This window comes from Coturnix japonica, chromosome 2 (assembly GCF_054131305.1).
Source record: "Coturnix japonica strain WE chromosome 2, WE-NBRP24, whole genome shotgun sequence".
NCBI classification, from domain to species: Eukaryota; Metazoa; Chordata; class Aves; order Galliformes; family Phasianidae; genus Coturnix; species Coturnix japonica.
In genome coordinates, this window is record NC_140664.1 from 40,983,813 (window position 1) to 41,105,945 (window position 122,133).

The window sequence follows — 122,133 nt, forward strand, 5'->3', positions numbered from 1 at the left end:
ACAGTAAATTCCACTTAAGATGAGGACAGGCAGCCTCTTTTTTGTTCTATTATTTTTTTCTGTTATTTTTGTGTTGGTTTTCTTTTTGGTATTACATCTTCTGAACAGTGTTGTGGATGGTCGGAATGGCTAGTGATCAAGGTATTCATTCTTTCTCCTCTAACTTCTCTCACACAGAGGAATTTAAGATCATTTGGGGGAATTACAAGAACTGTGAGGCTTCTTTCCACACTGATTCTTTTTTACGCAAATAAAAACGATCCAGATCTTCACATGAAATAAAACAGCCCAGACAGTTTCATTTACAGTGTGTCTGTGTAAACAACCTTACATAGATCGTATTTATTAGGATGCCAAAAACAAAAGTAAGAGCAATCTGCATGATGAATGATTCATTCATGGGGGGTGCCTGATAGCTCCTGAGGTTTTGGCCCCGAAGAACAAGAGCATTATATGGAACCTCCCTTGTTTTATAACTCTTTCCATTTAATTTGTTGTGAGCTCTTTCATCTAGTACAGCAATAACACAGAAGGTGGTTCAGAGCTAAGATGAAGCAGGACAATGTTAAGTCTTTGGAATAGAGATTCTAGCTCAACTCAAATGATCACTTGCATAAATTACATTTTTTCTGTGCTTACAGAACTCTTCTTCCTGTCTTGCTTTTCTTTCTGCTCTGCTCTGAAGCAAGCCACAAGCTTACATCCAGGATGCTGTAGTCCCTGCTCAGTGAGATAACTGTGACCATGGGAGTTTCTCTTTGTTGTTCCATAACATCGGTTTCAAGAAAGAACTCACATTTGAACCCTAATATCTGCAGTGATGAGACAAATGGGCTGTAAGCAGTGGCAGGCATCTGATGGAGGCAAGCTTCCAGTATGCACTCTGTTTTCTTACACTAGGAGAAGAATCTCTCCTTTTGGCTTGGTCTTGCCTGTGCTGAGTGACAGAGGATGGTGCTGATAATGGTATGCTGCCATTGACATGAGCCAGATGTGAAGACGCTCCACCCTGCAGGGCTGTATCCTGTTCTCATCATCACAGTGGTGCACTTATCAGGCAGTTAGTGCTTACTTTTATTTTTGGCATCCTAAAATATAAAATCATTTTTCTGTTATTTGCACTGGGCTGTGGAAACAAAGTGTTTGTGGACATATATCTGCCTTAAGTTCAGTGAACTTTGTTGTCATTTCACTTTATTAGATCTCAGCCATGTGAATCTTTGCAGCTATTTCATGATTACTTTGTTGATTTTTGTTATTTGTGAGACACCAAGGAATGAAACGTTTCCATTTTCACACTGAGTGTATTAATCTCATTCAGAAGTGAAATGTTGTCCCAAATTATAAGTATTGTCAACTCAGTAAGGGAAACATTGCTAAAGTCATGTATGCTGCAAGTGGGCATAATCAGGTGAGACCTCCTCTGATAGTAATTATTTTATCCACACTCAGCTTATTTTGCCAACTGACAAGTGAGAGGTTTGGAGAGGTATTATACTGAAACCTCATGGCAGAGACATCCTGGAAACACCAGCATCACCATAAGCATTTGCAGCTATTTATTTTCCCCTTGTAGTGGATGAATGTAACACGCCTTTCTGTTGAGGGTAGAAAATGCAAGAGAAAGTGCATAGCCTTGACTCTCTCTTCCCCGTTACTGCTAGATAAACTGGTAGATAGACAGATAGATACTCAAAGGTAAAGATAGGCATGTTTATATGCCTATGTATACATGTAGAAGAGTACTCAGTACCGCCACACCCATGAGGGAGTGCCTGTAAAACTGGGTAATGTTTAAAACCTGAGCAAAGCATTAACAGGATGTGTTTACCACCAGGGCTAGAAGTAATATGAAATTGCAGTATGTTTGTTTCCACAAGCTCACAGTTCCAGCTATGATCTCCACAGTAAAATGAATTTACAGAACAACTTGGAAATGAGAAGTACAACCCTGGGGTATTTAAAGCCATAGGAGTTTTGTTATTGGCATCATGAAAAATGAAGTTTCCTTGGGACATACAAATCAATGCTTCACTAAGTAACTCTCCAAAGGGTCCAGGAATGTGATGGGCAGTACACATCTATTTGCAAGTTCCTTATTCACTGAAGTGCTATGATTAAAAAAGCCAAGGATTCATTACAAAGAAGGTTGACCCTTAAATCTTCCAGTTAGTAAAGTTTTGTAACTAAATTAGAGAAGAATAGAAGATTTAAAACACACATTAAGAAAAACAAAATAGAACAGAATAGAAGATTTAAAACACATATTAAGGACAAATATCCTGCAGCTGTATAGCTAAGGCCATAGAGAGAAGTTGTTGCATCAACTTTATTCAAGACAGAGATTGTGCCTTTGTGATCTTACGACATCATTTCTCCCCAAAAGCTGGCAAGCCTGCAAGTTCCTTTCACAAACATAAGTCATCTGCACCAACACAGGGTAGTTAAAATGATTTATCTGGATTTTCTTCAAACTTTTGACAAGATCCCTTACTTAAAGAAAAAAAACCAAACAAACAACAACCGTAAAAGCTGTACTGTAGGAAAGAAATGTTGTTCTCTGTTGTAAAAACTGGACTAGGAGACAGGAACTCCCAAGTTCTCATTGTATTTTCTTTGATCTATATGCCCTATTCATAATAAACCTGACGCTTACTCCTTCAGTGGCTTTGGGCAAGTCATATAATCTCTGCCTCTTTTTTCCTGTCTTGGGGGCTATTGCATGGATTAGTTGGTCAGTGTCTGTAAAACAGCTGAAAGAGTATTGACTCGATTCTCCCAGGGAAGCAGGGATACTCTGCTTCTTGGGAAGTTGTGACCAATAAATTCTAAGGTTCTCTATAGGAAATTAAAAGAAAAAATAGAAATGAAGCCAGCCTTGACACCAATTGTGTGTGTTTTAATTCAGCTTGTTCTTGCAAAAGGTTGAACACATTGACCCCTCCCACAGCTGTCAAGGCAGCCCAGGACCCTCTTAGGATGACTGACATCTTTCAGGTTCGGACTGATGCTGTTGGTGAGAAAGAAGGGAGAAAGGGCTGTTCTTGAGGGGCACACAGAAACCACTCCCAGCAAATGTTTGCGTTAGTGAGTTGGCAGAGGAAAATAAACAGTGAGTGAGTGGCACTTGCTAATGGTACTCATTGTTCCACATAGCTGAAGAGGATTGTGAGAAGACTGAGATGAATTAAAAGGCACTGGTGTACCCTCAGTTTGAGGATGACTGACAATCAGATGAAATTTATCTTGGACAAGCATAAGGTAATAAACACTGCCACCACTCTCTCTGTGATCTCACTGATTTCACTTTGAATTAAGCTTGGCTTCAATTTGCTACACAGTCACAACATACATGTTTCCACATTTATCTTCATGTAAGCACAGAGAAATAACAGAGAGGATCACTCCTGTGCTAGCATCAGAGTGGACTGGTTAGCTGACAATTGAGTTAAAAAAGCAAATTGAACACATTAATAGTTAAAACTATAAGAGAAATCAAGAGACAATATCCTGGCCAAGCTAGTGGTAAGTGGCAACAAACAGCCAGGCAAGGAGGAAGGAATGTTTTGTCCACATCTGTGGTCATTCCTGATTGTTTTGGATATTAGTTTTCACTGTTGGCTGGTGCCATGGGGATAGAGAGAGAGGCTGCTGCTGCATTAGTAAAGCTCTGTTTTCTGCTGAGGCAGACAAGTGCAGGAGACAGAGATAGGGCAATTTTGCCTTTGTAAGTGCACTTTGGAGTAATTCGTGTTTGTGGGCAGTGTACTTGCAGAGAGAGAAGGCAGTCAGCTGCCTTGACACAGAGTCCTATTCCTCCTTTGCACCAGCATCTATGCCAGATACACCAAGCCATGGACCCTTTGACAGCACTCTTTGCTATTTTATCTGTCATGGGAGTCTTCCTAACATAGACGTGGCCTTGGCATCAGTCCTTGCTTGTCAACATGCTCTTGTGAGGTGCTCTTTTCTGTTTGGCAATCATCATGTTCTTTCCCTTCCAAAGACTCTCCTTTAGGAAGCACGCTCCATGGTTCAGTTACTCTCAAGAAGACTGAAGGCTGGAAGAAAAACAACAAAAGCGCAAGCAGTTTAGGTTGGCTAGCAAGGTAGGACTTCTCTCAACATCTGTTTCATGCTGGTTGGGACAGAGAAGGGCTGCCTGGAGGTATCTATGGAAACACTGCCCTTGTGTGAACTAGCACAGCAGTTTTCATTGACTGTGGCATGAGAGGGGGAGCTTTCCCAGATAGGCATTTTTCCCCGGCAGATATTTGCAGCCTTTGCCTTAGATGACTGACTCTATTTTCACAGGCGGACAACTAAAATCCTTTTTAAACTTGTAGGTCCCTTCATGTCACCCTAACAGCTGTGACAGGGCAAGCAGGGCATGTATTAAAATACTGACATGCTTCTAGCAAGCCACTACTTTTGCCCCGAAAAGGAACAAATAAGAATAGGGATGGTGTTACAAGGTTCATACTTCTGACTGCTTTCTCTACCCAAAAAAACTGCTGCTGTCAAGCACCACTCAGTGCTTGCAACTTCCTCAAGTAAAACAAGGTACTGCTCCAACATTAAAATCTAAATATCACTGATATAACTGCAGGTGTGGTATACACACTACATATAGAACCAAGAAAAAAGTAGACAAGTAGCTTAACATCTGCTCACTCCTCCTCCATGCATAAATGCATCCATCAAGCAGGGCCAGACCAGCTCAGCTCCAATAATTCTTTGCAAGCCTGGGAAATGACAATGATGTAAAACCAGTATGAGGTGAAAAACTGCTGCTTTTTCATGAAGTGGCTAGGAGAAAAAACATCACTGATTGAAAAGTGGATTTCTCCAAATGATTCCAAACAGAAGCATACAGCTGCTTTTCGGGGATTCCCATTTCTGCAGAGAGAGATCAAAGGTACAACAGCAACATCGGGTTTTCAAAGCTCACGCATAACACTGAAAGCTTAGGGTAATTTAAATAAATACAGTATAACCCATAATACACCTTTGTTTTGGAAAGTCTAACAAGCAACTGCTGCTTCTTTAGTAGAAGGGTAGCGAGTATCTCTTTCAAATATATATTTTTAAAAGAAATGCTTTGTCTACAATGAACATACAAAATGAACATGGTTCCAAAATCTGCAGATTCCTCACTGTAATTATCACACTAATTATTTGAAGGTATAAAACCTTCAAACAAACTGTTTCTGAAGGGTAAGCCATGTTCAGATTCTACACCCTAACTCTTTCTTCAACCAGATCAGCCATTTAATCACCCCAGACCACTATAAACCCCCAGACTCGGGCTATTTAGAACACAGATATGGATCCAGATCTTACAGCCTGAGTTTCTCTTGAGGCTGTATTTATTATCCCTCTGAAATATTTCCTTAGTGGAATAGGATGACTGCATGCATAGAAATTCATACTTCAATAAATTATCTCAGTGTATTACCATACTTTGTTGGCATGCCACATCTTCTAGAAGAACCTGTATAAAAATAAAACTACATTGAAAGAGAGTACTGTATCAACAGTGCCAGTTTCCTCTCTGGAAACTCTCGGTATGGTTGAATAACACTGTGAGAACAGTGCTTTCAATGTGCCAAATCTGGGAAGGAAGGTTGATGGTGCATTTTGTTATTTAACAACATCAAATACCTCTGTGCATTGGCTCTGTGTACACAGGTATGCTTAGGGAATACTTTTATGGGTAGGAAAGACGAGAGATTGACACTCAAAGGATGAACAAAGAGATATACATAAATGTTATATGGTGCCTCGAAGGTACCGCCATTGTGTTATAGGGCTCCTCATAGGACCGTGAAGAAAAGCTAAGTGGCTCTGGACCAGGTGAACTGAAGAATGAGTCAGATTATACTATCTCTATAAACTGTGCGTTTTACTATGGAGTACTAAAAGATAAAACAGCAAAAACAAATTAATCAAATGCTTATTTTATTCCTTACCAACTTCCCCCACACCCTGCAGCACACACACACATACACACACACACACACACGTGCGCGCACACACACACCCTTTACCCTCTTTTCCTCGGTGTAGTCTTTAATTAGAATCAGTCGAGCAGTTCAGTTGGAATGGTCTTAGAGCAATTTGTACAATCTCATGAGATACATTATCAGTTATGCCCTGAATTCTGCATGCTTTATCTAACAGTTAGACTGACTGAAATGTTTTACATGTTCAATCCTGCTGCTGTTTCACACAGTCCAGCCCAGAAAAGCTGGTCAGGGTGCCTTAGAACTTCGATAAAGTGGATTTCCTTATCTGCAAAACAACCTGTCTTTTGCTGAGGTGGTGGAGGGAAAAAGTTTGAAAAGCAAAGGTAACAGGAGCACAGGTGCACTCCAGTTTGCTCTCTGCCTTCACAGGTTGTGCAAAATTGGTTCTTTCCCACCTGTTCTGCAGCAGACAACACTTTGCTGTGCAGCAGCTGTCTGAAGGCGAGAAACAAGCACTGCAGTACTGTCCTGTTGTGCTTCTCAAAAAGCCTCTCTGTGCCATCACTGGGCAAGCAGAGCAGTATGCTACTTATGGAAAGAAGCACCAGGAGATGGAAGAGAGAAGTAGAGAATATCAGGATTTCTCAAAGTTCATTATAAATGCATACATACATGAAGGGCAAATACATCAAGATTCATAGTTTCAGTCCTGCATGCTCAAAGCCAATCTCCAGAGCCCATCTTTTTTATTTTGCCTAGAAACAGGAGTCATGACTTCCTGGAGTTCTGAGCATCTTCAGCTCCCATTGCTTGTAGAGGGATCTACGGGCACTGAAAACCTTTGGAAAACACTCACAGAAGAGTCCTCCAAAAAAAGGGAGATTTTCGATGAAACTATCCTATGGTACCTTAATTAACTGTAAGCGCATCCACAGGTTTACACAAGTCCCAGAAACTCTCAGAAGATTACAGTATATCAAAAACTGATGTTTCTGGGGAAGAATGTAGTTCAATCTGTGTGTTTTCACTTTGGATAGAAAAATGGTATACAATGTTACCTTCTTCTCCTACTCCAGTGATGCTATTTCTTATTTAACCACATACCTACAGACCCTGCTCTTGTTCCCTGAAGCAGATAACAGAGAGCTTGGAGCCCAAGGTGCTGAAATGTAGGGAGAAACATTGTCTCCTCCCATAGTTCATGGCAAGCGGGGCTGTCCTATCTGAGCAACTAAGCACAGAACAAGGGCATCTGCACAGGAAACAGCTGGGAACTGCAAGTGAGATACAGATACATTGTGATCCTGTTGTTTTTCTATACACAACAGGACAGAAGTGGCATAAATGGTGGTGGTGCATAAGGACTCCTTAGGGATGGGGCAGCTTGTTGCTGCAGTAGTTCAGCCACCATCCTACAACAGACCCATGGCATGATTTCCTTCAGTTTTTCTCACAAGTGCAGAAGGGATACTATTGCTGAGCCTTCATACTGCTCAGTATGCTTTGCACCATTCAATCCAAATTACAGCTAAATATTAAAATACGTTTCTTCAAATGCTGCATCAAAATATTACTGATCACAGTGGAAAAAAATAAACTGACAGCATTATTTACAGTCTTTGGAGAAAACAAATCTGGAGAGACTGTGTTTCTAAATCTCGCTCTTCAAATGCAATTCAAAATCTTCTGCATTTGTTTTCTACAAAGAAGGAATGACTTACAAACCATCCAAACAAACTAAGGCAGGTAACTGTCACTCAGCTTTTATTTCCACGCTGACCTGCACTTCTTAGTACTTTTGAAGCGAGATTGATGCACACATGGAACTAAAGGAACTGCAGGAGGAAACTCTGCAAAAGAAGGTCAAACTGACATGAGGGCCTTCCTGAGAAGAGCCCTGGTCCTTGCTTGCAGACAGGATCACAGCTAAGTCAGAAATAATGGCCTTTAGCAAGTGGGTATGTACGATCTGCAGCAGCCGGAAAACCTGTCTCTTCAGAAGCCACAATTTTCCCAACTGTTATCACTGACAATGATGCAGCAAAACTACTATAGATTTCCAGAGGCTAATTATGAACAGGTGATGATTTGAGCAAAAATTCAGAAATCAAATATTGAGCTCAGTTTGAGCTCATTAACGTTTCTATTCAGCATTGGTAAAATATTTATAATGCACAAACACAATGAAGTTTTATGTAAACTTGCTTTTAAGGGGATTTAAAAAAAAAAAAGAAAGAAAGAAAAAAAAGAAAGAAAGAAAGAAAGAAAAAAAAAAAGTTAACTCCAAATTAAAAAAAAGAATTTGGTTTAATAAGTTCTCCTTTACATGCAAATTACCTCCAAGCAATTGATAAAGGTAAACACCACTAACTTGTTTAGAGATATGCAGCAGCCCAGATGGGTTAGACTAGTGAGCTCTACTGATGTCAAAAATACATCCCCAGGCCAGAGCATGGCCAAGCAAGTAGTAAATTCAGGCTGAGAGCATTGGATGCTAGAAGAAGGCAGGAGAAGCACAGGCAGAGGCTTTGCATCTCTTGGAAAGCACTGTGGAAATGTTTAATTTGCATGTAAAAAGAGATGCAGATGGCTTTTCAATGCAGTGATTAACGTTGACATCTTTGAGAGTATCTGCATTTTATTTATGTGCACTTACATTTTTCTCCATCCTGTAAAGGGAAGGAGGAGGCTGCAGTCCCACCGCCACATTGCAGTGGTCAAATGGAGAAACCAGCACCTCCCCAGCATGTTTTGCAGCAAGCATTTGCCCTACTCTATAAATGCAATGGGAGACTTAAGCCCATAGCTGACATGGTTTAAGTGAATGAGTCTTCTTGAAGTAATAAAAGCATTTTCTTGCTTCTAAGCAAAATACATCTTTTTTTAACTTCTGACATCACCTGGTAAACTCTTCACTGCAGATAAAATAATATTTTTTCATATTTTTTTAAAGGATGCTGCTTCACTATTTCACTATATTCACTATATTCACCTTTCCCTTCATTAGCCCCACATAAGCTTAAAATCAAAATCTGTTCCCTTCCCAATTTTTTCTCTGCGTATTATGCAGGTCGCTAATGAGTACTAGGCTGCTGGCATCGCTTTACTTATTTATTAGAAAGAGAAGAGCAGTGAAGCATTTAAAACAGTCACATCCAAAGAACCATAAAAACGTTTGCGGTGACACAAAGTGAGACAGAAATAAAGTTGGGTCAAGGCACAGGTTTACCCAACTCTACTACTTGATTCATCTGCATGGAAAACTTGGCACCGTTTCTTTATTGCATTTCAAGGTTTTAAGTTCTTAAGGCAGCTTGAAGTTCTTAAAGGTGACTCAGTTGATGAAGCTGCATAACATGAATAAGAGCAGCAGTGACAATGTTCCACTCAAACCCAAGCTGGGAAGGCACGAATGGCTGAGGGGAGCTGTTCTTCCTGTGTGCTGCTTGGTTTGGGGAAGAATATTGAAAATAACAATTCCAGATGAAGCCACATTTCAGTATTTCTCGGGGCATGTGAGTGTGTGGTTGCTTAAAGTTCTTTGCTTTTAATTTATGTCATCCATTCTCGATTATTTAACAAATATATCAACCCTGCTATCTGGTTGAAACCAGATGATCACTGTGGTCCTTTTCAACCCAGGCCGTTCTATGATTCTATGATAAATGTGTCTGTTGTATCACCAGCAGTCGCAAATTATGTGATTCTGATGTGAGAAGTGACTGCTGCCACTGAAAGAGAAAAGGGGGGGAGGGGGAAATAAATGGATCAGGTTGGATGTATTTTTAAGCAAGAGAATTGGTCATTCCTTAGGTTACACCAACTGCCTCAGGAGGAAAAGGCAATTGTTATATTTTGCATTATTTTCTTTAAGATACTTCACAAAAATATAATAAAGAGCCAAATGCAGATATTTGCTGGATGCGTCTGGTTCTATTTAAGGGCTTTACTGGGCAGTTTTGGCCCCACAGCCTGGTCTTTGTCATCAGAGATGTCAGCAAAGTCCCTGAATTAATGGTCTGTGAAGTGTTTAGAAACAGAGTTTCCAAAGAAGTATACTACAAGGATGTGACGCCAATGGGAGGTGACCCATAGCTTTATGATAAAGAAGCCCATTGTAACAAAATATATATAATCATTATCATTATTATTATTTTAAAATTGATGTATTTCTGAACACAGTAGCCTTGAATGCAGCAATACGTAATGGAGTGGGAAGTGAGGAATGTCAGGGAGCCCCACTCAAGAGCAAGATTTCCCAATGATCAAGTTATCCCTGGTTCTGTTTTCCTCAAGAGAAGGGAGCTGCACGCTCCCCGTTGAAGAGGAGGAAAGGCGCCAGGCTCCATTTTAATTGGATAATTGGAGAAAGAAAGTTAGTAGCATTTGTGAGCAATGTCACATGAACCTAATTGCTAAATTCCTGGGTTTGCTTCCATGGGTTTGTTTTCTTTTCATTCTGCAGCTTCCCCAAAAAAATAAATAAATAAAATAAAATAAAAATTAAATAAAATAATAATAATAATAAAAAAAATGCGATGCAACTCCGTCAATCTTTTTGGAATTCTGCATGGTTGAACATTTGAAATGAGTTTGTGTATCACCCCCAGGCATTGATTCAGACTCGATTGGGGCAAAGCAGGCTCCATGTGCTTATTTTTATACACACGTCATTTGGGAAGTTATATAGCCAAGGGAACAGAAAATGTGTTGCTCCGCTGCCAAATTATCACATATCCCTCGATCAGAACGGGAGGTGATCCTAATCAACAAGTGGTGTGACCTCGGCGCGATGGCAATGTCAGGTCAGCTCGGGGAGCGAGGAGACAGATCTAAACACAAATAGGGAGAGAGACAGAGAGAAAGAAAGAAACAACCAACAATCCTTATAATTATCATCATCTGCTGCTTTTCCCTCTTCTGGCAAAGAAACACTCCATCCATTTGCAGAAATCGCCTGCGGAAACGTTACATCAAAACTAATCACAACGATTAAAATCAGCTTTTCTGTGCAAGAGGAAAGTAAAAAAGCAAGTTGGAGGCTGGAATGAGACTGTTTTTTCCACCCAAAAAAAAAAAAAAAAATCGGAAAAAAAATTATACTCGATATATATATATATATATCTATATATCTATATGCACGTTTTGAAGGAGATCAATTTAATGCCCGTGTGATCAGTTAATTTAATTTAACTTTTATTTCGGAGATTGATTCAGACTGGAGGTAGAGACATGAGCTAATTGTATCCTGATCCTTGCCTTGAGGGGTTTCAAAGCCCTGGAGCAACTATTCTCTGTATTTTGCTCTGTCTACCTTAGCCAAGCTATTGCATTTCTCTCTGGTGTAGCGAGGAGAGCAGACCGCTGCCGGGAGAGAGAAATATCGGAAGTGTGAGTTGGGGGGGGGGGGGAAGGGGAGAGGAGAAAAAAAAAAAAAGGAGGAAAAAAAAAAAAGAGGAAAAAAAGAAAAAAAAAAAGAGGGACACTTTGGCGGCTCCGATGTTCCAGGTAAGGGCTGCTCGGGATTGTTGTTGTTTGCAGCGGAGGGTGCGGAGGGACTCGGGCGCCTCTCGCTTCCACGCATGTGCCGGGCGCTCGCACCCCGCGCGGGGACGCGGCGCTGCCGCCTCGCCCGCCGCGCTCCCCCGCGCAACTCGCGCCCCCGCGCAGCGCAACGCCGCGGGGAGGCGGGGAGGGAGGGAAGGAGGGAGAGAGGGAAAGGAGGGGGGGGGGGACTCACGGCGGCGAGCGGGAGGGGGGGGGGCTCCTCCTTTCCCCACCGCGTCTCCTAGGAAGGGGGTGGGGGGGGCGAAAGGGGGGTAATGATTTCATTTAAATTTTGATATTTTCGCGCGGGGGTGCGCGGCGGGCATTGTTCTCCGGCGGGCTGCAGGAGGGGGCCGCCATTGTGTGTGTGTGTGTGTGTGTGTGTGTGTGTGTGCGTGTGTGTGCGTGTGTGTGGCACCTTCCCCCCGACACACGCACGCCGCACCTCATCCCACCCCCGCGCCGCCGTCCCCACGCGGTGCATCCCCTCCGGATCCCCCCGCGGGGCCCTTTGTTGCCGGGGCGGTGAGCGAGGCTCGACCCCGGGGGCCCTTCCCCCAACACGGCCCCGGGGGGAGGCGGCGGGGCCGCGTGGGTGAAGGGGACTGAGGTCTCCGAGCGTCCGGTCCCGCTCCCCCGGTGTCCCGGTAGACACAGAGCGCTGCGGCTTGCTCTTAAAAAAAATCCAAAATTAAAATAATAATAAAATAAAGCCGTTCGCCGCCTGTTTTCAATCAACGAGATACAAGTTTATTCGAGAATGCCCCGCGGGCACCGAGCGTGCTGGGATTGTTCGGGCAAATGAAACAAAAATGGGCGAAACGCTTCTACCTTCCCAGCGGCGGGGACAACCCGGCTGAATCCCCGCAGGGCGGCGGGGAAGGGACGCAGCCTCCCGCTGCACCGCGAGCATCGCCCGGTGTGCGGGGGACGGCGGCCGGCTGGATGCCTTATGTTGGTTCTTAGCGCATCCCCCGCTTCGACCGAAACGCGACTTTCCGTCTCCTCGGGGGCCGGAGGTGCGCGGAGCTCCGCGCTGAGGCCGTGAGAGGAGTCGTGGTTACCCAGGCAAGTCGGTGCCTCGCTGACCGAACCGTCAGAAAGTGGAACTTTAACTGATGCCGATTCGGGTTAAGCCGCTCCCGTGCGAGGATGCTCGCGAACTAGTTGGGAGGCACTCAGCGAAACTTCCCGTCTCGTATTCAAAATGACTGCGGTGGTTGGGATGTGCGAGCGAGACCCGAGAGCGGCACGCAGCTGTAGCACACGCTAGAGGTCCCTCTCACCGCTGTCAGGAGCCGGGGTGCTCCCAGGTTGGGGCTTCCTCCCGGTTTCAGTGCTGGAACAGCGCGGGTTGTGGCTGCGAACGGGAGCGCTCCGCAAACGGCAGCGAGGAAACGGGCGGCTGTCGGTGTGCGGGTGCCGGTGGCTGTGTGTCCCCCTCCCCCGAGCTCCGAGAAATGAATGTGAGCGGAGCCAATGTCACTGTGTGTCGCACGGGTTGTCTCCGAGGTACCTTTGCGGTTTGTTGGTGTTGGGGCTGAGGTCCGAATTTTTAATTCGTGGTTTTCGCATATGAATGGTGTGATGGAATTAACGCCTGAGTAAGGACTTCAGCCTGGAGTTCGGGAGTTTCGAAAGGGAAACGTGCGAGCGAGTGAAAATAGGAGTGTTAAGAATAGTCCGTAAAGGTGGTGGAAGTGACTAAAAGCGACCGAGCACACGCAATTTCCACCTCCAGAGCGTGCCATAGAACTAACCGGTCCCCCCAGCCTTCGTGTGTTACAAGCAGCTTTATCACCATTTTACGGATGGAGAAACTGAGAAATAAAAAGAAGGTCACTGACTTGCCTGGAGCCATATAGCAAATAAAAGATAGATCTGGAATCAGCTAGGACAGATTTAGATCTCTTGCGGATTTGCGCTGTTTTAACCATTGATTTCAGTGGAATTCTTTGAGATTTCGGTCAGATTCAGACCGTAGGTGTTGCTCTGTCCCTTAGAAACCGCCACCATTAAAATTCCACTTTAAACATGTCTGAATCAGATGGCAGAATTTCGGGGGGTTGTTTGGTGCACATCTGCTATTCAGAAGACTAAATTTATTGCAGAACTTCAGAAGTGTGTTCTCTGTCCATTCTTTTGTTGTTGTTGTTGCTCTTTCGGCTACAGTTTCATCTGTCACATCAGTGTAGTTCCCTGCTCGATGTTTGGTATTGTTTCCTTAATGAACAATTTCCTCGTGCCTGGTGCAGCTTTTGTTGCTGCCCTCCGAGAAGCACCACTTACCAGATGTCTCCGACTGAAGCCTTCAGATTGAGGCTGAGAACAACCTGGGAGCAAACGGTTTCACATGAGGAAGACTTCCACTCGTGGGTCTTACTCATGCAGAAATGAGGAACTGGGTGCCTGTCAGGGATCAGAAAGCCACCCTTTTCCCTGCGTGATGGGTAGAAGACCTGCATACTTTATTGGCTCTTTATTGGATTAAGCCAAGTTTATGTATGGAGAAAATGTGATGTGAAAGGAAATATTCACTGATTGTAACAAATGTGAGGACATTATTCAAAGCGGGGTCTCTCGCAGTGAACAAAATATCCTATCTGCCATTCACAGTCAGGCAGAATTTCACATGAGCCCATCTGGGAAGGAAAGATATTTCTGCTTTCCGTATCCTGCCTTCTTTAGAAACGTTTTGAGGATACCATAAAACAGACAGAGATGCACAGATTGTGATGATGGCGCTTTGCTGCTCATTTGTTAACTGGTGTGTACGAACTGCTGCTACTAAAACAATGCAGGGTTCTTGCTTTTGTTTAACTAGTCATCAGCTGGGTTTTAGAAGATGCTGATGCTTCAGGGAGCCCATAGGCACCCACTGTTGCAAGCACTCCGGCAGCAAGGATTAGACCCCCACCTTGCTGTGTGAGGCTGCAGGCACTGAGCTCGGGTGAAACTATTTCTCCCCACCCACACGCTTGAATTAGAACCTATATATTTTTAGGAAGTTGAAAACCTCTAGGTGGGAAGTAGCTTCACAGAGCGCGTGTGAGATGTTTAAGATCACACACCGATTCCTAAGCTGAGTTTTAAATTCCAGAGCTTTTGCCCCCTCTTTGCATTCTGTGCAATAAGCTCCTGTGCCTCACTTGCAATATGTGCTCAAATCATGATGCTCGGAAGCAATTTTTAGTGGAGATGCCTGCTGTTACTTATTTTGGACCCTTCTACACTACTGCAGTGGAGCCAAGTTGGATCTTCTTGCAGGAAATAAATTTAGTTAGTTGTTGTTTTTTTCATGACGGAAACATAACTCCTGCTCTAAACAGAATCTCTTCTGTTGGTCCACACTGCACTTATGTTTTCTCTTTACAGCCTGGGTAAAATTCATCTCTGGTATAGTTCCATCGACTTCTGTGTTGTTTCACAAAGAATTAATTTGCCTTACTGTGTTAAAATACAGATTTCTGTGTCCTACTTTCTACAGAATGCAAATCCTTTCTTTCTTTCTTTCTTTCTTTCTTTCTTTCTTTCTTTCTTTCTTTCTTTCTTTCTTTCTTTCTTTCTTTCTTTCTTTCTTTCTTTCTTTCTTTCTTTCTTTCTTTCTTTCTTCCTTCCTTCCTTCCTTCCTTCCTTCCTTCCTTCCTTCCTTCCTTCCTTCCTTCCTTCCTTCCTTCCTTCCTTCCTTCCTTCCTTCCTTCCTTCCTTCCTTCCTTCCTTCCTTCCTTCCTTCCTTCCTTCCTTCCTTCCTTCCTTCCTTCCTTCCTTCCTTCCTTCCTTCCTTCCTTCGCAGGCCTTCATTTTTATTTTTTCTACTTTCCTACTTGTGCAGGCAAAGGTATCTCTTCTTTCCCTTCTTCTCTGGTAAATTATGTTCATAGAATCATAGAATGGCCTGGGTTGAAAAGGACCATAATGATCATCTAGTTTCAACCCCCTGCGATGGGCAGAGTTGCCAACCACTAAAGCAGACTGCCCAGAGGCATGTATTGCATGTGTTTATACACTTAGAGAATGTTTATGGGTGGGGGGAGGCATCAACTACTATCTTCCTAGCTGATAATACCTTCAGCATTTTTTTAGATGTACATGAAAGCCACGAGCACATTCCAAATTGATGATGTGAGTTGTAGTTTTAATCATCTCAAGTTGTCTGCTGTGAATTTTAATCATGCTTTTGATCCAGAAATCAAATAAACAACATCCCATGCCCAACTGAACCAAAGTGGATGCTGATACACGCTCAGTTGTGTTAAGCCCATGTTTGTGAAATGAACTGCTTACCCCACAACCTTCTCCCGATGGCTGCTCATATGGCTGGCTGCCCCACTGGCAATGGAAGCTCCCAGCTTGCTGTGGTTGGCAGGTTAGCACAAATGTGGCTTTACAGGTGGTTTAAGAGTAGCTGAAGTGTACGAGTGAGGGATATAAACCTTAAAAGTGCTTGTTTGGGCATAGGACAGCTCATCCTGGCAAACAATGTAGTGGCTTTTACTCACCTGGCTTTCCTTGCTCAATACATTCATGCATAAGAAACAGACCTTTGAGGAAGTGAGAAAAAAAAAGTAGCACTGTACAAGAAGGTTGTCCACAGAAGGGAAGGATTTCTCCCTCACCCAGGCTTTCTACTTGTGATTCTAAGGTGGAATCTGTACAGCTGTGGTTATTCGCTCTCAGCCAGCCATGGTGGCTCAGTTCTGCTCCAGACCTTGCAATCAGTGTAAGCATCTATGGGATTTCTTTTATTTTCCTGCTAATAATTCAGAATGACTAAGCACGTGGCACTGTGACTAGTACATCAGCTCAGGAATATGCATTTCTGTCCCATCTTTGTGTAAATATGCTGGCCACTGCCAGCCATATACCTGGTGTGGGGACCAAAGCATCTCCTGCTACTGTAATGCAGTGTGCTAGACATCATCTGTCATAGCCTTTAGTTTAGAAGCGTGAAACCCCATCGGTATTTGGCTGGACCAGAAATTATGGGTAGTTGTCTCACTTGAGTCAATTCCAGCAGAAATATTAATACTTCAATGTAAGTCACAGGTGAAATTTAATCTAGAGCAGAATGCATAACTCAGAGCATCTGTCTTGCAGAACAATGAGCTTAGGCTGGAACCAGGGCTAAAAGGATGACCAGGGAGTGGAGTGAAAGGAGATTTAAGAGAACTCAAACGTCTGTCTTAGCAGAGCATAGATTGGAAAGAGATACGATTTATCTTCATAAATATACACAAGTTGAAAATCCCAGAGAGAAAAAATGTGCTGAAGTGAAGTGGTGATAAATGTGGACATAAACAAAGCAATTGTTTCCAAGAATGCTTCCTGATACAAAACCTGGAATATGTTGTTGGAAGTGAGATACCCTTGAACTGACTGATGCTCTGCTTTGAGTGTGTGTTTAAAGCCTGGACTGTTTGAAGAATGGATGCCAACTCTTTACCTTAGTGAGCTCACCTGCACCGTCCCAGTAGTCTATGGTTGACTCAGCCTTTTTTCATCAAGATTTCTGTCAGTGGAAAAAAAGTTCAATTTTCTCATGTAAAAATCCATTTCTCTTCTAAACAATCAAATCTGTTTAAAAGCAGACGTGGTGGGATTCTTTTACAAAACTGAAACCAGATATTCCTCACAACTGGCAACCACAATTTGTTTTATTTTAAGCTTCAGTTAAATAGACATTTGAAGAAGACCATGTGACAGAAAAATGAAAAAGTATCTAATTTTTTTCCACGGGAAAAAAAAAAAAAAAAGTCCTCAATCATTGTCTGTTATTCTGATCAATAAAAACTTGGCATGTTTGTCCATGAGAGGAGTTTTTGATTTGCCCCGTAAGTAGATCCATCATTGTCCTGTAAGTAGATCCATCATTGTCCTGTGAGTAGATCTGTCATTGCCCTGTAAGTAGATCCGTCATTGCCCTGTAAGTAGATCCATCATTGCCTCTCTGTTCCAGCTGCAAAATTATTTCTCTTTCTGTAGTTCTTTCTTTTCTTATTGTTTTTTCTTTTTTTTCCAAGTCAAACCGTTAATGCTCATTGTTCTCCTCTGATTTATTTGTTGACATTCGCTTTGTTATGAATTCACTTTCTCACCTCATTCACTCCCCCAGGAGCTGGACTCAGTATTGTGTGTCCTTTCCAACTCTGGATGTTCTGTGTTTCTATAATTTCTTTTCATCATACTCTATGACAGGGAAAGGAGAACTTAAAAAACAAACATACACAGAGAGCCTTTTTCTCTTTTCCTCACCTTCTTACAAGGACTTAAAAACATCCTCCTCATTATCTGATCACCCTGCAAACTTTCTGCATGCTAGTTTACCTGTATACCCAGCTTACAGATCCTGCCGGGGAAGGACCACCTCTCCTGCTATAGCAGAGCACTGCAGGTATTCAGCAAGTAATTAATAATAATAGCTCCTGCTATCAGAGGAGCAGAGGGAAGAGAGGACAGGCAAATGCTGAGAGCATATAAATAGCTGTTGGAAACCAAAGTGTTCAGGAGCTGTTACAACTGATCAAAGTTAAGGCAAAGTACTTTTACGAAATAAGAACAGTACTGTTTCCCTGTGTGATCTGAACTTGGAGGTATCATTGGATGGAAGAGGAGCTGTGCATCTCGTGTCTTGCAAAAGAAATGCAGGCCCACCAGCATGATCAAGGGGGGAAGGTAAGAGTGCCATGGTCACCAGACCAAGGGAAAGGGGTGAAGCAGGGTCTCTGACTAAAATAATAATGCCTCTCTCTTTGCTTCTTTCCAAGTAATGCAAGGAGTTAACTTGGAGGTTTAGTTAAGACATCTTCCTATGTGAGATCAATGGTCCATCCATCCATTCAGCACTGGGACCCATGCTGTGTAATTTTGGTCGTTGTCATTTCTGTAACCCATTATGTATGTATTATACCAAATACTTTTCTAAATACTAGGGATCTAAATGGTAGGGATCACTCACATAATGTGTACACAGATCTTCCTTTCTTGAGATCACTTATATACGGCAGCCTAATACATTTTAAATGGAATGGCAGGAAAATGGCCAGATGTGCTTTATGATCTGGAAGGAGGGAACCTTATGGGTGATATCAGGGCACCTGAACCAGAGACTGGGTAAAGTGATGAAAACCACTACACTACTAAAGGCAGACTAGATCGACAGAGAAGGATTAGCGCTGTAATCATTAAAAAAAAAAAAAAAGAGCTTACAGATGTGGGGAAGTTAGGGAGAGCCCTGAAGAAAATTGGCAGATGCAGCACCAAGGAGGGCTTTAAAGAGAGTCAGAAGAGACACCTGAACAGTTAGATCTAGTGGCTCCATTGTGTGTAGACAAGCATTCCCTGGATGTCCAGGAAATGATCACTGCTGAGACCCAGATGGGATCTCCCATGGATCCACGGCTCAGCTCTAGAGAAAGAGGAAAGAGAGAAGGGAGCAGTAGAGTTGGGAAGTGGCTGCTCACATGAGCTGAGGGGAAAAGAACCAGACAGCACAACCTTCCTGACCCTAAGCTTTTTCTTGTATTGGCTGATGTGTACAAGGACAGTTTAGGATTCCTGGAGGCCAGATGAGAATATGGCTTTGACTGTTAGCAGGACTGAGTGTCAAAGGCTGTTCTGATAAACAGGATTCCTGAAAAGACTGCTCCTGTTTGGTGGACATATGAGAAACCAGCTACAGCCATTGCTAGACTTTCTGCACTCAGGCAGGTAACACTCAGTTGGAGAATATGAAGAGATAGCTCTATCTCAGGCAAAGAGGTGATTCCTCCAGAGGAATAGTGGAGCTTTGAAGAAGTAGTTTCTTTAGTTCACAGATCTTCTGTAGCTGTAATTGTTGCTTTTTTCTTAATCTTATTGAACAATTTACATCAATATCCTGCAACTGAGAGTTCCATTTTGTTCCTTAGAGATAAGCTAGAAAGTGATATCCTTATCCATTTATAAGCTAATGCCATTTTAAGTTCATTTAGGTGCCCTCTTGTTTTATGAAGGTCATCTGATTTCTCCTTCACATCTTTCATTACTTTCTATACCTCAATTCTATAATCTTTTACTGTTTTCCTTTCTAAATGAAATGGTTCTGGTCTTAATCTTTTTGTTTAGAAATACCCCCGCACATCTCTAATCATTTTTGTTGCCTCTGGCTATCTAGGATAGCTATCTAGCACTCCCATCATTGCAACTCACTGGATAAAGTGAGTTCCAAAGTCATCAGCACAAAGGAGACTGAAGGATGGTTTCATGGTTAAGGTACATCACCCGCAATCCAAAGTCCTGCTTCCACCTCTCCTGCCCTATGACCCTGTGCTAATCACTCAGCTGCAAGAGATCTGTAGTTTTCCTTCTAATACCAGGAAATGACACTGGGAATTTTCAAGTAAAATATGCTAAGTGTTTCTCTATGCCTGGATGGAGATTATTATAGAAGCCCAGCCATACTACATTTAGTAGTTTTGATTGTTTTTCCACAATGCAGTTGCCTGTGTATTGAAATTTCTAACTTCTCCCTAATTATTTGATTGCACAGTGCCTGACTGTTTTCTATTTGTTACCCTGCTCTGATATTGGGTTCCAAACAAATTCAATTAAGTCATTTCTCTTTGTTATTTTATGGTGAACTTCATATGGAAAGTATGAGTTACAAACGGTTTGGGCCAAACAGACACATGGCTTTCATGTGTCCTTGGGGACTCGGAAAGCCAGCACAGCTCTGCTGAAAGTGAAAAACAGAGTCAAATTCCAGCCTCTTACATTCAAGACACGGTGTAATTCTTGGAGGTGCTGGGTACCCTGCACTCCCACTTGTACTTCATGTGTTCAGTTTCAAGACTAAGGTACATTTGCAACTAGGCTTGGCTGTTACATCTTTCTAGATGTAACCTAGTTCTCTCCAAAAGCCTGTGTCAGGTCTAGGGATCTCCGTGGCTTTCTGTGTCATTGGTGTCCCATCATTTCTGGCGTGTGGGATCCAAGGTGTACCCTGCTATTACAACCCATGCTCCAAGGAACCTTACAAGCAAACATTCCCAAATGCCAGCTTGCTGTAAAATGATCATGGCTTAAGTACTGGTAATGATCTTGGAGGTGTCTGAGATATTAAATCCACTCTTAGAAATGTCTTTTGCTACAAAAGATGCTTAAGAGGATACTCTTCCTTGATAGGATGCTACTCTGACAGAATAGTAAAAGCAAGCTGCTCAGATAGATTTATAGCACAAAACCAGAGAAAGTTCAATTCTACTTTAAGCTGTGTTTTTTTTCTCTGGTCATTATCCTCCTAGCCCCATACCTTCCTCTTTACCTTGATGTCCACGTCTCCTCTTCGGAACATGTAGTAAAGTTCTGGTCTTATGTATAACCTAGGTTGCACTGCTTTCTGGTGCTGGCCGGCTGAAGCTTCTTCTCATATTCTCATGCAGGCCCTGGGTTGTTCAGTGCTCCTCAGGTCTTTCTGGGAAAGAATCAATCCTACAAGACCCTCTTGATAACCCTGACTGTGTTAATATGCCTGTTTGTGTAATTAAGGATAATGCAACAGGGCTCAGGGATTTTGTTGCATCAAGAATCTTTCAGCTTTAAAAGAGGAAAAGGGTGGTTTGGCCTTTGGTAGGGCTTGGAGGGTTTTGTTTCCCTTATGCCTTATAGCTGGCATTTTGTCAGAGCCTTCTGCTCACTAGCATTCCCACGACACATGAACATGCTCAAAGAAAAATTTCCTGTGAGAAATCACTGGGCTTCATTAGATTTTCAAAGTTCAGAGCTGTGATCCTCTTTACCCCTCTCCGGCAGCTGGCCCTGCCAGATTCTGACTGCTTATATGAACATTTGATAAATCTCACTGTGGACTACATTTGCTCTTTCACCCGAACAGTTATCACACACATTTCCCTAACACTTTAAAATTATGCCTGCCAAACATTTTCTGATGTAAAGTTAAAAGTCATCTATTACTGAAGTGATTTTTCAGCCCTCCTGGGCATGTTTTTCTTCCCTTTTTTTTTTCCTTGTGTAGTTCAGATAGTTTCAAGCTCTTTTAAACAGGCTGCCAAGGGTCAGTTTCAAAATACATATCTTTTTTTAAATTTTCTCTGCCCTAAAAATACATTGGTGCTATTCTTCTCTTTTACAAATCTCCTTTTAAAGCCAAGGTCTAGTGAATGCAGTGTTGCCTTGCTGCAGGACTTCAGCTACCTGCAGCCAAGTAAAACCCGCGCCATGGTAAGGAAGTAAAAGATACTCTGTACAAACTGACCATCACTACACGGTGGCACCCCTCGCCTCCAAACTGGGTATGTGACTTGAAGGGTGCCTCAGCTCCTGCCTGGCTGCTGTGCAGCAGAAGGCAGTGGGTTCTTGCCCATAGCCAAGCTGTGATGTGGCTGTAGTAGGTATCACAGAATCATTTGGAGGTGTTCAAGACCAGGTTGGACAGTGCTCTGGGCAACCTGATCTAGTAAATGTGTATGTTTGGTGGCCCTGCCAGGCAGGGGGGTTGGAACTACATGATCCTTGAGGTCCCTTCCAACCCGGGTCATTCTGTGATTCTGTGATTCTGTGTGATTCTGTATCCAGATGGGAAACACTCCAATCTTCCCCACTGGACCTGCGTGGGCCTGGCTGCAGCTTTGCAGCCCTGTGATTTGGTATCATTTATGGCCAACCTCCATATTCAAACGCTTTGGTCATATTCAGAGCCTTGCCTGACCCTTTCCTCATTTTTCCTCTTTCTTTCCCTGCATGATTAGTACTCCTGCTTTCAATGTGAGAAAGGCTACTTGTTAGTTCTTTCCTCCCCAGCCTCCTCATTTTGCCCCTTCTCAGTGCTCTTGGCATTTTTCTTTAAATGCCTCTTTTTTTCACCCCCCTTTTTGTTCCAAAGCTGTTTGAAACTGATTAAAGCAGTTTGTCCTACCATGGCAAGGAGATGTTAAAGCAAAGCATGTGTGTCTGCTGGTTTGAAACCAGGATTTTTTCTTGCAGTTTGCCCAGTTCCTTGTTTAACAAACATAGTGAAACAAGATCGTGGAGCAAAAAGAAAACAGAGCAACAATGGCAGAGAATGCCATCCTGATAACACACACAGCTTTTTTCCAAACCCCTGCCATTGCTCTTAAACTTATTGTAGATTGCTCCGGCATCAAACAGTCTGACCAATCTTAATTTGTCATTTCCCCCTCCAAGTGCCTTGGCAGGACTTTTATTTGAAGTTACATTTGCCACTTGTTTGTGTCACAACTGTGTTTCATGAGGTATCTGGAAGTACAAAAGCGTGTGCCAGCCTTAAACAAAGAAACTAATGCAGATAGCTCCCAACCCAGCACAGAATGAGAAACCTAAAACATCATACAAAGCCTTCCAAGGTGGAGAACAAAACCTACTAGTCAGCTTACAGTTAAATTGTATTGCAATTAAAATATAATCCTTTACATTTCTTGGATTTGGAGGGAGGAGAGGGTTGGAAAGTACGGAAGAGGATCTAGTTAGAAGTAAAGGCATTACAATCCTTAGCCTCTGCATGGAACTACTTAAGCATACCATAATTGCATCACAGAAGGTATGCATACCCTGAAACCAAAAAGGAAGCAGGAAGGCAAGAAAAAACAAACACACTATGATGAACCAAACAGGTAACCTTCAGGAAAAGGAAATCTAGCCCCAGCTAACCCAACAGAAAGGAACATAAACTGGCAAGGAAGAATGAAAGAAGGGAAACAGGAGGACTGGGAGGAAATTTCGAAGGGAAACAAATTTCTAGAAATAATGAAAAATAATAATATGTAAAAGAGAGTTGGTGGACTTGCTAGAAGAGGCAAGTAAAAATGGTAAGTGTATCACAGAGCCTACATTGTGTCCTCCTGTTAACCTTTACTCATTGGAAATATATTCACTCTTTACGTATTTTATTTAATTACTAAAGGCCTATCCAACATTGGGGTATCACAAGAGAAGCTGCAGGACTGACATGCCAAAGGAACAAACCTCCCAGAGCAGATGGCATTAATCAAAGCTGAGAGCTGTTAGGAAAATCATGCAGCGTTCCCTTAGAAATGGACTACTCTGCTATACCAAATGAATGGAGCATGTCAAGCATTTTCCTTTACAACTGAGATCATGTTAGCCTAATGAAAAGGAAGAAAGGGTGAAATCTAAAGCAGTGAGGTACAAAACCTACAGATGAGCTTAATGCTGGATGTGGTAGAACAAGAAAAGGAAAAGCATCTCTCTCCTCATTTCCTAAAAAATCCTTTAAGTCTCTCAGTGAAGCCATTGATTAAACAGAACCAATTAATATAAATCTTAGTGGGAGTTTGGGAAACTCTCTGATAGGTTTTCTCACAAGATGAGAAAAATGCTACAGTTATGAAAAATCTGGCAACCAGGAGGTAAGGTGCAAACTTCTGCCTTGTGTCTGATTTGAAATAGAAAGCAAATATCACCGGAATGAAAAGTGAAAGGGCAGAGAGGTTAGGAAGGACGGCAGCAGAATACCCCCGGATAGACCCTTAGGGTAGTCTTTAATACTTTGATCGGTTATCTGAACAATAAAGCGGGGTGTTTGGATGTAATGAAATAAAAAATGTCTGTTCCTTTGGGCACTCAGGGCAAGACAAGACTGAGAACTTGGGGACCCAAATTCAGCTTTGTGAGGAGGAAGATGAAATTCATTCTGCTTCTTTGACGACACGGAAAGTGACAAATGTGAGAAGGAATATTCTGAGTTCTCCACATATGCCATCAGGTTACGGAAAATGTCTTAAAGCTTTATTTCATGTGTCACATGCGGTGTGCGGCTGCTAAAGGCAGTGCTGCAGTGGTGGGGTGCAGCAAGCAGCATGCAGGGCTCCTGGAGTTGCCCCTCACCTCCTGCTCTGGAGGTGGAGATCTCCCAAATTCTCCCAGGGAAGGCCAACTGTGCTCTGGGCTGTATTAAAAAGGGGGTAGCCAGCAGGGTGAGGGAGGCGATTGTCACCCTCTACTCGGCACTTGTGAGGTCCCATCTGCAGTACTGAGTCCAGGCCTGGGGCCCCCAATACAGAAAGGACGTGGAGCTCTTGGAGCAGGTCCAGAGGAAGGCCACTAAGATGGTTAGAGGGCTGGAGCACCTCTCCTATGAGGAAAGGTTGAGGGAATTGTGCTTGTTTGGCTTAGAGAAGAGAAGGCTCCAGGGAGACCTCATTGTGGTCTTTCAGTACTTGATGTGAGCCTTTAAACAGGAGGGGAAATGCCTGTTTACAAGGATGGATAGTGATAGGACAATGAGAATGGCTTTAAACTGAGACAGGGGAGGTTTAGGTTAGAGATTAGGAGACGGTTTTTCACACAGAGGGTGGTTAAGCACTGGAACAGGTAGCCCAAGGAGGCTGCGGATGCCCCATCCCTGGAGGCATTCAAGGCCAGTCTGGATGTGGCTCTGGGCCTTTTCAACTCAGGCTATTCTATGATTCTTTGATCCCACACATTGCTGATATGTCTCATGTTGCTATTTAATGCTCTACAACAAATCTGTGATTCATTTTTTGAGGAATCAAGTGCTGGAGCCTTTCATACAATTTATCTACAAAAGCTATTAAATTTTGGGATCCAAAGGTGTTTTCCGCTGTTGTGTATTTTCATTCCCTTGTTCCTGTAGTGATCAAATTGTGTGCAGAATTACTGTTCAGTTTGGTACGTGGTTATTTGATTTTATTTTCCCATTTCTGGAGTGGGCAAGAAAGAAATGGAGAGATACTTGAATGAGGAGAAACTCTAAATTGAGGAAATGAACAGGACATGATGAAAGCAGAGTAGGCTCCTTTCATCTAACAGAACATACAGCATTTCTGGGATGTGAGGATTACAAGTTTCTTGTGAATAAGTAGAGTTCAAAATACTCTTATTGGTAGTTTTGCTGCTAGGAGCACTTCAGTGCCCAAGAGTCACCCAGGGAAATTATAGAGAAGGAAATAATTTAGAGGAGAAACTAAAGTTTATTGTGACACAAATGACAGTGGAGAAAAGGAAAATAAATTTCACTCACGCATACTGTACATGCTTAAATCTGCAAGATAAGAAATGATAATACACAGCCCTTCTGCCAGACTTGATCTACAAATAAAAAGGATTAAATTCCTACACTTCTCCCTGGTACTCGAGTGACAGTATAGGTAAAATATTGGTGATTCAGAGTGATATTGCAAAATTATGACATTTTTCTGTGGCTTAAGTAAACAGAAATTAGAGTCATATTTTGTCCTTTTTAGTCAGTGTCCCCGGTGGACGCTTCTGTTCTGGCTCATCCAGAGTATTTTCTAGGAAACTGCATTTGAAAGCCTAGTATTTGATTTGTGGTTTTGTCTAACCGGATTAATAATGTTAGAAGCAGAATGACAAACATGGGAGTGTGCCAAGATGGCCTTACAGGGCCTGCTAGAAAATGAGAAGCATGCAATATATGATGAACTTCTGACCAACCCTTTCACGGAGGCTTCTAGGGTAATACCTATTGCTATGTGTATGTAAGAAGGTGAGGAAGAAAAAGAGAACAGCCAAATTGTGACTGTCTCTTCTGTTCACAAAGGCAGATCATATAATCCCCACAGGTGGGTGCACGTCTTTAAATATATTCAGAGTATTAATGAAATTGGTGTCTACCAGTCACAAAATGGCAATTTGACTGTTCAGAGCATCCTTCAGCGTCTCAGGGTTTCAGCAGAGGTGGTCATAGTCCGACAGGATTGGACATACTGGACAAAACCTGACGTATTTGGCTGTGTACGGGGAGTACACAGATTCAGATACCGGTGTCTGTCCAGAAGCTAAAATAGAGCAGGTGAGCATTCCCTGGGTAAGTATGGAGAAGCAAAGGGTTGCTTGGTACACCATGCATTTATGAATGAGTAGGCAGTAAGGCAGAGATAAGTGTTTCTGTGCTCTATACTGAGTAAAATCAGTGAAGCAGGCTCCCAGAGGACTCAGGTTTACCTGAAGAAGCAGCCTTGGAAACTGAACATTCTGTTCCCATTGTGCTTGGGAGAATAATGTATCTTCTGCAATGGGTAGATGACACCAAAGGTTAATGTAAAACCATGATCATTTGGATGGAATAACCACAGAGAAAGATAGCTATGATAATAATAATGGTGGTCTATTCAATGGTACTTTTTATCAGCAGATTTCAAAGTCTCTAACAAATGAGGTGTTGAGCTTTGGATGCATTTTACAGAGAAGGAAACTGCTGCCCAGAAGATAAAGTGGCTTATCCAAATTCAGCCATGGGGCATCTGGCTGAGTCAGGAGGAGGAACCAGAGTGCCAGCCCAAAAGGGAATGCTCTCACAAAGCATATAGAACCAAGGAGAAACAGGAACAAGGTCTCTGTGTTTCAGCAGTGAAAAGAACTGTACCTTTATTCATTCTTTTTTCAGAATATTAGCACGTGCATTTTTTTTTTTTTCTTTTAAGACAAGGATTTAATTAATTACTGAGCAGTTAATCTACAGGGTGAAAACAAACACTTGAACAAGCCTCTCTTGCCAACTTTGCCCAACACGGATTCATTTACACTTGTTGGATGAGTGCCACAGTTCAGTCCTCAAAATGATACCAAATTTGACACCACACAAGAAACCGTATCACACTGCTGGGGAGAACTACTCCCAAAGCAACACTGCAACAATACCAGATTGCTCAGGCTCTTCTTGGTAGAAGTGATGCACACAAAACTCAGACAGCAAACCCTGCAGTTGCTGCCACTACCTGCTGAAATCTTTCCATCTCTTCTTAATAGTAAGCACTGCTGAAAAAGGATACAGAAATAACTTGCTATAGTCAAGGTGGGATGGGATGATGGAGTCTTCTCCTCAGAAGAGCTTTGACTATACCTGCCTGTATAGAGTGTAGTAAATAGGGAGGGACAAAATGTCATGTTAATTGTATGAGTCTGATACATGGCTAGTTGGAGAAGTCCTCCTGTTGAGCTGCAAGGTTTCTAAACTCCTTTTCAGAGAGGAATCTAGGTGTGTCCAGGCCCAGTCTTACTCTGAGACTTGGTCTACAGTTTATGTCAGAGGGATTATGTGCATACCCACTTGTCGGAATCAACATTTGCTTGTTAGAGGCCACTCAAGGACTTTCTCTGAGATAGTTTTGCACAGTTAATGGTTTTTGAGGCAACAGATACAACAGATTTGGAATTGTCATTAATAAATGTACTAGGTACATTAGTTCTAAATTTTATGAGGCTACTCAGTAGTTAATTAAACTGTATTAACAGTTTATCATTCACAAAGTAACAGAGGTGCAATTTCTTACTAAAAGAGAATAACCCTGCTAACAGGCAGTGAGAATGAGACAGAACCACCAATCCACCCAAGTCAATGGAGTGTGTACTTCTAATGCAAGGCACTTTCCATGAGACACTGTCATGATGGCATGGAGCAGGGAGGTGGATGCTCTGCCAGATGAGCTGGGCTTCATGCAGGCTGTGGGCTGCATGTTAGGCAAAGCTGACTCTGTTACTATGGTCATCGAGCCTTGTTGTGGTGTGAAACAACACACCTCCACATCTGTCCAATGCCTTGGTCAGATAACCAAATTTCTCCCATGTTTGCTCAAGTCCAGTGCAAGATAAGCACATTGATTAAATCACTTTCTCAGTCTGGACGCATCAATTTTTTGCTAGCTTATGGTCACACTGTATTTTGACACCGAGTAGTTTCCTGTACATATGTATGTGAAGGTGTAAGGCTTGGACACTTACAAAGTCTGAAGGCTTTGCAGGTTTGATAGATGGCCTAGGGCTACTGTGCTTTCTTGATAGCTTGCAAAGTCTGTAGCATGAGATGACCACCTGAGCCTGAGGTTAGCTCCTCAGGAGGTCTGGAGCATCCAGAATTAGCACAACAAAGTTCAGGTGAAAGAGATGTCTTTAAAAGCTTAATTTGATTTCATCCAAAGTGATGGCCGTATGTTTGACCTGCTGACTATCTGTCTTTTCTGGAATATTTAGCATTTTTCGTATCATTCTGCTGCAGTTGTATGGAATGAGCGTTTAGCTCTTTCACAAATGAGATACTGAATGACTTGAATCAGACATCCACTTTGGTTTGGTTTAAGCGACTATCCCAGTATCATAGCATAGGAACTTTGTGGCACAAACAAGGCTAGAATCAAAAGATGTATCCTGAGCTCCAGGCAAATCTACAGACAAACTGTCAGACTACAGATGTCTATTCAATGAGTTCCATTCATCCTGAGCTCTGAATAAGGCAAAGACCCTGTAGAAAAGAGAGAGTGTGATTAGATCATTAAGTTCAGAAGAAAATGTGGCAGTAGGCCACACTGGCTTTAATCTAACTAGTAAATAAACTGTTCTACGGTAGGTGTGGCTGTATGGAAGACCTCAGTGTTGGAAGATTTGCATTAATGTGAAAACATTAGTTTGTCGAGCAGATTTACCATGTTCCAGTTGGTGCCCATAAATCATCAACACAACAGTCAGGATCCATTCTACGATCAAAGCTGAATCATATTCCTGCTGCCTTATCTCCTCTCTATTTACAGTGTGCATGTATGATCACACAAGGTAGGCATGAACTCAAATACCAAGGCACTGCATATAATGTAATGGTTGACCAGGAACTGTACACATTTGTATGTTCTCTAAGGCCTTTGCATTTCATCCCCATGCAGTCTTGAAAATGGAGTCTTTCAAAATCCTTACAGTCTATCTGGCCTTCAGTATTTCTGCATTTTAGAGAAACCCTGGCATTATGTCCATAAAGTACATGAGTTAATCTGTGTTAATAGTTAACTGACTACAGAACAATGGCATGTGAGTACAAATTCTTTGTGGATATTGGACCTCATTATTTTGTTCCTGTTGAAGTGGTGACCTCACCTTTTAGGCTTGTATAGTCTTAGTGTTGTCTAACACCATGGAAATTGAGGTGCTGGTGGTTTTTAAGCGTGGTTATTGATTTCTGTATACATGAGTAAGTGTTTTTGGTGTGGTTTTTTTTTACATCACACGGATTTGTAACTCAAAATTTGAGACATGTCACTCCAATTTTTAAGTCAGAAGACAGGTTCAGTGATTAATCCCAGAAAAAAAGGAGTGATATCCATTTAAGGAGCCTGTGAACAGAGAAAAGAAAGAGCATGAGAGGCTGGTTGGAAGTCTATAGTTGCCCAATTTGTATTAGTGGTTTAGCAGATTGTTGCAATTTCTTGTAGTAAATTATTTGTGACAGTTACGCCTGATGAAATCTTGGAGAAGTAAAGGAAAATAAGCTGAAGAGGAAGTAAAAATGGGGAAAATGAGGTAGATGAGAGCAAATCTGAGAATTACTTGACAGGTAGGTTAGAACTGACAGCTAAATGTCTCTAGACTGCACAGAGGTTAAGTCAGGGCGCAAATTCTGGGCCCCCCAATACTAAAAGGACACTGAGCTGGTCTAGAGGAGGGCCTCAAAGATTATCAGTAGGCTGGAGCACCTCCCCTATGGGGACAAATGGAGGCTCCTGGGGACCTTGTAGTGGCCTTCCAGTACCTGAAAGGGACCTACAGGAAAGCTAAGAATGGACTTTTTATAGGGGCAGGTAGCAACAGGGTGTTTTAGTCTAGATATTAGGAAGAAATTATTTACTGTGAGGCTGGTGAGACACTGGAACAGTTGCCCAGAGAGGTTGTGGATGTCCTCTCACTGGAAGCATTCAAGTTCAGGCTGGATGGGGCTTTGAGAAACCTGGTCCCCTGCCTATAGCAGGGGGTTGGAACTGGAATTTCAAATGTTTTCCATCAATGCACTGTCCTTTCCGTAGCTGTCCCCAGAGCCATCTGTCTACTTGCATTCATCTAACAGCCCTTCAGCAGCCCTCAGAGGTGGCAAGAGGAAGGGACATTGGAGGCAGTGGATTCTGTGGCTCAGCAGATTAATTTCCCCTTCATTTAAGGATTTATCTATTTTACAGTTGTAAGGATGACTGCTCAAATGTTCTTAATTGTGTCTGCTTGCCTGATGGGAAATGTGCAAGAGCATTTGGGGTCTGTGGCTTTGGTACATGGCAAATGGCAATTAACAGAACAAAATCTGCCTCTGGCAGATTAACCTTGCACAGATTCTAGAGGCTTTTTTTTCATCAGTTTTGTTTTTATATGTTTTTATTTGCTGAATCCCAGGAAACTGAGGTTATGATTTTGAAATGTTTGTTGGGTTGGAGTCCTTCTTGCCTGTCAGGTGCATGTATTTTCTAGCCCTCCTTTCCTACTCGTATTTCCCTAGGTATTGGCCTGCATCCTCTAGTGTGTATTGCCTCTGAAGTCTGACTCATTATGGCAACAGAAGTACTGATGCCAGGCCCAGAAGCAGTACTTAAAAACTTGCTCCTTCAAGCTCAAAGCTAACCCAGTTTGTGGCAAATGGAAGAAGTGCAATCTTTTGGCACCTTGTCCATGCATCAGTTCTGAAACATAGGACATTTCTCTTCTGCTTTACTGAGAACCTTCTCCTGTTTGACTAGGTTGTCATAAAGACTGCTAACTCTGGGGAGTGGAGTTTAATGCTTTGGAAGGAAATGACTGGCTTATTGCATTTTCTTTTTTTTTTGGGGGGGGGTGGGGGGGGTTGCCAGCCTCTTCCCCCAACTCACCCCCCATTATATTCAGTCTTACATCCAGGAATGAAGAAGAGTCAAAGATTTGGGGGCTGGAGCACCTCCCCTATGAAGACAGGCTGAGGGAGCTGGGCTTGTTCAGCCTGGAGAAAAGAAGGCTGCAGGGTGACCTCATTGCAGCCTTTCAGTACCTAAAGAGAACCTTTAAATAGGAGGGGAGTAACTCTTTGTAAGGGCGGATAATAGCAGGACAACGGGAAATTTTTAAGTTGAAAGAGGGAAGATTTAGGTTGGATGTTGGGGGGAAGTTTTTTATTAGGAGAATGGTTAGGCCCTGGAACAGGCTGCCCAGGGAGGTTGTGGATTCCCCGTCCTTGGAGGTGTTCAAGGCCAGGTTGGATGGGGCCCTGGGCAACCTGATCTAGTAAATGTGTATGTTTGGTGGCCCTGCCAGGCAGGGGGGTTGGAACTACATGATCCTTGAGGTCCCTTCCAACCCGGGTCATTTTGTGATTCTGTGATTTCAAAAGGGGAAACAATCTTAGCCCTTATGTTTGGGATGGAGGGGGAATGGATTGGGCAGTGGGAGAAGAGAAAGGCAGAATAGGACATAAAAACAGACAAAATGCAATCTAAAGGTTCAAAAGCAGAAGATAAGTGAATTCCCCAAATATTCTGCTTTAAAAAAAAAAAAATCAAGTTTTTGTTTTCTTGTCTCATGCTTTGTTTGGGAACATCTTGTGGTTATGTGTACTTGAGGCTGGCAAGGCCTGGGCTCTGTTGTACTCAAACACTTGCAATGACATACGGTTGAAAGCATGGATGTTCCCTACATGTATCTGGAGAGATCAGTGCTGGCAGACTGCCGTGGTGCCATCACATTTCTTCCATGTCATATGCCAAGGTGAGGAGGTAGAAACTCCCAAGGAGGCTGTCAGGGTTACACAGAAAATGGAAGAGTTTGGAATATGAGGATGATGAGCATCCTGTCCTTCCCACAAATACCGGCATTATGATCATTTGTTTGAATGACCCCATAAGAACAACAGTAGAGCTGGGAATTCTCCCTATGAAGTGTTTCTCATAGAAGAGCACCAGTAGAAAGGAGAGTGCCAGGAACACAGTATAAAGTCATAAGTCAGATAAAACCAACTCATTCAGAGCCCTAAGAAATGAGATTTGCTCCTGCTGCTTACCAAGGTATTGTCACTGCTGGAAGAGGAAGAGTTGGATCCTGCCTCTTGCCAGCTGTGGGACAGAAGAAGCCTGGCTCTGCGGCACCTTTCTTCTGGCTCTGTCACATCTATCCCTGCTCCTCTCCCTTTTCTGTGTCAAATGTCCTCTGGCACTGAAACCTGTTCACATCACTGGGGCAGTGAAGTTCAGTTTCAGTGGTGCTACTGTGAAGCATTTACCTGTATGGAGCTCACTAATACATCTGTATGTACTTATGCATCATCAGTGCTATAGGAATTCTCCCACATTGACTCATTTTGTCCACTAGGACAGCTGATGGGAAAAATATCCAGGCAGACAGACCTCTTCTATTAAGCGCTTCTCAGGAAAGTATTGGATGAATGGCACACAATCTGATAACAGGATGGCTTTCAGATAGCAGCCAACAGGCGTGTGCAACATGCAGGGACTGTTGGAGTAAAACAACCAGAAGAAGAGGAGTTTCAGAATCACTTCATGTTCTGTTGTGGTCCAGCACTAGCCCCCACTTACTCCTATCATTCATCCTTGTTTCACCTCTTCCTTGGCTGATCTAAAACAGCCCTCACATCATGGTGTCAGATCTTCTCTGATAGGACTGGGACAGAGGTTCAAAAAGATCAAGAGAGGGTGCTATTGAAGCAAATAACCATCTGTTTGATCTCAGTTTCTGGTGATTGTTGGGTTTTTTGGTTTTGTTTTTTTTTTTGTTTCGATTGGTTTGGGGTGGGATTTTCTTTGCTCAAGATGAATGTCCATGGTGAAATTGTGCTTCCATTTGTTATGTCCTTGCAAGTCATCTTTTTGTCAATCTGGTTGCCATGAATCCAAGCTGAGTTCCTTCTGATAGGGCTGGTTTGCAACCCTGGTGGGAGATTGTCTAGAGTTTCTTCTGTCTTCTAGAAGATCTTCACAAGTCTGTATCTGTATTAACAAGGGAACATGAAGATCTCACATATTATTATGGCACATCAGCAGTCTTGGAATCCTTACTGTTTCCCAAGAATGTCCTTTAAAAATTAATAAGCTGAGTGACAGCTGGCTATGCAGAGCAAGGGAAGTTCCGATTTCTCCCAAGAGGAAACTAAGCCAAATTTGTGATGCAGATTATTCTAACAGAAAGTCTTCAACTCTTGCACACAGATTACAAACATTGTCCTCCAAGTTGTATACATTTTGCGGTGAGCACAAACAGGATGGCATAGATAACCATGAGGTCTCAGATGACTGAAAACAGCTGAGATTCAGTTCTCCTTTGCCCAGTTTATATGCCAGGCTGTATTTTGTTGCCAGATTCCTGTGTTAATCCAGAACACAAGGACAGTCCTCACGGTAGGACTCAAAAGGAGCAACCAGTCTTCTAGTCTTCTAGTAGTGTGTAAATCTCTTCTGTCGCCCAAATAAGAAATTTTATTACTTATATTCATTTCAAGTTTCTTATTTACATTAGTCTATTTTCAGCTTTGTTTATAATTATTATTCAATTTTAAAACGTTCAAAGTTGTCAAACATTCAACTTTTTACTGTTGACATTTCAAGTCATTTTGGCAAAGCAGAAGACGTTGGACAGAATAGTTCTCTTTCTGAGGTTTAAACAAGAGGTAGACCTTTCGTGAGCTGGGCAGAACTGTCTAATTGGCATTGCTGGGAACACAGTGAAACAATGGAAGTTTTTGTTGTGTGGCCTCTAGCAAGTCTTTTTTATAAATGTGGCCTCTAGCAAATATGGAGGTACAGAATATGTAAAGCGCAGAAAGGTTGTGTTTTCCTTCAGTCTTCAACCAGTGTGCCAGAAAAACCAAAGGTCACGTTTTCAAAAGAATGCTGTGTTCACTAATTCTAATTTAATTATCTACATAAGAAGCCATGCTTCCAAATGTCTGAGCAACAAGCAACTCCCTTGGAGACCATATCAAACACAACCCAATCCTGTTTAAAGGTACAGCTGGTTTAAATGCCTATGCAACACTTTATTTGATTTGATTTGATTTGTTTTTTTAGATTTGGAGTCTTTCTAGAAACCAGAACAAAGTTTTTGGTTCTGAGAAGTAGATATTAATGTTCCTTGTGATTCTTTGATTTTTTTGAAATATATTCCCAAAGAGAAAACAAGAAGACTGGTGCATTTGTTTGGAGTTTTCTGTTTTTTACTATACTTACAGAAGCCTCGAGAAGAGAAGAGCTCAGTAACTTAGAGTCTTGTCAAGAAACCCAAGGCGAATTACCAGCTCAGCCCTCACAGGCAGATTGGGAAATCCCAAGAGTGCCAACAAGCAGTGTTCAGAATAAGAAATCTATCTGAAAAATCACAGGAATTTCTCTTTTCTTAACTGCGCTTCTCCAGCTAATTTCCTAGGTTTAACAGAGCACTCATTTGAGGCTTCAAACTTCCAAACACTAATTTTCAAGTATTTCAGGTATTCTTCCAAACACTAATTTTCAAGCTCTCCATTCCAGCATATGGAGGAGGAAGCTTCAAAAATCCTATCATGAGACTGCTTGAATTGGCAACTCTATTATCAAGATGTTACTGTCAAGGCCAAACTCATAGGAATGACCTTGGAATAAAGGCCCTATTATCTCTCACCAGCTCTTCAAACTCTCCATCCCCCAAGAAACTCTGCAATTGGAATGGGATGCTGGGCTGTCTGGAAAGAGATTAAATTGTTCACAGCTGCCTGGGAATTAACAAACTTACTCTCCTTTATGCTGGAATGCAGCATATTTGCAAGCCAGGTAGAAGATGGCATGCATGGTTCTTATAGGACCTAGAGTTGGCACAAAGAGCAACATTTTCATGTCTGCACATATATCTGAGTTACCAGGGCTCAATAATAATTTTCTGGCAGATTACTCCTGCCCTACAGCAGGTTTATGTGATCGCTAAAGCCAGAATGAAAGCAATGGGTCTGGATTTCACACTTCATATCATTCCACACTGAAGCTTTAATTTTGAAACCTACTTTTTTTTCTTGTGACACAAATCAGCAGGATTTGTTGTGCAGGTAAACAGCCGAAGAAACTGTGGGGACAGTTCCATAGTAGGTTCAGTAATAGTGTCATAGCTGGGAGGAAATTATTCCTAGTAACTCAATAAACCTTTGCCAAAGTTGCTAACTGAGAGATTGTACATTGTAAATTGCAAATATGATCTCATTTTGTCCAAGGCAAAACAAAAACTTATAATTTTTCCTCGCTTATTATCACAACATTCATTGATCCTAATAAGTAGAATCCTTACTATCAAATAACTACCTTCCCGTATTTAAATGATTCAGTCCATGAATATGCAAAGGTCCTCTCTGAGGGCTCCCTAAATGATCTTTATTTATTTGATGGCATCTTCAGTTCTGTGAAAAGAAACTGAATTTTACCCCTGATCATTAAAGAAGGAAAATTTGGATTGTGCACGGCTTAATCTTTTACAGATTTAAAAGGGCAAGGTTATTTAGAACAGGGATGGACAAAGGCGATATTGCATTTAAGCATACTCAACAGTTGTAAAGGTTTGGTGTTTTTTTTGTAACGCAAAATGCTAATGAAAATACTGATGTTCACCAGCTGTAAGAAGGTATTTTTCACCTGCTTTAGTATTGTCTGATAGTGGAAAAACGAGGGAAGTATACCCAATGCATCGGGTCTTTTTCACTATGCTTTGTATATTTTCTTTGCCTCCTCATGATGTGAAAATAATAATTTCAATTATATATATTTATATATATATGTTTATATATATATATATATATGTATGTATGTATGTATATGTATGTATTTATTTATTCTAAGATTTAATGTCTATAACTTAAAATACAGCTTTCTATTGCAATCTGCACTTTCTATTCTCTTCTATGCCGTGGCCACTGGTTTCAAACCTCAAGTGAAAGTCCTGGCATTACACTGAAGATTTTACCACAAGTTTCTATCTGACGTTACACACTCATTTGTGAAAGTGCTTTTGCATAGAGATCAGTCAAATTGAAACCAATGTGCAGCCAGTTCTGCTCATCCAGTAATATTCTGACCCATTCTGTTCTACAGATGTTTTCTTGATAAAGGCTGAAATCACAGGCTGAAAGAGGACATGGTACAAGTTGGCAATAAACATTCTATATTCTCTGCCCCTATAAAATATTCTATATTCTCTGTCCCTGTATCCTTCTTCCACATGATACATGAATATATTCCTGTCTTCTCAAACACTGCTTTACAAGTCAACGTGATCTGTGATGCAGATGTTACATAGATGATTCCTGTTCTCACAGGATAACTAGAGGTCCTTTAGCATCTCACACATAGAGAAGGGAATGAGGAATTCCATTAGTAGGGCCGGAAACCATTGTGTCCAAATAATGATTTAAAAGCAAATAGGTGCAAAAATTGCCCAGGACAGCTTTGCCAACATTCTACCAAATGAAATGGGGGAGACTGAAGCAGTGATTTTTGATGGTAGGTTCCGGGTCCAGCAGGAGCAAGGTGGGCAGGGTGACAGCCTGCATGGCACTCTGACACTTGTGGGCAGGCTCGTGTCATGCTCTGCATGGTTCAGCTGAACTCGGCCACTTCTAAAGTTGCTTAAAAGGGGTTTGTGTCAACCCGGCTGAGACAACTCAATCGAGGGAAGAAAATCCAAGCAGACAGGCCATTGGTTCTGGATTTTTTGCTATATAAATACCTGAAAAGGAATTTCCAAATCCACTATGACATAGACATAATACTGGTGGAAAAGGGGAATAATCAGTTTATTTCAGTCACTTAGTCAAAACAAAAGTATACTGACAGTGAATCCACAGTGTAAAGAGGCTCTGAAGCCATTCGCCATCAGTGGGAGGAAGATTCCCTTTTGCAGGCGGTGCCAAAGGCCAGCTGCTGCCTATCCCTCGAGGATCCAATCTTGAGCAAAGCCTGCTGTGAGCGAGTGGATTTGGGTGAGTCCCCAGCTCTGGCCCCACACAGGACTGGGGCACTGAGCCCCACCTTGGAGAGCACCGGTACCATGCCTTACTCCCTGGAGATGGAGAGAATAAGCAAGATAAAGCTGAGCCCACACAGTATAGAAACAAGGTGGGGAGTGCAATTCGTCACAGTCTCAACATCAGTATTTTCTTTTTCATAGAATCATAGAATGGTCTGGGTTGAAAAGAACCTCAGAGATCATGTAGTTTCAACCTCCCTTCCATGGGCAGGGTTACCAACCTCCAGACCAGGGTCAGAGCAGGGTCATCAACCACTGGAATAGTGTTTGTTACACTGTGAGGATTCAGGTATTTCTTCCTTTTTTTTCATAAGGGAATGTTTAAGACATCTTAAGCAGCAGTGCTGCAGTACGGCTGTTCCTTCCCTGTTGCATTTGCAGATTTTACCCAGCCCCGTTTGACTTCCAGCCCCAAATTATAGTTCAAAATAAACTTTTATTGGAAGATTATGAACGGAATATGGGATTTTGAGAAGTCCACATCCAACAGAGTATTAATTTATACTCTACTACGTAGCACTAAAAATGCTATTAAAAGCAAAACTTGTGCTTCCACAGACCAAGAATACCTATAAACAGGGCTTAGTGGTTTCACAGGGATCTCTCTTTTGAGGTTTCTTTCCTGAGTCACTGCCTTGGTCGTTCCAAATCTTCTCCTCAGGGTAGAGTTTACTGAGGAGGACTACAGGCTGACCTGCATTATTACCAGGGCACAAAGAGCCCTTTCTCTCTGCAAAGGATAAATACCGTGTCCCCGATGTATTGGGCTGCTCAGTGTCAGCAGCTCCTACACACGACTGCTGGAGCCACCGCTGTGCATTACAGAGCAGCTGATTTGTTTCCAAAGCCATCATCAGCACAGAAACAAAGACAAACACAAATGCAAACTCAGATAAATAGAACATTAATACGCCTGCTGGCAACCTGCACCCTGCACAAATTAAAAGACCCTTAAAACCTCTGCGCCGTGTGATGCAATTTGCTACCTGACTCTATTCAATCTGTCTGACAACGCAGCTGTCTGTATGTTTATAAGCAAAAAAAATGCTCCAGCTGCTTGACACTGCAAATAACAGCAATTCGCAAAGTCTTGGCATTTAATTTGCCAAGTGTGCTGCCTTGCAAAGATGATGACTCAGTTTTTCTTCATTTTGCTTGCAAAACAGAGCAATGAGGAAATCAGCTTTCCTCAGCAGAGCAAAATACTGCTTCTGCGAAAGAGTAAGAAAAAGAAATGTGAGTTAAAAGCAGCAAATAGCTGTGGTAGAACTGTGGGCACACTTCAGCAGCGTGCTCCCAACCCATGGCATGGGGCTCAGGGCAGGCAGGCTGGATGCTGCCTTCATCCCACTGTGTGTTGGCTGCAGCTGGGGCTTTGATGTGCACCGCTACCGCCTGCACTTCACAACAGGACTCTCCCATAGGTGCAATAGCTTTTGTGTGTTAAAATTCATTAAGGACAGCAGCAACTTGGCTGTGATGGATACAGCACCACTTTCCTAAATCAGTGTCTCCTTTGTTGGGTTGTGCAAATCTCTTTTGCTGCAGCCCAGATAGGAACCTCTAATCTAAACAAACAAACTAACTAACTAAAATAAGAGAGATTTGTAATCTGTTATAGCACGTAGTCTGTCAACATCAGCTGTCCCTGGTATCGAGAAGCAACGGAACAACCAAAATCATTGTATCTACAAGCGAAAGAATACAAGGCAAATGGAATAAGCAGTTTGAAGTGACTGTTCTGAAATGCTAGAAAATCTCCTCTCAAATTGGAGTGTGTCTGGAGAAGGACTTCTGGGACACGCTTTTTCCCTGAGTGAATTTACCAGGCATCTGAGCATTGTTTGCCTCCTGGTTCTGTGGTGTCTCTGTGGATTTTTCCTACCAATTGCTGCATTGCCTGCCTTTACAGGGAAAATAGCCTGTGTTTAGAAAATATATTAGCATGCTTTAAGAATGTGTTTATCGTATTCAAACTAACAGTACAAAACATGGAGAAAAAGCAGTTTTCTTAAAACCATGCCACGTGAACAGCCTTAAAACTAACCAACGTGCTTGTTCTGAGCACTGTTTTTTAAAATCTTTTTTAGATATCTCGCCTGGATCCCAAGGAACAAAGTGGTCTGGTGGCTTTGCTTTGCTCCTTGGCTCTTGGGGTGGATACCATTTTAGTTCTTAGTGAAGCTTTGTGAAACACCTGCCGGGAATATAGAGCCTCAGGTGGATGCAAGTCAAATAGCCATGTCTGGGGCTACATGAGGAGTGCCCGCATTAGATCTGTAGGAGAATGAGGCTGCAGAGAGCGTCAGACAATGGTCTGATTGTCCGGGGCTCTGTGCCTGCCAGGAGTGAGAACAGGGGAGGTGGGGTAGAGGAGCTGGAAAAAAAAGAAGTGAGGAAAAGCCTGAAACGATTTGGTTACAGTGTTACCTGTGTTGTGAATCAGCTGACACAGGGAGAAGGATCCTTTGGTTTCGGATCTTAACCTGGAGTGCTAATTCGGTTACATATAAATCAATCTCCTTGAATATGAAAGGAAGGAAAATAATCGGGTCCTGGGGTTTCAGTCCTAGTGGGGGCAGGTGCATTATTAGTGCTCTGTGGGTAATTACATCTTCTCCTCTGACAGCAGTAATAAAACTTATTGTGTGGACAGAGCTTACATTGGCACCAGCCTCAAGCCCTGAGTCACAGGGGAAGGCTCTGCCTGTGTAGGGCTCACTACAGGACAAAACTCTGATAGTCCTCTGATGGAGGGTGTGATGGGTCTAAGCGTGATGTCGGTGTGCCTCAGTCAGACAGCCTTGTATGGCTCAGTGCAGCTGTGAGGCACAGCTCCATTACCTGGCATAGCTTGAGAGCTGAAGCTTCAGGAATACAACTGAGGAAGCTATATTTTATCTTTATGGACGTAGAGAGACAGGCAGCTTGCATGCCTATGTGATTAACATACACATACACACATATACATATAGGTTATACAGGTATATATGTTATATGGGTGTCTTCCCAATTATGGTCGCCTGCAGCACCCTAAAAACTTCATTTGCAATTCCCTGAATTCCCTCTGGCTGTTGAGGTGCTTCCAACTGATGTGTATAATATGGATGTTCCATGTATATTTTCCCCCTCCAACCTCACTTCAAGTTCTTTATGTCTTTTATACTTACTATTCCTATACTTGGCTCCATATTCATCTCTGAGTCTGTCAACACAGTTCACCTCCTGTAATCAGGAAATGGTGATTAAATGAACATCCAAGTACAGAAGCTGTCAACCTGGTGTTCATCTTTTTTTAAAGTTAGGGGGAAAAAAAATGTTCAATTACCTTTTGCACTCATGTGGCTCTGAAAACCTCTTGGGAAAAAAAAAAAAAAAAAAATTAAGGTGGAAAGGGGAAAAGGAAAAAAAGAGGAGGGGAAATGGAGAAGGGGAAAAAAAGAAAATGGGAAAAAAGAAAAAGAAAAAAAAAAGGAGGAAAGGAGAAAAAGGGGAAAGATTGAAGGGAAAAAAAAGGAAAGGGAAAAGGAAGGGGGAAAGGGGAAAAAGGGAAAAGGGGAAAGGGAAAGGAGAAGGAGAAGGGGAAGAGGAAAGAGGAAAGGGGAAGGGAAGGGAGGAAAGGAATGGAGTGGAGAGAAAAAGAGGAAGGAGAGGAGAGGAGAGGAGAGGAGAGGAGAGGAGAGGAGAGGAGAGGAGAGGAGAGGAGAGGAGAGGAGAGGAGAGGAGAGGAGAGGAGAGGAGAGGAGAGGAGAGGAGAGGAGAGGAGAGGAGAGGAGAGGAGAGGAGAGGAGAGGAGGAAAAGAAAGGGAAAAGAACAGTTTTAAGAAAATAAAATAACAAAGTGGCTTTATCACTTGTATGACCTTAATACAGAATCGGGTTGGGAGGCTAATAGCAGCTGTGTCATTTTTAGCATTTACTGCAACAATAAAGGAAAAAGAAGATCTCCATTGAAAATGCACGCACTGCAAGCCCTGCAGTTCTGTGTCTCCTTGGGTGGGTCACTACGGCTCTTCAGAAGAGCTCGTTTGGGAAACAGCAGGATAGCATCATATAATTGTAGATTCATAGGTTGGCTTAGGCTGGAAGGGACCTTAACGACCATCCCGTTTCAGCTCCTGCCCTTTAGCGGTCTTTCTGCTCTGCGTTTTCGGCATCCCCGTCTTTGGGAGCTCTTGGAGACTTCGAGACAGCGTTAGGTTGACAGAGAGGAATTCAAGCCGCCGGGGGACAGGCGCTTGTTTCCGACGGCTGTTTCCTCGCCCATCCCCTTCTGCGGACGGGGCGGCTTCGAGGTGAGCAGCTCGTTGCGTGCTCCCCGCATCCCCGTTCTCTCGCAGCCTCTCCCGACCCGCCCCGTCCGTTCCCCGCCGCCGCCACTGGGAGCGCGGCCCCTTTAAGAGCCCGGCTTTGCCTCCCGGTAGCTGAAGGTCATTAAACACAAAAGCGCTCCAGCGCTGCGGTCCAATATAGCGCATGCGCCCTGCCCGAGGACTGGCAGGGAGACGGCAATATGGCGAGAATGCCTGGCAGCGGCGGCGGCGGCGAATGGAGCAGCGGCGGCGGTGGAGGGGGAGGCGGCGGCGGCGGCGGGTACGGCGCGGGGGAGCGGCCGCCGGGCCGCGGGCGAGGAGCCCCCCGGCCGCATCGCTACTGCAGCGCTGGGGAGGAAGAGGAGGGCGAGGAGGAGGATGAGATCCAGGAGGTGCAGATAACGGGGGACGAGGAGGAGGAGGACGGAGCCGATGGGGGGCTGCTGCTGGACGAGGAGGAGGAGGAGGAGGAAGAGGAGATGGGTCTGGACTGGGACGGCGAGGAGGAGCCCGAGCCCGTGCCGCCCGCCCCGGGCCGTACGCCGAGCGGCGGCGGCGGCGGCGGCGTCGTCGGGGCAGCCCCGGGGGGAACCGCGGCGACAGCCCCGGGGGGCGGCGGCGTTGGCCCCGGGGGTGCGGCGGAGGACTCGGAGCTGGAGGCGGCTCTGCTGCTGCAGCGGCCCGAGCGGGCGCAGCTGAGCGAGAACACGCGGCTGGCCACCCGCTACGCCGTGCGCATCTTCCGCGAGTACCTGAGCGAGAAGGCGCAGAGCCCCGACTTCGAGACCATGGACAAGGGGGCGCTGTGCCGGGTGCTGCGCTCCTTCTACGCCGAGGCGCGCTCCAAGAGCGGACAGCTCTACTCCAAGTCGTCCCTCATCAGCATCCGCAGCTCCCTCAACCGCTACCTCAACGAGCCGCCCTACTGCCGCACCCTCGACCTCACCAAGGACCCCGAGCTGCGAGCCGCCAACCTGACGCTGGCCGCCGTCATCCGCAAGCTGGAGGAGAAGGGCGCGGGGCCGGTGGTGCAGAAGCAGGCCATCGCCCGCGCCGACCTCCGCAAGCTCTACACCTGCAGCGTCTTCAGCACTCAGAGCCCCTTCGGGCTCCTCAATAAGGTTTGGTTCGAGACCTGCATGTATTTCTGCACGCGGGGCCGGGAGAACCAGCGGGAGCTGGAGGAGGACTCCTTTGGACTGGCAGTGGATGAGGACGGCCGCAAGTTTGTCTACATCAAGGCGCTGGGGCCCTACCACAAGTCACGCTCGTCCTCCTGGAGCAAGAAGCGGGCGGAGAGCAGTGACGAGGAGAACCTGCCTCGCATGTACGAGACCGGCACCGAGTTCTGCCCCTACGCCAGCTTTGTCAAGTACCTCTCCAAACGCAACCCCCTGTGCAAGGCCTTCTTCCAGCGCCCGCGGGACCACTGCAGTGAGGGCGACGTCACCTGGTACGAGAACAAGGCCATCGGCAAGAACCTGCTGGGCACCCGCATGCAGATGCTCTCCAAGGCGGCCAAGCTCTCCAAGACCTACACCAACCACTGCATCGGCGCCGTCTCCATCGCCACCCTCAACAGCATCGCCGGCATCGGCACCAAGCTGGGGGGACCGCCTCTGCCACCCCATCACCACCCCGTTCCCCACCACCACCACCACCACCACCTCCTCCACCACCCCGCTGGCGGGGCCTGCTACGCCTCTGCTGCCCTCAATGGTGGGCTGAGGCCCCAGCCGCCCACCGCCAACCCCTACGTGCTGCCCAAAGACGGCGACGCTGCGCCGGTGAAGGCAGAAGTGGCCGCAGTGGCCCCAGCCAAGCGGGCCCTCTACGAGGCCGTGTTCCCAGCGGGGGCCGTGGCTGGCGGTGAGGCCTGTGGGCCCTCCGCCTCCCCCAAAAGACTGTGCTGCCGCCCCGCCGAGCCCCCAGACGCCGCCGCTGTGCCTGCCTTGGTGGTGGTCTCAGTGAAACACGACCCCCTGCCTCACCTCCTGCCCGAAGCCAACGGGCACAGAAGCACCACCTCACCCACTGTAGTATCACCTGCTCTTGTTTCCCCCACACAGGTAACCGGAAAAAGGAGGAAAAAAAAAAAGAGAATAAGGCAAGCTGGCGACCCCATCCACGCAGCTGCTGCTTGCCCCCCTTACCCTCTGTTTTACTTTCTTTCCCTCCTTATTTTTTCTTCCCCCCCCCACCCCCTCCTTTTTGCGGAAGATTTGAGTTCTGAGTTCTGAAAGTCGGGCCAAAGTAGTAGATAAGGGCGTCTGATATCATTAGTGTGTGTGGTGTTCTTGATGTGCTAATGAACTATTTGAATAACCTCAAATGCAGGAAACAGCCAGGAGAATACTCAATTACACACTAGTAATGAGGGTGTAATTTTAAACTTCAGAAGTTAACAAGAGGGTTAATATGGCAATTGCATTCATCTTGTATTTGTTTATTTAAAATAGCTCTGTTTCCTGGCAGTGATCCTCTTTTTTTTTTTTTTTTTTTCTTCCCCCCCCCCCTTTTTTTTTATGAGGCAAATTGACTTGAGTTGCATTAGTTGCCATAGTGGCCAAATATACAGCAGCGCAAAATGAGGCGGAGCTGAGCTGCAGAACCAGGCCCAGTTCTGCCTGCATGCCCACCACCTGCTGCCTGGCCCATGCACTGCCCTGTCGTAGGGTTTTTGGTCACAGGAGCTACTGGGCTTCAGTTGGAGCCTCGCTACACTTTTACCCTTTGCTTTAAGTTTGGAAGTCATTCCTGCTCTGTCTATAGACCTCGGCACCAACGTCATGCCCCATACAATCTCATGTTTCAGGCCATAACCTCATTGCTCGCTGCCCTGTGTGACTCCCACCCCCACGACGCCCAATAACAGCGGTCGGGTCGCAGCCCGTTGTGGGTGAGCACAGCTCTCCGACATGCCTGAGCTGCTCCCAAGTGGAAATACCAGTTCTGGACTGAGTGACCCCATCGAGGGCTTTCAGCTCCTTGGCCACCTCGGGGCTGGCTAGGGGAGAGGCCTGGGAATGCCTGCATAAGCATCCGTGGTCTTTAGAATACCAATGCCCCCTCCTTTCTGGTATGTTCTTTGACCTAGTCAGTGGGGTTTGATCTCCTGGTGTCTGTGAATGGCTGGGAGGCTTGGCTGTGTGCAGACAGAGCTTTTGTTCTGGCTCATTATTTCAGGTATCAGCTAAAGCTTGTGGCTGAGTTTTAACCCTGCGCTCCTCGTTCACTTGTTTTTAACAACCTTGGGAGTAATTTTGAAACTCTCAGCACGGTGCTCAGGAAGGTTTTGCATGCAAGGACAGGGACCCGATGGGAAGAGCATCATGCATCCTCAACCTGTGCAGCAAGGAGGTGGGAACCAAAGGCACTGGGCCTACAGCCTGGCCCACACCTTTCAACTCTGTAACCAGCTCATGTGAGGCAGGATCCACTTGTTGTGTAGCTGTTTTTGTGCTGTGTGACTCTCACTAGTGGCTGGTGACTCAAGTTGTTCTATGGTTCTGTGACTTGGAGGAGGAGAGAAGTATCTCAAACAGGTGGCGGTGTGCACAGCTATGTGCTGTTTTCTTAACTGCAGCGGGGAAGAAAATGAGCAATCAGCGAGGCTACGAGACAGTGTGGGCTTCAGAAGTAATTATATGGAAATGTTCATCTCCATTCACAATTTAATGAGCTAAACAAGCTACCCAGCCACTTCTGTAGCTATATCTCGCCTTTGCTACAGAACTCATTAATTTAAGTCTTGAGGAGAGGGAAGCTTGTTTTATTTTTTGTTTTAATCACCAATTCTTCTCTTGTCGTTTTTAGCTTGTTTTAACTTATGTGCTTCTTCTGGGATGTGATAAAATCTTGTCTGTTCAATAGTTTCCTTGGGTAAATGTTAATGCTAGACTTTTTCTCCCTGGCTACCTTTTATACTAGATATAGTACAGTATAGATCAGGGCCCAAGGCATTTCCTGGGGAAATTAGTGGCTGGCTGGGTTTAATGGCCCACAGCACAGCCCCCAGTCATCGGCTCTCCCAGCTGGTCATTAATCCCCAGGAAATGCCTTGGTTGCTTCATTATAAACAAAGACTTTCTGGGCCCTTTTACTGAATGCATCTTATGAAGCCATGTGGGTGCTAAATTATGCTGTTGACAAATATCACCAATTCCCTGAAGTTAGTTGTGTGTGTTGGCAGTTATCCTTCCCGAGGGTACACACTGCTGTCCTATGGCCTGGTGTAACACCCTGCTCAATGAGTGGCAATGCGATGGACAGGCATTGGAGTGGGTTTATCTGTGTGCATTCTTACAGCATCAGTACCTTGAGCAAGGTATGGAAAAGGTTAAGAGAAGGCACTAAGTGGAGGTATTGAGTTTGCTCTGAGTATGAGCTTCAAAGAATCTGAGCAGGGATGCTGCTTTTGCTCTTTTCTATTGTGGCGTTCGTTAGTTTTAGCCCCAAGATGAGTTGTTAACACTTGGTTTGCAGGAGCCTCCCTCAGAGTTGGAAAAGGTGCTTTGAATGATCATCTTGATCCTTAGGTTGCAGCTGTGAGAGCTGCATTATGTAGCATGCTTTAAGCACACTGTGCCATCATGGCACAACTTGCTTTTCAGTCCCCGTTTGCTCTGAAGTGTAGCAATTTTCTTGCCACTGACAGCAGTGTTTCAGCTCAAGTTGATGACAGAGGGATGTAATTTGGCTGTTGTTCATCTCTCGTGGTAGTGAAAGATGAACAATAGCTGAAGTTTAAGCTTTTGATGCTGCAATGTGGTGGTAGCTGTTGAGATTTATAGGCCTGGTAGATGCTGAGCTTTCTACAGTAGTTATTCCCAAAAATAGGTCTAAGGAAATAGATCGGCTTCCGCTGTGGGTGAAGGGAGTCATGGGTCGCTTCAGAATTATGCTGTCATGTTGGTCTGTAACTCAGTCTCTGACTGCTTGTGGAGAGTTTATCAGCTCTTAAATGACCAGATGTTCAGAGGATGTCACAAGCACGGCTCATGCGCTTTTGTCTTGGGTGCTCTGGGGAATCCTTCAGTGTTTTTTCTTGCTGGTTTAAACCCAGGGCTGGCTTTTTTTGTTTGTTTTCTTTTGTTTCTTTTGCTGCCTTCCACTTTCTTTGACCAGACCCAGAAATCTTGTTCTGACTGAAGGTTTCTCAAAAGAAAGCAGAACAGTATTACGTGATGAAATGGTTAGAGAGAAACCACAAATAGTAGCAAATCAAAGCAACTAATAAGTTAGTCTAGCTCTCATCATTCCTTTTTTTCCTCTTAGAGGTGGGTAATAGACTTTATCTTTGGTATGAGGATGTCCCATGTTTCCAAAAACTGCCACAAAAAAGTCACCTGTTGTTCATAGGATTTTACAGTGCTCTGACAAAAATTGTCATCAGGAGCTTCCCATGTGTAGAATAGGAGAACTCATCAGAAAGCATCAGGAATGTTTGCAGGAGCAATGCTATGAAGCGGGGCTTTATTTCTCTGTGGATAATAGGTGGACCAGTTCTCTATCTGAGCTCTATCTCAGCGGCTTAAAGGACGGCAGCTATTAAGACTGATGACTGCTAAATAGCTTGTTAATTCTTCTAAGAGTGTATCTGTTTATTTCGCTTCTGAGGTTAGTTTTGGTTACACCACTGTCTAGTCAGTGCCATCCCCTTTCGTTGGCGGATTAGCAGAGCTTGCAAGATGTACTTCGTGTCTGTTCTAATAGAAACACTGATTTAAAATCTTGAAGTGAGGATACAAAGAGCTTAAAATTGCACCTGCCTTTGAGGCTGTTTGTTTCATAGTTGATTTTTATTTTTTATGTTTTTCTCGAAAGGAAAAAGTTTCTTCTAGTAGACTTATGTTTGTGGGATGACACTAATTGTAGAAGGGATGTGTTATAGCTGCTGGTCATCAAAGCTGCTCTTAATTCCTGGGGAGGCAGGGGATGGAGAAGTAGATGAAACACGTATTGTCTCTAAACCCAGTGTCTTTAACAGTCTCCATAGCAAAACCTTGGCTATTGCTTTCTTCGGTGTTCAATCCATGCTGTTCCTTACTGTGAATTCTTCTAAAGGCCAGTCATTGAACAGAGCTGTTTTGTTGTTTTGTTTTGATGATGATAGGATATCCCAAACTATGTTCTTTGTAACCAGCGTGAGGTTGGGTAGGAGGTGACTGCTGGAGAAGCAGAAAAGAGATGAAGCTCAGTGGCCACTGCAGGCTCTGGGGCTGTGTGTGCATTGGAGTGCAGGATGGGAGCTGCTGCTTCTTCTCTTCCATCTTGAGGCAGCTGGTAGGGAGGACAGGGTGTGCTCAAAGGTGACCTGGGGTGAATTTCTCAGATGTGAGAATGGTGTTTTGTTGCACACATGTAGAATTTGGGTTTTGGAGCTTAAAGCCAAATACAGTTGCTGTGTCAACTTAGTTGCATCAACGTGATGTACGTAGCTATTTCAGACAGTGTTTTCTATAATGTTTTTACTCTATAGAAGTTAGATTCCTTTTACTTATTTACGTCATGTGAAGGAATCAGAAACTTTCCTGGTCCAGCTTTGGGTAAGAAGAGTGCAGGAGATGATCCATTTCATGTAAGTCAAATGAACATGAGCTTTTACATACAATTAGAGGGAAGACAGCATCATTGAATCACAGCTGTATTTTGACACTCCCACAACTCTATAGAACCCCAAAAGAGTAAGTCAGTACTCTTCCTCTATGAGCATCAAAGGGGAACTGCGCAAACTTAAAGGCAGCAGTTGTTTTTTTTCTAACAAGAAAGTCTTCTGTGATTATCCTGTAAAAGATTTCCCATTGCCCACCGCTCTCCTGCTAGAGAGCAAGAGATCAGAAACTGTTTGGTCTAATTGGTGAGTCTGTGTGACAGCGAGCTGCCTTATTTCATGTGTGGTGTGGAAATAAATGAGTGCTTAAACCCTTTGAAACACACCACTACTGCACAAGCCATAGGCTGTAATTAAATTGAATGTGGGGTTGTATTGTCTTGTGCCCTTGGCTATAAACTTGATAACAGACCATGGTACACCCACTATTGTGTTAGAAGCTGGAACCTAATTAGCTATGTTGTAGATTTTCAGTCACTTTCCAAGCCCTTCTGTTCATCCCTTTCACAGTGTCTTTATTTTTTTTCCCCCTTATTATTTTGCTTTTCTGTTTCCGAAGCAATAAAAGCACCCTGTTTTTCGAAGGAAATCATTGAGGGCATGTAGCCAAATATGTACGTGCAAGATAATTTTTTATCGTATTTTCGATTCAAGGGACAAGTGTTAGCGACTGCGTTCTATCAGATCTAGAAGAGATTTATTAATGCTGCGATAGTAAAATATATAATCACGTTTTCAGGGAATGCTTTGTAAGCCCCTCTCAGGCATTTAAGGGGGGGGAGGAGGAAAGGGATTGCAACTTCTCACAATACCTTGATCTGAAAGTAACGTTGAAAGACACGAGATTGAAGTCTGTTCTTGTTGTTATTTTGGGATTATCCACATAGAAAAATGGCTCTTCCAGGCTTTTAGAAATTCGCCTGGTTTCTCACTCAGCCAATTTTAGTGAGTTGATCTGAAAACCTTCAAACTTGCTAGGGACTTAATCCCTAATGAGGACAAGTGCTTTGATCTGTTCTTAGTGCCATTTTTAGTTTAGGAAATAAAGTTGCAGCACGCAGATGCAGCATGTACATTTCCAGTAAATTCTTCATTAATTGATATGCTTACTGATTACATGCGTCTGTACTCTTCTGTAGCTGGGGCAGATCATTTCAATTCTATCAAAGTACTCCATCTCCATCCCTCCTCCTTAAGCACACACACCAGTGTCTGGTGATGTTGTCATTTGTTTGAGTTCTGCTGTTTTTTATAGGGGGAGTGGGAGGCCGTGAAGTTGCAACTGTTGTGCTTGGAAGCTCTAATGAAGGGGCTGCAGCTCCTGGGCTGCCCTGTAAATTGGCACCTGTGTATGCTGTTGCTACTTTTGCATCTCTCTGCCAGAAGCATAGTGCATAAATGAATGACTTCTCTAAAACGCAGCTGTATTTTAAGCTCCTCTTTTGTGTGTCTGTGCGTGTCCATTTATATGTTTCAAATTAAGGATTTCTGGAGAAGTTTAGAGGGTGATTTCTCAGTACCCTTCAGCTGAACCCTGAGTTGTTTCAAAGTACACATGTACGCACAAATACATACATCTCTATACATAATGGATGTGTTTGCATATGCTGCTTTTGTTGCTGTTGATTTCTTTCTGTGTGTTTCTAGTATGCTTCAAAAGTGGCAGGGAGTAGTCAGCAGGAGCAGGGAGGTGACCATCCCTCTGTACTCAGCACTGGTGAGGCTGCACCTTGAGTACTGTGTTCAGTATTGGGCCCCTTGCTGCAAGAAAGACATCGAGGCCCTGGAGACTGTTCAGAGAAGGGCAGTGATGATATGAAGGGTCTGGAGCACAGGTCTTATGGGGAGCAGCTGATGGGGCTGGGATTGTTCAACCTGGAGAAGGAGTCTCAGGAGAGACATTATTCTCTGCAACTCCCTGAAAGGAGGTTACAGTGGGGTGGGATTCAGCTTCTTCTCCCAGGTAACAGCAATAGGAGAGCAGTAATGGTCTCAGCCTCAGGGGAGGTTCAGATTGGATGTTAGGAAAATTTCTCCTCAGAGAGAGCAGTGAGGCAGTGGCACAGGCTGCCCAGGGAAGTGGAGGGTTACTGCCCTTGGAGGTGTTCAAGAACTGTGTGGATGTGACACTGAGGGACATGGTTAATGGACATGATGGGATGGGCTGATGGTTGGACTAAGTGATCTTAGTGGTCTTTTCCAGTCTTAATGATTCTGTGATTCTGTTAAAGTCTGATACTCTTGCTCTGATTTTGAGTTATTGGCTGTGAAGCCCATGCCCACCTCATCCGTGTAAGCTCTTGTTTTACACCCACAAAACAAACTTGTGCACTGTTCTCTTAGTCTTTGTCTTGGCTGTCACAATTGATAGCTAGGAGATTAATGCAGACCATGTTTGTTGCATCTGGGAGATGAGACTTTCTGTAGGCTTTTATCAAGTTGATGTAGAAATGTGTTGCCTTTTTTCTGTAATTGTATTACCAGTTAATGGAATTGTCCCTACATCCAGTTTGGACCTGGTTTGCATTTCTACTCAATTGTTCAAAGTGTGTTTCGGTGGGAAGAAGAGATGCTGTAAGCACATGGGTTTGGGTAAGCAACTGCTCAGTAAAGAAGCCTGTTAGTATCCGTATACTTTCTATTGCCTTTTAACATCAGTGGGTGACACAAAAATACACAGTAATCAGACAATTCCAGGACTGTGAGGGCTGGAAAAACACTTGTCCTTGCAGGCAGATGGAATGGTGCAAAGCTGTGTGGTCTCTGTAGAACAGGCTGATGGTGGTGGGATTAAGGTTTGAAAAATGTGAAGACTTGAAGCGTGTGTTTTTCAGCCATGGTTTAGGTGTCTTAGAAAAAAAGTCTGGAAAATCAGCTTGGGAAACTGTTTCCTCTGCAAAGCCCCGTGTGATGGTTTGCCTTTTACAACATGGACACAACTTGAATTCAGAGCGGGGTTCTGCCTGCCTTTTAGCCATGTGATGCACTTCCAAAACTACCTGATTTCTGTTTTTATTTCTAGAAATCCTTGCAGGTTACCATTTAAAGGCATTGTTTTTGAAATGCACCTGTCAGCTGTTTTCAGAGAAAACATTGCAAGTCTTCTTGCTGCAGCTTAAGCAGGACCTGCATACTGATATTTCCTCTGACAGTATGTGAAGACCCAAGCTGACCCCTTCCTTCTAGGATGCTGGGAAGTGCCAGAAGTGAGGCATGCCGCAAAGCATCAAGGAACAGCCATGTTCATTTTAACAGAGTTGTTAAAATATGAATCAAGTTAAAATGTGGTGACTCAGGTGGTATTAAATGTAGTGTGAATTACATCGTAATGCATTACATTGGTAAACTCAAGTAGCTCTACGCTGCCATGTGGATGGCCAAGAGTATCTGCGTGGCACAGAGGAAGAGGACTGAATACTTTTTTTCCTTTTCTTTTGTTTATGAGTTTATTTAAGTTTGCTGTGGTATTTGATAGAGAAGGATTCCTCAGAAGTGGAATTTTAGCTGGTCAGTTTCCTTGCATATTGACTCACAGACTGCTAATAGATATATTCAGGAGCATGAATAATAATAAAAGCAGGCTCGATCATGGTGTGGGATTGTGGTACAGCAGTGACTGCTGCAGTCATTTAACATGAATGAAGGCTGCCTGTTAGTTCTGTTCTAGAGAGGTGATGAAGCATCAGGTCAGATCCATAATATGTCCAAGTAAAGACAGAAGTGTCTAATGTATATAATTTTAAATATTTAGAAAGTGATGTATATGAAATGTACGAGAGCTTCTCCAGAAGTAATGCCTCCTATTCTTTGATTCTTTGACGTTGGACCACAAAGTCAGAGGTGAATGTTGGTGGTATGACAGTAGAGGTTGAACCTTCCTACCAGTATTTAGTTTCATGTTGTTGCTGTGTGACAGATGGCAGCAGAGGGGCATTGTGACAGAATGGCATATGACATGGAAGTGCTTATGTAGCAAAGGTGAACTCCTTCATCTGCAAGAAATGGCACCTACTCTTTGATGCTTGTTGAATGCTTATGGAGACCAACCAATGGCTGTGAGTACAGTGAGGCGGTGGGTAGTATATTTCAGCTGTGGCCACAGCCATAATGGGTCACCTCTATTGGAACAAATTTTTATAAGCATGGCATGTAGACTCTTGTTTTTCACTGGAGAAAATACATAACAAATGGTGGTGACTATGTTGAGATAGAGTGTTTTGTAGCTGAGATTTTTTTCGATCAAATAGTATTATTACTGTCTATGTATCTGTTGTAGTTTCCATGGAAATAAATAGGAGGCATTACTTTCAGAGCAGCCCATGGGTATGTGAAATATACTTTTCAATACATAAATATTTCTGTTTATTTATATATAAACATATGTGTTTACGTTCTTATATATACAAAACATGCATAGATAACATAAATAACACAAATATATTTAAATTATGTACTGTAATAACATAGAATATATTCTCTCTCTCTCTCTCTGTATATATATATATGTATATGTATATATAGTAGTAGATTAGATTTCATAGGGCCTATGTCCACATTGTTTCTAAAGGAGAAAGCAAAGCAAACAAAAATTCCTTCCGTGCTGCTATTTGAGCAGTGACCGCGGAGCCCTACCCTGGGGACATGGGGCACCGGCAGGGAGGCAGCCTGTGGCTCCCTGAACCCCTGAGGGTTTTCCTCCAGAAACATAAACAAGTACTGTAGAGAAAACCTAAAGCATTCTCATTTTTTCTCCTATTATTTATAGAAAACAAAAAGCTCCAAAGCAAACATGCAGTCTGAAAAGTTTTTATTCACTATAATGGCAATTGTGCGATATAGTTGTTATCTGAGAGGGGGAGGAGAGCAGAGGTGAGTGCTCCAACCTACTCATAAATAAGCAAGTGGAGTTAAATAATGGATCCAGCTGGGGCAGAATTTGGGGTCAAGGAAAAGAGCTGGAAATGGAGAACAAGAATGAGAAGGAAAGCAAGGTGAGAAGCCATTACCAACTACATTATAGTAACCCATCAGGTATGGACTCGATTTTATTCCGCTGGGTTTATTTGGATGGGTTGTAAAGGTGGTAAATAATATCTCTGAACTGGGGCTAGAACTAGAGGAGGAAATTGGGATTAAAAAATGTGTCCTTCCTAATACTAAATAACATGTGTAGAGGGCACTGTAGCAAGATTTGATCAAGGAGAAGATAGAGCCAGGGGAGTGGCAAAGAAGAATGGTTTGCTTTATTTGAAGTAGAAATGCTAGAGGAAAATGTAGAAATAGAGGGGGAAAAATCTTGGTTTTCTTCAACTTCCAAGTCAGTTACAAGAAGCTGAGTGTGACTTATTAAAGTACACTGTATTATTGCCTCTTATGGAAATCAATGCCTAAAGATTTTTTTTTTCTTTAACCTTAAAAAATGTCGTGTTTAAACTAGTGGTTGCCCTTAGAGTTCTGTTTCAAAGTAAGTGCTGGTTCTTGGGTATGTATCCCAAAAGAGATCCGCTGTCAGCACTGTGGTAACACGGCGTACAAGCATTGTGCTTGCTTTTATTCCTAATGGCCAATAAACTAGTTTCCTCAAGTTCCTTGAAATACTCCTTGTAGACTCAAGTGTCCAGATCAATTCCTCATTCACATCTTATTAAAGCTCAGTGAGGAAGTCGGGCAAACAGGGTTTTGATCAAAGCACTGTATAAAGTGGTGATGTACCCCATTAATCTTTAAGCTTCTTCATATAATTCCTCAAGAGAGCCCCAATGGGTTTTCTCTCTCAAAGAAAACTTTCCCCCATCCAAACTGGTTCCTGCAATGAGGTTGGAGCATGTAGGTCCTCACTGGGACAGGAAGCAATGTATAGGCAATGGCCTTGCTTCTCCTGTGCTTATCTGTCTTGTGGTTTTCTAATGAAATGCTAGCATTGTTCAGTCCTTGCGATGAATGGCTATCTACATCCAAAATTACCTGTGTATGCTGCTCTATTCTGTATGTTAATGCTCGTGTTCTCATTGTGCAGTCAGTTCATGTTATATATCACAACTTTAAATGCTTCAGTGGTGTGCTTAATCAAAATGTGTTGGTTTTGCCCCTAAAGAAACAATTGCAGGGTCCTAGCTCCAAGAAGGCAGGAATTTCTTGTTGGTTCTGTTGGGTGCTGGCTTTCAGCAAGTAATTATTTAGAAGTAGTTAAGCTGCTATCATACAGCAGTCCATTTTTTCTTAAACCTATTTTAAACTTCTATAGATCTTTTCAGATCTTTTATAGATCACTTTTCAGATCTCTTTTCTATCAAGTTTCTGCTTGCGCATCTCAGTGAGTAGAAGACCTCAGAACAATATTTACAGCATCTGCTTCTGTGCTTTATGTGTCTAACTGTAACAAGATACATAATCATGTGCTTTATTATAACTTTATTCAAAGAGAGGTTTTTATCTGCTCTGCTTATGGATAGCCATGGCAGGCAGATGCCTTGAGAACTGCTGCAAATCAGCTGCATTGTTTCGAAGGCACTGTTGAATATGCTGTTTTTGTTGTGCAGTTTGAATAAAAGCTGTGTGTTTTGCTGTGGGGAAAATGAAGCCCACAAGAGATGGCCATCACAGCACAGAACCTCGTGGGAGCCAGTGGGACCATCCTCTAGGTGTGAGACTGTGCTTTGGGAGTTAGGGATGGAAGTGCTGGAGGTGACTGAGAAAGCTGATAAGAGATGTTAATCGGCACCACCAGCAATTTTAGCCCAAAGAAGGGTGGGGAAGGAAGTCCTCAGCCACAGCAATGGGAAGTTGTTAGCTGTTCTCTGCCCTCCTGAGGCCCCAGCTGGAGCAGTGCATCCAAGCCTGGGGCCTCCAGCACAAAGAGGACATGAAGTTGTTGAAGTGTGTCCAAAGGAGCACCAGGGCTGTGAAGATCATCAAAGGGATGGAGCACTTCTTCTATGAAGGAAGGCAGAGGGAGCTGCACTTGTTCAGCTTGCACAAGAGAAGGCTTCAAAGAGTCCTCATTGCAGCTTTCCAGTACATGAAGGGAACTTTTAAACAAGAGGGAGTCCAGTTTCTGATATGGTCTGAAAGTGATAGGACAAGGGGAATGGCTTTCAGCTAGAAGAGGGGAGATTTATGTTGGATGTTAAGTACAAATTCTTTGCTCAGAGGGTGGTAAGGTATGGGCTGGTGGGTGGCAGCCCTGCCCACGAAGGGAGAGACTGGATGGGTCCCTTCCAACCCAAACCATTCTATGACTCTTAAAGCAGTTTTCTTGTGACTTACATCAGTTAGGATCCTAGTGGATGAGTGTCCTCCCTTCTGGCAGAGGAATCCAGCACAAATGATGCTAATTGTCACCCTTGCTGGCAGTGAGGCTGGAAGGAGGGGCTGCCTCTGTCACCACTGTTGAGATCCCCTGTGGTGAGCTAGCTGTGGCTCTGCCCCCACCACACTGCCATCAGTGGTGGCCTGCTGGGCTGGGAGCAGGAGCTAAAAGCAGTGGGCTCCTGCACCAATTTCAGTGGAAAAGCAAGACTAATGACCAAATTTGTTGTCTTCATGGTTTTTACTTGCCATGAAAAATAGCTGTTTGCTTCTCTGTCCTCCTGGCTTTACCATCTCCTCAATATAACTTCTCTGACTTTTACTGATGGCTTCTTGTGCCTAATCATTTCTTAATGAAGCAGGGGGCTATACTTTATTCTGTCCTGCAAAGGCTTCTTTTTGTCCCTCATTCTTGTTTTCCTTCCACTCTGTTTCCACTCCAGGCAAAAATTATTTCCAGCTGAGAAGGGCTGGATGCGTGTCATTCCGCAGCAGTTGTAAATGGCCCCACAGTTTTGCTCACAAACATCAGAACTCATTTTGCCTCTCTGCACATGCTGTTTTCTCACCTTGAGTGCATGTGAGGGAGGTCATTCAGGGCCGGACCCCAGGCTGGCTGTGCTCTCATCCCCAGGCCAGCGACCAGGAGCAGGTGTCTGTGGAGATTGGGAAATAAGCAAGGAGGGCATGCTTGTGATGTTCTCAGGTGCTTCTCATGTGGGTGCTATAGAAACATCAATTTTCCTCTGAGGTATAAATGACATTCATAATGAAAAGATCAGATCTTAACACAATAGTGTTTAGTCTGTGGGATGAACAGGACCCCTTTGCATTTTCTTCTCAATCTGTTTTGATGGGAATGTTGATTACAGACAAGGTAAACTTGTTTGCGCTTTGTTCATTAATAACAAACCATAAACTGGCCTGCCTCCCCTCCCCACAGGCAAGACACTTGAAGAGATGCCAGACAATTAAACTACTTAGGGCAGTAATTACAGTCAAATATACAACAAAAATAAAATCACTGCACAGGGGTTTGGTTTTTTTTATGCTTGGTTTTGTTCTCTCCATTTATTAAACTGCAACTCTTGCCTCGCGACTGAACAGGAATGTCTCAGTCAATGGTACTAAAGGACCGAAGTCCAGAGAAGCTGTGGTGCCCCATCCCTGGAGGCACTCAAAGCCAGGTTGGATGGGGCCTTGGGCACCTGAGCTGCTGGGTGCCAGCCCTGCCAATGGGACGGGGTGGGACTGGGGGGGCTTTAAGGTCCCTTCCAACCTAAACCATTCTATGAAGGTTCCTAAAGCGTGCAACAAGCTTGGGTTCAGCTGGGCATTTAGCAACCTCATTCATGTTCTTATGGCAAATTCTTCACAGCACTGAAAATCTGCTTGTTTGAGGCATCGTGTTCAGTTTATAGGGCTGGCACCTCCCTGATGCTTAGCAAGGCTGTGATACCAATAGTCTTCTGAAGCTTTTCCTTTCTCACTGTCCTGATTCCTGTTGTACATTGCAGAGCATTCCTCAGTCTGCTGTGATACCGAGGAAGGGAAGGCTGGATTAGGCTGAGTCACTAAATTCTGACTTAGCTTCAAATATTTACTTGTACCTGGTGCATTTTAAAATTCCAAAATATGTGTCCACAAGCCTGATTTGCTACTGAGCCTATTTAATGAGCTGGCGTCCTGCAGCATTGTGTGCACCAGTTCAACGTATTTCAGTGAAATTCTTCGTGACTTCAGTATTCCAGATAAAGTGCACTTTAAAAAGAAAGAAATGGAGCTGTAATGAGATCCAGCTGGTGTACATAAACCTTTCACATTGCATTACATAATTAAGTTGGTAAGTAATGTATGGGGGAAAGTTCTTGTTGCTTATTCTTTTGTACTGGAGTTTTACAAGGCTGTATAAATACCCTAAGTATTTAATGGGGGAAAAGCAGGATTATAAGCAAACGGTAGAAGATGGATGGTACAACAATGTCATAAAACAAGTAAGCGGTATTACCCTTGTGGTATTTGGTATTAAATAACTGAAACTTGGCAGTGTGCTGTGCATTGACATTGCTCTCATAAGATCATTTTCTAATTGATCGCTTTGGTTAACATGATTGCTTTAAAGGTAAATTGGTTTATGCTGAACAATACCAGAGCGCAAATTCCCTCTGGTTTTGGCCGGCCTTTTTTATTCAGCGAAATCTACACCGCTGTGGTATTCAAAGCAGAGCATGAGCTCCTGGGCTTCTTACCATAACTTAACAACCTGTTCTGCTTTTAACAAACTGTAATTACAGAAACATAAACTACATCTTCATTTATTTCGACTGCAGAGCATGGGAGAGGAATGTGGGAAGGAATTCTTCGTACCGCTGTGAATTTAGTAGCCTACCTTGCAGTTGTTTCATAAACATCCTCGAAAGCTTCTGAAAATACTGAATGCGGAATGTGCCAAAAATGGTTAAAACTCCAGACTCTGTCCTCTGGCAGGCAAGCCCTGGCAAATCTTAGCTTGATGCTGCTGCCCTCGGCTGCCCTCCTTTGCAGAAGGCTTTTGCTCCCTTGCAGAGTCAGCAGAAGGCACCTGGGCTTCAGCAGCTGCGCCAAGCCCTGGTCAGTGGATTTCATGGGGCTGACATTGTCACTGGGGATGGGCACTGCGCTGCCCAGCTGGTGACGGGGCATGCACAGGGCACGTGGTCAGCTCTGCCGGTGCTGCCTTAGGGCAGTGACCCCAGGGAGAAGATCGGTGAGCTGTTTGCTGAGTGACGGTGAGTCGGAGCCCCCAGCTATCCTCATTTAAAAAGGGTGGTCAGGCATGTATTGTAACAAATGTAAAGCTTAGGCTGTTGTTCTGGTGAGAAGTCTAATTTACCGTAATTGCCTTTTTTTTTTGTTTTTGTTTTTTTAATAATGATCTGATCCATTTAAGATGTCTCAATAACCATTACCCAGTTAAGATGATGGCTTAATTTGGAGCTGCTGTTACGAGTGTGGGCACGCTGGCCTCGAGCTGCTCGGGCTGGGCGCTGCGGTGTGATGCTTTAAGGCTGCAGAGAGTGACTTTTGAACTGTACAGGAACTTTCACTGACTTGCACGGGAGCTGTTCAATGAGAGGTGAAAGGAGCACTCAGGATATGAGTGAATACAAATATCTTCTGGTTTTGTGGGTTTGTAAGTTCCCATAAATCAGTCAGCAAGTTCCCAGTTGTTGTGACAACCGCATGTCCCGTGCTCGGACACTGCAGTTGCCACAAACCCCAGCAAAGGCTGCAGTCAGCCCATAAGGAGCAGCAAGGCAGATGAGTGGCATTTAAAACACAGGGCACAGTCTGGCAGATTTCTGCCTTGCTTTTTTCAGACTGTCAGTCTGCCAGCAGACCCTTAGAACCATCCTCCTTTTCCTCCATGTCCCCTACCTTGCTGCTTAAATCAAGCAACTGAAATCCATAGAGGGATTTTCTGGGAGAAATGAGGTGAAAGCTTTTATGGGTTTGTTTGTAAGGATTTCATAGAATCACAGAATGGCTTCTATTGGAAGGGACCTTAAAGATCATCCAATTCCAACCTCCTGCTGTGGGCAGGCAGTAGATTAGACTCAGTATTTTGTACCGCTTGTTCTAAGGAAATGCTTGTGTTAATGAGCATCCACGGTGAAACATGGGAAAGAAATTAGTTAGAAAAGGAAGTGGAATGATCCGTGAGTCCCCGCTTTACTGTGCCAGCTGCAGGAGCTTGGGTCCCTATAGGGCAGCAGTCAATCCAGCTGCTTTGTGACCTGCCCAGTGGGATCCCTGTCCAGGGACCCGGACCTACCCTGCTTGGCTCAAGACTGGGGGGATTGCAGTGCAGTCTGTATCGTGGATGCACTGATTAAACCTCATAGTTAGGAGACTGGACATACAGATGTTCTCTCCCTCTTTTGCATTACACAACAGTACAGACACCCAGACATCTGCGAGCTAGCAGATTTGATCTGTGTTCCTAAGGATTATGAAATTCTGGTTGTATATAAATTTGCTGTCTGAATTTGAAGCATGATTTATGAAGGGTGCCTTGCCTCTTGTAGCTAGCATGGCTTCCCTTTCTGTAGGATTGCTAGGCAGATGTTCTGACTTCTCCGGTATGCTGTCCTTAACATGGTTTTTCCTCATCTTCTGTGTTGCCTACTTACTTGCTGAAGCTGTTAGCTGATACGCAGTAAACTATATCTCTCTTCGCACTTGGGCCTAGTGCTGGCTGGATTACCAAAAATGCAGAGCAAGGCGTGCATTTGTTTTGCACTGTTGAGGAGCTATCTGAAATACTTGGAAGCGTGTGGTGGTTCTTATTTTTGTTCCGTTTCCTCAATCCTCTGTTGTAAGTGCACTTTCTCTTGCTAATCTGCTGTCTGAAATACTCTTTGTTTAGGAAAGCAAGTCTATTTCTGTTGTAATCAGGGCTAAGAATTCAGCTGCAGGGTCACTCTGGCACTGCAGAGTTCACTGACCACGTTTTGCTGCTGGCAGTCCCAGCTTTGGCCCCTTTACACAGATCAATGCCAGGCTAACCCCATTTATTGCTACTACTGAATCAAAGCTCTGCTGCTCCTACTTAATTTAGCTCAAAATAGACATAATGCAAACAAGCATCAGCATGGCAAAAGAGCGAGAAGAAGAGGAGGAAGAAAAAGGCATGCAGTTTGTTTGGGTTTTGATTTGTTGGTTCTGAACTGAAGATGCCAAATGGTGCCAGGATTCAGATGGGAGGAATTAGTTTTCACTGTATTATTAGACTCTCTATAAAAAATAATAGTCATCATGGATTCTGATCTGTGCTGTCTGGTTGTCTTCTGTTTCCTTTTAGTGTTTAAGAATCTCTTCCAATATAACAGCTACTGCTTCAGCTCAGGCACACATTCTGATTTCTTCTGGGTTTTGTAGTCCCTCTGATGTTGCTCCCAATTTGCGTTGTCTTGGTCACATGAGGTTGGCCTTCATCCTTACTACTGCCTACCCATCACCAGTTACCTCTGCTTCAGCCTCAGGGAAACTTGCAGACTGTCTTGTGGTCAGGTGAAGTTACTGTTGGCAGAAGTGCTGTTCTTGGTGGAGCTACCTGATGTTGAGCCTTTTGTGAGTTCCAACGTGGTGAGGTGGGTTATGAGGTTTTGTTTAAGTGAATGCGGCAGGTAACACTGCTGTGTCTGTCATACTTTGTGACTGCACTGTAATTTTTCTTCTGTAGCTGTGGCACACCTCAATCTGAGAAAACACTGGGATCCTGAGGACGTTACTTGGAGCTGAGATGACAGGACCTTTATGGCGTGGTTGGCAACCTGCCACTGTTTCCAGCTAGGACTGGATTTATAAATTCCACTGCCACACCTCATTCCACACGGCTTTCAAATATGTGGAGTAAGGCACACACATACCCTCTCTGCTTGTTGTCTCCTGGGCTGCAGCCCTGCTCCCTCTGCAAGGCAACATGGATGGAAATCCTGAGATTTAGTGTTTTTGATAAACACAAAGAGATCCCATCCTTCCACTCCGCTCTTTCCCCGAACTCATCCCCTTCATTTCTGCAGCTCCAGGGCACCACTCAGCAGAAATCAAGTGTTCGGCGTGGGTATGTCTATAATGGGATTTAAGATGACAGCCATGAGACAAATCCATCATTTAAGAATTGTTGAAGTTAATTTCTGCCCCCTCTGCTACATGCTCATCACAGGTCTTCTGAAACTTTTCCTGTTTGCTCCAAGTGCTCTTACTTTTGTCATTACAATTCAGCTGTTCCTGAAGGCAAGCTTTTGTTCTGTGGAAGAGACCAAAGCAAAGCTGTTTTTTTGTGTTTCACCACCCTTCTCCACACTCTTGAAAATTAAATGCCTCCTCCTCCAGCCTACCCTTTTCTCTTCTGGCAGGGCTCTGTTGCCCCAACAAGGGAAGCTTTGTCTCCCCTCTCCCACTCCCAGCACGTGCTTGGCTTCCCCGTTGCCTTCACGCACTTGGCTTCCTCATTACCTTCTGTTCTTGCCTCCTGGAGACCCTGCAGCTTCCCTGCTTTACTGGCCTGGTATGCTAGGACAGAGCTGCAGGTGTCCTGTATGATGTCTCTGGACACAGGGTGGGCAGCACATCGAGTCCTAGGCTTTCTGGCCTTTTCTCCAAGCTTACCCACTTCCAGAGAAAGTCCTTTGCAGGATTGTCCGCCAGATTTAATCTGAATCTGCTTTTTCAACACCTTGAGATGTGTCACTGTGTGACTGGCCCTTTATGAGATGTTAAGTCTTCCTGCTGTGATGCTTCCTTCCACTTCTCAGGTGTCCATTGGAAGCTAGTGGTTTTATTTTGCTTTTTATTCTCATTAAGGCAGTACTTTTGTGAAGACCATCCTAAGTGTTGGCAGCCCACTTCATGGTGCACCTGATGAGCATTCTCCACACAAAGTCTTGTTCCCTGTGTGCCTGGGAAAAGCCTCCAGTGGTGTTTCCTTGATAAATAAGGAGCAGGGTCTCAAAATCATTGTTTGTTGTGTGGTTTGCTTTTTCTTCTTCTTCTTCTTTTTTCTCTTTTTGTGGTTTTGTTTGTTTGGGTTTTGGTTGGTTGTTTTGTTTTAGGTGGAGGTAGGATTCTGTTCCTGCCTACTTTGAGTAGAAAATATTTTTCTTAAACCATTTTTCTTTTCCTTGGAAGTCAAACTGATTCTGCTGTATTAAGTCGTTTAGATTTGATTGGAAATCAAACAAATCCTGATGTACGAGGGTTGCTTTGAAAGTAATTCCTCCTGTTTTACGGTGTCGGCCTGTGACTCCTGAGGTGGATGTTGGTGCTATGGCAGATGCCGAACCTTCCCACCACTAATATCCACACAATGTGTGTTATTGCCATGTGGTAAATGGCAGCAGAGGGGGAATCTGAAAATTGGCGTTTGATATGGAAATACATATGAAGCAGTGGTGTGTCACTGAACTCCTTTGCGTGGAAAACATGGTACCAGATCTTAAGTTATCATGTCTTCTAAGCACATCATTATTATATACTCAAACTTTTCTCCTAAGTATCTTTAGACAGCCCCAGTCCTTGTGACTTGATCCTTCTCTGAAGGTTTTTGTTGTTGTTTTGGTTTGATTTTTTTGTGTTGCAGAAGCCAGGTGTAGTTCAGAGTGGTTAATTTGGGCCTGAGCTGCTTATAGAGGATGTGTCCCCTTGTTAGCATGGTCTTACTACCTTGTACCACAGGTTATTACTGCTCAAGATACTCATTGGAGTTGATTTCTGTGGCTCTTGTTAGGTGATGTGTTCCCCCTAGACAGATTAAAGAATTCTTCAGGTGTTGTTTTGAATGGGAACAATTTCACATTAACCTTACTGCCTCAGCAGCGTTTAAATTAGGCTAACTAACCTCTTGGCAATGGCCAGCTTCTCCAAGATCTCAGTTACAGAATAACCTACCAAAAAGAGAAATTTCATACCTGAACTCTTTCCTCATGGGCTTGATCCAGTTCTTGCCAGTGGCAGTGTATGCCCTTAGGTCATCTGTTGTAGCTTCTCTATGTTTAGAAATGAAGCAACTTTGTGTAATGTAAGCTTGGATTTTATGTTCTTGGTAAATCTGCTTGTTGCCTTTTTTCTTTCTAGCTGTCCCAGAATCATCTCATTTGGTCATTCGGAAGAACACAGAAAAACTGCTGGCTTATATGACATAGTATATATGTCATATAGTATATATAACATATAGAATATATGACATGCTGTCTTTAGCATGAATTTGCTAATGTGTCTTTATTTCTTGTCAATTTGAAATGCATGTTGTGTGTTAGAGAAGTTAAAAGCCAATAGCTAGAGAAAATTAAGGTAGTTATTTTTTGCTGAGTGACAGACATGGTCTTTAATGCTTCTTTAGACATACTCAGTTCTTTCTGTTGTCCAAGCACTGGCACTTCATGTGTTTGGTTTTATGCTTTGGTTATTACTAGACTCAGAAACAGCCCATGCAAAGTTAATGAATATTATATGACACTTTTCCTGATATTCTGAGGGTGTGTGTGTGTGGTCTATTGCTGTGTCAGACTAAGCAGAAGTCTTTTAATATGAAACTGCAAGTTTGCTGAGCTAGTTAGCAGAAACCCTTCTGTCTAAAACTAGTTAGCCAGCTGCTGCTTCATGAAGTTGGCAAATGCAATGATGGCTTCAGTGTGCATACAGCACATAGTTATATAGAATTGTGGTTAATCCACCCTTGTGGGCAAAAAACGCTAAAATTAGCTGGCAAATGGGTGTTTTTATCGTATGAGCTACTATGAGTACTTGGAGGAATCCCTACAGGTCTGAAAACAATAATAATCAAAATTGTATTTCTTAGCCTTGGATCCAAAAGTATCTTTTACACATAATGGAATCAAATGAACCAAATCTAAAGTATGCTTTGTTCCTATGCCATATGGTTGCCGTCTTGCCAAGCACGCTTCTCTCCTCCTAGAGCAGGATCCTGTGTTCTACTCTCCTCAAATCCTGCCCTTCATACCGTGCGAAATAGTCACTGCTTGACCTGACAATTGTGTGGATACCATTCCTTTTCTCTTTTTGTCCCCATTTTCCCAATGTTTAAGAAAATTTAAAAACAAAACAAAACAAAACAAACAAACAAACAAAAAAAAAAGAGGTAAAAGCAAACTAAAAAGTACTGCATTAATGAAGCCTTTTAAGTTTAATTGAGGACTTCAGACCTTTTCCACTAGCTGCTTCAAAGCATACCTCCTCCTATGACGGCTTTAACATCCCAAGAGCATCAGAGTTTTGCTATAGAGCAGAGGTAGGAAAGTATCTGGGTGGCCGAGGGCTGTTAACTCAGCTCCTGTATGCAGTGCTGTGTCCACAACTTGCTAGGATTGCTCTCGGGATACCTCAGTCGTCTTGTGTCACTTTGTGTATGTGCCTTCGACATAAGCCTGATTCCTCGCCCAGCACCTGTATGTTGTTATCCTGCCTGTCCCAAGGTATTAAGTAACCTACGTGTGTTTTGAAACAGCTAGTGATAAATAAGGCGATTTCTCTCATGATAGTGCTTGGACTTTTTCATTCTCCTGCTTATTATGAAATATGTAGGCTGATAATTTTAATGAGAGTTACGAGAGGAGAGAGAAACTTTTAGCCAGCGCTGGAAATGCATGGGATCATTTCAGAGCTGAGTAAACTCTCCTTATTGCAATCTGCATTAACCAGGACTTCCGAAAAGCCTGTACTTTCAGTAAGTTGGGTCTTTATCATTTCCTTCACCCTCTTGGTTGTCTCTGTCACTCTGACAGGTTTTTGTAGAGCATTTTGTTTTTGAGGTGGCACCACTGCTTTGCTCAGGTCAGCACTGGGAGGGGAAATGGGAGAGAGGAAGAAAACCTTGCAACAACAGAGGACTCCTGAAGGCTGATCCTTTTTGGCTATAGTGTTGCATTTCATCCTCCTGGAGTGAAGGATGTATAATTTAGTGTTGCAGTTTTCCACAGTATTTCTAATTCTGTAGCAGCTCGAACTCTAACTGTCAAACTTGCAATTTCGTTAACATCTTAATTGTAAATTAGATAATTACAGAGGTATTGTCTTAAAGCTCTTTCGTGTCCTTTTTTCCCTGCTGTGAGGTTATAGATGAAGCTATCTGTCTATTATATTGTCTAGTCTCGTAATTACTGAGTGGACACAGTGTCTTCGAAATTACAATTCAGACTGAGAATATTTTATTATTTGTTGCTGCAAGAAACATCTCCAGACTGCTTAGAGCTCAAGTGCATTACAGCATTTCGTAGGCACAGTTTTATTGGATTCTTAGGATTTGTCCCTTTCATATGGCAGGAAGAGCTAACAGAGGTGCTTTTTTTTGTAGTTGTTTTTGTTTTTCCTTAAGGTGATTCCAGATGTAAAATTCTTCAGGCTATTTGAAGGTGGTTCTTTCTGTTGCTGCTTGTTCAGTCTGTAGTAGATAACGTTCTGTTGATATGTCCAAAAATGCATCTTCTCCATAAGGGTCAGTATTATCTCCTTCTGCTCGCAGGCAAATTAATAAAACCAATTTTAAAAGTGCAAAGGAAAGCAGGCAGCTGGCTGATTCAAAGGGTGAGGCTATGTTTTTCATCACCACCCTTTCAAAGCCTCTCTGAATCAAAAGAACCATTGGATTGCGAAGGCAAGACCTATGCCACACCAGAAGCTCCCAGTTCAGCAATTTTCCCAGGGTAAAATTATAACTCATGTTTCCTCAGCACAGGCTGTAACTGGCAGCGTTCCTTCTACTTCTAAGGGTGAAATTGCTGGGGGGGAGAACAGACATCTAATGTGCCTCTGGAAGTTTTACAATGGGTGTTAGCCTGGCTTTGTGAAAAGGGAGACGTTCCTCTGGAACATACCCAAGGGCAGGTGCTATTCAAACTGTAGTGTAAATTAACTTTAAATAAAGTAGTGTGGGCTTATTTCTGTTGGGGTTGTGAGTCAAATTTGCAGAAAAGGCCCATTTTTCAAATTCTGACAGTTAATGACAATCTTCCAGTTATCCCACTGTTGTCTGCATTCTTATGAGTCTTTAAAGTCTTCAGATATGACTGCAGTTCAAGATGTTAATCTTTGTTCGTGTACTGCTGATAGGATCTTAACTCACATACAAAACAGCTGGATTTTAGCGATGCTTGTATTTTGGTGTTTCTTCTCACCAGGAGATTATTGGACAAATTGCAGACTCATGAAGAATGTAGCCAGTTGGTTTTTCTCCCTGCTCAAATTCTGACACCATCTTTAAGAAGTTGTTTAGCTTTGCATTCAAATGTACCTGCATGGTCTTGGCAAAGAGAAGCTCTTCCCTTTCTAAACACAGGAAGGAGCGTTGTGTTGCTTGGTTGCTTTTGTTTTGGTTTTTTTTTTTCCCCTCTTGTGTTTTTCGTATATAAGGATTCTTACAGTATGTGCTCAGAGTAAGTAGATGAAGGACCTGAGTGACATATGTATGAGTGAAATTATTTAGTCAGATTAACCTATGGAGTGTCCACTTGGGAGGAGCGGATGGCAGATTCATGTGCTCAGAGCTACTCCTTCCCACATCCTTTCCTGAGCTGAACTCTGCATACCACTCAGGTCCAAGGTGGCTGTGGTATGGCATCACTGCAGCAGGAGCTATTGGCTGCTTTATGCTGGGCTATTCCCAGCCTGGAGACAGCTCCTCAGGCAGCTGTCTTTTCCAGAGAGGCGGTGAAAGCACCAGTGGAGTCTCAGGGCAGGTATCTTGTCTGCGAAGGCACTGGCAAACTACACCTCATGCAACCAGAATGAGGTGGTGCATGGCATCTGTATCAAGAGTGCTGCTGGAACAGCTAAGGCCTTCTATGAAGGAGAACTGATCTGTCATCTGCCCTCTGCCAGAAGGTAAAACTTCTTTGTGTGCTTGCTTTCATACAGTTACGGGTAAATTCACCCTATTTCTGCTACCTGAGGTTTGATAGAGGTAAGAGAAATGAGTGACCTATTTTCCAGCTTTAAAGGAAAATAAATGAAGTTGTCCTCAGGGCAGTGGAAGCAAAGGCTTTTGTATCAGCTGGAGTGTTGTGGGCAGGGCTGCCAGACTGTGCAAGGCTCCTCAGACATGGCAGCCTCTTTCCCAGGGACTCCTCATCTCTGTGTTTCCTTTTATTAATATAAATAAATACAAATAATTGCATGGATGTGTCCAAGATAACAGTAGTCTCTCTTCAGTGAGGCTGAGGAATCTGTTGGCAATTGGTGGCTTGTAGCAGTTCCTTCAGTAGCTGGCAGGATCCACTTTCTGTCTGTGAGAACAAAAGCAGGAGAGGAGGTTCCTGGCTATGCACTCCTTTCAAGTATTTGGAGCTGGGCACGTGTAGTAGGAGGAGGCTCAGGCTGGGGAGCTGCTCTTCCTTTTGGTCACTCCTAAATCAATGTTATTATCAGTTTGAGTAGAAGCTGGTACAGAGCAAATCAGCTCCTAGTGGAACAGATGGTCTAAAATTGCAGGCATTTGTCCCATTCCTATTGCAGGACGCCATTAGAGGTGGTGCAGCAGGTCTGTTGGCCTTCGGTCTGGTGCCCTTCTTCATCCTCCCGAAGGGTTACGGGATGGTTTTGCTGGCCGCATTCTGAGTTATGCACCCTGTGATTATACGGTGTTGGGTGGGCAGTGGTGTGCTGTGTAGTAATTGGGAGCTGCTTTTGAATCCGGTTTTGCTTGTAAGTTAAATTGCCACTTTACCCAAGTGAGAACCCAACCAGCAGCAAATCTGAAGTCCATAGAAGTCTGCTTTCATTACAGAAAGCAGTGGCTAGTGGCTGTGCGCCGGAGGAGGTGATGCACCTGGACTTGACCCCCAAGTTTAACATGGATTTTATTTTAATTGTGTTGGGTTGCATATATGCAGATCCAGTTTGGGTTATGGGCTTAAGCCAAGTCCTACATCAGCCACATTTACCATGGGCTTGACCAATTTGTAGAGGGGTGTACACAGCAAGAAGGACATGCAGAATTATAGAGATTTACTTACAGTGCTTGAATTTAATAAATGAAAGCATTTGGTCTGGCCTCAGTTATGCTTACTCAAACAAGCAAGGGGCTGAGTTAATCTTCCATGAAGAGTGCAAACTATCATATATCTTGAGGGGTGGTAGAAAACTTTTGCATGCAAGTTCAAGGCCTAGGGAAATCTTCAGAAAAGTGTCTGGGCACTTTCAGAGATAAATCCTGTCTCTGTAAACTTGACTTTTCCTAGATTTGGATGTGCCTTTCCTGCAGTGGTGGCATAAGCATAGCTGCTGCCCTTATTCCTAAAGCCTCCTTCTCAAATTAATTAGAGATTTTCTTAGGTTCTCAGTGGCCAGTCTATGATGAAATTGTGGTTAGAGCTGTTCTGCTGAAGTTAGTTGTGTGCTGCAGGCTTGACTACTGTCTACCTGCGTGTTGGGGTTTTCAAAGTGTCTTCAAGCTCTTGTCCAAGGGCACTTTTCACTGTTCTGAACCTCCAGGTAGGCAGTACTCTCCATCCAGCAGAAATACCCCTCATCCTGTAGATCTTGCCTAGCCCTTGGTTCTCTGCACATGTGGTGTTTATTCTAGGTTTGATCAGCTCTGATGAAGTGCCAACAAGACTCACTGTGCCAAGGAAATTCAACCATGTTCTCTCCAGCTCTTGCAGCACTTTGCAGGCTGGTGTGCCCAGCTGCGCCTGCATCCAGAGGACGAGGCTGTGAGAGTAGCGTGTAGGATATGGAGCAAGGGAGACTCGTCTTGAGGGCCCACTGGGGCCAGCACCTCTGGGACAAGGAGCACATAGCAGTTGAAACTGTCCTGTCAGGTAAGTGCCTCAGTCACCCTTGCTGTTTGGACTGTTGCGTGATACAGATGATCCAGGAGTTGCTTTTAGCCATATCTTTATCTTTTGATGGCCTGGACCATACCTCTGACTTCTCAGGCAGTCACACGTCACATATCTTGTTATGAAGTGCATCGCTGTCTGTATTTCTGCAGATTGTACTGAATGCTGCAGACGTGGCAGTGGTTGTGGGCAGGGTGAGCTGCTGCTTGGTGAAGTAGTTGGTCTTGTGCTGCAGTCAGTGCTTCAGCATCTCAGAGAAACAGTCCTGACTTCTCAAGCTCTCTATTGTACTTGATTGTCTTGTATAGAATAATTTGGTCTTCCATCACATGTTGACAGGCATTCAGGATGTAAAATGAGGTTTTTCCTCCAGAGATCTAAAATAATTCTTCTACTACTACCGCCGAGTCTCAGGGGGCCTAGTATCTCAACTTACTGTGGCACTAAATTGCATCTGATGGTGTTTGGGGCCTGTCTCTCACAAAGCACTCAAACAATTGTTTTGGAGTTTTGCTTTATAAACGTAATTCTTAATGTTCAGAGTCAGCAGTTTAAATCTTGCAGCTTCAAGCGAAAGAGCATTCAGATTATATTGATGAAAGGCAAAAAACATTATGGCACAATCGGCAGATTTTTGCCAGGGAAGGTGATGTGTTATTTCTTTGTTTTGCAGACCTGATGGCACCACTGCAGCCCAGACATCTCCTCAGAGAGCTACCATCAGTGTAAAGGTGAAGAAGAAGAAGAAGAAGAAAGAGCATTGATGTGTGTGAAGTGCAAAAAGTGTAAAGACTTTTTGCAGAGGGTCTGAGTTACTCCTTTGTGTCTGTTGTTCGGAATGGAGGTGAAGAGAAGACACTGCCATGGCACTTAGGAGACTGAAGAGCATCTGGCATACTCTGTGCTGTGCACAGTCATCTCTGAACACCTTGCAGGGCTGTCTGAGGGGCCAGCACAACCTGAGGTTCTCTGTGGATGTGACGTACCATGGCCAAAGCCAGAGAGCTCAATGTGACAATGTCACTAGCCATGGAGGATACTAGAGATGGGTTTTCCCCTTCAGAAGAACAAGCTTCCCGGAAACATAGCTCTGTATCTCTTTGTGCTTGTTACACCTTCCAGAGGAGTTGTTTGTACTGTACTGATACTGTTTATATTGAATAAATTCTTTCTCCAGCCTCTTTGTTGTGGTGACTGTTTCTGCTGAGCTGGAAAAAAGTGGAGGGTACTTGCTTAAACATTGTGGTGAGACACGATGGCAGGTTTTTTTTTTTAATCTTTAATGAAATGTTTATTTTGAAAAAAAAAGTGTCTCCTCAGAATGAGGACACTTCTGCAGGAGCCAAATCAGAGTCACCTTAATGTTCTTGGTTTGCATGAGGGACTTGAAGCAGGGTTTTGTGCATCCCCACGAGCTCCCCTAAGGATCAGCCCACTGTTATTTCAGAGTCAAGGAGCGCAGCTGGCTGTGAGATTTGAATGGTTCCTGCTATGCACTGAAGGAAAAAGCCCTTGTGCCTCTATCTTTGGAAGATTTTTAGCTGTTGGGATTCGTTTTCCACACAGTGGGATATGTACATTCAAAGATGTTTCTTCTGGAAGTTGCTGGTGTGACTATGCTGACTACTTTTGCCGCTTCAGGTGGTTCCTCGGCACAAAGCTGTGAAGAGAAACATCTCTTATGGCTTTCTATTGTAAGAAAATATAATGATTGGATGTGTTACAATAAACTGTTGCGAGATTATCATTTCTTCTGGCATGCTTGGATGAGACAAGTTGTCCTCATCTCCCCCTGAAAAGTCCAAGAATGTTTGAAGTATGTAACTGTGACTTTTTCAACAGGGATAATTGTTTGAATTGTAGCAGGGAGGATCCAATAATTTTCCAGTTTGGTACAAAGACTAGAACTGAGTAGCATTTATCCGTTCCTTCTTGAGCTGGGCTGGCTCGTGGGCAGTGTGTTTGCTATATTAACCCTGGCCACATATGCGTTGACCCAGAGCGTAGAATGATCCTCTTGATCATGGGAGTTAAGTAGATGCTTTTCACTTGAATGTTGATCCTTCAGTGTGTGAGCTCGGGTTGTCTTGTAGTGGTGTGGTTTTTGTCAGGGTTCTTGGCTTGAGAAGGGAACTGAAATGATTTTGATTAAGACCACAGAGTGTAAATAACACTTCTGAAACCACTTCTAATCATAGCAGTCAATCATGAGTGAACATTTTCACGGGAGGAGGAGGCTTCTCTCTGATTTTGCATGCTTAGCAGAACATTGTAATACCTCATATTCTTCAGATATCTCTTATTTCTTCCACTTGCCACCAGGTTGACATGGTTACTGTGTTGTTCTTTGGTAGACCAGACCTGGACCTACCTACTGCTTGTTATTTGAAGGCTCCCTCTAGTAACAGCAGGGAAACGGAGGAGACCCAATTGTTTTTCTAATAGGGTAGTGGTTTTGTGCGCTGAATCAAAACCTCAGTGTCTCATAAGACCTTAATGTCTTTAACCTGCCCAGCATATAGCTTTTAGTATCTCTTTTGAGTATGTAGTTTGAGCAATAAATTTGTTCTGGGTTTGAAATGGGAACTTGTTAATTTGAAAAGTTGTTGGGTTCAAAGTATTAGAGGACAAATAATGATAAATGTTTTACAAAGTACCTCAAGTATTTCAGTCCATGGGAAGTGTTGTGAAACCTGGGATTTCCTGTTCTTATTTAATTTTTTCATAGGATAAACATTGAAATGTTTGTAAAGGAATGATACCAAGTGGAAAAGTGAGCTGCTAGGAGAGAAGGAAGGCTACTGCTCCTATAGCCAGCACAGGCTCTGGATGTGCTTTGTGTTCTACTCATGAATAAAGTCGGTGCAATTCCCAAGGCAGAAAATCACCTCCATAATCTCCCTCCCATGTGGGAGCAGCCATGGTTGAAATACAAACCCTTCCTGGGCACAGGGACCTACATGAGATAGAGCACACCAAGGCAGGCTGCTGAGGAGCCTTTCAGTCGTTTTTGTCACCAACTGTTTTAAATAGCTTGTAATCAGCTGGATCCCACAGAGTTTGATTTCTACAACTCCCTTCTCTCCTCTGATTGTTTCTAAGGAGTGGTATTTGCAATCACTTCAGGTTAGTGGAAGTTTAATTTACCAGCGGTGCCTTATTGTAACCACTTTTTTCTATCTAAGTTTGCTATCTTCTTGTCTCACTGTCTCCATAGCTGAACTAATACAACATTTTAACTCCAATCTGTTAAACAGAGTGGTCTTAACACCATGCATGTTGAACAGTGATCTTCTCTGCTTTGCTGGTGGGATGTGCCACAGAGAAGAAGCTGTTTTTTAATCACTCAGTGCTCTGGATCCTATTTCTGCATCAGTTTTTCAAGGGCAACTGGATAGAAGTAGTAAAATAGCAGAGCTACCATTGCATAATTTCAAAGTGGTCGCCAAAGGAGCAGTGAATGAGTTTCATCTCTGTAAGCTAGGGCTAGAGCAGCAATAGGTTATTGTATTTAATATCTAAATGCTGAACACTTCGAGCATTGTTTCCTGAGGCAGAATGATGCAGGTAGTTTGAAGGGGGAATGTTGAAAAGGAGGATGATGAAATAAAATAGCAAAGGTTTTAGTAAAGTTATAGATATTTATTGGGAGTTTTATAGGTAAACTCTGTACAGGACTGCTTGGTTGTGTCTCTCTTTTGGAAACGAGTTCTGCTTTCTTACCTTTGTTTTTTTGCCTTGCGAAATGCCCACAGTCTTTTGAGCTATCTCCCATCCTTGAGGTAATGCTTATCCTATGCCTTCTCCTCCTGTTTCATATGCCCAGCACTATCACAGCTCTGCTCAATGAGGTCTCAGCCTAACTACGATATTAACCCTGAAAATCTGTTCATTTTCTCCCAAGCAGCCCTGGGCAGGGTATACAGGAGAATGTGTCCAATTGAAAAACTATTACAGGCTCCACAGTGCTGCAGTCTGCTAAATTGTTACAGGGCTGTATTTTTCTGACAGAGCAGATCCTAGTAAGGGGGGTGATGTTGTCTATTTCATACAAGTTACAGAATTTGTTCTTTTCTTTTTGGTCTCTTTTTTGGCTTTTCAAATTATTTACCCGCTTTTGAACACTGAAATGCGTTCCCTATCCCAGTCAGTATCATTTCTTGCCTTCTTATTTCCACCTTTCCAGTCATCGTGTTTAATTTTTTCTTCATTATTTTGCTAAGTGCTCTGCTGCAGATCAGTAACATCTTGGGTGGTGGTTGTACCACATAGCATTTATAGCAGACATTAGTTTTGCATAGCGTGTGTACTGTATTTTGTCTGGACTTGTCTTCATTGCGCTGCAGGCACCTCCTCAAGCAATTGTAGTGATTAAGAGTGGTATTTCTGCAAATTTATATGAACTTCTGCTTATGTAGAAAGAAGGGGGGAGGGAAACAATACAAGAAGCAAACACATCCCCCCCGCCCCCCCCATAAAATTTAAACTGGGTGTTTTTCTTCATCCTCTTCATTTTTATCAGTATTTGACCAAAGCTTGCTTTTGTGTATGAAAGAAAATTAGTTAAGTACCTTGTGGTTTATAGATGCCTTTTGTTACGTATTACTTGGATTTATTGTGCAACGCTGGCCTGTAAATCATTTTGGTGAGACGTTTACCTGGCTCACGTTGCCTGGATGGTTTGAATCTTTAACAGCCATGAAAAACATACATGTTTTCAACGGCAAAGGGCTTCACCAGTCCAAATTCCCCATAACTGTGCTTCGGCGAGTCTTAGTACCCAGCTCTGTGAGATGTTTACAAAGAAGCCATTAGGTTTTGCAGCTAAAAGACGTGTTGAAAGAACAAAGAGAGTTTTGTGATGAAGTGTATCTGGCTTCTCGCTGCTTTGCTTACCTTTTAAATGTAAAACTGCATAATTTGCAAGGGCTTTTATTTCTCAGGGCATCTCTATAAGATTCCACCAGTGTGGAGCTTTCCTTCAGCAGAAAGCGCGGTCGTCCCAAAACCGCTCTCGAACGCATTTCTATTTTAATCCTCAGCTTTGAATACAGCTTGCCTTACTGGCTCGGGCAAATGGCTCTGCCCTGCCCCACCCCGCCGGGCGCGCAGACAAGGAGCATGCTGCTCGCTGGCATTACATCCCTGCCTTTGTGACTAAAAGTTGGTTTCATCAGCATCAGCTCCCGCTCCACTTCGGGAGCCCGCCTGCCCGGGGAAGCCGCTCAGACCCGCCGCCTATGTGGGGCACGCAGGGGCAGCTCTCGCCATCCGTGTAACTTTTAAATGGAAGATGTCTTTCTCAAAGGCTGCCGATGTCCAGCGGTGTGCAGTGCATGAACGGTTGACTAGTCCAGGTGTTTCTGCTTCTGTTTCCGTGCTATGTGAGTTGGAAATTCGAGAGAAGAGTGTGCAGAATGGAGGAGTTGAGGGTTCGTATTTCTCTTCTGACTGCTTTGGAAGGAGCATAAATTCTACCTGTGGGTTTTAATTAAAGAGAATAGTAATTGTTCTTAGTCTTTCTGTCTGCGGCTCGTGGTGCTTTTGTCAGAGACTTTATCAGCTCTGGAGTACGAGAATGAGCTTCTTTCTCTTTTCTGTACGGGTCATCTGTCATGAGCAGTGTTCAGGAGGAACTTGTTGTATCAAACGTGATTTCTACTTTGTGGGCTCGATCGTTGCATTTTGCCACACTTTACATATTTGAAACACAGCCAATTAAGACTTCTACAGATGGACTGATTTTAAAAACTACCAAAGATTTGTCTGTGCTTTAATAAGATGAAAATGGTAAGCTGAGGCTACGAGACAGTGCTGTTGACTGGAGACTGTGGGTTTCTGTGAGGTTTTCAAGAAGATCATTAACCCGGGTCTATCTCTTCACAGGACAGTCGGCCCAATATGTCAAGACCTCTGATCACTAGATCCCCTGCATCTCCATTGAACAATCAAGGCATCCCCACTCCAGCACAACTCACAAAATCCAACGCACCAGTTCACATTGATGTGGGTGGGCACATGTATACCAGCAGCTTGGCCACGCTTACAAAATATCCTGATTCCAGGTAACTTTAAAAAGATTGTTCTGCATGTCTTTGGCAACTCCTTTTCTTCAATTTCATGCTTGGAAGTCCTGGGGCTGTCTTAGAGTGATAAATTTAGTTCCTTTTGTTTCGAAATGAAATTAGGTTTCTTTGTTCATAGGAGGTTAGTGACTGACTTTTTCTTTCTCTGATCCACTGTATTGCAGAGAAATGGCATCTCTGCAGGTCCCTGTGTTTACATACTAAAACAAAGTTAAGAACACTGACTTTCTACCATACTTTTATGCCTGGGCATCAACTCTGTGGTTTATTACAATCAAAAGTTGTACGAATACTGCATTTAAGTCCAAAGTTGGGAGCGTTGGGATATTTGTTTTGTTTGGCTTTTTTACCTTTCACTTTTGTTGTTGTTGCTTTTTGGTCTTTTGGAGACTTTTTTTTTTTTTTCCTGTACTGTCAAAGCATACTCTTAGATGTGTCACATGAGGTTATGTGTAGCAAAATATAGGGCAGCTTTAACTTCATACTTTTTATAGCATCTTAGAACTTTTCAGACAATTAGACTCTTAATTCTCACATTCTCACTTTGTGTATCTTCTAAATGGAAAATATGTGGCTTTGGTAACTTACTGGTATTAAGTAATTAGAAATTGCATTTCTAAGAGAAGAACGGCTCACTGTACATACAGTGTGAGAATGTTTCATAGTGGTGGTGGCAGATAAACATGGCAGGATATTGTAACTCTAAAAGTGGTTATCAGAGGTTGATTGTGTCTGCTGCATTAGTCTATGCCTACTCTAGAAGGAGAACTTTCAGCTTCATGGTCTTTCCTCACCAGCATTTGAGTAGGGGTGGAAGAATTTTAAGGCACAGCTCCCCTTTCTCCCCAGCTACTTGTAATCCTCTCTCTCAGCTCTGCACTGCTAAGGCAGTAAACAAGCTCTGTATAGTATAGTCAGCACAAGCCTATGGGTTTGTAGAAGCAGAAGACCCAAAGGGTTCCCACTGCCCCCTTGATGTGTGACCTTCTGTAAAGAAGCAAGGCTCAGTCTAACGGGATAGATGTATTAATGCACGGGGGATTAGTGGAAGAAGAGCGGTGCAATCTATCAGATCCTTGGCCATAGGCATTTGACAGCATTGTCACCTTAGTAGCACTGAAATCACTTCTTTTTGGTTGATGATCACATAAATGATTTAAATGATATTCTCCATTACAATGAGTCTTTTAATTCTTGTTCTGGGACCTAAAGAAATTAAAGAGAATCTTACAGTAAATAGAAGCACTTGTGTAATAGGATGTCTTGGTGGCATCCTATCTTTCTAGTTGAATCTCAGTTAAGTGGTTCATTTAGCAAGGACCCAGAAAGATTCTTACTGCAATTCAAGCAAGCCAATTCTCCTTTTCTGCTTCACGAGCAATTCCCTCTATTAATTATTGTCCCATCACATGACTGATCTCCAGTGTCACCTTTGCCCATTATTTTGAGCTATTTTAGTAACAGCAATTCACAGCTGAAGCATTTATTTAGATAATTTCTTTTGTCTTGCTAAGCTTTTGTTTCCGTCGACTCTTTTTTACTGGGTTGTGGAGAATGATTTCATGAGTTTCTTGATCCCACAACACTGACTTGCCTTTCCAAAAGGCATAAGGTCCAATTCATGCAGTATGACTTTTGCTCTAAGAGTAGTTCTTACTGATACTGCTGCCCCTGCAGCATTATCAGCATAGTTTTAAGTGGGACTGGAGGAGTGCTTCTAACACGTAAGACCTGACAGTGCTAGAGGAAGAGAATGGTAAATAAAGGCACATGAAAGAGAAACAGGTGGACACATGGCCTTTCTTATGATACTTCTTCAAGGAGGGCCAGGCAGAGAGAACTAATAGAGGCATTGCCAGACCACAGGCCTGCCTTGAGAGATTAAAGCAATGTCTGGAAAAACTCGAATTGTTCTTCAAAAATGGAACCTACCCATGTCAGGAATTTTTTTCTTAGGACCTGGTTGTGTTTAGCTTTTAGGATTGGTTATTATTTAGCATTTCCTCAGTAGCTGGGGTAGTGACGGTGTCTGAAATAGTAGGGAAATGCCTTCCTGCTTTGTATGCCTTCTTACAGTGCAGCAGGAGAGGCTGTTGCTATTAGTGCATGCAGCTTCTGTTTCCATGTCAGATTCACCAGGACAACGTATTTCTTTTTAAGTGAAGAAACTGAAATATCTTTCCTAAGTGTTTAGTGGCAGTGGAATTTAAACTTAATGCATTCTACATTCAGTTGAGTTATTGTAACACTTTAAAGTGGAAGCTATGCCTCTGGTATCAAAGCCAGTTTAATAAATTAAACATTTTAAAGCTCTTCAAACATAACGTATAGAAAACCCAAACTCTAAGTTATAGTCATTCTGTTTCAAGTCGTTCTGACATGCATTTATGTCTCAGTTCTGACAGAAAGTGTCTTTTGAACCCCTTGATGAGTGAATAATTCCAGCACAGCTATTAGAATCTGGAATTCCCAGCCACTTCCAGAACTTGAGATATTTCTTTTTTAACATCAGTAGCTTCAAAAGAACAATTACTAAACTCGTTTGGATGTCAAGACAGTGACACGAAGCAATAAGCTGGCAATCACAATACTGTAGTTTGTTTTTAGTCTGTGAGGTCTTAACAATTTATTTCCAGCCTTGTGCTTGTGTGTGTACAGTGAGTTCTAGGTACTAATCACCCAGTAATGTTTGGACCTTAGTACAAATTGTTCCTCAGAGCCTGACCTGGTCAACGTGTACTCAACAGATGCACTTATTTAGTGCTGGATTACTCTAATCCAAAGTTTTGGTCTACTTTGTTTAATGTTTTCTTTTTCTACCAGCGTCACATTTGTGAATGAGATCAAAACTAAGGCAGGGTCTCACAGATCTTTTTGGGTGAGTTGAAGCCTCCTGGGCTCACTGTCACATGAAGTATTGCTTGTGAAAAATAAGGTCTTGATTATCTTGCCTGAAAGAGCACTGCTCCAGGGATGAGTCAAAGCAAAGGTTGCAGGCTCCAGCATCTAACAGGTTGAGACACGAAAGTCATTAGGCTCCTGACTCGTATTACATGTAGTCTAAGGGCCAGAAGCCTAAAATGAACCTTTCATCTGTGGGCCAGCTACCAGAGTCATCTTTCTTTGTGAGATTGAAAAGGTGATATCCAAAGCAGCAGTTTTGGAGTCACTATGACTTGCCAGTGTAGAGGAGACCCGTCTTGATAGAGCACTTTGCTTTGGAGCGAGTGTATTGTTCCTTCATCTTTAGGATTTAATAAAAAACTGATCTTATTCCTCTCCATTCTCTTCTTCTTGAACAGTACAGTAGGAATTGGAAAGGGATTCTTAACTACTACCAGGTAAAGATTTGCAGTTTGCAGGGTACGTATTCCATAATTCTTTTGTTAGATCCCTGGAGCCAATTTATAACCTGATATGTAAAATTCCTACTGACAGGTATCTATTCTTTCCTCCAAAGAAAACCTAGGAAAATTTAGAAAAGCATCTTGCTGCTGATGCTCTGCTTCCTGCCCTTTCCTATGGAAAGACCATACAATTTGCCAGAGCTAGACTTCATGAAGAGGCAATTGGAATCAGTGTATCTGCCAAGAGGACCTAATGCAAGGTCAGATTGCTGAGAAAAAATTTAAAAAAAAGTAGTTTTCTTTAAATGGTTGAACATGGACAGATGTCCTTTTCTGCACCTCTCCCCAAGAAGACTGTAAGTTGTGATGCATTCACCCATGTGCAGACTGTTTCTCCTGCTTCTCAGTTGTGAATCGATGGCTATGCATATATCTGTAAGAGCAAACCAAACAATGCTGTTTGTACTCTGTGAGGAGTCCTGTGGTTTTGGAATTTGTTTTGAACTAGGTTGTGCAGGACATTTCGTAACACAACATTATCTATTAAGGATTTAGGTGCGCTGCTTTATTTATGTTCTTAATTGCTTTGCTTTTTGCAAATGAAGTTTTTCAGATATTAGTCTGTTTTCAACAACCCACAGTTAAGACTGATGATATTTATTGCAGGGAAGATGGGTACCCCTTCTCATGGTCACCAAGGAGTTTGAGAAAACCGGCTTGAGATTTTAGCAGAGATCTGATTATGAGCAGGGGAAGCGCAGGCCTGTTAGTTCTGATAGCTGAACTTCAGCAGTTTACTCACCTTCTCTCAGCACATTATCATCTTGCATAAGATCAAACCCTTTGCTTGGAGATGGCATTTCTACACCTCTAAGCTTTAATGCTGTCTGTATGATGTGTACCACAAGGTGTTGTGCACCAGGCTAAGACAAAGTCAAATGACTGTCATGACTAAATGGAAAAACGTTTGACTTTGATCAAATGGGGATCAGCTTTCTGATACCTGCTATCAGCAATATCAGCAGTGTGGTCTATCACAAGTTCAAAGTATCTGGACTTCTAATTATTGCTGTCCAAGTCACACAGTATAAACCTTTGCATAATTCCAAAACATCAAATTGCCACATCCTGTATTCTCACTGTAGAGTTGAAAGATTTCATTAAAAGCCTTATATATTTTTCTCTTCCACAATCTGTTGGGGAATCTGTTTGCATTGCTACATCTCCCATCTTGTGTTACTCCCTGCATATGAAGGTGGGTTCTTCTTGAATAGCATTTCACAATACTTCCAAATTTCTGCCCAGGGCTATTTCAGGTTTTCATATTAACCAATCCATTCATGTCCCAGTTTTCTTACCCAATCTTCCCTGTCAGCCCTCAGGGAAATTAAATTTCACACACCTGGATCTAGTTAGGACACTGGCTTTTTTTGGTTCGTGAGACTTTCTTTTGCACCAATAGCACAAAATTACTTAGGAGAGTGCCCAGACTGTCCTTGGGCTTTGCTGGCAAGTTGGGAACAGGGCTTATGTATCCTTCATAGGTTACTTATGGACCTCCAGAGAGGTTCCTTGCTTTAGGTAGGATGACACTGTTCACTCGTTTCAGAGTTTTGGCAGGTTCTGCTGTCTGAATTCTGTTCGCAGTTCCACAAGAAGACACTGACTTTGTCCTTAGTACATAGTTCTGCAGTTTGCAGCACCGTGCTGGAGCCTTCTTTTGAGGGAGGGGGTTTGTTGTGGTGGGGCTGTTTCATGCTTTGCATAGTACTGCCTCTGAAATACCTTCATAAGAGTAATCATGCTACTCAATTCCTACTCACCTTAGATGGTGCCTTTCGAACTATTGTCATATGATGCTAGTAGTTCAAAAACTATAAATACAAAATCTTCTAATTAATTAGGATTTTTTTTTTTGTTTGCTTTTTGCTGTTTTCATTGAAATGCTAATAGAATAGGAGTTACTACATTCTTCCTCCAGTCTTCTTATTTGTATTCGTCTTCTTTGAAGGCATATCTGTATCAGTGGAACTACCTGGTGATCTTTCTAGAGTAGTATCATTAAAGCGGGTGAGGTAATACTTCTCAGATCACTGTTAAAGATCTCATACAACTCACTTTCTTCTGCAAGCTGTAAAAAGAAAGCTCCATGAAGATCTTTGAACATAGTTATGCACTAGCTCAGGCAGTTGCCTTGATGTGAGTTATCCAGAGAGTATTTTATTGTTTTGTTTTATTTTTTAATATCTTGTAACATTCCTGACAAGGAGAAATAGATAGAAAAGGTGGGTATTGGCTCAGTATAATTTTTGTTGACTAGCCTGGCTTACTTGTCTAGTTATTCACCTTTTATATTTTATGATTTGATAGCTGTATTGTGATAAGCAAAAGTGTATGGGATATGGAGATAGGTTGAGTCCATCACTGACCTGTTCTGTGACCCAAGATAATTGATTTAACCTTGAGGTTTTGTTGCTTCCTTTCAAAGTTAACGAAAAAGAAGTTTGTAAAATGCTTTGGGATGATGATTGCAAGTGTGAAAGATTGCTAACTCTATGTGTGAATGTTTATAGATACCAATACCTGTGCTAGAAACAGCTGATGATGTTGGAATCATCAGGAGCATGTATCAGTAAAAAATAAAGTGCTGATTCAGAAAGGCCATATAGAGTACAGCCAGTCCTACATAGTTTAACACTTTTGTGCTGTCATCTGCTGTCTCTTACTCCTAGGCTGCTGGTCTGTGTTCTGTTCTGGTCGCTGTAACCAACTATAGACATCTGGGGTGAAATAGAACAGTGAATGATAGTGTAGACTGTGCCTATTTCAAGAAATTTATAGAATTTTTGCAATTGATATTGTGAAGAGAAATCTTTTGTAACACACATCTGTCAATAAAGAGCTCAGAGGGGTATTTTCTGCTCAGAGATTAATTGTATCTCTAGGTACATATATTGAACTCAAGATACATATTGACCTCACTTTGTCTCAATTAATGATTACCACAGGTCAGACATCACTGTCACCTTGGTAGAAAGTGAATGTTTTCTGAGTCTTAGTCCCGTACTATGTTTGCCTTGCAAGGTCAGCAAGTCATTGCTTTTGCTTATGGCTAGTGACTGGGTGAAAGAAACAGTATCATCAGTTTAGCAGGTTTTCACATTGTGTGGTCAGTAACTAGTAGCGAGTCATCACTGAACCATCGAGTTCATGTCTTTGTGTTGAAAGTGTCACTAAAATTGTTTTGGTATGTTAGTTGTTTGGAGGATTTAAAATGGTGTTTTCTAATTGTTACATGCTTGTGCACTCAAACGTTTAATATAGTAGTGAAATGAAGGTAGTGGATAGTAGACATATGGAGACTGATAAAAAGTAGATGTACAAACTTTGTATTACAGGGGTTCGTGCCATGCTTTTATCCATGGCTGCATAAATATGATAGTGCAGATGGAAATATTCAGGAGAATAAACTTGCATATTTAGGAGTGTAACGAAGTGAAAGGTTTTGTCCCCTTATTTCTGAGGCTAGTAGTCCCCTGAGTCAGCAAATCTTTGTCTTGTGGGAAAAGAAGATTGGAATCCATATTGTCAGCAGGGCTCAGAGGTCTGTTTACCAGTAGGCCTGTGTGACGTGGTATGGTTTGGATCAAGATGGCAGTCAACAAGAGGAGGAATGTCAGTATCTACTTTCATAGGGTCTGCGCGTTGGGAAATCTTCTCTTTGCCAAGACTTGATACCAGCTCCATGGTTGGAAATGTTTTAGCGAGGAGCATTTGGACTTCTGTGCTCAGTAGCATGGCTTCATAAACCAGCCTAAAGGCATTCAAGCAGTATTTCTCATTTGAAATAGCCAAGAAAATACTCGGGAAAAATAAAAGAGTGCTGAGTCTGTGGGTTGTGCTTCTCTGATAAGGACAAGCCCATTAGAAACTGAGGTGGCTGCTTCCTGCTTGGCACTGAAGGATTTGGCTTATTGGTCATTCTGGTTGGGTCTAGATCTTAGTAACAGCCTTGAGGCTCACTGCTTTGCTTTGCTTTTTGCTGTACCCAGTTCTTGCACTCAGGAACCTCTCTGTTAGCTTTAGATTCAGATCCTGTGCCTACATAAACTGTGTATGCTTCATTGGTCTTTCATAAATTGCAGTGCAGTTGTTAAGTAAATTGGTGTCTCATATGTAGGTAATTGCTGAAGTAAACATTTGGCTTCCAGTTTCACCATCAAAACCCAGCCACCTATTGGGTATGTTTGGAGCTTTAGGTCATAGATTCTGATTTCTGTCTTATTTCTTTCTGGTAACAATCAACTTTCCTGATGGATTTCATATATAAAAGCCTGTTTGCTATTTGGGGATGTGTTTGCATAGAAATTTGGGAAAACTGTTTAGGTTATCTGCACTCTTTCTAGCACAAACAAGGCTTATGCCTCATAGTGTGTTGGCCAGGGGGTTGTCACCTGTTCCTGTTATGAAAGCATGCCCTCTAACTTAGCTGGCTTAGGGTGTATTCAAATGCAGGTGTGTCATAACCAGACACCTGTCATCTGATGAGCTTTAGTTCTCCTTTGTCATTCATTCTCAGACTTCAGCTTTCATGATGTTACAGTCTCTTCAGCTGCATCTTTCTTCAGTCCCCTTTCAGCTCCGAACATGGAGCCTAACTTGTCACCTGAATTCCCTCCTTGCTCTGGTGTCATTTCTTCTTCACCTACATTTTTCTGCCTCTTACAGAAGAAGGTGAAGCTCACAAAGGTCAAAACTAATCTTTACCTGATCAGATCGAGGCACGTTGCTTGCTTCTTGTTCATTACTCCCCATGCACCCTTGGGTTTCTGTCTTCTGCTAATGGTGAGCTTCCTGAGAGGACTTAAACAACCAGCATGTTTTATGTCTACTTCATATAATGCTTTTGCTTGTAATCACAGCTGTTTGGAAGATGCTGTGAGACTCATTGATATTGATCTCTTCCATCGAATCTTTGGATTGATAATCAGAATAATGTATTATCAACTGTGTGTGTGTGTGTTAGCTTAGATCCAGCACTGTTGTCTCTACGCTTCATTTGGAAAATTTTCCAGGCTTTTTTGAGGCACTTTCTGCTTACCTCAGAGATGAGAAGGACTCCTATAACAGTCTGAAGGTATTTAAGCTGAGCTTGGAGCTGATTCTTGTGGTCTGCTTTGAAGGGAACTTAGGAACGCAGTGGTCACCTTCGCACCCAGTCCTGCTGTGCAGCCTGGTCTGCGGAGAGGAGACTCAAAGCAATATGGTACAACATTCTTCCTGGACTCGTTTATCCTGCTTCAGCTAACTCAGCTGAGCTGCCTTGGGTACCCAAGCTAATTACTGCAGACCGATCTTCTGTATTTCTACACACCACTGCGTTTTGCAGTACAGACACTCAATAAAAAGAGTGCAGCACTGACAACTCAGTTTTTGTGAATCAGCTTTGTGAGGACATAAAAACAGTGGAAGGGAAATAGAAAGATACAGATATATATTTCATGAGATGGCAGAGCAAAGCAATATTAAATGCAGTGGGAGTATACTTCGGTAGTACATCAATTTATAAAGACAAAGATTAATTCAACTTCCTCAACCCCAGTGGGGTTTTCATGTTAAAATGTGACTTGTCTGTCAGTCAAGTGGTAGGCATAATTGTTCTTTGAATGACCTATTAAAATTCCATTCCTTTTAATTAAAATTTGTATTTATGCTCTTGCGCAGCCTGTATCCAAACTGTTAAAGCCCTTCTTATGTAAGGTGCGTTGCAGGTAGGGAGCTGTGGGACACGCATAAAACGGGAGGAGTGACGAATGTCCCAGTGCAGCAAAATGAGGTTTGCCTTCGGCTCCAGCTGGCGGGGAGGGAGATGGAGGGATAAGAAGCATCTCCCAGCACCGCACCCAAGATCTCTGCATTCCTTGCCTAAGACACTGCTCGTAGTTACTACTTGTGGCATTGAAAGTTATAGTGCAGAGCATTTCCCATTAGTGTGTCACTTCAGAACAAATGATAGATTACGTTCTTCCACACCCCAAAAGTATTCTTTGTGCTGTAATTAAAAAATAAACGTTGCAACATTGAATTGGAAATATTTTCTGCCATACAGTGAATTTGTTTTGTTAGGTTGCCTGGGTGTAATTGCAACAATGTCAGGGTATTAAAACCTTGTCACGAGGTAATGGTTTCCTGCCGCTACGCAGTGCCAACGACTGCTTTGCTTAGCAGCAATATTGCTGTTTATCTCCATCAGTGGTGATTATTTTGCTTCTGTGGAACTTTTTTTGCTTATTTTGTTGCCCATATGCATGCTATAAATTACAGTTGTGAGTGAACGCTAACCACAGACCTTCAAGAGTGGGAAGCAGCCTTGTGCCAGAGCACAGCAGGTCTGGGAGATGCTCCTGAACTGCCCAAACTGATCTGAGGGGAGGCCTCCCAAAACAGAGCTCCGCCGGCCCCTTTTGCCCACCTCAAAATTGATTCTTCTTAAACAGTTCAGAGGGCCCTGGGGGTCTCATGGCTTGCATAAAAAATGAAAGCCCTTCCTGTCTTAGAGCAGTGCAAGCAGTCAATAACAAAGGAGAAAAGTGATCTTTTAAGTGTATCCCATTGAATCCATTATCTTGAGGGCCCGTGTGCAATGCTTCATCAAAACATCATCATCTGGGTGATACATGGGGAGGGAGTCAGGCAGCGTTCGGGGAATTCAGAGGAGCCTCTGTGGTACAGTCAGTGCCACAGGATAGGCTAAATATGATGTGAGCCAGGAAATGAGAGCTGCAACAAAACTGATATGTTCCTCTTCTTAACAAATGGATTTCATATTACACATGTTTGAGACACAAGCAAATTGTTCGGGAAAAGTTTGGAATGCTTCTTGTGTAGGTGAGAAAGCCCTGTTGGGCATCTCTTACAATAATTGCTCTGCTTTAGATCAGAATACAAACCTTCCGATTCTGGGCTTGGGGTTAGTTTGTTTTTGCGTTTACAAGGATAACATAAAGGAGAAGAGAAAAAAGAATGACTATTCGGTGCGCTGTCAATGCGTTCTACCCTTGTTTTGGCAGGTTGTCAATGGGTGAGACTCACTATCACGAGCTAAATTGGTGCTGAACTTCAGGTTCTTGTGAGTGTGTCACAACTGTTAGTTTTTAAATACAAGAGTTTTTAAAATGTTTTGCATGCCTGTAGAAATGATTTGTATGTTTTTCTTAGAACAATAAGCATGACAGGAAGATCTTTGCTTTCAGCCGTTCTGAGTTGCAGTGTTTACTGCAAACTGGTGTGTTTTACCAGATTCCATATTTAGCAGCGGAATTTTTGCAGTTGGTGTTTCTTGACTGCTAATAATAAGCACTTTGTTAAATCATATGAAATAAAAGACAGATGCCATTGGATTCGTTTCCAGTAATATGTAGTACCAATAAACGAAAAAAGATAGTTTTGGAGGGCCAATTTAACTGGGAGTGGAAAGAAAAAGTTTTCCATAATGCAGCTGACCTGTCAATCTTACATCCTTCAGGGTGTCTTCCATTTCCTTTGGTGAAACGTTTGCTTAAATAAACTGAGCGGTAGGCAACGGGTGTGTGCTTTTGCACAACATCCACCCAGGTGCATTGCTGGCCACGGTGATCCTAAAGGCAGAGTGCTGTCAACATTCCTAATTGGTTATTACCCAATAACACACACCCTCGAGTGTCTTGGGACTGCAAAACACTTTTTACCTAGCCTTCCTACATGAATAATGAAAACTTCAAATATTCATCCAATTATATTCAGCCTCTCTCTCGACTAAGGGTTGCCAAATGCAATTGGACATACTTCTGACATAGAATTTCAGGCTGTATCTGTGTTGGAAGGGCTTAGTCATAATTCTTGACTTCTGGGGAGAGATTAGATAACGCCGTGATGGTAATTTCTCCAGCCTGAAACCCTATTGTTTATTCACTTTTGCTATTAAATTCTGGTTTAGTAGCAGTATAATTGCAGAATTAAAAACAAAAAATAAAATCTATTTTTTAATTTTCTACTTGGAGCCTGTCACATGGAGCAGTGCAAGTTCCATTTGAAGCAATAAGACGATTTGCTTGTTCTCCAAGTGCTGCTGATACAGCTGCATGACTGAAGTCACCAGCAAGCGTTTGAAAGGCAGATGGTTACTTTTCATAGAGCTATTTTGTGTTGGTTTTCCTCTCTAATCATTTTGCTGTCAATCACGATTGACTCCCAGTGTCTTATTTTAAAACTAGTTTTTCTTACCTCTTGCAAACATGTTGTATTGGTGAAAGTAGGCTGAGCAATGGTGTCAGGAAAGATGCCTCCCTGCTTGCTTTTGCTGTGGAAGACCGAACTTATGGAAAAGGATGAAGAGAAAAGCTGCAGCTTTTCAGTAGCTAATGCCTTTTTTGGAGGCTCTGCTTTTTGTCAGGCATTCTCATTTTTCCAGCTTCTAATATTGTTGTTTCATAAAGCTGGGCCCTGGGCCATGCCTTTCGTACTGGCCTTTCCCTGCTTGGTAGCTAACCCAGATAAACTCATCAGCAGAGCTACAATTGTGCTTTCCCCTTTCCCCTTTGGATTAATGGCGCAGCTCCCCGTGACTGAGTGGATGCTGCTCTCTGAACTGCAGAGGTCTGGTTCCAGGTGAGCCTCTAATTCTTCACTTCAGACACGGAAATAACAGCCCTAATCAGGTACATTTCACGCATCTCTTTGGTGGGCTTAACAAAAGGAGAGGTGAAAAGGATGTGTGTCAAGCATTGATTTGAAAATAGAAACAGCTGGTAGGGCTGCAACTTTCCATTGCGGTTAGCCTCCATCTAGGTCACCCTATTACCTTCTTTTTACTAATAGAGTCCTGAAAGCACAAAAGGAAATGATGGAGAACACATTCCAGGCATCTGTACCGTGCCAAAATCACAAAGCTGGTGGGAATGTTTTCATTTGTAGAATCAAATCGATCGTGTTGTTTTCAGTCCCATCCCAAGCTGCAGGAGGGCTGCAGCAGTGTGTGATTCAGGCTGCTCCCAATAGGAAGGCCTGTGGGCCTGCGCCAGGAGCCCATGGTCCTGTGTTCTGCCCTGCTGTGCGGCACTGCGGGAAGGGCTCTGCCCCTCAAATTGCATGCCTGAGCCTCTTTGCAGATTGCTTCCACTGGGGAGGCTGTGAACAGAACAAAATAAATGGGGTGGGGTCTGGAAAAACAGGGCCAGTGAAACCCTGTGTTAGAAAAGGTCATGTCTCTTGCAGTACATTGCTGACTAAGTTTACGTACAAAATGAGGGCACATCCATCACAGCACGGAGGGTTTATTTTCCTCATCGCTGTGTTAATGTTGTTGTGCCGTAGTAACAAAACATTTATGGGGCAGCACGGGCAGAGCCAGTCCCTGCGGCCATTATGGGCTCCGCACCTCACAACATTCCTATTCCGCAGGTCAAAGTGAAATCCCTTGTTTGTCTTCTCTGTGTGTCCAATGATAATAAATTATAAATCAGCAGTGTGCTCCTGAAGTTAGATGGAGGATTTAACTTTGCCTGTGCTCTCAGACTGTACGGAGCTGGCATGTCTTGGCCGACTTTGATGCTGCAGAGAAGCCTGAGCTGCCATCTGCAGTGACACAGTGGCAATTCTTGCACCACTCAGAGTTGTTTGGCAGAGAATTTCCCACAGGGATCAACCAGACCTTGAAGCACAGTGGAGAAATACTCCTTCCTCCTGACAAGCTGCTTCAGGCTCGGGCAGCACTTCTCCCTGATTCCTACAAGCCATCCCCACTGCAGATGTGGCAGACGTGTTTCCTCCTCACAGCAGAGACATGTCCCTGCCAGGGGTTTCTGAACATCCAGGCAGTTGGGTGTGGGTTGATGGCACTCAGAGGCAGCAGGCTCTGTCACAAATCACCTTTGTGAGTGTTGGCACTGCTGCTACAAAGATGGGTGGTAAAGAACAACACTGTAGGTATCCCTCCTCAAGGTCTGCATGGCTAATGCAAATACAGACTTTCTTGGAATTGGTGGTTATCAAGGGAGTACAGTTCGATGGTCTTGGTTCATAGTTGGCATTGCTTGTTGTGAAAGACATTATCTTCAACAGATTGTGCTAATTGGCTTCTGCCTGCCTCTGAAGTCTAAGAAAAGTAGGCTTTTGGAAAGGTGTGGAAAATGATCTTTACTTTCTCACAGCCTCAAACTATTTATTGCAGCCCCAGCAGCTTCTGGAGCGATGGCAGTGGAGAGCTTTGATGAAAGAGCACAGCTTTTGATTATCCCAAACTATATTCAGGTTTTTGCACTTTCCGATAACGTGGTTCAGTAGATCTCCTCTAAAGATAGTAGAAAACAATTATATCTATGCCCTGTGGTGATGCAAGAAATACAAAAAATCAGAAGCCGAACAAAACACCTGTATTTCTGCTAAATTAAGATTTTATTACATTCAAGCATAGAGCAAAAAGTATCAGCATTAAGTAGCTATATGAGTGGAGGGGCTAATGCAAGGTTGTTGTAACATGTTTTATTTCCAGGGAGCACAGAGAGGAGGAGAACATTTGGAAACAGTTTATCCTTGAAAATGCTTGTACTGGAACTTGTGTTATTCTGCAAGACGATACTTTGAGATTCAGGTTTTTTCATGCTGCATTGTTAGGTCTTTTTCTTGTTTGTTAGGGACTTTCAGCCTTGTGGACGCTTAACCCATGTTGTAAGTCAGTTTTTTCAGTTGCAGTCATGAGTGCAAGCTGCAGTTTTATTGGTAGGTGAGTGATACAGCTGTACCAGTGTCCAGAGACAAGGGCAGATACAGTATGGAAATGTCTCTTAGGTGATGCCTTCTCCCCACACCCCTTTTCTAAATCCATGTGTAGTTAATACCATTCTGCCTTTATAAGGAAGGGTTTCAGATTAACGTGCAATACAATGAAAATTTATAGATGCATGCAGTAGACTACTCCACAGGCAACGTCCAGCTGCTTGTTTAAAAGCAGTGCTCAGCTTTCCAGGTGAGCAGTATCTTGTTTATTATCAACCTGGTGTTGCCACAAGGAAGTTTTGGCTGTTGGGCTCTGCTGGTTTCTACTGGATCATCCTGTGGGCAGGAAACTCTTGCCTTCACGTGGGCAGCTTAGCACCCATGTACAGTTCCTGCCAGGGCTTCCCTGTGCTTTCCACAGTCCTCCAGGGATCAGAGGTGCCCTCAAGCATCTCAAATGGCACCAGGAACCTGCAGGTCAACAGCTGAATTGCACCCTTTCTCTCCTGATTTGAAAGCATTGTGATGTGACATTTAGTTTTGATGTGTGATATTTCTGAGGGTTTTGTTGGCTGATATTATGCTGTTTTCACATGTGTTGATTAATTATTCCTCATGTCCCTATTTATAAGGCTGTGTTGTCTGTACTGTATCTCCATTCTCTTCTCTTTTTACCTCCTCCACAGAAATACATCTTACATACTGTTGGGTTTGGTATGGCTGCAGAGATTACTGCACCATGACGGCATCTAATTTAATAAACAATAAAGCCACTGTTTTGTACATGTAAAGTTTGTCAATGGAGGTAATGTTATCTGTGTGCTTTTTAACACCCCCACCACCAGCAGAGTGTTCAGGTGTGGCTTTGGCATTTCTAACCTATGCATTAAGCATTTTTTATTGCTCAGAGCCATTGTCTAAGCTGTTTGAGGTGGACTTTCCCGTCCTCTTAACTGATTAGCATGCAGGTTTTGTATCAACTGATTTGGTTAATAGAGTGATTTTCTTAGTTACTGAAATGCTTACATCATTTCAATCTCTAGCGTGGAAGCAGTTAAACATGTAAATGTATGAGAATAAATTAGGCAGGTATAAACATGTCTCTGTGTGTAGGCACATGGGTGTCCACGCCAGGAATCAGCGCGATGCAATTGTAATGCATATAAGCTAGAGTTAATCAGAACAATAGCAGCGCATGGCCCTGTGTTCTTATAGTAAATTCTGTGGTCGTATGTCCACACCTTCCTCACCTCTAATGTGCATGCTATCTGGATTGCCTTTCTCAAGGAATTTGTAATCTGAGCTGTTAACCTGGAAGTACCCTGCTCCGTCCAGGTGGAGGAATGTAGAAGCAGGTGATCTATGTGGCAAAGCAGAACGGGAATGCTCAAGAGATAAACATGTTACTGTGTAATTGGCCTCGCTGCTTTTCTCACTGCAATTAAAGTCAGCTTTTTAGGGAAATAAATCCATTAGGGCTACCAGGGCAACCTTAGTTTCTTATCTTCATGGTGTATGTGCTCAATATGGCTCTCAGTTAATGAACTCATCAACATCTCCTGTTCATCCTCACAGTTAAGCACTGTCCTTGGGCCATATTTCCTGCACATTATTCAAGTCCTGTTCTGAGGAGTCATTCCTACATGCTTTCTTGCAGCTTTCCTTAGCATGTTGCCTTCTTGCTTCTCTCCAGGCAGTTTGTGTTTGAAGGCAGAGACTTGATGTGAAAAGGGCCTAAGTGGTGTGGCATGAAAGTTGTGACCATGCTTGTGCTGTGACATTGTGGCCACTGCTACCCAAGCTCTCACAGCACTTCTGTTATGCAGCACCTTGCTGTGGCCAGCACAACTGATGCTATAAGCTCTCAGAGCTTCTTCAAACCAGCCCCTGTGACTTACAGCAGAGTTCACAAAATATGACCTCCTCCTGCTCCTCCAGCAGCTCAAGCAGGGGTCCTGTGGGCTGCAGTCCCCTACAGTGTGTAGTCCTGACTCATCTGCTGCCCAGAAGTTACAGAGGGTGCTGGAGAAAGGCTGTACGTCATGATAGACCAACTCTGAAGAGGTTTCATATGGGGAGCAGTTTGCAAATTAAAGTTGCAGAAGCATTTCCAGTCTCTGACATTTTACCTTGTGATGCTTGTTTTGACTACTATAATGTTCTTTATATGTATTCTTTCACATGTGTGTGTTCTTGTAGGGTTTATAAAGCAGGCTAAATGTCCTTTCCACCCTGTGAAAGCAGGAGCCCACACCCAGCAGAAGGGCTAAAACTTGTTAATCTGTCCTATAGGCTTTTGCTGCACAAGCTGTTGTCATTTGAGTGAACTGTACCCAAGAAGGGTGATATGAACTATGCAAGTGACTCTCACAGGTGTTCGTTGAGAGAAGAGGAATGAGTGTGTGTGGGAATACTTTATTCTGACCCAGGCTTGTAATGAACAGCTAAAGGTTTCAGAAGCACTTTGACTTTTATTCATTAATGAGATGCTGTTACTTAGGAGTGCAAGCACAGTGAACAACCACAGCCCCTTGGAAAGTTTAATTTGTTAGTTTCATGGCAGTGATTGTCTTTTGCAGGAGTTGGGATGCCCAGCTTGCAAAGTGTGATGCCTGCTTCCCAAAATAACCCGTTGCAAAAAGGCAGAGCTGGCAGTATTGTGGTGCTTCCTACATAGCGTACGCATGCCTAACTAAGGTCTCCAGAGTATCATTTTGCTGATACTTTTCAAAGGGAGAATGTTTTTTTTTTGCAAAGAATCTGTGTTTCTTAATTTCCAGTGATGTGGATGTGAGAGTTTAATGCTGAGCATCCTTTGATGTACAGAGGAAATACTGAGAGCAATCTCTTTGTGTAATCTGGGTTCATGGGGTTTATTGATAGGGCTGTGAAGGCTGCCAAGATGTTTTTAAGAAAGATAGACGGGCTTGGAGGAGAGCGGGTTGGAGCTAATGAGTTTGTTGCTTTTTCCCTAAACGTGCTCCCAAGATACAAGTTCTGCTTCAGTACTTTGCTGGCTGGGAAGGGGTTCAGCCTTCTGAGTACACAGATTGTCATGGCCTTTGGGATGTTGTGCCTTCACCAGTTTAGCTCCTTTCTGGCTTTTGGTATCGAACGATAAACACTCCAGTTCTGTTCCTATCCTCCATTATCTCTACTCACAGCAAACCTGGCCATCTTAAACATGATTAAAATATAATTCAGAAGTTATTAGCTAATTATGGCGCAAAGTACTTAATTTGCCATTGCACCCTAATAACTTAAGGTACTCCTGATAACTTGGTAATAACCGTATCATAAGCAAAAGGACACGGTTGCTAGTAACTTAATAGGCAGCTTCCCTCAAGATAAAACATAAATAACGCACCTCAATGAAATCGGATTCGAGCTTAGTAAAATTATCTTGGCAAGCAAAGAGAATATTTGTTAATTTTTCTGTGAAATGTTATCATTGCCAAGAAAACTTGGTTACAAAAAAGAGAGATGGAGAAAGTATTTGCATGGATAATTGATTTAACATTTCATTGGCTTAAATGATTTTAGGAAAAGTGGTTTTGATACGCACCGGAAAACTGAAAAGTTTTCCGGGACTTATTTGCAAGATATTGAGCACTGTAGGAGATGTGGGGCTTCAGGATTTGCAGCCTGCTCTGCAATAGATCTAGGGGGCTGTGGTGCTCTGTTGGAGATAAAGGACTAGGGATAAAGGATAACCTCTGTGGGACTTGTACAGCTGAAGTTTGTTGGGAAGGGGGGTCTGTGTTGTAGCAAAAAGGGCTTGGGGAAGTGCTCAGTGATGGGAAGCAAGCAGAACCAAAAGGGTTGGTGATAGATGTGATGTTTTGGGGAATATCAGCCGCTTTGGTGTCTGTGAGAAGGAGGAACTACACCTTGCCAAGAGTCCTGGGGATCACAGGGCAAGGGTCTCAGCTGGGAGACCACACTCAGCCGCATCTAAAGCTTGTCAGTTTGGCTGCCATGGTATTGAAAGCACTTTTAAAGCTCATACTTGCCTCGCCTTGTGTGAAAAAGTGAGTATTTGGGTTGCAGCCTGTTTCTCTTATCTGTCTGCGTCTCCTTGGTATACTGAGGAGCTGAGATGTACAAAGCAGAATGAAAAATTATCTGGTAAACAGAAACTCCTGGCCCATCACCCACGCTCCAGGATGATGCTCTGCTGGCTTCACCCTGGCTGCAGCCGTGCGCTGTGGGGAACGGCTTCTATCTGCCTGCATGTATCACCTGCTGGCTGTGAGTCACCAGCCACTGACATCCCAACCCAAGTATTTATCCCCTTCCTTTCTTAAACATCAATATTTCTACAAGAGATGCTTGGGTCTGGGTGGGTGATACTCCTGAGCGTCCCAGAAGGAGTCTGTGTCAGAGCCAAATCATTTAGTCAACTTCTGTATTTGAGCACTCTGAACCTACTACCTAGTACATAAAATACAGGGCGACTTGCTGTATGAGCTGTGTTTTGGAGTATACTTGTTACTTCTGGCTGAGCTTCCTCAGCTGCTTGGTTATTGGGGAAAATACAGGCTTTCATTTTTCTTGAGAAAACTTCCTTTTCAGACAAATTGATAAGGCCAGTGCTTTTGTTTTCTGGGGCCTTTGCCATCCATTCTTCAGTTCACCCTCATGTCTCCTGCCACCCACATGCCCCTTTTGCTTGGTGTTGCTCAGGTGCACATCCCAGCATCTCCACACTCATTTGTGGTATAGAAAGCTGCAACTGACTCTCATGGAAGTCACATTCCTGCAACATGACTGCATGGCGTTGAACAATTTATTCTCTTCCAGTTAATGCTGGTTTGTCCATGTGGGTTAGATCCAGTGACTGTTGGTTCTTTTTATTATATATCTATTTGCTGTCATCCTTGCTCCTGGTGCTGCTGCTGATCACATGGATTATAGCAAATCCCACAATTCACTGCTTTGTCTATGATGCATTCCTTCACGATGCCACCTCACTCATCATCTCAATCCTTCTGTTCCTCATGTGCTTTACTCTTCATTTAAGGCTATTCACCACCTCCCTATCTCAATTTCATCCAAGTGTTGTATGAGCCCCTTGCACTTGTCCTTACCCTCTCTTTTGCCTCCTTGCTCAGATAACAATAAGACATTTGAGGTGGTCTTCATGTAAATGATTCTGTTCTTGAATCTTTAGCAAATGTTTCCACAAGGATTTCCAGTCTCACTTCCACTCAGTATCTAGGATTTATCTGTTCTTTAAAATGCCAAGTAACATCTTCTCTTAAATCTCCTAAGACCTGGTGTTTTAACATCTCCTCCTGGACATCCTTTTTACTTGGTCTGCTTTGGTTCCTGCATTAATGCCTTTTCTATTGAAGGTTTAATAAGACTTTTGGTTTCAATACACTTTTCCCCAGTTACTTTTGCATTGCAATCATTGTATTCATGACACTTCTAATAACATAAGAGCTGCCTGTGCCAAGGAATTCCTGAGACTCATGGACATGAAACCTGAGATTAAATAGAAGGGGTATGAGATAAGAACAAATTATAACAGCGCTGAGAACAAGAGATTACAACAGGACATTTGGTTAAAGTGTGGCTTTCATAATGCATGTGTTAGTGAAAATTGCAAAGTTGCTTTCTTCTGTCATGCTTACGAGGCAACTTTTGTTATGCAGAGCTAGGAAGGGTGCAGAGTATTCAGTCACCAGGGATCCAAGTGACATGAGGTGTTCATAAAAAGATGGGCAGGTAGCGACTGCTAGCGTGGTCCTCTGAGACATGAACAGAAATGTTGTCAGTCTGCACTTGGCTAGCACAGCATTACTCCCTGATGTGGCCACCTCCTCGAACGTACTAGCTTCTAGGGGAGAGTGCAGTATTATGTAATTTAGACATACGAGGAAGTAAAATTAAATAGCCATGAGATGAGCATACCATTAAATAGATCTAATTTATAATGGACTCTTATGCAAATTGCCTTTGAGCGCTCAGAGAAAGAAAATGAAAAGAAATTAATAAGGACAATGTGGACTAAGAAGAAAAAAAAAAGTAAAAGCCTCTTCAAACTCACTGTCTGCACACCCTGGAGTCTTAAATAAGCATTTACATTAGCCACGTAAATGTAATGAGGAGATAGGAAAACCTGCGTTCGTTTTGTCTCTGTGGCCCACACCAAGTAAAGCATCAACTAAAATACTTCCTTTTTCTCCCATTTTTTCCTTTTTAAAATTCTCTGCCATGCAGTCATTTATTTGAAGAAGAGAGATGTGTTTCCATGAGTACTTTGCCCCTTGGTGTCAGAGCTCAGTGATTCCCAGGAGTGGGTGCCATGACACCAATGGTGGTGTGCCCATGCATCTCTGTCAGGCCACTGAAAGGGCTTTGCACAAGGAGTTGTTGCTTTTTTCCCAAGTTGTCAACCAAGGCAGAATAAGGAAAAGGAAAGATTCTTTTTTGTGTATAACAATATATGTAAATATTTGTATGTTCAGAGAGCAAGGTTATAAACACTTAAGCTGTGTATAACAGCCTTGCTGCAGCCGAGTGTATTTTTATATTCGATAAACAGGACTCGTCTCTGAAGTATCTGAGAAGTCCTGTAAGTGGTGTCACCTTCCCCTGTTTTTTATTGTAGAAACGCTCCTTTGCAAGCATAGGGCTGTGGGAACAAGGGTCCATGCAGTATTTTATAGAAGTAAAGCATTGGTTTCCTCAGCGTACCTTTGTTTTCTCCCCCCACTACACCAGGTTTGTGGCTGCACCTGTTTTGTGTCCTTAAAGTAAAACCCAGTTCTCTGATGAGAGCTGAGTTTTACACCAGTTATATTTTCAACCCTTGAAGCATTCGATTCTGACAGTGGATTATGATACTTAAAGCCATCCATGTTAATTATTACCCACTGGAGGTTGCACTTTCAACCCATGGGATGTTAATTTTCCTTATATACAGAAAATTCCAGCCTGTTAGCTTTAATTAAACATTTTTGAAGTATGTTGCCTTGTAAATGGACTACAGTTTTTCATCATTTACCCTTGGTATTTGGTTAGCTCTCCATATGATTATCACCGCGTTTTGCAAGCATCCTTCAAAACACTTTTCTGTTTGGAAATCCATTCAGCTCTTATGTGTTTGGCAGTGAAAAAAACAAACTTATATTTGTCTATCATCGGCTAAAGTTGTCTAGAAAGAGAGATGGAAAAACATCTTCCAGCTTTTCCTGGGAAGTGAAACAGGCCTCCACAGTCCCTTCTAATGCAGCCTGGTGTCACTTAAGCATTTGTAATTTCAGGTGGGACCAAGCAGAATGAAGAGTGACAGAGAGGAATGGGTTTCAGATATTACCTAGTGTGCAGAATGAGGTGGGACACAGTTTGCTGCTGGGCCTCTTTCAGTCCCATCCCCTCTCCTGGCTACTGCAGCAAATTCAGCTTAGGCCGCGCCACCAGCTTTGGGCACTCAGCTATCACAGGCCTTGCCCTGGAGGTCATGAAGCTCGAATTTGCAGTTCTCCATCTGAAAAAAACAAACAAAACCAACAGTTTTTTGCAGTTCCTTGGGTTTTTCTGCTGCTGGAAAGCAGCTGCTCTCAAAGGTGGCACTTTGTTGGCTCTCCCTCCCAGGCCAGCTGGACTGGCTCTCATGTGTTGGTACTGTCTGTGATTTTGTCAGAAGACTCCATCCTCTGATACTATCTTACTTTTCTCCTAAACGATTAATAAAATGAAGGCAAAAAGCCTAGAGGTTTTATAATACATAATTATAACAGTAATTTAGAACTGGGGTAACGCTGCAGAAACCAATTACGCTTTTCAGTAATGACTGACTTGGCCAAATGTATATGTTTTGTGTGTGAATTCTGTGATAGATTCCAAGACAACATGCTTGAGTATGGGGGAAAATTAAATCTAAATGCCTTACGTTTCCATAGACATAAACGTTGCTCATCCACATATTGAACAGGAGCCTGCATTATATGGCCTGTCACAGCTTACATTTTGACTGTTGGGGCAGGCAGTAACAAGTAGCAGTGGAAGAAAGCTTGAATTGTTCTAATCTAAAGGATAGCTTTGGGAAAAAAGGTGTTTTATTCTGCTTGGATCTGTCTGCAAAATGTGTTTAGTTTTTTATATCTTACGGTTTTTGTGCAACTTGAGTTGATTCTGAGTTTTAAATGGCCAGCTGAAGTTAATGGGTTTTTATTTCTTTCTTGGTCCTCACCCCTCCCAGCTAGTGAGAAGGAAGAGATGAGACCTATATTCTGTGCATGGGTAGAGGCTGGGCAATGAGTGGACTGAGAGCAGCCCTCTAGAGAAAGACTTGGTTTACTGGTGGGTGAAAAACTGGAGCCAGCAGGGTATGATAGCAGACTGGAAGTCTGGAAGTCTTCAGTCCAGATGGTCTGCATCAAAAGAGGGGTGGACAGCGGGGCCAGGGGAGGCAATTATTCCTTCTACTTTGTACTTGTAAATGCCAAGCTGGAGTATTCTGTTCAGGTCTGGAGCCCACAGCAAGGGGATGTAGAGCTGTTGGAGTGGTTCCAGGGGAGGTCCTTGAGGATGATCAGAGAGTTGGAGCACCTCTCCTACAAAAATAAGCTGAATGAGCTGGGTTTATTCCATCTGGAGAAGAGAAGGCTCTGGGGACACCTGATTGTGACCTTCCAGTACTCAAAGGGTCTACAGGAGAGATGAGGAGGGACTCTATCAGGAAGAACAGTGATAGGAGAAGGAGTAATGCCTTTAAACTAGAAGAGGGAGGTTTAGATTAGATTTGAGGAAGAAGCTCTTCACTGGACAGGCAGTGAGGTGTTGACACAGCTGCCCATAGAAGCTGTGGGGCCCCAACCCTAGAGGCGCTCAAGGCCAGGTTGGATGGGGCCCTGGGCAGCTGAGCTGCTGGGGGGCAGCCCTGCCCATGGCACGGGTTGGGACTGGGTGGGCTTTGAGGTCCCTTCCAACTTAAGTCATTGTATGAGAAAATGAACCAGAATGTTGGCTGCCTCTGAGCTACACTGAGTTTGGGTTTGGTTTTCTGTGAGGGCTCAAAGCAGCCTCAGGGTGGTGATGAGGAATGGTTGTTTACTCACATCTTCTTTTGAAAGGAAAACAGTGTGCTGTGGTTGTTCATTGTGCTTGCTGGATCTGTTTGTGAAAAGACAGCCGTGTACATTGCCTGTGTCACAAGCTGAGTGTGATCGAGGAAAAACAGTGCCTGTGCCTCACCTAGCTCCGTGCTGGTGTCCATTGATGTTATTGGCTGTTCCTTAGCAAAATGCATAGGATTTCTCGTGTTGTCTCACAAATCAGATTGGGTATGTTAAGACAAGAGCTACATACGAATGAGCCTTTTCATTAAAACAATGAAAGCACAGAATCTGCACAATATTGCAGAATGTAACAGCTTGTGACAAGGCTCTAAAATCATGCCCAAGAGTGTCAGTAGTATTTCATGCAAAGTGTCCACGTGACGTACCACAAGTTAGCTATTTTGAGACCATTTTGTTTACAGTTCTTTGGAGGGGTGGGTGGTGACGTGAAGGATCAAAAACTACCTCCATATGCACGTATAGGCATGTAAACATGCACTCCCAGTCAGACACATCAGTCACTGCTGTTGATTTCACTGGGAAACGGCGAGTGACTCAGGAGCCGTTTGCAAACACCTCAGCACAAAAGCACGGCGTGCATTTCATGTTAGTGAGGCTGACGTTTTGTTCCCAGTTTTCAGCCCTTCCCATTGCTCCGACTAAATCGGGTTTGGTGAGGAACACGTGTAGAAAGTGTATGTTCAGCCAGCAACTGGTGCAAGCTCTTTTAGGAAGCGGAAACTTTCTGGGTGATCAAGTGGTCTCTAAAAGCTGAGTTGTTTCTTCTGATTATTTTAGAGCCTGGTGATTGATTGATACTTGCCACAAACAGTTGGGTTTTACTGTGAAATCATTACCTTATGTTGAAACATGATAACTTTTTCATCCTTAGCTGCTTATTCTTACAATGTACTGTCCCCACAGTTGTGCTGCTCTAAGCGTTGGCTGCAGTAAATGGCATCCAAAAGGTGACCTGGGTTTAAAAGTAAATTAATAATACAATATAAATAAATAAAAAGATTTTCCTGAATGCAGTTTTCAAACCATATCAAGTTCACCATTAAGTGCTTTCCCAGAAAGCACTGATGAAGCTGATGGAGGAGACTGGTGCAGCAGAGTGGGATGGGGTCTGCTGGTGTAGCCATTGGGAGATATGTCCTGAATGGGGTCTGCTGTTGAGAGAGATGCTCAAAATACTCAAGGGTTGTCCTCTTATGAGACAGGGCTTTGGGCAACAAGTTTTCCCAATCACTGCCAAGCCACACATGGTCTGACCCTGATGTTTGCCTCTTGTTTCCTCTGCAGAATCGGCAGACTCTTTGATGGCACAGAGCCCATCGTCCTCGACAGCCTCAAGCAGCATTATTTCATCGACAGAGATGGGCAAATGTTCAGATATATCTTGAATTTTTTAAGAACATCAAAACTCCTCATTCCTGATGATTTCAAGGTGAGATTTCAAAGGATTTGGATATTTTGCAGGTACTTTGGTAAAACAAGAGTCTGATGTGTGATCAAACCAGAGTCCTAGACAGGGGGCACTGCTGGAATATGGTGCTTAATTTCAGGTGCTTTGCAAAACTAAGTGTGGGGTTGCTGCCATGGCATCTGTCAGGCTTTCCTAGAGTGGCATCATGGTTAAATTATCCCCTCCTATCTGTAGTGTAATGGAGCAACCTTGCCGTATTTGACCTAGGGAAATTAAAAGTTATAGTATACCGAAGGATACAGACAGGATGTTGGAATCTGTAAGCAGCTACTCATGAACCTTGCTGGATACTTGCCTTCTCATCTTCTCTTATGGTTCTCTCCTGATTGCATCAACTCCTGCTTCCACACCCATGCTGAAATTCAGAACATTGTGTGGGAATCATAGTATTGACAAAACAAACAGCACACACGGTAATATTTGAGCATTAAGTCATAGACTGTTTTCTCCCCCAGATTCTTGGTTGTGTGTATACTAGCCATTTAATTTTAGAGCTTTAGAGAAGTCAGGGATGAATAGTTCTACGTTTCTTATTTAATCTTTATTAGATATTCTGCTTTTCTCTTTTTTAATAACAAAGTAAACTGGTGATAGTTCACCTGTCAGGCATCAGCCTGCAGATGCACAGCGTCAGACAGTGTGCTTGCAGGTATATCAGGTATATTGGTGTAGCTGTGGTGTCAGTGTAGTGAGCGCTGGAGACAACAGTTGCAATTAGAAGAGATTTTAATTGTTATTTATGAATGCACATCAGTGTAGCTGGCTGTGCCATCGGGTCACTGTAGGACATACAGCAAGTCAAACTGAACAGAAGAGGTGCTGTGGAAGGGTTAGAGCGGTTCACACAGCAGTGCAGTCTTTTATCTTCTGTATCTGAGACATTTTGAGGTGTTTGGGTCATAAAGGGTGTGAAGTTGAGTTCAAGAGCAGTCTTTGAATTTCTGCTGCAGAGGTGCACTGCTCCCATGCATGACAAGGGCAAACCTGCCTGAATAATGTGGGAGTTTAGAAATAGCTGATAAGCGTCATACCCCTCTTTTGAAGCCTTAGAATGGCATTGTGCCGCTCTCTGCTCTTGTCCTGAAGGTAATCAGAAATACAGAAGGAAAAGCCGCTTTCCATGCAGTGCTGCATATGCAGAGACCTTTAGCAGCATAAATACACTGTGGCTCTGATGGAATTAAAAATGTTAACTTCTGACCCTCTCCACTTGTGCTGCAAGTCGCCTGAAACATAAGTGCTTAAAGTGAACTGCAACACTCGTTTATTTAGAAATGTACGGGTTAGATTAATTTTTCATTGGACATTAAGACGTTTTCTGAGTATGATTTAGGTTTCCTGTGTTCATCAAGTATTCAGCCAGTAGCTGAAATTTAGGGCTGTATTGACTGTTACCCTTTGGTCTGCCCGTTCCTCTGCCTTGCCACATTCTCTTGTATTTCTTTTTCTCTATATAGATGTTTTCCAAATTGTCTTATGGTCTTAAACCTAGAAGATCAAGAACGTTTTTTAATGTAAAATTCAGTAACAGACAAAGTTCAGACTGTCAGGTATAGCTATGCTTAGAAATGCATTCTTTCTGCTCTGGTGTTTGAGATGATGTAGTAAACAATACTGTTAGCAAAGTGGAGAGGTATTGAAAAATACTTATTGTTTTAAAATGCAGTTATATTGCAATTTATTATGCAAATATCTTAACCATTTTGCACTGAACCAGTGCGGGCTCCCTCATTTACATTCTCATACCTGTTACAGTGCCTGCTAGTATTGCTGTAAGACACAGTAGATCCTAATGATGAATTTTCTGAATCCTGATTGAATTCTGTTCCATCTGTTTAATAAGGTCATTATCTTATGACATCACTGTGGGGATAAAGATAGAGGGAAAAGTGGAATGTGACTGCCTGGGTTATTCCACAGCATGAGCAAATGTACCTTCCCCCTTCCCTCACAAATGCTGGTCTGTTTCAAGTGGCTGATGTTTTTTTTTTTCTTATTTTTTGCTTGCACTGTTATTTTATTACACCTTCCTACACAGTAATTACAAGCTACATCTGAAGGGTTCCAGATCTAGAGCAATGTTAGCCTGAATAGCCATATACACTAAGCAGTACGTTAGCACTGCCTCTTTCCTAACTGTGCATAGCAATGTCTGTCTTTCAGGACTACAGTTTGTTATACGAAGAAGCAAAGTATTTCCAGCTTCAGCCCATGCTAGGAGAGATGGAAAGGTGGAAACAAGACCGGGAGAGTGGCCGCTTCTCAAAGTCTTGCGAATGCCTGGTGGTGCGTGTTGCCCCAGATCTCGGTGAGAGGATTACGCTGAGTGGCGATAAGTCGTTGATAGAAGAAGTGTTTCCAGAAATTGGTGATGTGATGTGTAATTCTGTCAATGCCGGCTGGAATCATGACTCAACGCATGTCATCAGATTTCCACTGAATGGATACTGCCACCTCAACTCAGTTCAGGTAGGAAAGAGATTACCGACCCGGTGCTTGTGGGCTGATGTGTTTCTCTCTCATCTCTGGGAAGTTTCCATGAACAAAACCAGCTGGAGGCTCTGAGCTGGTTACTTCTGTGGGTTATGGCTGCTGTCTCAACTTCTTACGCATCATCACCAAATCTCTTTGCAAAACAAACTATGGTAGTTAAAAACTTGCTTTTAACACCTTGAAGTGGGGCATCCAGGTGGGACTTTGGTGTTTCAGTGAGACCATCAGGTGATGTGCAGTGTGAAGAATTCTTATAGAGCACTAAGAGGGAAGTTAACACAAGTGTGGTAAAAACTAGTTACCCAAGCCTTTTGCATCTGATAATGAGCTCCCTAAATGTGTCTTAAATGAATGTTCCTTGTTACCATATGCTTGCTACCTGAGTCCTGCCTCCAGGTAGCAAAATGCTGTTCCCCTTTTCTGATGGAGAGGAGGGCTAAGCATGGCAACACACACTGAAGGCCTGTGGGGTGCTGCATATGTGCTAGTGCAACACATGAATATGGACAGATCTATCTGAACTATCAAGATGTGGTTAATGCATGCTATGCTCAGACAGTTGTGTCTCTTACTGGCCCTGTGGTCATGTTGAAACATCAAAGTTGTTTTGTCATAGTGACTAATGCAAATTTAGAACACCTCTACATGCAAGATTATAACTGAAAAGGGATATGAATTTCAAGGAGAGGTATCTAGCCACACGTTAGATGAGAGCTGTCAAAGCAGTTTTATCCTTCAGTAGTTCAGCATTTGTCCCGATATTTATGTTTTTATCACACAAATAAGAATTTCCAAACCTATTTTATGACAAAAAGTAAAAGGGGCAAAACATACACAGACTTAAGACAGATGATGATCCCATGCTGATGATACCACATCTTCCATTTTTGGCAGCCAGAACCGTCTCCTCATCCCCAAAACAGTGTGATGTAGGACAGGGACTATTCGCAGACCTGGAGAGGGAGGCGTAGACTTGGTGATTAGCCCAAGGCTGAGCTAGATTCCTGACCCATCGCATTTTTTTCCCAGGACCTAATTTCTCCGGCTGTATTTTCCAGTGGCTTGCACTGAGACATGTTTAGGGAATGTAGACTTAATGTTGTTAAAAGTTAAAGATCACGTTAAACAAAAAATTGCTCTGAAGTTTTGATGTTTGTTCTCCTACTTCTTGAGATTTGTCTGCTCTTTAATTAACTGTATTTTGGAAAGACATTTGCTGACCTGAAGCAGTGCATGTAAAAGCATGGCGTGCCTTGTAGTTTTAAGCAATTTAAAGCCCTACTTGCTCCTCCCTCTTCCCCAACCCTCCCCTTGCAAGCCAGTGCGCTAATTGCTGACATGTCTAGGACAAACACTGTATTCCCCTGCCTTCAGGTGTGTGAAGAGAGCAGTGAGAGCAGTTGGTAGCAGAAAGGAGCCCTGCAAAAGTCTCCACCTGAGCTAAACCTCAGTGGGGTCTTGTCCTTCTGGACAGAGGTCCCGTGTCTCCTACTGGTGAGAGACAATGAAGCCCTGGCAGCAGAGGAGACAGGCATGGAAAGAGAAAAGTAGCAGAGTCTAAGTAAGGTTAAGAGCGCAGGAGTTGCAGGAAAACTTAATAACATAGTGAAATCTTGGTGTGGAAGGAAACTTGGCTCTTGGATGCTCTTGGCAGTCTGCTGCCAGGACCTGAGCTCTTTGCACCATCTGCCTGCTGTGTGAACTTCATGGGTGCATGCCCTTCAGTTTCATGGGCCTTCTCTCTCCTCTCTCCCCTCCCCTCCTTTTCTGTACCTCACCCCACCTTCCCTTCCCTCTTCACTTTTCCATTCCCTTCCCTTCCCCTATTCTCCTCTTCCCTGCCCTCCGCTCCCACTGGAGGCAACACTCGGGTTGTGAAGACGAAGGAAAGTAGGTAACTAGAGGGAATTACTTAGTTCCATAATTATAGTTAGAAGTTTCCAGTTTTTACCACTAGTCTGAATACAGGCACAGATGTTTGCAGCTGTGGTTGGTTCTTTAGTCTTTATAAGATGCGGACAGTTCTACTCATTACTTACACCTTGCTGTTTGCTTCCTCTTCTTTTAGGTCCTTGAGAGGTTACAGCAAAGAGGATTTGAGATTGTTGGCTCGTGTGGAGGTGGGGTGGACTCTTCCCAATTCAGTGAATACGTACTGAGACGAGAACTCAGAAGGACATCTCGTGCACCCTCCGTCATTCGAATAAAGCAAGAGCCTCTGGACTAAAATGGACGTGTTTCTTTATGCAAAAAACAAAAAACAAAAGAAACAAAACAAAAAAAAGAAAGAAAGGAAAAAAAAAAAAAAAAGAGAGAGAGAGAGGAAAAAAGGGGGACGTTTCATGTGCAGTTTGGACTCCAAACAAGTCCTGGAAGTAAAACTGAATAAAAGACACATTTATATCAAATATAGAGACCACACCTGAATTCATATGGGAACACTTGGAATAGTAGTAATAATAAAAACCTCAAGGTGTAGAAGAAAACACAAACGCACACATATATATATGTACGTGCATACATATATATATGTATGTATACATCAAAGGGTAGGAAATGCAATGACAAACAAGTGGTAGATGAGGTTGGTGCTGTGTTGGCCATTAAGTGTCCTAAGCCTTCCTTGGGCCCACTTAACGGTGTACAAGCCATTACCATGGGGGGATTCGTAGACAGCTCTTAACACATTTTCCATTGCCAAGCACTCATCCACTTTTTAATGTCTACGCACCCTGATTCAACTCTACTTGCATATGGAGGTTTATGTCTGTCTTGTAGAGGTGGATGGGCAGGTGTTCAGGAGGTGACCATCCATTGCATTGAAAAGCTACTCCGATGAGATTTAAAATGTAGTTTGTACAGAAGTCGCACACGTTTTGTCTGCCCTCACAGATGTGAAAGCTTAACTTTTCTTTTGAATGAATTTTTTGTTGTTTTATTATTTTTTTTTTTCTGTTTTGTTTTGTGTTTTGTTTTGTTTTTGTTTTTTTTCCAAAGGGGGCCAGAATAATGAATATTTGGTAGAGACGCTCTGGTTTGAATCTGCTGCTTTCCTACAATTTTTCAAATTTTATAATGTATTAAATACAATAAACTCTGTTTAAAGTAATAAGGGTCTGATTTCAGCCAGCAGGAGCAGAGAGGTGGGGTTCAGCTCCCTGCGCTCTGGCACAGTGCAGAGAGATGAAGGCAGCAGGCGCTGTGTGGGCATCGTGTTTTGGGGTCTTCCTTCATTGCTGTCCTTAAGATTTGTCCTGGTTTGAAGAGCCAAGCTCAAAAAAACAACACCAGTCCAGCCCGGGGAAACCCATCTGAAATGGATTCCTGAGTTGTCAAGTGTTGATGCAGCAATGCTTGCATTGTTCCCTCCAACTAAAGAGCTGGCAGCTTCCATTTTCAATGACCTTGCCCCGCTGCATGTTAACCAACCTGTTTGTTTTCATGCCATTCATTTCCCTTGTTCAGAACCAGTGTTCTCCCTAATAAGTGAGCCCACCAGCTCCTCATGCAGCACCGTGGCTGGCAGCAGGCAACGGGTGAGTCCTGCAAGGCCATCCTAGAGCCACACCACAGCCAGCCCAACTCCATGAGGCCACTACATGGCCCTCTCCCAGGGAGATGCTTCTGCCACATGAGATGCACCAGCAACCACTTTCTTTCCTCTGAAGTACCTTTTTATGCAATAGTCCATAATATGACCGTGTGCTCATCCCGGTATGAAAGTTTCTATCGCAGCAATGGTGCTGGCATTCCATTCATTTTGGCGACGCTTTGCTATTTATTTAAGAAAAGGAAAAAGAAATTGTTAAATACATGTAATAAGGTTTTTAATAGAGTCTGATAACTCAAAGCTACCTTTTTTTTTTCTGTTTTCCATTAATATTTTGTCAGAGGGCGTACTTAAATAGCTCTTTGGCAGCACCTTTCAATGGGGCTTTGAAACTACTGAGATATGGAAATGGGTGGAAGGGGGGACTCCATAAATGAAGATACATGAGCAGGTTATTGGGTCTCCAATGTGACGCTGATCTGTCTACTCACAGTACTGGAACAGCTGCCTCACTGAAAGTCCTTGTCTTCAATCAGCAGCAAATAGTCCTCTTACCAAATAAATGCTTGCTCTTCCTACCCAAAATTTGGTTGTTAGTCTACATAGAAAAGTTAAAAAAATAATAATAGTTAAAAACAATACAAAACCTCTGGGAAATAAATACTTTGAACATCTCTTCAGACTTACTGGAAGTCAGCAGTGTTGACCTGAAGCCAGTCATGTGGGCTGACAACGCACTGCCCAGTACTGGCATGAGCTGATATGCTGTTCTGGGGATGGTTTGCTGCAGAAATCTTTCATGCTCCCCAGCTGCAGCCCTGTGTGCAGCTGAGGACAAGTTTCCATCTGTTGAGCCCAGAGGTGCTCCTAGATTCAGCCCTGCCAGCCCCCCATGCATAAGTATGGGCCTGGACTTGGTGCAAGCTGGAGGGGCAGACGGTCTGGGAGCAACGTCAGCCCCAAAATTGGCCTCATGGTGCTTTGAGTGGGAGATGTAGGCAAAAGAGGCACTCACTTGATGTTCACCCCACTTTTTACGATCTGTCGTACTTGTTGCCTTGCTCCCAGAGCAGAAGGCTGTGCTTAGCGGTCAGATGTGCTTGCTCTATCCATACCTGTACAAGTTGATAGCACCAAGGCCACCTCAGTGCTCCGTGTGGCCCCTGGATGGCCGGGTGGCCTCCCACCAAGGCCACGTGCATTGCTAATGGAGCCATAAATCACCCTGTGACCCTGGACGTGATTGTCACTGTGATAACGGTGTGGCCACAAAGTCAGAGGTCATAAGTAAACACAGCCAGACTCGCAGCAAACAGTACAGAGCAGCGAGCTGGTCTCAGAGAGGCAGCGAGGCTGGTTCTGGGTACAGCCCTGGCTTCTCACTGAACGTTTTAATTGTTCTTCAGAAAAAAAGGATCAGCAGACAGGAAGGGAGGTGAAAAAAGAAGAACCAGACTGCAGTCAGCTCTTTCCTGGAGGTCAGTAGTTTTGACGGGACTTTAGGGAAAAAAACTTGATTTTAGGGGGGTGAGAAAAGCACTTTCCTTGACCACTGGGCTGTTCTGTTGGTTTTTTTTCCGGAGAAATAAAAACATTTATTTCCATCTGTCGTTTCTTGACTGCAGAGTTCTATATTATGAATTATTTCTACAGACAACTGGTATTTGTATGTAGGCATTCTTGCTGCCTGAAGTTTATTTACAGTGGAAATGAAACCAAGACAGCCTCAGGGCCTGTAGACCGGTTGCTTTTTCTCAGACTTGAGTTTGAGTGGTTTATTATTTCTCGAGGGTCCAGAGGCATCACCACCACCAAAAATCAATACGTTGCATCAGGTCCTGGTGTTGGCTTTGGCTGCCACCTCATTGACCTGGTTATTGAAGACCCCGAAACTGGCTTGGCACTTGTGATCCCCCATTTGAGATTAAAATTGTTAAAGTCTCATCAATTAAAGTCACGTCTCTCCTCCACCCCCCCATAAAAAAAGAAAATAAAAGAAGAAAAAGAGAGAATGCAGGCACACAGCACAAACATACATCCCCTTTAAGCTACAGTTAGTGCTGTTAGCTGGTAACCAGAATGCTAATGTCTGTGCTGGGGAGAACACTGATGTCAAACCCAAAAAGCTTTCTCCGTGTGCATGGGAGCGAGCTCCCAAACAGGGGTGTCCTTCTGACAGATGGGAAAAGACCTGTGTTAAAGTTTTAGGCCACTGCTCCTTGTCCTCTCACTACACACCACTGAGAATAGCCTGGCCTCTCAAAATCTGGAAGGCTCACATTAAAAACATGTATTGCCAGATAACAACTAAAATTAGCTGTGTCTTCCTCTCATTTCTTTCCTCAGCTCAGGAAGGTTCATTTTCTCCTTCTTGACAGTAGGCAGCTCTAGAGTAATAATTTTGGCCCTGCTGCCATACTTGGATTCTTCAAAGCATCGTGTGAGCCTGCAGTTGAGCATCTCCCTATCTGTAAAGGCAAAAATCAGCAACACACTCCTCTTATGGCTGGGGGACTCAAGAAGGTTGGTTTCCAAATACCTGGATAGAAGCTGTGCTCCAGGGTTCCCATGCAGCTGCCACCTCGCCTGTCACAGCACCTCTACAGAATGGAAAGAGGCTGGAGTCAGTGAGGTGCTACGGCACACTGTTTTAAGGCTGAGCATTGTTCAGATGCCCAAATAAGCCTGAACACCTCCAGAGATGGGGCATCCATAGCCTCCCTGGGCAGCCTGTGCCAGCACCTCACCATTCTCTCAGTAAAAATACTCCCCCAACATCTAATCTAAATCTCTCCTCCTTTAGTTAAAAACCATTCTCACTTGTCTTACAATTATCTACCTGCATAAAAAGTTGATTTCTCTCATGTTTATAAATTCCCTTTAAATACTGAAAGGCTGCAAAGAGGTCTCCCCACGAGGTCTCCCCGCAGCCTTCTCTTCTCCAGGCTGAACAAACCTAATTCCTTCAGCCTGCCTTCATAGGAGAGGTGCTCCAGCCCTTGGATCATCTTCATGGCCCTCCTCTGGACCCTCTCCAACAGCTTCACATCTTTCCTGTGTTGAGGGGGGCTCCACACTCGGACACAGTACTCCAGATGGGGCCTCAACAGGGCAGAACAGAGGGAGTCAATCCCCTCCCTGTCCCCACTGGCCACCCCCCTTCTGATGGAACCCAGGATGTGATGGGTTTTCAGGGCTGCAAGCACACACTGCTGGCTCATGTGAAGGTTTTCATCAGCCAGGATCCCTAAGTCCTTCCCGGGACTTAGCAGGCTGAAGTTCTTTACCACAGAACTTGGGTATTAGAAGGGGAAAACAAAAACCAGCCACAAAATACCCTGGTGTATTTTGTGAAAGTATTTTGTGTTGCCGATAGAACAATCACAGCCAAACCCCAAGACATGCCACAATGGCAGGAAGGCCATCAGCTCAAGGCGCTGCCATGCAGCAGGGCACAGCAGACTCCTGGCTTGAGTTGCTCTAAAATCTCAATGGCAGCACCAGGAAAGCAGAGTTAAACCCTCCCAGATGATCTCTCTCCTGGCACATTTGCTCATCCCGTAGTTGTAGCCTTTAGATGAGAGGTTTGTAAACTGCAGCAACGTATCAGCTGTAACCAGCGCTGCTATTCCAGGAGAAAGCCGCTCGGCTCAGGGACAGCTGCGTGCAGAAAAATTCTCTTCTGATGCATTATTGATAGATGTAAGTTAAAGCCATAGAGCTTGCAGCTTTATCAGGCAATATCTACTAAATCCTGGAAGCATGTAAGATAACCTAAATGTAATCTACTGCATACCAGCTCCTTCAGTGATGGATAGCACAACAAAAGCAGGACTAATGAAAAATTAATGAAAACAGTTACTTCCATAAGAAAAATGATCTGTTTTCTCCCACCTTTGTATTGATTTTAACTGGCCCTGTAATTGGAAGTGTATAATTTTTTCCTAAGGTGAAGAGGATTGGGGGCAAGGGAGAGTGAGCGTATAATTCTATTCATGTTTGTGACATACTTTCAGGCTACGAAAACAAAGCGTTTTCCTTAGGATGCTGAAGCTGCCTGTGAATGCAGACTTCAAGCATATTTTCTCAGCTCAGGCACACTGCCACGCTGCTTGCCTGAAACCAGATATCGCAGAGCAGAGTGCTCTGAGTGCTTTGAAATCCAGTGAGGGAGCACAGCAGAGCAGTAGTGAAGAGAATCAAACACAGCGCACGGAACTCAGCGATTTAACATGTTGCATGCATTCAAGTTCATTTCTGATCAATCTTCCCCTTTCTGGGAAGGAAAAATCCTCGGGTTGCTCTTTGGAGAGTGAATGGGAATGACCTGGAAGCAGGTTAGTCTTTCTAACCTTAATGATCGTACAATTCTGTTCCCTGGAGTTTATCAACAAAAAGGTGGACGTGGCACAGAGTGACGAGGCCTAAAGCAGACACAGGCATGGGCTGATGGTTGGACTAGCTGATCTTATTGGGCTTTCCAACCTTCATAGCAGGGGGATTTAAACTAGATGATCATTACAGTCCTTTTCATTCTATGTATGACTCTATGAGATTCTCTATGTGCTCAAACCCATGGCACCACCCCGCTCACCGGCCCAGCAGTGAGATTAACACAATGAATGGGTCAGCTGTTCTCAGTGACCAGTGCTGGTGGTTGCCCAAATCCATCTGATCTACAACCCCAGGTCTATTTTAGATTAAAGTTTTTACCTGCTTAATGTTAATAAATCCATTAAGTTCAGAGGCAAAGGTAATAAATCAATCGGAGTAGGATATACTTTGTTTTGGTAGGAAAAAGTGTTTCTCAAAATGTTTAGGAAAAATGCTTCTTTCCCATTGCCCATTGTGTATGAATGAGTCTCATTCATGGGGAACCGATGGCCACCACTTAAAGGTGCCTTCCCCAGATAATGGGTGAGTTCTGTGAGCGCAGGGCTAAAAACAGAGTATGGGAGGAAGAGCGCTGTGTAAACAGAGAAGGATCCTTATGTGGCTATAAGTCTTAAGCAGTGTTTAACAAGCACACCATAAAGGAAGCATTTAGAGTCACTGGCAGCTCTGGTGTTAGGTTTGTATTTTGTCTGCTTAGAGGTGGTATAACACAGGAATGGCAAAGGGTAACGGCAAGCAAAATGTTCATCAGATGAGTTGATTAGCATGAACTTTTCACATAGCAAGCTACAGAGGGAGAAGAACAGTAATCTGAGTGACAATGCATAGAGGAGAAAATGCTCCTGACTGCCTCATCTAAAGATGAAACAGCTACATGTGTTACTGAGAAAGCACACAAATACAAAACCTGGCCAGCCACTCAGTGTAGTGTGAAGAAAGAGAAGACAATATGAAAAAGCCTGTTTTGTAAGAGTTCTCATTATCTCCTTCTTCCAACATCACTGTGTTAATCATAGAACCATAGAATCATTTGAGTTGTAGAGGATCCTTAAAGGCCATCTGGTCTGATAGATTGTACTGATAGCTGGGGTTGCCATGACCCAGGTACAAGACTTCGTTTAAATTGAACCTCATGAGGTTCACCTGGGCCTACTGCTCTAGGTCCCTCTGGATGGCATCATGTCCCTTGGGTGTCAATGGCACCACACAGGTTGGTGTCATCTGCAAACTTGCTGAGGGTTCATTTTATTTCACAGTCAATGTAATTGATGAAGATGTTAAAGAGCTCTTCTCTCAGTACCGACCCCTGAGAGACACCACTTGTCACTGATCTCCATCTGGACACTGAGACATTGATCACTGCTCTCAGGGTACAACCTTGTAACCAATTCCTTGTCTGTCAAACAGTCCTCCCATGAAGTCCATATCTTTCCATTTTTTAACTACAATATCAGTTTCTTACTTGGCCTTCCCTTCCTTCTTTCTTGCTCAACACACCCTACATATTGTAAAAATTAAAAAAATTAAACAGTATAATGATCTTTTTTATCATTATTTTTCCCAGAAAAAAACATTATTTATAGCTAATGATTTTTCTTAATATATGAATAAATTCTGTGCGGTTATTCAATCCCTTGCCAGTCTCTCTTAAGTTACGCCATTTGTTTCTGGCTCATAGAAGGTCTTGTATCTTTTACAAGTGAGACATCATTCTGCTCTACTCTGATTGTATTATCTGGAGTTTTAATTCTGCCATCTGCATTGCTTTTTCCAACCAACAGAGCTGTTCTACAATGTTTTTATTCTTATTTTTTTCCCATAAGGGAACTGAATGGGGATTTGGTCCTACCAGGGGTTGAAAGCCATTGGGTTCCAGTGCTGAGCTTGATGTAATAAACTATATTTTAAGCATTATTCACAGAAGGTTTGTGAACAGCCAAGCTATGGCTCATAACTGCATGGCATTGTTCCTGAAGAATGGGCAAGTGATCAGCAGAGCACTGAGAAAGATCGACCCAGTGCTCCTCATGGGTCTTTTGTGGGGACCCAACATGGGAAGGCAATGAAAATGTCCTTCATGTTGGTACTTTAGAAGTTCAGTCTTCATTTCAGTGGAACAGTCACAATATAACTATGCATGTATTTCCATACTTCTCTAATCAAAGACATGGGTGCCTAAAGGAAACAGAGGAGAGGAGACACCACGGGAAGCTTCTCCAACAGTGTTTGTTTTTGCTGAGCTTTTTGTTTGTTTTAATGATGGTAAACTGTCAGGCTAAATATTGATTTCTCAGCTTTGAAAACTGAAGACATAGCATCTTCTTCTGCCTTGTTCTCAGTATGTTTAAGAAGAAAAATCGCTCCACGACCACATTTTCCCCTATAAAAATGTGAGCAATTAACACAGCAGGTTCTCAGTTCAATATGTATAATTTATGGTAAAACGTATGTAATTGCTTTGGCAGGCAGCAAATGCACCAACATTCGCATAAACCTTTTTATGAATCCATATGTAATGCAGGGTGCTGATGGATTATTACTACGGCAAGATGTCACGTTAAATAACTGATGCAGACGTACAGTAGCAAATTACTGTTTTTGCCATTTTCATTAAAAAAAGAAAACAACGAAAGAATTATTCCCATCTCCATTATTTACTGAAGAATTTTGTAATGCACTTTACTGCTGGAGCATCTGGGTGTATTAAACTGAAAAATTCAGTATCACATTATGCCAAATTGCCCACAATGGACAGCTGCCTCATGTCATCATTCTTAGAAGGCCAAAACATGCTTCCAGAATGTAAGGCACTTGTCTCCTCCAGTCCCCAAGGCTGCTGTGGCTGGTGGGCATTCACAGAATAATAGAATTACCCAGGTTGGAAAAGACCTTGAAGATCATCAAGTCCAACCGCAGCCTAACCATAGTGCCCTAACTCTAACAACCCTCTGCTAAATCATTCCAGCCTGGGGAGAGGGCACTGGGATGGAAGAGAGCTTCTTGCCACGTAGGCCATGGCCAAGCAGGAAGGCCAAACGTCCCCAAGCGGAGGAGAGAGGGCAGCAAGAGTAGGAGAGGCCAACACCACATTCCCAACTGCATACTCATGGACCTGGTTCAGAACATGGTGACAGAGTCCTGTTCTGTGCCTATTCATGATGGTCTGGGTCCATGGGACCTCTTGGGTTAGCTCAGGAGCCTCTCAAGCTGCTTGCTGCCAGATGAACACAAGCCATGGCAGGGTCACAGGAGTGGCACACTGTAGCAGTTCCAAAGCCCCTAGAACAAGGGTACTCCCACTCGCAGGGATCAAAAGAGGAGGGAGGTGTATTGAGGCAAGGGGCCTGCTCTGACTGCTTTACTTTGTGAAGTCCAGTAGGAAGCCACAAAGTCCAAGTCCATCCCCTTCATCCCCAACCCCAGCAGCTCTTGTGTTTCTGTCACATTTTTACATCAGTGTTTCTCCACTCTTTTCACATCTTCTTCAGATTCTCCCTGATCCCAGACTGGATTTTCCCATTCACTTTCCCACCTTTTTTATCTTCCTCTTCCCTTAACCCATTTTTCATCATCTCCTTCTAGTTGCCTGTTTTCTTTCTTCTCCTATAATCCTGTACATTTGGATAAATTTCATTTGGACTGTTTAACATAACCACTAGATTTGTGTTTTAGCCTTGCTCTACAAGTTAAAGTCTCCCTTTTCTATCACCTTCAGCTTTTTCTCCTCTCTCTTAATCTAGGCCAAGGCTGACAGACTTGGGATCCAGCTCAGCTTCAGTGGGAAACCTCACCAGTGATTTCCATAGGAGCTGGTGAAAAACATCAAAAATGTCCCAATAGGAGAAGCTAAAACTAATTTTCTGGCTTAGTACATGGCCAGCCTTCCCAGGCTTCTCCATGCCTCCAATACCCTGCAGCTTCAGCTGGATGCGTAGGTAGAGAGGACAGGCATTTTGGAAAGCAAGGCTCTTTTCCTTAGGTTACATATCCAGCATGTCAGAGCAGGGACTTCACCTCTGGCAAGTCTTTGCTAGGCATCACGTGCAGTCCTTGCACTACATTTTTATCTATCAGCAGTACCTTGGGAAAGAAGGAAAAGATCTTTTTTTTCCCTTTCAACTCATTTCTAGGGGCAGCTCTTAGATGACCACTTGTTCCTGGCAAGCTAGAAGTATACATCCCATTGATCTACACAGCACACTCCCATGCTGTCTGGAGGTGGTGTCCATCCTGTGGATGTGCTGTGGCTTTCCCAAATCATAGGCAATGGCAGGTGATGCCCCTCACTCACAGACCACGTTTAAAACCTGTAATATGTGTTCACTGCCATTCTCATTTAAGCAGACTTTGCTCTGTGAGTGCTCTCCTCAGCAAGGGTTGGTGTGTAGATGCCTGCAGGAAGCCCACTCAACACCTGCACAACTCGCATTGGCTACACTGCAAACAGAAATAGGCAGCCATGGCTGTTTCCAGCCTTGGGTTGTAGACAGAAAGCCTCCCTTGTGACACTGCCATCACATTCAGATGGGTTTTATCCTTCAATTGTGAAACAATATAGGAAAACAATCCAAACAGATCCGTGGAGTGAAAGAAAAATGGAGTGGCAGGTGTTGTTTTTTTTGAGCTACGCTCTTTTGTCAAATGGTGTCTACCCAAACCTTCTCTGTATGACATCCCATCAGAAAGAGCCTTGCTTCCAGCTCTTCTCTTCCACGATTGTCACTGTGCTGCTCATTGCTCAAGGGGCTGCCGGCACCTGTGTCTGCCCTGATGCGATCTGGAGGCTCTCAATGTTTATTTCAATGTAAATATTCTTTTTTTTGTTGAGAAACAAAAGGGCTGGAAAAAGGGAGGTTATGGGAATATTCAGGATGAGATAAGGAATCTGAGGCAGAAAAGAACACACCAATTACCTCAGCTCACACTCTCTTCTGCCAGATGAAACCAGTTTTACCAGCTATTGCCCAAAGGCAAAACACCATAGGGCTTCTGATGTCACGTTGGCCTTTGGTTATGAGCCTGAATAAATGGGTACCTGGCATGGGGAGAAAAAGGGCTGCACTGCTTAACGCCAGCTTCAAGTATTTATGTTCATCTAGCATCAATTAAAAATACCTCTGTCTCATTCTGCTTCCCTGCTATGTGCTATTCGTTTTCTTTCCAGAACTGCTCACATTGCCTTGCCCTACAGTTTACAGCAGCAAGAGTTGGCATTTGCCTCCGGCATGGCAGGGGAAGAGAAACCATTTCACTTTTATGCTACTTTTCCCCTGCTCCGTCTGCACACATAGCAGCAGAGGTGTTTGATGCGCTCGTTGTCTTGGAGAGGTGATGTACATTCTGCTGTTAATTTGCAGTGCTTCAATAGCATTCACTTTTTCCTTAGGATTTAAATTGAATCGGTGGCATTGCTGGGGCAATGTACTGCTGTAGATCTGAACTGTATTCAGTGTACCCATCTGTCTTTTTTTCCTTTATTGTATTAACCCTCTTTTTCTTTTTTCTTTGCTTTAATTTTTATTATTATTATTATTATTGTTACCTTTTCATATCAGCAAAACCCAGTGAAGCAGACTTTATGGCGTAACAATTCCGCATGTTTTGGTTACAAATATCCTGAAGCAAAGTTAAGGTTTTTCATATTACTATCAAAGCAACAAACCTGTGTCTGCTTTCAGAGGGAAAGGGCCGTTTTACACATAAAAGCTCATCAGTGGGTGGTAAACAGCTTTGGTCCTAATACATATTGCAAACGCTGCTGCGGCACAGACTGGCGGCTTTGGTAACATTGGCAGAGATGTAACATTGTGGTGCTGTCGTGGGAGCCTGTCGAGGGTCCAAGCACTCCTGCAATCAGGAAAATCAGGTTGTCACCGCTGCACTACAAATGACTCCTCTCGCTTTTGAAACTTCCCATTTTCTACTGGAGAGCTGATCACGCTGCAATAAAGCCATTTAAAAGCAGAAGAGGTGGAGATCGATAACTTCAGCTGTGGCAGTGCAGCCAGCTTGCCCCATCTCCAGCTCTGATCACAGCTTTCCAGATGTTGGTGGCTGACTTGGCGGGTGCCCAGCACGAAGCACCTCGGACCAGTCAGAGCAGTCAGACTGTGAGAGCAGATGCTGAATTGGCTCCTGAAAACCACAGCTCTTCATGAGTTTCTCAAGCTGAACATCAAAAACTGCTAAATGCTTCACGTTTTTCTTCTTCCTCGGTGCTGCGTGCACTCAGAAAGGCAAAAGCTTTACAATCTGAAGTCAATACAAAAGCTCTGGTGTACCACCGGCTTACAATAGCATCTATTTGAAGGGCTGTTTTAACATCCAGCAGTGCTAGAAGGCGGCTTTTCTGCACTGCTTCCAGCAAGTATGTGTTCATCTGAGCATTTGGTGGCATGGTTTATTTATCAGAACTTCAGTACAGGTTTTTTTTTCCTCCCCTTTGACATGGGATTAAAATTAAACATCCTTTACTGTGGGAGATGAAAGCACAGCACAGATCATTCAGATACATCTGAAATAGATACGTGTGTAAGTGACTGCTCTTTGAGAGCTTGATCTCGTGTTCCTGTATTGACAAACCACCCCAAGAAGACTTGCTGCAGTGGATGCTTGGATGGGCTTGGATGTGTGGCTACATGCCCAGAGGTGGTAAAGTTTGGACTGGACAAAGGTAAAGCTATGCAGCCTTTGATCCTTCGAAGTCTTAATCAATAGCTGTCATTGATAAAAAGAAGGCTTCTCTTTAAGGCTGAAGAGACCCAAGGGGTCTGTGGCTCAGTCATTGTACCTGTTGAGCACAGCGCTGCTCAAACCAGGCTTACAGAATATCCTGAGTTGGAAGGGACCCATGAGGATCATAGTATCATAGAATATGATGCTAACATATCCTCCTCCTTAGAAGCATTCAAGGCCGGGCTGGATGGGGATTTGAGCAACCTGGTCTAGAGGGAGATGTCCCTGCCCATAGCAGAGGGTTTGGAACTGGATGATCTTAAAGGTCCCTTCCAATCCAAACCATTCTATGACTCTATGATTCTACACCCCAAATGTGAAGGGACACATAAGGAACATAGAGTTCAACCCCTGACTCCATGTGGGGCAACCTGAGAGCAAGACCTAAACATGCTATCCAAATGCTTCCCAAAGCCTTAAAGTTTGGTATCTCATCTCTTCTCTAAAGGAGTAGAGCTGGGCCATGGAAGTAGGAAGCACTGGGATCAGGTTGCTCAAAGCCTCATCCAACCAATTTTGAAACACTTTGAAAAGTGTTAAATAGAAACTAAATGATTCTCCAGCTAGGATCATTAAACATTCTTCTTACTGGAAGCATCATTAAAAGTACAACTTCTAACATGAGCATTTTTGCATGAGTTACTTTGAAACACAGCCTCGTAGAATCACAGAATCATTTGAGTTGGAAGGAACCCTTAGAGTTCATCCGGTCCGATTCCCCTGCAGTGAACAAGGACACTTACAGCTCAGTCCATTTACTCAGAGCCCTGTCCAGCCTGATCTTGAGCATCTCCAGGGATGGGGGACATCTACTTGGGCAACCTGCCCCAGTGCCTCACCATCCTTATTGTAAAAATCTCACCCTGCAAGCTACAGGCAATTTTTCCTTTCAGATCCCCTTATTTCCCTTCTTTTGCAGTAACTAACAAGTCTATTGCTTTGTCTCTTGCCCTATGTGCATACATGAGTGGTGTGATGACACCAATAGCAGCTGCCCTGCGCTTGAGTCCCTGAGGTTTGGGGACTCAGTCTGGTTGGGTGGCGATTACAAAATGAAAGGGATGTGCTGAAACTGATGGCAGAGCTTGGGCAGTTTTATTACAAACCCTATGGTAAAGATCGTGCTGTAGGTGTTGAGGTGTCTTGATCCACAAACCTTAAATCAGAAGATAGGGGAAGCAACCATGTTAGCAGCGCTTGCAGAAACATAAAGCGTATAAAAGCGCTTCCATCTCCCCAGAAGTAAACAGAAATTAAAATGTGCTCTAAGTTTGCACATAGAGAATCATTAACTTCGAATAGTTCGGGACTAGAGGGAGGGAGAGAAGGGGGATTTTTGGTATTTTTTTTTACTCTTTTTCTGCCCCGGGCAAAATTTTCAACATTAACTAATTAATGTTTATAAAGCACTTTGCATATATAGTGCCTTTCATCAGGGGATCTCCAAGTATTAGATTATATTATCTGGAAGGCCTCAGGCCTGTGCATACTAGCCCTATAAAGTATTAGCCTTATAAACTTTAGTAATTCACTTTGTGATTATTATTTTTTTTCTGGTTTTGTTGTGTTTTTTTGTTGTTGTTTTTTTTGTTTGTTTTTTTGTTTTTTTTTTTTCTTCTTGGTTGGGTTTTTAATCTTCCCTCTTCTGAAAACATGCCGAGCACTTTGTCTGAGTACGTAAAGAGGTGGTAAAAAGGGTGGTGTCAGCCAGAATGACCATATGAGAAATCAGAGCCTTGTCATGCACTTCTCCACTCCTCTAATTGCTGGTGTCGGGGAGTAGCAACTGTGCCAAACTCGAATTGGACTACCAGTCCCACACGTCACACAGGGTTCAGCAAGAGGTACTGGCACTGGCTTTGGAAGGAGGTCTGACATTTGCTCTGTGCTACATGGTGATGACACTGGGGATGGGGAAGGCATGAGAGACCTCTGATAGATGGCAACATCAGGAAGCAAAGGCAGTGTACTGGGAGCTGGGACCCAAGGAGGGCCATGGGAATGGAGAGTCTCAGGGCACTGGCTGTCCCTGTCCTGGCCAAGGCAGGAGGCAGAGTATCCCAGAGCCACACGGACAGTAGTGAATCCTCCATGTGTCAAATCTAAAAAGCCTGCTTGGGTGTGGGCTCGGCTGATGACTCAAACAATTACTTAACAATAGCCTGTTGCGTGAGCTGGCAGGGATGTAGCCAGGTTCACAATGGAAAAAATGTGTGGGCATTTCTGCTGCAATGAAACACATGGGGAGCAGACTTGCTGCTGCATGTAGGAGCTACCAGCAGAGAAAGCAAGGCCTTGGGGAGCAGAAACTTGACAGGGACAAAGCAGAGGATGTCTTTGCCCTTACTTGCAAGTCTTACAGGTGGAATTCCCCCAGCTGAATTTAGCTGGGTAAGGGCTGCAGCTCTGAAGCCAAAGCGAGAGCAGCAAACCCAAGCTTTCCAAGAGTCAGCGGTATTCAGAAATGGAGAGGAGAGCCATCCCCTCCAAGGCCATCTGGCCTAGACCAAAGCAGCCCTGTGTGGTGGATGTTAGCAGTGGAGGGTGGGAAATCCCCGTCCTTCAAAGGAGGAGAGGCTGATGGCACAGGTAGCAAAACCAGATAGGCGTTGCTTCACATGAACAGCTCTTCCAGAGCCTGCACGCACTGAAGAACTTGATGGAGAGCTTAAGATGAGTAAAGTTGTTCACTCACCACTCACAGACTGACATTCTGAGACCCAAAATGACAACTGTGGGTGGGCAACCCCAGGGGGAGAAGCAGCTGGGAGAAGTGTACGAGGTACAAGGGGAATGCTGGCAGCAGCAGCAATCTGTATTCAGGAACTGGGCACGATCCCAGTGAGCACTGAAAGGGCTCTGCCAGCCTGTCTCCCCTCAGATAGGTGTGGTATGCAAGGGACTGGGAGGAGCAGAGCAAGAGCTTCTCTGGGTGTGTTTGGGGCTGCCCCCTGGGCTGTGGCTGTGCGTTTCCTTGGATCTTTGCACGCTCTGGGCTCACTGTGCATGCTGCTTCTGTGCTACACACATGGTGTGTCTCCTGCTAGTGAGTGTGGAAGCAGAGCTGCGTATTCATATCTACCAAGTGAGAGTATCTACCATATAGAGGCAAGTGGGCATGATTACAAGGTGCTGCTGGCTGTGTATGTATGCTATATTCTCACCTCTTCTTTGCTACAGACTTTCACATACAGGACGGGCTAATGTGCTTGGTCCTCTGGGCCAGGATACTCCCACACCAGTTTGTTGAGCAGCAGGAGGGAGTGTGAAGTGCTACTGGCATGACCTCCAGCCTAGGGCAAGAATGGATGAACTCAGCTCATCCACAGAAACCAAAGGACTTTCTTCATTTCACCCAATGAAGGGAGCAGACATTTCTGAGTTAGGCCTTGTTGAGCCCAGCACGACGGCTCACCAGGTAACATCAACTGGCTTTGAGTCATCCCTGCCCTAGAAGCCAACCAGCTCATCAGCCGCCATTGCAACAGCTACCACTGCTGTGAGGTGTTAGCGGTTTCACTGCCCACTGGTTGTTGCCTCTGCCCATCGGCTTGGAAGTCATCCACATTCCTTCTCCATGGGCGGCTCTACAAATGCTTCAAAGCTTTGATGGAGAAAGCCCGGTGAGGTTTTACTCCACCCTTCAGTGAAGCAGGTGCACAGCGGCTGCAGACAGTCTCAGCAGGGCTGGGAGAGCTGGAACTCTGTGGCTGCTCTGCCTATTTGCATGCAATTCCTTCTAGCTGCAGAATGCTCTCCCAGTGATGGGTAATTTGCCTGCCTGGGGAGCTCGGGAGGAGCCACACAGACGGGGATTTCCCCACGCTTCACACCAATGAGGCCCTGTGGGGTTGCTCGTGTAACTGTGAGCTGGGGCATGAGTGACAGGGGAGCAACACCACAAGGTGAGAGAGACTGAAGCAGAACACATTGGTGCAGTGCTGGGAGGTATCGCTGCCGTGTGTTGACTTGGTGCACTTCATGGTGCTTCACGGGGAGCTATCTCCCAAGAGGTCACCTTGTGTGTCCTGCGTTGTGCACAGCTGGAGCTGAGCTGCTGACCTGAAACCAAGAGAAACCTGTGAGGACCAACCATGGCGCTGGCAGTGGCGGAGGGACTCCAGAAAGGGAGACGAGAAAGGACTTGCAGCAAAGCTGACTCTGCAAAGCTGAGTTGGGCAACAGCAGTTTAGATCAGTGATACATCTGGAGGCCCTCAAATGAGGCAGCGGAGGAAGGAAGCTTGGAGCCATACTTGGAGGTGTGGGTGGGGGCTGCTTGTCACCTGGGGGCTTGGGCTCCAGCATGTGGGGAGATCTCAGCCTAGGCACCAGGGGAGTGCTCCTTTGCTGGTTAGTGTTTTTCAGGGTGGCTTTAGGGAAAGGGGTGTTAATGTGTTCTCCCAGACAAAATACCTTCAGCGGTGTCTTGTGGTGTGCTCACCCAAGAGCAGAAAGCAGCAGGACAGACTGTGTGTGTGATTACGGTGGGTTTTCTGAAGAGGGGAAGGGATGGCTGGGGTGTGATAGGACGTATGGCCAAAAGTTGCCGTCATCTAGAAACAAGGCTGTGGTGCTCCCTCATTCTTGAGGAGGAGGAAGAGGTTGTCACAGCCTGCAGCTTGGCACGTTAGTCTTGGCATAAGGCTTCCTAGGGCAATTTCTAGTCATTCACGCCCTTCCAAAACGTCAGCAGCTCTTCCTACCTAAAGGAGTGCTGTTTTGGTTGTATGACACAGACTGCGCAAGCGTTTGAATTACTCCAAGAGTTGGCTCTGTGTCATTTAGCTCCATGGGTCTAAACTAGAGACCCCAGTTCCTAACCACCCATCTACCAGGCCTCAGCCACAGGGCAGCAGGGGGAGGAGGAGGGACAGGGAGCACGACAGCCTTGCAGGCTGGGGGTACTGAGAAGTGGGGACAAGTGTCTGTTGTCAAGGAGGATGGGTTCCTGTGAGCCTTGCCACCAGCTAACCCCTGAGCACTGAAAACAAGGAGGGAAATACCCTTCAGAAACTGCCTGGATTTCATACTTGAAATTTAGACCACCAGTCTTGTAATTCCTGGAGATCTGATTCATGCTTTTTGAACGTGTGGGTTTGGCAATCCTGCGCTCGCATTTCGAGCCGTTTCCCAACCCCTTATTTTACCCAGAGGCATTCTTACTTTTTGCTTTTTCACTCCCATATACAGGAAACAAAGTTCTCAGGGGGCTCCAGGAGTTGTAATCAACAGCAAAATCCATTCATTAAGTAAGTCCGCTCACTGAACAACACACACAGAAAGCTCCTTCCCCAGCTCCAGCCAGGGCCTATGGGATGGCACTAAGGGTCTCCCTGGCATCACGAGC

The 122,133-nt window shown here is 43.6% G+C and overlaps 1 protein-coding gene across 10 annotated transcripts; it reads left to right on the forward strand.

The window, feature by feature from the left end:
• Positions 1–11,295: 11,295 nt before the first annotated feature.
• Positions 11,296–105,213, forward strand: KCTD1 (potassium channel tetramerization domain containing 1). Of its 10 annotated transcripts, none has more exons than XM_085537488.1 (5): positions 11,296–11,477; positions 74,753–74,931; positions 99,428–99,572; positions 101,775–102,080; positions 104,173–105,213. In XM_085537488.1, exons 1-5 carry the CDS (start codon positions 11,469–11,471, stop codon positions 104,329–104,331), a joined length of 798 nt encoding a protein of 265 aa, XP_085393614.1. In that variant the 5' UTR covers positions 11,296–11,468; the 3' UTR covers positions 104,332–105,213. The 10 variants fall into 10 exon arrangements, 7 of the variants coding, with proteins under 7 accessions (XP_085393614.1, XP_085393613.1, XP_085393612.1 ...); XM_085537487.1 differs by lacking the exon at positions 11,296–11,477 and adding an exon at positions 12,393–13,028; XM_015855479.3 differs by lacking the exon at positions 11,296–11,477 and adding an exon at positions 41,722–43,677.
• Positions 105,214–122,133: the final 16,920 nt, after the last annotated feature.

Bases quoted from the DNA above. Each gene is read 5' to 3' on its own strand.
- KCTD1 (XM_015855479.3), top strand. From the start codon at position 41,809: ATGGCGAGAATGCCTGGCAGCGGCGGCGGCGGCGAATGGAGCAGCGGC. The intron at 43,678-74,752 runs GTAACCGGAAAA...ATCTCTTCACAG, and splicing joins CTCTTGTTTCCCCCACACAG to GACAGTCGGCCCAATATGTC. The intron at 74,932-99,427 runs GTAACTTTAAAA...TTTCCTCTGCAG, and splicing joins ACAAAATATCCTGATTCCAG to AATCGGCAGACTCTTTGATG.